The 144179-nt window shown below is 36.3% G+C and overlaps 1 protein-coding gene and 2 long non-coding RNA genes across 4 annotated transcripts; 1 reads left to right on the top strand and 2 right to left on the bottom strand.

Annotated features, from left to right (window-relative positions):
- Positions 1-53506: 53506 nt before the first annotated feature.
- On the top strand, positions 53507-126808 carry LOC106025872 (uncharacterized). Of its 2 annotated transcripts, none has more exons than XR_010045520.1 (7): positions 53507-53704; positions 76207-76270; positions 80041-80268; positions 110815-110996; positions 113622-113735; positions 114907-122355; positions 123034-126808. It is a non-coding gene; the product is annotated as an uncharacterized LOC106025872 (long non-coding RNA). The 2 variants fall into 2 exon arrangements; XR_010045519.1 differs by lacking the exon at positions 53507-53704 and adding an exon at positions 74282-75668.
- Positions 120198-134987, bottom strand: LOC106027789 (uncharacterized). Its single transcript, XR_010045521.1, has 4 exons — positions 133592-134987; positions 133125-133263; positions 129957-130108; positions 120198-121192 (listed from the first exon to the last, which is right to left on the bottom strand). It is a non-coding gene; the product is annotated as an uncharacterized LOC106027789 (long non-coding RNA).
- A 1262-nt stretch (positions 134988-136249) lies between these two features.
- On the bottom strand, positions 136250-143017 carry LOC134474657 (protein kinase C iota type-like). The gene has a single exon (XM_063243162.1). The coding sequence runs from the start codon at positions 138844-138846 to the stop codon at positions 136825-136827; it is 2022 nt and encodes a 673-aa protein (XP_063099232.1). The 5' UTR covers positions 138847-143017; the 3' UTR covers positions 136250-136824.
- Between the last annotated feature and the right edge of the window lie 1162 nt (positions 143018-144179).

The raw sequence follows: 144179 nt of genomic DNA, 5'->3' as shown, positions 1-144179 counted from the left end.
CAAGTTGGATAAAGTAAACTTTATCAATCCAAACAATAATTAAATTATCTCACAGTTCAATTTCTTACTGAAGTAAGGATATTTATAATTTGTGTTTTGGGTTTTGCTTAACTAAGTTGAACAAGTCTCTCTTCCTTCCACGTTTCTTTTTTGTTTAAATAACAGATCAGTCAACATATTAGTTCACATTGAAAGTTTTCATTTTAAGTTCTGTTTCATTTAATTTTCCCACAGAGTCAAACAAGCTAATGGGCTTAAGTAAGTCATGGTCTGGGAAGTTTCTTTAATTTGTCAGTGGCTCAATTCATTGTGGAATCTGAAGATCCAAATATCTTGACTATGACCATTAGCACCTCACCTCTGACACAATGTCCCAATAAAAAATGAACATATTTCAGCTCATGGTCTTTTTTAAAAAATGTATAAAGATTTAGCTGACTCCTCTCCAACATGGGAAACTCAGAAGAGTTTGTCGTCTTCACAAAGTAATTGACAACATTGCCATCAGTATTTTAAAAGTCTTTCCAAGTCACTAACCAATGTGTTGTTTTAAAAGCATTTCTACTTGCTAAGAGAAAGATGATCCATGTTTTCAAAGACAAGTTCATGAGTGTGAAGGTGAGGCAAGATGGTAACTGCATGTTTTCTGTATCAAAACTCTTAAACCTTAACTGTCTGAAAAGTCTTCATCTTCCTCAGAGTCCATATTAGCAGAGGAAGCATGAAGTCATACGTGTCCCTCTAACACCACATTCTGCCTTCAGTGATGGTCAGTGGAAAAATCCTCAAAGAAAAATGTGATGTTCACTTCATAACATTTCTTATTAACAATGAGGTAAAACACTCTAGTTAAAATATTTCTGCTAACAGTTTTTACAACATTAAAAAATTTTGATTGGTTTCTTCTTTTTCAACTCCAAAATTTAATTGAGTCATCAAATGTTAGAACTGGGTAATTTTAGTAATAACTCCTATTAAAGCCAAAAGGAAGTAAACCATTAAGTTCATATGCACTTATGGTAGAATACGATAATTACATATGAATTGGTCTCCAAAGTTGACTTATGCAGAAAGCCATAGCAGCAGAAATATGGTGTTATGGACTAAATAGGTCTTCTCACAGTTCATATATTTAAATCCTAATACTCAATTTGATAGTTGTGGTGGTGGGACTTTTGAGAGTTTATTAGTTTTAAGTGAAAATATTAGGGAGAGACCCCAAGTTGAGATTAGTGTTCTTTAGAGGAAGACAACAGAACTCACATGGTCTCCATATGAAGACACGGGGAGAAGACAGCCAGCAAGCCAGGAAGTGAGTCTTCTCCCAAACCCAGCCATGCTGTGATCCTGATCTCTGAATTCCATCCTCCAGAACTATGAGATATACTTGCTTAAGCCACCAAGTCTGCTTTTGGCAACCCATGTTGACCATGACAGTGGGTAACATTGTAGTTATTTGATCATAGTTAATGGCCATCGTGCTTCCTTCTGAAATAGATCATACCCTCTGTCAGATGTAAAGGAGGAAAAATCATGTTTCTCTTTTTTCTATAAGTGTAAAGTATCTGTCACTGGACTGGTTTTGAGGGTGTCTTAATTATGTTTTTCTTGTTGTTATTACAAAATACCTGATGCCCAAAGTGAAGCAAGAGAAGGTATATTTTTTGCAGTTTTGGGGGTCTCGGTCCATACTTAGCTGGCTCCAACCAGCAAGGTGGCTTGGCAGGGCAGCCATTCACCACCACTGCAAACAGCAAGGCATACAGAGCAAAAGAGGAAAGACATGCCTTCTTCTGGCCCTTACATTGTACACTGGCTTCACCCTGGGGTGAGTGTAGTGCTCACACCACCAATCTGGTTCAGTGCCAGACAATGAACCAAGCTCGAACACCAGACTCAGCCGCATCCATGACTGCATGAGGCTTGGTGGGGGGAGGGAGGAGTCTGAAACAAACAATAACAGGGATAGTCTGAAGTTGTCAATTATATTTAAACATAACCACAAAGTACAAGATTAGACAATCATACTAGTAATGTTTTCTTGCCTCCACGATGTTTTCAATAGTATCATAGTAATATATATTTTAAAATACTGTCTTAGTTATTTTTCTCAAAGCTAAATGTTTATTTAGTTCACAGTTTGCAGAGGTTTAAATCCATAATCATCCGGTTCCAAGGCAGGGTGCAACTTTGCAGAGGTGCAACAGTTCATGGCAGTGGAAAACAGCAAAGCAGTGGGGGCGGGGCGCAGGAGAAGGAGAGTGAGAGGGGGAGGGAGAGGGAGAGAGAGAGAGAGAATGGAAAAACAAAAAAGGTGAAATTGACAACTAATGATAATGTTGTTGGTGTACTCTGCCAAACACTATACAGGTAATGTTACTAATTTGTTGCTTTGCAATCAACAGTCCATATTTGCTCTCTGATTATTTTTAATCAGAAATGTAATTTTAAAAAACTAAACTCTTTTCGGTCGTGGTGTCATATGCCTGTAATCCTAGCATTTGAGAGGCTGAGGCAGGAGGATAATGTGAATCTGAGGCCAGCCTCAGATATATAGTAAGACCCTATCTAAAAAAAATACATAAATTTTTAAAATTAATTAATTAATTAAAAAATAAGCTCATCCTTTTAAAAAAATTCTATGAAAGAACTCAAATACATTCCTCAGTCCTTTTCCTCTCCTCAATACTTTCTTCTCTGTTATCCTTATTCTCAGATTTGTTCTGTCCACATGGAGGTTTATAACACCTAAACAATATCCTATATATACAAATCCCAGTGACAATACATCCAGCTATCTCCTAAAACTCATCTCATTGGCCTGCATTGGGTCACGTGATGATTCCCAGAACCAATTACCACAAGGATAGAATGAGTTGATTGGTCAGGCTTGGGTCACCAAGTGAGCCAGATCCCTCATCTACATCAGAGAAACTGAGAGTAAGGTTCTATTCTAAGGAAAATAAAGGTGCTGTTCTGGGAAGAAGGTAACCTGATATCAGAGAGACAAAATGATACATCTCTATTATGTTTTTTTAAAAAAAGCAATCATATTTTTTGTGCAAAAAAATTACATTGAAAAATAGGAAACTTTGATAAATTACAAATTGTAGTTCCACAGTTGAGAATCTCTAATGATTATGTTCCTATAGTCTTCCTCCTGCTAAACTACGGAGTTTTCTTTCCTGTTGAAATTTCCTTTGATGAACAAAATTATGCATATAATTATATATTATATAGAATACATATATTAGTTTTGTTAACTATTTGCAAATCTTACTTGGAAATTACATCAACCTTATTCCATTTAGCTCTCTTATTAGGACAAATGAAAAACAGAATAAATTGTCAAAGAAAAAGAAAATGACTTGAATGCTTAGCAAAATCTATTTTTTATTTTATTCTTTGTTTTTTTAAATTTCTCCCTAATGACTCCTGGAAAAGAAATCCTAGAATTTACATTTCTTTTCAATTCCTCCCCAGAGTACGACCATAGCAATTTTTGTCTCTATGTTTTCTTTGCAGTAATGTCCTTCTTCCTTTCCACTTCACACATTAAATATATCCAGAGAAACTAAAATTACAATGTCAAAATTCATATTGGAAAAGTGTTACTTTTTGTTTTGTCTATAAAATCATAAAGAGTAGTGACCAAAAGTCAGTTTTGGTTCGTTTCACAAAAGTTTAATACAGATAAACAAATCCCAAGATAAAATTGGTGTTTGGAAACTCTCTGTATTTTATTATTATGGCTAATGTTTGTCGTATTGTCTTATCTAGAAATTTTTCTGTCTTCTATAAAATGCCAGCTGCGTATTTTAAAATGTTTACCTTTTATATTTGCTTCCTTCCTTTTCATAATTTGCTGGAATGATATCTAAAAATTACCCTGGAGAGAATCATGCACTAGCCTTACTTCAAACAGTGTAAGTAGTCAGGTGTCACAACACATACATACCTGTAATTCCAGCACTTAGGAGGCTGAGGCAGGAGGATCAACTTGAGCTACATAGTGAGATCGAGGCCAACCTGAACTACATAGGGAGATCTTCTCTCAGAAAAGAAAATAGAAAAAAACAAAAACAAAAAAATGTAGGCCACTTTACAAACCAAGGTCAGTTCCTTTGTAGGACAAAATTGGCATATCGTATCAACTTTGTGTAATATTAACCTCAGAGAGCATAACACGTGCTGAAATTTCATCAGTTCACATTTCCTGGCTCCCTACTGAACATGAATTCTCCAAAGTGCAAACTCTATGGGTCATTCCTTTGACTTTTTCACAACTTACTATCAAGAGAGGTCTCACAATTGTTGAATCTGTAGGTGTCATTACCCGCACTCTGATGTATGTGCTGTCATCTCTGCCATGCCTCATTCCACAAGCAGGCCATCGCACACCACTGTTTCTATAAATAAAGAAAAAAAATGTATATCAAAATCCTGAAACTTTTGCAATCTTCTGTATTATTTAACTGAGCCCAACCTCTAAGTTTAAATTTTGAAAAAATATTTTTATCTTTCCTATATTAAAAGAATAGTGGAGTAATTATTTAACAGCTTGCTCGCACATGATTTCTTCCCTCTAATGTTTCTGGTGTGTCTGTCTCATAAAGCTCAGGAAATGTTTTATCTAATAAATCACCCCAACTTTCTGAGGAAATTAATGACAAGAGTAGAAATGACACATAGTGTGATTCACCAGCATGTACTTTAGAGAAAGAGTATTGTTAGAATAATCATTAATTATATGTTTGAAATATTGCCTTGTATCTTCATATTTCTTATTCTCAAATTGAAGCCCTCAGTCACTTGTAAGCTTTTTAGCAGAGACATGCAAGTAATGGTGACTTAAAAATTTCTATTGTCCTGTTATCAAAGGAAAAAAAATCTCATTTAAAATAGAGTAGCACCATGTGAAATGTCATTTTAACATATTCTTTTATGTTTCATAATAAAGTATCAATTAAGTTTTGCTTGTTGAACACAACACAATCACCTGAGGACTTCTATGAAAGAAGCAGAGTTGTTTTTGTTTGGTTTTGGTTTTGGTTTTGGTTTTTTGAGACAGCATCTCACTCTGCAGCTCAGGCTGTCCTTGATGTCACTTTATAACAGGCTGGTCTCAAACTCACAATGATCCTTCTGCCTCCACTTCCTGAGTGCTGGAATTACAGGTGTGTGCCACCAAGCCTGGTTTAAGAAGCAGAGTTTTTGAGTGTGCCAGTAGATGTCACTGACAAGCCTGAAGTAAAGAGAATTTTTTTTAAATGAGAGAATACAGATGTTATGAGAACTGAAAAGACACGAACAAGGAAGGAAAGAACAGGAATGAATGAGAAAGGAAAATGAGAGAAAAAGAAATTTAAAAAAATTAAATATATCCTTCTTAGGTTAAAAAAAAAAAGTAACTCTTCAGAGAGAGAATAAGCATCTGCAAGATGAAAGTCTCAGACTTGTGTGTGGATGTGAGGGACCGCTCTTCTATTTACACTAAATCTAGACATTTGTTTCTGTAGTCTAAACTTAAATACTATAAATTCTTCCTATTGCCAAGTTACAATTCAAAATGAAAACTTGTCATACTTATTTAATTTCTTTCCTAAGTTCAGAAGCCAGTAAATGGGGCCTCGCCAAGCTATTATTTCCTGTGGAGAGGAAAGAAGCAGGCTGCAGACGCCTAGCAAAAGTAGGAGAGCCCGTATGAGGACACATATACGGAGCGGCAATAGCTGGGCAAAGATCTAAAATTGTCTACACTGAGAATATATGTGAATAATGAGAACATGCTTTTTTATCCTGGAAAGGCATAAACTAAAATGAATTTCATATTTCTGGATTACAGTTCAAGACATTGGTATGAACAGATAGGTAGATAGATGATTATAAAAACAATCATCATGGAGGTCAGCCTCTGAAATAGTCTCAAATTTTTCATGCCTCTAGTTATTCATGTTTATGTAGTCTCTTTCCATAATGCATCTTAGTTACTTTTCTCACCGCGGAGACAAAAATACATGATACCCAAAGTTCAAGGAGGAAAAGTTCATTTAAGCACACAGTTTATGGAGGGTTCAGTGAGGCAGCACTCACACCCAGAGTGCAGCACCCTTAATATTAGCACCATACCCTTAATCACAGCATCATATATTCTATCCAATCACCTACCCAATTCTATCCAATCACCTCTGAGGAGCCCCCCACCACATGAGACTTTGGGGGGACATTTAAATACAGGCCATAAAACATATTGAATTAGGTTGACTTGTGAAATTAATAGAATGTTATATAAATGAGACTTTTAAGATTATGTCATAAAAGACAGCTATACTTTCTCCTGGCTATCACTCACTCTTGATCAGCATGTTACGAGAACACTTAAGCAGCCCTATGTACAAGTCATAACATGAAGTAATAAGACCTTCCACCAACAGCCGATTCCAACTTACCAGACATGTAAGCAAGTCATCTTGTAAATGGATCGTGTAGTACCAAGCAAGCTCAAGAAGACCACAGTCCTGGGGGACACTGTGACTATAACCTCCTAAAACCCATTAAACCAGAACCATCCAACTGACCTGACCTTCTTCTGAAATCTGCATGAAACTGCAAAGCAGTAAATGTCCATTGATCTAAGCCACTATGTTCTGAAGTAGGTTATTATGTAGCACTAGATACCTAATATATTTCTGAGTATATGTATATGTCGAAAACATATATATACATATACATATATATATGTATGTATATATATGTAACATATGTATGTATATATATGTAACATATATATACATATATATATATGTATGTATATATATTCATTCCCAAACTCTATCTATTCCAAAGTCTAGGTGCAAGAATACTTCAAAAGCTTTGAGTCCAGATCTTGGTTTCCAAATACAATTCTCTACTCCAAAGCTAAGACTACACAGACAAATGGTTTACTTTGGGGTTAGAGCAAGGTACATTAAAATTGAACCCAAATATTTATTTTGCCATACCAGGTATATATGTGATCAAATAATTACAGAGCCAGTTTAAAATAGCTCTTAGTGGCAAATCTGGAACATTCTGAGTGTCAGTATTAATAATAACCTACTGAATAAAATAGACATTCCTAAGTCCATCCTGATATAAGTGAAAATTAAGTTGGGAGGAGTAAATTTCTTAAAAGAGAATGCTAATAAGTGCAGAAAAAATTTTTAAATTAGGAAGAAACCATTTGGAAACCATCTTAGTAGTAATTAAGTGAAAAAATTAATAGATGCTAAAATTAGCACAGGTTTGCTAATAAATGAACTCTGTTCATACTCTCAACTATATACAAAGTAGTGATGAGGAAGAGCAACTACAAAGTGGAGAAGCTTGCCAGCTACCAATAAAAAAATTATTAAAGTTAACATGCCTGAAATGGGATGAAGTGAAAACATGTACCAGCAAACTGGATTTTAATGAGAACACAAAATCGGTAGTATGAGATTCCAGACCAAGAAGGGGCACAACCTGAATCTAATTATAAACATTTGACAAACCCAATTTGGAAACACTATATAAAATAACATGACAAAACACTAATGTAAAAATAGAAATAATTTTTTTAAACTGAGAAACTATTCCTTTTTATAGGAAACTACAGAGACATATTAGCTAGTTGATCTCATATTGTTATTTTATATGGGACATAATTAGGAAAATTTGCAAAACTGAGTGATATCTGTCTCAGGTTATAATAACTTATCATTATTAGTTTCCTGACTAAGTTGCTACTGTGATTATACAGAAAACTGCACTTACTTGTAAAAATATCTACTAGTGTATTTGAAGTTGTGGGGATTCCACCATTGACTTACTCAAATGTTTCAGAAAAATACCTCTCCAGTCTATTTCAGCTCATTATTATAAGTCTTTAATTATTTAAAAATAAAGGGAAAAAAGAATATTATAGATCTGAAAAGTACAGCCTTCATTTTGCTGGTAACATGAAGGCAATTCAGAGTTAAATTATAGTAAATAGAAAAAACACAAGACAGGCTTGGGTAGCAGTCATCAGGCATGGACAAAATGCCAACAACAACACTAAGAAAATAAGAACATGGAAAGTAGACTGAAATAGAGACATCCACTGAATTACTTTCCAAGAGAAAACAGATGGTGCAGTTCAAAATAGAATGACTTCATGAGACTTTATTTATAAAGAGACTATCTGCAAAGTTGTGGATTATGGGAACCATATATCTACTGTTTTTTGAAAGCATGAATCAAACTCAGGGCCTTGTGCTTGCTAGGCAGGCACTGTACCACGGAGCTATGTCTCTGGCTCAGGAGCCATATATCCAAAGGTTGGGAATAGTTTGATACCTAAGCTGTTAATCAGGATAAATGCAAAAAGAAACCCACAGTCACACCTGCATCCTCAAAGAATCTGTTGGAGGGACTCAGGCCCTTGCATGAAGGCTGTGAAACAGTACTCCCTCTACTCCTCCATAAACTCTCAGAACCCTCCACTGGAAAATTGGCCAAGAAAATAAAAGAATGTAGGGGCCCATGATGTGTTCAACATCAATCAGCCTATCTGGCAGGAAGCAGAGCCTATAACAGTCGACAATAGACATTAAGAGACAGTGGAAGAGATCGGACCTACCCAACTTAAATTATATGAAATTAAAAACAATGTTTAGCTCTCTAGAAATAACCATCCATAAAGACTCTTTATTTAAGGTCTTTGAGAACATTTCATAAGGGAAGACAGAAAATTCTTTGAAATTGCAAGAAAAATGACCATTCTAGTAAGGGACAGAAGGATCTCTAGGTAGTTCATAATAGTGCAATGGAAAAATAAGAATCTGGAAAGCTGTAGAAAAGAATTATGAGCACAGTTCCTCCAAGCTTCAGACTTACCTACAAGTTTTACCAATTCTCTAGTGAAAGGAATTGAACGTAAGAATGAAAAATGCTTGTAATTTTAGTTGTACTTAAATTACCTGTTGATAAATGGTAGAGAATTCTCATAACTTTATACACTCAATTATTTTCCTTTACTCTTTTGTTGCTTCATAGAATTCAAAAGCTAAAATGTAACTGAGTGCATAATCTAGACTAAGTAAATTCCATATTAGATATTTACCTCAAATCTTTGTTCTCAAAATAGTTGCCTCAACGAAGTTTCTTTCTGGGTGATTTACTAAAAGCCCTGTACAAAGCAGACAAGTCTAGATAATAGATAGCGCCTGAAATCATGTATACCTGTCTTATGAATTTCTTCAAATTTAAAAACAGTTAATACAAATAAACAAAAGTTGTATCAAACCATGTTATAAAGACTAGCACATTTGGTTTTTATGATGATTGCAAACACATAACAAAAACAAATTATTTAATCTCCATCCATTATATTTTTAAACTTTTCTTGATTTTAAAGATAGTAAAATCCAACAAAACAGAACAAAACCAATCAAAACAAGGCAGCAAAATTGGTATGGAACTTTAAGCAGAATACTAGCTAAACAACAATAGCTACCACAATGTATCTTATTATCTCCACAGTAGTTTTCCATTCAATCAGGTATAGCAAAATCAAACCAAAAACAAAACAGAATACTCAATAAAGTGAAACGATCAGAACAAAGCAAAACTATGAGAACAATATTGGATTTCAAAGACAAGATAGAAGAAAATCCTCCATTTGCTATATTGCATACTGTCATCCTCCCAAGAAATGCTCAGACTGCTGGCCTCATGCCTACAAAATCAACCAAACAGTACAAGAATTTAGTTGCTTTATGTTTCTTAGTTGCTATCAACTCAGCCTTTCCCCAGAACCAGAGGGTTGCTTGGGGCTAGATTCTCAGCCCATACAGCGGTAGGCCTACTGGAGGTGCTGACTTTTCTCTTCCTGGAAGCCATGTGGGTTGTACAACTTACAAGAAAGACTGACTGACTTACAAGAAAGGCTTCTTGTTGGATTCCCCCCAGTCTCCGCAGGGCAGATCTTGGGAGGTGCTGACTTTTCTCCTCCTGGAAGCCACATGGCTTGCTCCATTGTATTTTTATTTTCATTACAACACTATGGAAGACCCAGCACATATAGACTCAATTTTACTGATGAAGGAAATGTACTAAAACTTTTATAGCTATTAAGTAGCAGAAACAAGATTCAAAACTAAATTTCCTTGAATCCAAGTCTAGTGGATTTATCACGACATAATTGTACTTACAGTTAAATCCAGATTTATAATTAAGACACTTCACTTGTTATCCAACACTTTGCTCTATTTTCATATGAAAAAAGTTTTCCTCTGATAAAATGATAGAAGGACAATATAGAGACAAAGAAGAAAGGAGAGTGAAAACAAGAAAGTGAAGCCATGAATAGGTTCATGCTTGATGGATCTTCTGTTAAAATTAACAGTCAGAAAAATACTGCTTTGAAAGCAGAAATGAGAGCCCCTGGTGGTCCTTCTCCTACACTGTTGGCTCTGGTTGTAAATGGCTCTTGACTTGAATAGTACCCAAGGAACTATTAGAAAATTTGATTCTATAGTGTTTGAGAGAATTTCACTGCTAATAAAAAAGAGATACAAAAGTACCAAACAAAAACAGTAGTAAAACAAGCAAAGAAATCAAGCCTTTTACTGTGTCCCCAGCATTGCAGAGAGAAAGATGAGAAAATACAATATCAGAATCAAATGAAAAACATTTCAGCAATAGACAACCACCCAAATCTCAGTGATCTAAAAATAGGACTGATTTTGCTTTCTCACCACATGTCTATTGTGATTTGACTGGATCTCTGCTATCATCCTCACTTGAATATCCAGACTAATGGAGCAGTGAAACATTCCTGGGCCCTGAGGCAGATGGCAAAACAGCACACAAGATACTGTATACTAGGCTTAAAGAGTTACACCCTTGTGTTAACATATCGTTGCCTAAAGGATTGAATGGCCAAAGCACACGACCACCCTAACTCCTGGGAAACAGGGAGAAGTTTACATACTGGGAAAGTGAATTGGGAATCTTTATTGAGCAGGACTAATAATTACCAGATGATTTCCCACAGGATATTCTTGACCAATGCCTAGTCATCTTACATGTGCTTAAATGTCAGGGCCAGTGACAGGGCTCACCGACTATTGCTCGTACCCCTTATTTTTCCTAATCCCTTTTGTTACTCATGCTATTGCTTGGATTTGAAGTGTTCCCCACAAAGGCCTATGTGTGAAAGGCTTGGTCCTCAGACACACTCAGTGGAATCTCTAAGACATGGAGCCTCGTGAGAGACTTCAGGTGATAGGAGAACATGCCCTTGAGAGGAATTTTAGGACCCTAGTCACCCTCCCTTTGCTTTTCAGCCATCATTAAATTAAAGGCTTTACTCTTCCATGTGCACCCACCACAGTATGTTTCTTCACTAAAGGCCAAAGTGAAAGACCAATTGATCATGGAATGAAACTTTCAAAACTGTGAGGCAAAATAACTCTTTAGCTTTATAATTTGATAACCTCAAGTACTTGTTACAGTAAGAGAAAGATGACTGGTGCCGTTAAATCATACTTAACTATTTAAGGCAAATGGGCTACAGTGGGAGTAATAATCTTAAGTCAAGGATTGAGGAATTAAGAATTGATATGTCACTCCAGTCCTTTAAAGTCCTATAGAGGTCAACTAACGATTTAGGATGATAATTGGTAGTTGTACACTGGTTAAGCTACTTCTATTGTAAGAACCGGTGTCGCAGGGGAGAAGACCCCAAGGACTCAGCTCGTAGTGTGGAGTAAAAAGTTTATTTCCATGCGCATGGGGTCCTCCAGGCAAACAAGTGCGGAGGGCCCCGAGGGGGAATTGTGTAGGGTTTTTAAGGGCGCAAACGGGAGGCAAGCGAGTTTACAGAAGCAGATTGCATTGGTTAATTTTGAGCAGGATAGGACTTGGCAGAAGTTGATTGGAGGGGTGTGGGGTTGAGTAACCATGGAGACTGGGGGTCCTAGCCCAGTCACTATGTGCCCAGAACAGAACAGTTACTTGTCTTACTTATCTCGTTGAGACAGAACAACCTTGCAGGTGCATTTTTTTTTTTTTTTGCTCGGTTCTGATAGCTCTGGGGAGTTAGGCATTTCTTTCTGCTCTGCTCTGATAGCTCTGGGGAGTTAGGGAGTTAACCCTTTCATCCCCCCCTTCTTCTGCATAATACCTCTAATCTTAGAGGTCAGTTATAGCTAAGGGAGTATGTTGTTGTCTAAGGACCATTATTTTTATCTGAGAGACTTGGGAGTTAATAAACTGAGTTATGTGATTTATAAAGAAACCTGTAGAGCCATCAAACTTGTTGACCCAAGTCTGGAAACTGTATTGTTGTTTACCTAGCTCTGACAATCTCAGGAGCCCCCGGTGTTTTTTTAAATTACTCCCATCCTGCAGACTGACGTTATCTCAGAGTGGCACGTCTGCAGCAATATTTGGAGAAGAAAGTAGAGAGTTAATTATCTCAGGACAGCTTGTCTTTGCTAGTGAGTGTGAAGGGGTCACAAGTTATGAGACACTGGAACTTAAGTTTTATAAAGATCTGATATCTAACTCATTTGATACATACAGAACAAAAGGAAAGCACCGATTGGGGTTTGGGCCATAGTATTACCTGGTAATTTTTTGAAGCTAAACAGTTTTTAAACTTTGGGGCAGGCTTATTTTATAACAGCTCATCACCGGGTCAGGAGGAGGTCACCAGAAACCCAAATTTTTTATGGCCTAGACAGATAGGTGAGGGGAGAGGGAGGCAATAAGGCGCCATACAGAACAGAAAACTGCGGTTATGTGTCAAGGTCAGAGTAAAGGGCCAAACTCACACGCAAATCTCTCTGCACACAAGCAGGTTACTTTAAACAAATGTAAATTAATTGCCATTCTAGTTTTTTTTTTAACGGAGAATAGAGGCGCCTAGCAGTGATTAACAACCCTTGTTAGCTTGTTTTAGTACAGCTTTTGTAGTTTGTAGAGGGCAACAATGGTTAACATATCAATTAGGTGAGATTTTTGTAATTTTTTTACAGAGGAGAGTGTTACTCAACATATCAGTTAGGTCACTTAACATATCAGTTAGGGAAAAAGCATAAAAAAAACATTTAGTAAGTCACTTTACAGGTTTGTTATAATATACATATAACGAAGCTATTTTTTAAGAGTACAACATTTTCCATTGATTGACTCATTAGCATCTGTTTATAACCTTGTATGTGTCTTTAAAATCACAAGCTTTTAAGAACTTTGACATAGTTTATCAACTTGTTTACAACATAAGGTCCAGTAGGAGGATTAACAAAGGTCTTGTAGCTGTCATTAAAGCTGTTAACCAAAAGGAGAAAGAAAACCAACATTTAAATTTACTCTGTTTTATCATACAAGTAACAATTTTTAAGTCAGACAGAGGCCTCCTTGGGGTCTCTATAAAGGAGGAGAACACAAAATTATCAGTTATATTAGACAATCTTAAGCTTTAAAGTGTCCTTGGAAGAAATGACAGTTTACTTATTTGCAGGCTGATGGTCTTTTGAAGTTGGGACTTGTCTGCATTGGGAACGTTGAATCCAGGCAGGCTTTTAGCTATTTTGACAATCCATTGCGGCTCAAGAGATTTACGGTGAGGTCGCTCTCAAGAGATTTACAGTGAAGTCGCTTGTCCAGGTGCCTAGGCTCTTTAGCTGCAGTGGGCAGCAGCGAAGTAACCAGTGGATGGAAGTCACAGCTAGCTGAAAAGTCTGGGGAGACTTAATAAGATCTTGATTAGTTAAATCAGCTAATTTCTAGAAACCTCACATAAAACCTCAAAAGAGGAAATATCTGCAACATAGGGGGTGTATCACGCATGTAAAGGGGCAGAAGGAAAAGAGACTCACCCAGTTTTCGCCAGTTTTTAAGGCCATTAGTAATTATAGTCTTTAAAATCTAACTTATCTTTTTACCTTTTTTGAACTCTGAGGCTGGTAAGCCCAATCGAGTTTTTTTAATTGATCTGTAAAGCTTAGGTTAATTTGAGTTACTAGGCTATAAAAGCCAGGCCATTGTTGGACCCCACGGATAAAAAGGGAGACCAAATCAGAGAAACTGCTACCAGAGCTGACTCAGACTAAGTAGAAAACACATATTTTTGAAGTTTAGGCTTTTTATTTTTGTAAAATCTATTTTTCAGTGTTTTTAGGCATAGTCCCACGATAACCAGTGGTTTTTATTTGTTGCAGTACTTTTAGATTTACCAATTGGCACTGAGGGCATCTGAAGCTCACAGACTGTGCTAGCTTGATATTAGCCCCCGGAATCTCTTGGAAGTTGAGCTGCCAGATGCTGGTCTTTTTAAGTGCGAATGGGCTCTTGAGAGACATAACTGTTTTCATCAGAGAAGTAGGATGGAACTCTAGACAGTCCTCAGGCAGCAAAGTAGCCGAGTTTGAAGCTGTTGTTTTCAGAAATAGTGCCTGATAATGTATGGCTCAGGAATTAGACATCCATCAGTCTGGTGGGACCTTGATGAGAGTCTCCAGTGAATAGGAGGAAACAATTAGGAGTTTGTGTCCAAAAGTCAATTTTTAAGCCTCCTTTATGAGGGGGCCATTGATGAAATCACCGCAGACAGGGTGGCCATCTGGCTGCCACAGAACCAAGTCTCTTGGAAAGGTAGGCAACAGGCCTCTGCCAGGGTCCCAAACTCTGGATCAGTCCTGTGGCTCCTAGAAATTTTGTACTTGTCTTTTAGTCACAGGGACTGGAATCCGTTAGATGGCTCACAACAACCAGTGTAGTCTTTTTTGTGTAGACTGGTTCTGATAAGGTCGGGGGGACTCACATCAGAGCAGTTACTTTTTTGGCTGGCCTCTCTGATGTGATTGTTACTCTTTTAGTGGCCTGATCTGCCAAATTGTTTCCTCAGGTGAATAGCAGCAATCTGCTGACAGCCAGACTGCTGCCAGCAAATTCAGGATTTGTGGAGCCCTCTTTTTTTTTTTTTTAATCTTAGCTCTGGCCAAGGTTAAGAGACCTCGCTCTTAATAGATGGCTCTATGTATATGTATAGTAGCAAAAGCATATCTACTATCAGTATAGATGTTTACCCTCTTTTTCGTTGCTAGTTTTAGTACATCAGTCAAAGCAATGAGCAATGAGCCTTTTGGGCAGAGGTGCCAGGCTCTAACCCTTTAACCCAGAGTACCTCCTTTTTGGTGGTCACTGCTGTCCCGGCCACTCATCTGTCTCTGCCATTCTGGATGAAGCTGCTTCCATTGAACAGTTGTCAGCATTTTCCAAAAGCTGGTCAGTAAGATCAGCCTGTAGGTTCCGCTGCAGTTTGAGGATGTCAGCACACTCATGGAGAGGTGTCCTTTGTTCCTCCAGGTCATCATCAGGCATAAGGGTGGCTGGGTTTAAAGCTGAAGAAGTCTTGAATATCACTGACTCTGGGTCTAGAAGCAGGGCTTGACAGTAGAATTCTGGCATTGGAGAGCCTTTTTTTAGGAGGGGTTTTGATAAGAGTCTCTAAACTGTGAGAGGTTACCACAGAAATCACTTGCCCAAAGCATGTTTTTTTTGCTTCCTTAAGTAACATTGTCACAGTAGCTAGTATTTTAAGGCAGGGGGCCATACTCCTGTTACTGGATTAAGTCTTTTGGAGAGGTAGGCTATAGGCCTCTTTTAAGGGCCAATGTCCTGAGTTAGGACTCCTTTGGCAATGTCCCTGAGTTTATCTATGAACAAGATGAAAGGCTTGGTAACGTCAGGGAGTCCCAGGGCTGGGGCCTCTGTCAAGGCCCACTTGAGCTGTTGGAAGGCCTGTTTACATTTATCAGTCCAGTTCAGCGAATTTTGAGTTTTTCCCTTATGGGAGTCATATAGAGGCAAGCTTTTTAGTAAAATTTAGCCTACAGTATCCAATTGTCCCCAGAAACTCTCGTCTGTTTTTAAAAGTTTTTTTTTTTATAGAGCAATTTTAACATCTTGGCTATCTTTTTGCAAATTTTTTAGTTTTCAAAGACCTTTTTGTGCTATCTCTATTAACTGGCTGAGGGGCATTTTTTTAAACCTCTCAAACCTTTGTAATTTTTGTCTAACATGTGGGGCCGACTGAGTTACAAAGAGAACAACTGGCGATACTGGGAAACCTCCTTACCTCTGGATGTCCAGTCAGGGTAGCACAAAAGGAGAACATGGTTTTGGCATTCCGGATCAGAGAGCCGGCTTCATCTGGATGGCACACTGCTTTTTGTCCAAGGGTGTCACCTGGCAGGCCATCATTTTACTAAAATTATATTCTTAACAAAAAGGGCTTTTTTATAGGTAACAAAATTGTGCTGCATAATCTCCCAGATGTTCACAGTACATGTAAGAACTTGTATCTTATTTTTAGTAATCTCATTTTAATGGAAACATTTTGCAGCAAAGTACAATCTTATGTATACTTCTACCAAAACTGATCTAATACTGTCAAATTTTAAACACATTTACTTCTTGTCAAACCTGTTATTTGCAGTACTATAAATCAAGACAAATAAAATTCACATCCTCTTGAGCCTTCTACAACTTACAATAATACCTCTCAAACTAAGCTTTAATCTTTTTTTCACATTCTGGCATAGCCAGACACCTTTACTTGAAGACCATTCTCTTTGTCCCTCTTTTTACTATTACCAGTCAATTAACTTTTTTTTTTTACTTCTCAGACAACATCAAAGCTCTTAACAAAACCATTGAAGTCACCTTTTAGTAGTCTAAAACATGTTTATTTTATGTCTTTTTACCACATAAAAATGTTGTATTTTAAAAACAAAACTGTAACCTTTTAACTGGCTCAAATATACTACCATCTGGTTTTTACTTGGTAAAGTTGATATGATTTTTAATAACCATAGATATACATATATATGTGCACATGTTTACATTTTTACCAGAGAGGAAAAAAAAATACTCCTTTTAAAAGGCATGCTGAGGTTGCAAGCAATCAATTGAAGTCTTACATATTAAACAAGATGCCACAACATTAAAGACACAAACAAAGGGAGCTTCTTGCATAGTTTGGTCAGCTAAAGGAAATAATTTTTCTTATCATGAACCTTGAATCTAATAAGCCATATGGATCCTGCAACAGAAATGGGCAACAAGCCCCTAAGTTAGTAACAAGTTTAAACAGGCAACCAAGGAGAGGGCGGAGGAAGGAAGGGTTTTACCCACGGTGGGGGCTCTTTCCTGAGGTCCTGCCATACCAAGATGTAGGCGTGCTGGTCGGGGTGGCCCTCTTCGTCCGGGGCGGAAGATGATGTTCTTAACTGCTAAGATGAGGGGAAGGTGGAAAGTCCCCTCCGGTGGCCAACCCACGGAGAATGTGGGCCACTCAGACGAGCAGAAAGTCTGTCATTTACTTTTTTAACCTGTAAGGAGAGATTGTGAGCCCTCTCTCGAACCTCTGACCAATGGTCGAGGGTGAGGGACAATGGGGACGATGTCGTTTGTCCCATGGTGTTCTGAAGACAAAGAGTGGTTAGCGTACGTGCGACACAACAAATAACCGATCACAACAGTCACAACACACAGGACAAACAGGCCGGCCACCTCACTCTCATGCATTAGTTTCATATCAGATGAGTCACCTTAGGGGGTGCCTCCAGATTGGCCCGGACGGACCACAGATTGGGAATGGAATTCCCCAGATTGGCCCAGACGGACCACAGATTGGGAATGAAATTCCCCAGATTGGCCCAGAAGGACCACAGATTGGGAATGAAATTCCCCAGACCGATAGGAAAATCCTATCGCAGACGGTGAGTCACGGAAAACCGTGTGGGGTGTCCCCCGGTCACCAGAGAACAGATAACAGAAATTGCCCCTAGATTGGAGCTGCTCGGCTCGGGGCGTAAAGTACTTGGTAGATCGATCTCAAAATGAAAGTAAACAAAAGTGACTGGTCGTACTCACCCGCGGTGTAAGGTGGAGCCGTTGAGGTCGTCTCCCGTGAGACGTACTATCTCGCTGGGGCCTCCATATGTAAGAACCGGTGTCGCAGGGGAGAAGACCCCAAGGACTCAGCTCGTAGTGTGGAGTAAAAAGTTTATTTCCATGCGCATGGGGTCCTCCAGGCAAACAAGTGCGGAGGGCCCCGAGGGGGAATTGTGTAGGGTTTTTAAGGGCGCAAACGGGAGGCAAGCGAGTTTACAGAAGCAGATTGCATTGGTTAATTTTGAGCAGGATAGGACTTGGCAGAAGTTGATTGGAGGGGTTTGGGGTTGAGTAACCATGGAGACTGGGGGTCCTAGCCCAGTCACTATGTGCCCAGAACAGAACAGTTACTTGTCTTACTTATCTCGTTGAGACAGAACAACCTTGCAGGTGCATTTTTTTTGTTTTTTGCTCGGTTCTGATAGCTCTGGGGAGTTAGGCATTTCTTTCTGCTCTGCTCTGATAGCTCTGGGGAGTTAGGGAGTTAACCCTTTCACTATGGGAGTTTATTTTGAGAGACTAAAACAGCAGAGCTTTCCCCATCTACTGTCCACCAACTCTTTCTGGACTTGTAATATGAACAATATTAAATGTTTGCTATTTTTTTAAAGTAAATAATAAAACAAAACAAAACAGAATAAGGCAAATCAGAACAGAACAATGAAAGTGATACAAGACTTCAAAACAAGACACCAGGAAATCAACAATGGCTACCATAATGGCTCTCATTTTGTTCAAAATACCTGTCCATACCATCACACACAAGTAAATTAAACAAAACAAAACAGATCAAAACAGAAGAATGAATGTGTTACACGACTTCAAAACAAGATAACAGAAAATCAACAATAGCTACCATAATGTCTCTTATTTTCTTCAAAACAACTGTTCTCTCCCTTTGATTTTTAGGCTATGAATTTCCTTTCCAGTTAAATGTGTTTCTTGTATACAGTGTACTGATGGATCTTGTTTCTTGATCCACTCTCCCTGTGTTTCTTTGTATTGATGAATTGAGGCCATCTACATTAATGGTTACAACAGCCATGCATTGCTTTGTCCCTGCCATGCTGTCCTCCTTTGTTGGCCCCCTACATTTCACCTTTATTCAGTTGCCTGCCTTGTTTGGCAGGCCTCCTCTGCTGCTGCTCCTGGAACCATGGTCATTTTTATCTCTCTCTCTAGAATATCCTCCAGCACACTCTGTAGGGTTGCTTTGGTGGTCATGAATTCCTTTAGTTGTTCTTTATCATGAAAGTATCTAATTTTTACAGCAATTTTGAAAGGTAGTTTTTCAGGGTTGGAAATTTTCTTTCAGGATTTGAAACACTTCACTCCAAAGTCTTCTTGACTTGATGGTTTGAACTGAGAAGTCTTCATTATTCTGATGGGTTTTCCTTTATAGGTGATCTCTTTCTTTCCTCTAACAGTTTTAAATATTCTGTTCTCGTGCTGAATTTCTGGGATCTTGATTATTTTATGTCTGGGTATAGATTCAGTTTGGTTATTGCTAGTTGGAGTTCTATACACCTTATCTGTACGCCAGATCCTTTTCCCATGTTTGGGAAGTTTTCTGTTATTACTTCTGTAAATAATTTTTATTTCATTTGTGTTGACAACTGCTCTTTTGCTGGTATCTATCACTCTTAAATTATTTTTGTTTGCATCATCTTGCAGCCATTGATTTGTTATTTTCCTGATTCCTTCTTAATTTTAAGAGATTTTTCTTTCACAATTACTAGCTGTGATCCCATTTTCAGGGTCTGAAAGTTTATCTTCACTTCTTTTGAGTGGTTTTGCCAGCTTTTGATCAACTTTTTAATTTCCTAAATATCTCTTTAAATCTGTTTTATGGCACTGAAAATCCTTCCAACATTGTTAATTCAAGGTTTCCATTTTTCTGTGCTCTTTTTTTTCCTGTCTTTTTTAGACATGTTCAGCAATTGTTTCATTATGTTCATGAGACATTACTTCTGATTTGATTACTTGTACAGCCACATGAAGTTGTTTCTTTACTTCAGTTGCTATCCTTCCATTTTTTTCTATGACTACGTCTCCCAGACTTGTTCTGTATGGGTTAGAAGTCTGAGATTGCCTTCTGTTCCTTCATCTTGAAATCTGGGTTCCTCCTAACAAGTCAATTGTGTGATCCAAGGCGCTTCCCACTTTGGCTGCCCCTCTGTGGTACAAGGAAATGGGACAGGCACCTGGGTTTCTCTAAACCCAGATTTTAAGGGAGGTAGCAGGGAATGGGGTGGGCTTCTCCAGTCCTACACAGCTACACTGAGGCTTCGCTCATGGCATGGTGGTGGGGCTGTTTCTTCTCTCAGCCCATGTGTCTACACTGTGACTCCCCTGATGGTGGCAGGCACATAGGGATATGTTTTTCTGATTCTCCCAGAAGGCGCTGGCTGTCTGAAGGAAGCGACAGTCTTCAATGGTGACCTACAGATACACTGGGTGTATCTGGCTGCATCTCCCTGAACACACTGGCTACCCTCATGAAACAAGCCTTTTAATGGTGGCAGGGGGTGTGCAGGGGCGAATCTGGCAGCATGTCCCCGCCCATGCTGGCCACTTGCAGGAAGCAAGCCTTCCAATCAGATCTTTGTTATATTAGCATTGATATTTCAGGGTGTCTATTATGGAAGCTAGCATTAATTATCCCAGGAAAAAAAAACTACTACCTGCCTATGAAGTATTAGTATAAGACAAGCTAAAATATGTGAATTTGCTTAACAGTTAATGAACAGCAAAGAAACTGATGTCAGCAGCTGAAATGAGAGCATATGCTTTGTATTAGTAAAATAATTGGGGAAACTATTACATACAGTCATTCGAAAAATGGTAACTGGATACTTAGCTAGTTCAGTGGAAAACAGAGATTTAGTATTGTGCATTATTGCTCTTTAACTATGGCTTAGCAAGGTATCATCAAAATGAAAAGAATTTAGATTATTGACCATTTGAAAATAGGGTGTAAGAGAGAAATTCTTAGGGAAAATCTAGAAACTCTAAGCCATCTAGGATAGAAAGTCAAATATGTTCATAGCTTCAAAAGTAAGAATCAGGGCTTAAAGGCCTTCACACACACACACACACACACACACACACACACACACAAACACACACACACACACACACACACAATCTTAGTTGACTAAAATGTTTCTTGACAAGTAATCTTCCAATTCAAGCTCAAAAACTAATTCGGCCTATGGGGAGAAAGATAAGGGCATGAAGGAGCACAGAAATAAAGCAGATCTGAGAATCAAGTGATAAAAATGTGGTTACTGATAAATGAAATCTTGTATGAGCCAATAACTGACAGACCTACTCTTAATAAACTGGATTCCCAAAGAAAGTGAAACTTTGATGAAAACATCATTAGGTTGAAAAATAAGTCCTGAATCTCCAGCTGCCTTTATAAGAAATGGCTGAGAAAGCTAAGAAGCCCCCAAAGAGTGCACTGGTCTCAGAGCCACTAATGAATAAAAAGAAAAGGACATATTCTGCAAAGACCTATACGTGGAGCAGAAAAAGTCACCATCCAAAGAAGTTTTCTTATCCCAGAGTCTGCTCATGGTATCTACTCAACTGTATTTCAGACTTTCCAGACATCACCTACTGTCTCTATTCTCCCCTCAGCAAATCAGAGTGACTGTTAAAGTTATCTTGTCTTTTTCCCTTTGTTGTCTATCGAGGAGTAGGAAAACAAGCAGAAGATCTGACTCTGTGAATCTTAAGCATATGAATTAGAGGAGCCATATTCAAATCTGACAGGAGGATGAGAGGATGGCACATGCTGAGTTACTGTTGACGTGTAATACAAAAGAAAAGAAAATGTCATTCATATTTAAATGTCAAGCTCTTATGAGAGACTTGGCCAGGGAATGAATCATTGAACTGTGGTGCAAAAGCACATAGGTCATGTGAAGAGTGAATGATTAAACTGCACGACAAAAGTACACACCTTCTATGAGAAATGAATGATTAACCGAAAAGTTAGATGAGTGAATCCTAGTGTGTCTGGTCATTGTCTTTCCCTTTCCAAGAAGAACTGCCTAGCCTGGGAACAGCCCATTGTCCAAACTGTCTTTCTCCTACCTTTTCAGTTAGGCTGACCTTCTAAATAAAAGCCAGTGGGTTCCCAGATTCCCAGCCTTTACTGAGAGTCTCCCTAAGGCTGGGTGCTCTCAGTTGAGATAGCCCCTCTGCAGTCTCATTTCCAAATAATCATTCATCCTCCACACTGCCATGGTCGCACACTTTGACAAACTATTAGAATCTAAAGAGTTTGTGTTTTGATTCTTAATAATGTTGTTAAATGTTGATATAATTCAATTATAGTTGTAAGTCAAAAGAGACTACTCCTAATTTTATGTCACTAGTCAATAGTGATGGAAACTGTGTGCAGCAATTAAAGCTGATATTTCATGTCCCAGATGACCAATAGAGTCATGTTTTCTTATACTCTTAGATTAGAGATTACCTTATTAGTTAAATTTCTTTCTTAAATATGACCACAATCCAACAAAAATCAACTAAAATGGAGATAAGTTGACTCATCTGGTTAGGAAATATACAAAAATAGATTATAACTTGGAAGAAAAGTCGCAGACTAGTGATTCAGAGACTGGTCAGAATCTCAGCACCACAGTGATGTGTGTCTTCCTTCTGCTCTCATTTCTGTTGTGGTTTGCTTCTCTTTGCATGTTGGCTTCTTTCTTTTCCATTCCATATGCAGACTATCTTCATGTATTGAGGAAGATAGCCCCTAATAATTCAGGCCCACATCCTTACAGTTTTCATATTAAATACAAGAAAGTGTTTCCTCTCTACTTCTAACTGTAACTCTTGGGAGGACTTTGGATTGCCTGGTTTGGTCAATAGGTTCTTGTTGTGACTAAGAGCTGTCCAGGTGGATGTGGCACAATGACTGGTTCAGTCTGAACCAATGTTCAAATGCACTTCTGGGAAGATGGAAGATAGAAGTGTTATGCCTGCCAGGTACACCAGGGCTGTGTAAAGAGAAATGAGATCCTCCAAAGGAAAATCAATGCAGCTATAAAAAGAAATATGGGTGAGTGGGCAGAAATAAGAGCTACAGGATTACTCTATGATAACCTAGACAGCAATGGCAATGCCAAGCATGGAATATACCCCAAAAATGTACCTACATAAAGAGAGAGACAGACACTTCCATCTAGGGCATCACCTGACTTTGGTGACTTCCAGTGTTAGATAGGCTCCTTCTCGTGTTGCCTTCACTTTGATGTACTTTCATTCTTCAGTAGAAGGCACAGATCTCCTGGGACAAGTAGGATGGCCATTTTGACACGCTAATATCTCCTTTTCATTAGTTTTCCAAGCTTGGGAGTGTTCCCAGATTGAGTTCACATGCTCTTTTCAGCTCTAAAGACCAAAATATTTATGTAAATCTCATATACATTACTATTAAATGATTAAATGCTTGGTCATTACCCAATACTTTCTAATATTTCTACTAGTTAATACATCCACATTGTCATTTGCTGCCTCTTGGTCATTAGAAAAATATTCTATTTGCTTCAAATCCTCCCAAATAAACTACCAACTCCAGGCACTTGATAATATATGGATAGCCCCCAAATAACTTTGCAGTCTGAACGTTTACTGTTCTTTCCATCCACAAATACTGTTGAGTGGTGGTGAATCTTTCAGAGTCTTCCATAACAGCCAACTATGGTACATGTGCCTTACGCTTGCCACCACTAAACTATGCCCTGTTCTAGTACATACATCCTTTCATATTCACTTACTAACTCACCATGTATTGGTTGATTGTTATGTGTTAGGTGCTAGGATAAGTTCTGAGGATGTAAATATGAGAAGTGATAGTTTCTTTAAATAGCGCATTCTTACTGCAGAAGAAACAAACATATATTATAAATAATTACAGTTTTCTGTAAAGCATTTTTAGATGAGATATAAAGAACTATTAGACCAGTCAATTGTATGGACAACTAAATAAAATTTTCCCTCCAATGTGATATTTAATCTGAGATAGACAGATAAGTGCATGTTTGCCAGGAGACATAGTAGAAAAGCAAACTTCAGGTATAAACAAGCGTATATGTAAAAGTCCAACAATAGGCAAAAAGTTAGCTTGTTTGGGAAAATCCAGTATGAGTTTAGTAAAATCTTCCTTAATTGATGTCCAGTAAAATAACATTCTTGATTAAACTGTTCAATGCAAGTAGATTGGCTAATGCTGAGGACATGTAAAATTAGCTAACAAGTCATTCATCTGTATATTCATGGAATTATATTGCCAAATTTATGATTTTTGAGTATGTAATCTCTTTCTTAAATCTGTTATTTTTTATAATTATACAATTTAATTAAATATAACATAAATCAGAGTATCTCAACCTCAGTATTATTGACATTTGGGCCAGATAACTCTTGGCTAAGGAGGCTATCTTGTGTGTTATAGGATATTTAGCAACTTCTCTGACCTCTCCAAGTATATGACAAGATTGTCTTCTCCTGAGTTGTTACTTAAAATGGCTCCAAATACTGGCTTGGTAAGTATTCTCTAGGGGTAAAAAAGCACCACTGTCAGAATTGGGTCAAATTATGGAGGACCTTGTACACTGACTGTACTTTCAAAGCACACACTGAGAAACCACTGAATGGCTTTTAGTAGTTGCATGACATATGCAGCAATATATTTGCAAGATTAAATTAAAAGAGATAAGACAGGGATAGCTGTTCAGGAAGCCATTGCTATAGCATAAGTACAAAGTAACCAGGGTTGATGATTTCAGTGACAGCAGTGGTCAGAGGCAAACTGCAGATGTTGGTAGCCAAAGGATATCATTCAGTCCCCTGTAATTCTCATTTCTTCCTTTCTTCCTGGTGCTCATCTACTAATCCAACTCAACTTCAACTTTCAGCCCTAATCCTATGTCCCCAGATCAAGCTATCAGAAATGAAGAGTTCTCCTCTGAACCAGGTAGATCATTATCTAAGCTTCTCTTAGGGGACTTCATGACATTATTAATTTAATACCTGCATTAATATTGCATATTAACTCTAAACTATTTAATTCTTAAGTACAAGAACATTATTCACTCATATTTGCCTTTTGCAGAGAGTCCAATGCTATTTAATCCGTGATTTTTTTTGAGGGAATTATGGGGCTCTAGCCTAAATGATTTCAATGGATTTATAAATGTCACTGAATTCTACAGTCTGCAAACACTGGAGGCTGAGGAGAGGCTGGACCTGATTTAACTGCTTCTGTATTCTATAGGTCTATTTCCCGCTGTTCCTGTGTACTCATAAAACTGGAGAAAGTTCATATTCATCAATCACAGGTTTTCTTATAAAGTGTGTCTTGGATAAATTATCCAAAACAACAACCAAATTACCGCTCAATAAAGCAAGAACGCAAAACACTATGTAGACCGTAGATATTGTCAATTACTGAACAATGATACTAAAGTATGTTGAGCAAGATATGAAAGAATATTAAACAAAAACAATTGTCTAAAACATTCACAATGTAAATGTGTTTTTCTGCTCATATAAAACATCAAAACCATTAATCACTATATCCTTTTATCTATATTCTTAGTCAAATGTTCATAGCTAGTCTATCAAGTTCTTCCAGCAAGTGACAAAAACATTAACGTTGAAAAAATTTAATTATGTAGTAGAAATATTAGAGAAATACTTTGGTGTTACAAGTTATGGCAAGTATGCAAAAGCAAATTAAACCTCAAGCACATCATATATTGGAATTATTTTTCTTCACCAAATGCAATGGTCAAATCTCAGGTAGACATTTTTTAATGTGTAATATGAGTTTCATATTCTATAGACAATGCAAGAAGTGTAAAAAGAACAAATTCAAGGATATCTGCTAATAAGGATCTTTATAAAGAGACAAAGGAAACAGTATACTCCTATCGCTGGCAGCATGGAAAGAGTTAACTTTCTTGGTTACATTTGCATCAAGCACATTTGTTTACTCTTTCAACTTAAAACCATCTTGAGGTTTCCCTTATGTTTCCCCATTTCACACCAGACAAGTCAAGCATAATTTCTACATGATTTTCCCCAAATTAACCTTACTGAATGCCTTGGTGCTACACAATAACTAATAGGTTAAGGCAATGGCAATGCTAGAAAAAAATTACACTACAGAATCACTCAGAAATTACCAGAACATTATCATCCGTGTTTTAAAAGTGCCTTTGTCATTCCCATCAAGTTTGCTTGAGTTTCCAACCTGCACCCTTCCTTCAGCCTGCTGCATGTGTTGCTTTACCTTCAACTTCCTGTCTTCATTTCTCCAAATCAAAAAGAAAAGAAAAATAAAAAGTGAGAGTAAGTATCGGGTTTATATCATTACTGTTTTCTTATCATTCGTGGCATTTTAACCTTTTTATTATGCCTGGTTTTCCATCCCTGTTCAGGAAACTCCACATCCTTGAGGGTATTTTCATAAAAACATGCACATTGGCTAAGTGAAGTTCACATGCTTGCTGCTAGGAAGAAAATGATTAATTTCTCTTAAATCTAGTCTCATTTCTACAAGTGGTGTGGAATCCTGTACTATTGGTAATCAAATGAGACTGAGGATACAGAAACAGAGGTAGGATATTATTCCAATCTGAAATGCAAAGATGACCCCAAAGAAAAGAAAAGAAAAAGTGCTCAGAGGAAAGATTAACATGATGAGGAAAGAAACTAATGACACTAAAAAGATATGATTTTGCCACAAAATGAAACAAAAACAGATACTGAGGTAAAGTAATGAGTATGTTTTACAGGTTCTTATTTATCCCAACCAATTAATTGGTTTACTGCTAGAAGACTTTTATCAAGTGCTAGGTTAGTGTTGTATATTATATATAATAGCTAATATACATATATACATGTATATATATAATAGCTGAGACCTTTTATCAAGTGCTAGCTTTGGTAAGTTCTCTTATCAGATGATTACTGGGTACAGGGCATGGCTGGATCCCATGTCAGGCTTGGGTGCATCTGTTGTGCACTCGTGGTTAATAAGTCTCCTTAGTTGATGGGTTATATGTAAATGCTCTAATCAGATAGCCATGCCTTAGCTTCCCACTACAATACTTCTGAGGTAGGATTTACTGTAACCTTTCAGTTGTACTTGTGTCTTGGGGTTTGTTTGTCTGTTTTGTCTTAAACAAATGTTACTAAACTTTAAACTCATGAAACTATATTAATTCCCTGTGTTCACAGAATTTATTAGCAGTTTTAAGAATGCATCACTCAAGGGATTCAAAGGAGTTTTTTTTTTTCTTTTGATCTTTTTGAAACAAGTTCTCACTATGTAGTTCAGGCTGGCCTTGAGCTCACTTTGTAGCACAATCCCAGGGCTGGGATTATAGGCATGTGCCACCATGCTCAGTTTAAAAATGAAGTATTATTAACAAAAGATTTGTTTTAGGTAAAGGACCAAGATTGTGACATGGCAGTGAAAAAGCAAGACTGAACATAATGAATACAAACATGTTATTTAAAGGATAAACTATTAGGCTTCACTAAATATTGAATAATTTGAACAAAAAATTGAGAAATTGGTGAACGATATTTCTTAGGCTTTGAGCATGGCTTGCCAAGATGTTGCTAGCTCATTGAAAATTGCAAACAATTTGGATTCATGAGAATATTGAGGAATGGGTTTGTTCAGACAAAATGAATAACCCAAAGAAATAATCTAATAGATAGTTTTAAATATTTTAAGGAACAAAAATAAATAAAAAAGTAAAGCCCATGATGTTTTCGAAGTTGTTTTTCGCTCTGTATTATCCTAACATGCAAATTAATTTCTAGAAAATCATTGTTATTTTCATTTCCTAATATTCAAAATGATAGTATTTGTTTTATATTGTTCAACTAAAGAAACTGTCTTTTTTCCATGTAAAGAAGGAAAACAACCAAAAACTTTCCCACGGTATGACTGAAGTTAAGTAATCTAATAATAGTAACACTGATTAACTGAAAACCCTCAAATTTCAGGTGCTAGAATCAATGTTTGGAATCGAAAGATGGAATAAGTCAGTACCAAACCCACTGACTGAAAAAAAAGTGAGAGGGTTTTTGATAGAAAGACGTTATGCCAAAACCAATGAGCTAACCACGTACCATTCATATCCATAAACTCAGGCAGTTCCATTAGCTTAGCAACAGTCAGCTGTCAAAGAGAAGCTCCTTTACAAATGCATTAGGTGGATGAAAACCATCACCAATTTGTAACATGAATAGTTTTATTTGTAAGTTATCTCAAAGGAGGATGCAATTTATAGGATGAGAATGAGCTAACTAAACTTGATAACTTAAGCCCTAACATGAAAAACTTTCTGAAAGAAGAGAAGCAAACTTTTTCTCTCAGCATTGGCCCCATTTCCCTACAGATTATAATACTTTGGCTTCATATTCCTCTGAAAGGCTATAGTGTACATGATGTGTACAAATCACACTATTCCTGAATCACCTTAGATATCATATCTATGAGGTTAATCTTTTTTGAGAATCACATAAATGGCTGTGAATTTTTTCAGGAAGTAAAGCATTATTATTCTAATTAACTAAAACTTAGTTAAATGAATCCCTTTTAGATGTTCCCAAACAACTAAATCTAAGAGCACTATTCAATATCACTTATTCAAGTACCACTTTTTTAACTCCTAAAGAGAGAAGATTCTGTATATTAATGCTTTTATCCAGGAAACAGGCTTCCCAATATTGTGGACAAAATGTAACACTCCCATGTATTGCTCTAACATGGCTCTGATTTAGGAGGGTCCAAAATAACCCTAAGGAGCCTCTTGCATTCCCTGCATTTACAATTATTAGGTAATTAAAATGACCACCTAGTTCGAAGACTCTAATGAAGAACTTCTGATTTCTAAACATGTAGGTCAAAAAGATAATACAAAGATAATACTAGGAAACTTTAAACAAGGATCCAAAATACTTTGGCTGCAAATAGCTTTTGCACAATTTAAGGAAAAGTAAGCTGGTCAACATAACTTAATCTTAGTGGTGATTTATTACAGAAATAATAAATCATTCATGTTCACTGTAAATTTGGGTAACATTTCACTCCTTTTGGCCTGCTTTTCAGAATTTGCTTACTCTCGAGAACAAAGCAATTTTATTGCTTTAATTCCCATAACATTGCATATATGCACATACTTTGGAAGTAGGCAAATACAGGTGCAAGCCAGTGTGATAGGACATTTGGTTTAGTTTATATCCTCACCTGCAAATTGGGCATAACATTGACTACACCAACACTATAGACTCTGTGGTCAACTAACATGCATTTCAGACAAATTCTGGCATATAGGGTATGAAGCACTTTGCACTGTGTCCAACAACTAGAAAACACTTCAAAAATGATGTGTATTATTAAAAATTTTAAGTTAATAAAAGATGTCTAATATGTGATGATTTCTCCATTCAGTCATTACTCTTTGGTCATATTCTTTCACTTGGAAATTCTAAAAATGAAAATATTGCCTCATGTGGGGCAATGTTACTAAAATATCTCTGCTATAGAATAAACTATCCATATAATGTTCTGTACATCAGTTAAGAAATGTTACTCTTCTCTCACACATTGATCATTGATCAATTTTCAATGGATTTATTAACTTTCATATTTTAAAAAAACATAATTATATTTTCTTCTGAGCTATCCCTATATGGCATTATATTAAAAGTGCAATTTCTATGAACTTCAAAGTTTTATATTCACAGTCAATAAAAAAAAGATAGCCATTAAAATTTGTAGTTGCCAGAACACTTGCATTTATAATTCAAAAAATTTTTAGGAAAAATCATTATATAATATGACATTCATTTTGATGGTACAAAAACGTTTCAAATTTTGTTTTACTTTTTTCGGTGAGTATAAGTTGGTGATTGTGTGTTTCAATAGATAGCTATTTCTATCTCAGTCATTACAATAAACAAATGCACACCACGTTCAGCAATACACTTTTGAACAAATATGAACATTATGGTTGTAAACTAATTCCTCCCAGTTTGTTGGACATTGGAATACTTGTTTTCTAGTTTCATATAAGTTCTCCACAGAGGATTGATTTACACTGGAGTAACATAGTAACTTCCCTCTTACCAATTTTAATAAAGTACAGAGACAAGAAAACCAAATATCCCCGTGTGCCTCTCCTTCACTAGCAGGCACCTCCTTTGCATAAGCCTTGATTCACCACTAATTTTCAGCTTGAGTCATTTTTTTTTCATTTCTATAATGCAACTTGCCCACAGACACTTCCTGTGAGAGCGCATCTTGATTAAATCCTGCATGTGACTCAACCCCCAGGAATCCAACATAGGCTGGGTATGTAGCTGAACAGTTCAATAAATGAGAATTTCTAATAAGACAATCTTTGGTTTTTTTTTTTTTTTGTCTTTTTCCTTTTTAACGGTACCAGGGATCGAACTCACGACTGCCTGCTTCCAAGGCAGGTGTTTATGCTGCTGAGCTAAATCCCTAGCCCCAAGACAATCTTATGGTGGCAATCTCTCTACAGCTCTCACTCTGAATCAGGAAGGCACAGGTGTTTTCATTGATCCCACTTAAAATTGGCCCTGAAGGTTTTCAAAGCTAATGGGACAGGCTCCATTTTAATAGAAAGGATTCACATACTTCTGTCACCTTAGGCATGCATGTTACTCACTGACCTTTGTAAGGTCATTTCCTTAAACTAATTAATTCATCAAGACAGACACGTCCAGATCAGGGTGTTTTATTTTGGAAAATTTCTTATACCAGCTCTGCACCTTACTTCTAAATTGGTCAATTATATAGTAAAACTGAAATGTGTCATACTGCTTCATATTGTAAGGTGATGATTCATGAATTCACTTGTATATTTTATTTTTATAATAAAATATACAAGAAGCCAAATTTTCTATCATAAGTTTCAGTGTTTGAGGGTTTATTCTGAAAGGCAAAGCATATTTGTTGTTACTTCTATGGTATCTACAAGAGGACAAAGAATGACTTGATGGCAATAATATTGTAGTTGGATACTTCCAAAGAAACCACAAGAATCACATTTTATGTAAAGGATGACAAATTGACATTTTCTGAGTATCCTCCAAAGCTGTTTAGAATAAGGACAGGGTATACTGGCATGTGATATTCTTTTCAGAGTTCATTATATTACTTAAACTATAATAAAAACAAGATGGGACATACAACTGTTTTTTGAGCAGAAAATTTATTCTCCAGAGAAAACAGACGGGCTATGATTTGTTGATATTGTTTTGGTCTTTTTATGTACAAAAAATCATCATTTGACTTCAGATACTATGTATGCAATTGATTCTCTGAATAAGGTTTGAGGAGTCTTCCTTTAGCTCAAATTACTGAGATAAAACACTGAGGGAATTGAGCCAGGAGACCATCAACTCTCTGAAGAAAATTCTGCTACAAATTAACTCAAGATTTTGGCTCAATCCTACACATTCCACTTATATTAATAAAGAGATAAGACCACAGTGCTATCAATTTATAAACATAAATGCACATCTTACAAACTTAAAATAATGTTTAATATTTCCTCAATCCTGATGTTACTGCTACTTCCTCTCCAATGATTTAATAAAAAGCTTATCTAAATACAGCTAATGAAAATATATTCTGGTCTTTTATGGATATTTTATTTTATCATTTTAGTTTTTGTGATTGATCATTCTCTTGCAGTAAACTGGAAATCTGATAGTAGAATATTCCTGTCCACTGTACATGATCAGTAATCATATGTGAAAGGAAATTTCTCTTTTGTCTATGCCTCCTGAAAAGGCATCCCAACTGCTACTAATGTTGCTATATTATAGACTTCCTCCATCCTCTAGCAACAACAGATGAGATTTTACTCTTGAAATATTTGACACCTATTTATACAGGGGTTACTGCTATAAAATAGTAAATTAACTGGACTAGAAATTCCCACTAGCAAGATCAAAGGCATTATTTAAACAACTTTTGTGTACTTTTGGCAATATAGTACATCTAGACTTTTTTTAAAAAATACTGTCTTCTACATATAAATGTCCTGACTTCTTTTAGACCTTAATGAATGTAATCTTCAAAGTAAGAGTAAACTTTAAATTAAGTGCATGGCAAGTTATTCTTGCAAACTGTAACATTTGTCTATGAATCCAATCTACTATTATAAAAAGTAGAGGAGATTGGACACTAAAAATATAGATGTGTTTGTGCAGGTATAAAACTACTTGAAGTAAAAAAGAATGTTGCTTTTGAAAATTCAGTTTAGAGCTTAAGTGGAGAATTGTAAAGAAGCTCTAAGGAAGATCATTTCTGCTGTAAAATGATGTAATTCTAATTTTTAGATTTTATTCTACTTTTTAAAATTCTGATTGAGCTTTGCAACTTTTAATCCATTCCTATTCTGTGATGTTCTCTGAGATTCAAAACTAGCTTGTAGCTGTCTGTCACAGAAAAGCAAATTCCTGAGAAAGTTCATAGAACCAATCTAGCATTCACAAAGCCTTTAAAATTGTGACTGATTGATGTGGGACATACTTTCAACAGCAAATAGACTTCATATTGTTTTTAAAACCAGAGAAGTGATCCATTCTCCGCTCAGAGTGACTGATAAAGCATGAGATGAGCTTCTCACACCTAAAGCTTTGAACAACTTAGACAATTCTACAAGAAAACTCTGACCCTGATTATAACTTTGCTCCTCAAATCTCACTTTTACCTGGCTTTCTTTAACTCTATCGCTAGTTCTCACCACCATCTTTGCCTTTAAAATCTGAAAATGATTTTGTCTTCTTGAATTTTGAGCTCTACAATGTTTATCTCTTCAGATACATTTTGTTTTAGCTCCATTTCATCCTGCCCATCACAGAAACAGTGCTGACAGCAGTTAGCTTGACTACTGGCTCTCCTCCAGGAGTTAGAACAATTCATCCTATTTCACATCTTTTGTCCATACAGAATTTATATACAAACCCCTTAACCTTTCTTCTAACTTGATGTTGTCCTTTTCCAAACCATTCTCCATAACCTTACTAATACCATATTAAAACACATTAACATCTCTTTAAAGCTTCTCATGTTTCCATCTTTCTTCACAATATAGTCCAAAGTCCTAAGTTTACAGAACTCTTTCCTTCCAACCACAACTGCCTCCTCACAGCTTCATAGTGTTTAGTATGCCTGCTTCACTGCTCTCTCAGTGTTTCCCAACACTCAGGTCCTAGCACAATTTCACTTCATTCAAGAAACTTCTCCTTAAAGATCTACATTATTCTACCCCTTCCTGAACCTAGCATTTGGAGATTGAACTGAAATTTTATCTGTACTATTTATTGTAGTAAAATACATATTGTCCTATGTTGTTATATAAGATTCTCCAATGTGTAATGAAAATGCCAGTAGTTTCTATGAAGACAAGAACTCCACTTTAAAATTCTTCAAGCTGTTCATAATAGTGACAAACACTTGTTGAAAAAGACTCTAGTAATTTAAAGGACTTTGAGGATTGTTGCTGTTATCACTGCTAGGTTGAAGATAAAATAATGTGCTAAGTTATTTCAGAAAGTGTTTTCTACCTCCTTATTTGTCAGATAGCCTGAGGTTTTTGCTTAGGAAAATTATAATTACAATTCTTGTTTCTAAACAATCAGATGGGCTAATGTCTCAGTGCATCTGGTAATTTCTTAATTTTGTGTGGATTTCTAATATCAAGAGTAATTTTTTTTGATTCATACCAATTACCTCTTAAAAATATTCCTCGCCTGAGTGTTGGTCAAACGGGGTAAGATCAGAATGATTAAGGTTTGGATTAATTCCAGCCCTGCCAGCTCTGAACTGCTTAATCTTAAACAAATAGCTTAATCTCTTACTCTGCCTTTGTTTTTTATTTACAAAATAAAACAGTTAATAAGTGGAAGACCTTATTGGGTGAAGTTATGATTTAGATCGGGAGTTACTCCCAAAGTTCTCATATGCACAGAGGTAGGACTTCTGCACAGTGGCTGGTTTGTGGGGGCACTGTCCTCATCAGTGGAGTCATCAACTGGTAAATTCAGAGGTTGAATGTGCTTTCAGATGTGGGGCTTGTTTGGAAGAATTTAGCCATTGGCGGCTGGACTAGAAGGGTGTATCTCCCTCCATGAGACTTCTGTTTTTTCTCTCAGATTGTTGGTCACCATGATGTGAGCAGTTATCCTCCTCCTAGCCCTTTAACTGTGCTGGTTTTGTGCTGAAACTAAATGACTATTGATTAAAACCTCTAAAAACCCTGAACTGAAATAAAGGCCTCCTCCTTTAAAGTGTGGTTGTTGAGTATTGGTCTCAGCAAACAGAAAAGTGACTAAGACAGGGAGTATAAGGGATTCAATAACTCACTTTATGCAGTACTTACATGTAGTAAACACAAAATACATGTTAAATATTATGGTTACAAATTCTCTGTATGCAAAAAATTAAATATAAACAACCTATATGCTCTGATATAAATATTTTCCTATAACAGACATAGAAAAATACATCAGTATTTTTCATACTGTATTCAGATTCACAGTTGTGTAGCAGAAAAAGATAATGATATTGAGACTTCTCTTAGTTACAGATGGGGAAGAAAATGAATTCTGCTCACCCATATGAGTAGAAAGAACTGAAACAAAGGGGAAAAACGCCAACAGATAAGATGAGAACAGAAAGGATTTTTTTTGTTATTCTTTGGAGCTCCCCTTCTCTTAGTGATATGTTAAACTTAACAATAAAGCATTAAGGCGACAACAACCCAGAGTTTTCACTCTACTCATCATTTTATTTTCGTGTGCTTTATCTAACATTTTTTCCAGTACTGGGATTTGAACTCATGGTATTTATGCTAAGCTACCTCCCCAGCACTATTTATGTTATTCTAATACAGAGTTTCAATAAATTGCCCAGGCTGGTCTCAAACTTACAGTCTTCGTGTTTCAGCCTCCCTGGCACAGGAATTACAGGCATGTGCCACCACATCTAGCTTTTCATCTAATTAAACCATTTAATGGATTTGCTATACATATTTCTTTTGGTTTGGAATGGGGTTTTTTAATACCAGCAATTAAACACAGGACTTTATGCTAACTAGGTGGGTGCTGTGCCACTGAGCAAAATCCCTGCCCATGATTGGGTTTCTTTCTACTGAATTTATTCAGGTGTATGTTACGATGGCCACAAATGTGTCAAGATGAAAAGAGATTGCATAAAGCCAATGTTTTAGAAACCTGATTATTCCTTATAACTCAACCCCAAAATGAGGATGTTGTAAATGTTTTGAAATTGGATTCATTGTTATTAATTAACTACTTACCAACCAATTGTTTAAATACAAAAAGACCAAAAGTTGCATACTTTTGTTAAATTTTATAAGATAATATAACACAAAATATAAAAATGAAGATTTTATCAAATCTATTCTACACAGGAATTGGCTGATTGAAATGACACCCGCCTGAGCTATGCTCAGCAAAGTACACAAACAAACATGCTATATGAGTGATGCTTGAAGTAAACCGCTATGTGGTTACAAGAATAGTAATTTGTTACTAAAGTGTATTATTGTCATTAGGTCTAGTATTTATCCATGCATATTGAGCCACAGTTTAAGAGATAATACAGAGTGCAAGAAGATAGAAATTTGAATAATAACCACAGGCACTAACATTTTGGTAATATTAAATGTTGAAACAGCTATTAAAGAAGAGGCCATTCCACACAATCCAGTTAAGCCATTTATCTCTCTGATAGTCTCTCCTTAGAACTTTTATCCCTCTGAGATACCCCTGTACCACTACCTTATAGTTCCTTCTAAATCAACATGGGTCCATCACTGCAATTGGTTTTATTTAGTTAAAATCAAACATTGTAGTGAACTGTTTGGAAGTCACTGAACTTAAGATCTTTTGGCTAATGTATCAGATAGATTACCTTTTTAATGACCATATTCTTCATGAAATGTGACACAAGACTTAATGAAATATTCTGGCATTATCCAATGATTCAGAGTACTTAGCGTATAATACGGCATTAACCTACTCTCTTTTGAATCAAGTTTGTATATATAAGATAGATAACTATATTACTAATCTCAGCTAGTTTGTCAAAAATAAGTTTGTGCTGTCATTATTTGATTTCTTGATCAATTTTTCATGCCTGTATCTTGTAATCTGAACAGCTGCTTTGAAGATCACAATACATAATACATTCCTCTATATCATCTGCATCTCCTGTTATTAAGTTTTGAAATACTGTATCATTGTTTTTATTCATTTTATTTAATAAAATTATTTTTTAAAAGTTTGCTTCCTTTTGGGGAATATTTTACTACTACTTTGGAGTCTAGGTTATGACAAACTAACAACCCTTGTTCTTGTTCAGGTAGACTTAAAAGTCAGTCATTTCCCTCCTTGTTGTCCGCCCATTTTGGCAAAACTAAAGAATCCACCCTTTTGGCTTAACTTACACACCATGTTGAAGGCATCAAAACATAAGGTTGTGAGAATGCACATTAGAGTCAATTTTCTGGGTTAAAACTGTAACTCTGTCTTTTCCTTGCTGTTTGACCTTGGCCAAATGATCTGATATCCTATACTGAGTCTTTCATCTATGAAATAAGAGTTAAATGAACTGGTTTTTGTGAAGTGCATAAAAGGATGAATACAGTAAGAAGAGACAAGTGTTTGAAGCTATTAGCATACATTCAGTTACGTCTTCTAGCCTCCTGTTCGAAAAAGTAGTATTATAAATCATAGTGAGATGTTTAGAGACAGCAGCATGGAAGATGTAGCCACCAGAAGGCCACAGATTACTCTTCTAATCTTCCTAAATTTTTGATAACCTAAAATGGTTATACCTGGTTGTCCCCTCAAGGTCTTGTGCACTCATGGGTGGGACTCTGGGAAGCATTTGGATTACAGGTGTGTGACATAGCTCTGGATATGGAAAATGGGAAGGCCTATGCTTGACATGAGTAGCACCAAACAAAAGGCTTGTATCTTGAATGGAATGAAAAGGAACAGAAAGACTCCCTGCTGGCTGCCTCCTGTCTCCTATGTCATGGCCTCTCTGTCATGCTGCCCTGCTTTGGAGTTAGCTATCTACGAAAGAAATCTCTACAAAGTGTGGGTGAAAACAAACAAGCAAACCTTTCTTCTGTTCACTTGTGGGTGTTGGGTATTTTGTCCCAGCAATGAGAAAGTAACTAAGACAAGAGTATTCAGAAGTACCTGTGGGCTCTGAATGGAAGATGAGAGTATTCTGTAGAGAATGTAGGATAAATAGATCTATTTAAGTTTTTGCAGCCTAGACAAGTGAGTGCATACCTCTCAGGTCTAAAGCACATAGTGCAATACTAAAGTTTGAATTAGGATGTAGAAGTGTTTTCCAGATTGCAAAGGCAGGGACACTAGTAGGCTTAGCATCCTCATTAAGTGTCAAGGAAAGGGAAGAAGTATAATCACCCATGAGAAAAATAAAAACAAAGTGTCATTCCTAGGTCAAAAGATATCAAGGCACACTAGATTGAGATCTAAAAGTAGACATCCCCTCTTCAGTGATGCCTTGATGCAGCTGTATTATAGATTCCTCTAATCACACTTTTTGTATAATTCAGACAGAAAAACTGAACTAATATGTATAATATAAACATTATATATATCACTACATTTACCTAATCAAAGACTTCACACATATATATCCTGATTTTTAATCCTACTTCTTTTCATATATTCATATATTCATGTATTATCCTCATACAACTATAAAAGCATTCAAGGACATTTCTACAATTGTATCAGTGTGAAAAGCAGAAATTATTTTACCACTGAAGATGAGGAAAAATGCATAAACTTGTCTTGTGGTGCTACAATGGCTTTAAACCATTAGACAGTTCATGTAAGAGAAATGAAGAGAAAGGAAGGGTCAGTGGAAGGGTGCTGAGAGAGCTGTAAGGGGCACTTTGAATGCCCCAAAACCACAAAATTTGGTGTACGCTTATGTGGTCCAGGGACCACAAGGCTATAAATCCAACAGGTTACAGGCCCACCCAGGGCTGCAATCAGTTCAACAGTGTTCCTTTTCTCTTCTCACATGATATCCAGAATCTGCCCCAAGTATCCTTCTGATTTGCAGAGAAGTAAAGGCTTCGTGAATGTGCCCGGCTCCTTTGGCCTTCCCCTAATATGTGAAGCTGCTGACCGAGGATGCCTCCTCTGGGCGTCCAGCTTCATTCTTTCTCCTTTCCTCACTGTGTGCTCTCTATCTAGCTCTTCACATACTCCACACATGCCCACATTTGCAAACTCTTTCAGGCTTCAGGCCACACTAACCCTTCCTTTCGCTTTAGACTCTCTTTAGTTCTTTCTCTCTGCATTAAAATATCTCAAAGTAGAATGTGTAAAGGTTATTAAGCACTTGCTACGGGGTAGCACACCAGTAAGCAATTTGCCTATAGAGTAAATTGTTAAATGACAGCAACAACCTCATAGGGAAAACATTATTTGCTTTGTTCTGGTAAAAGGAAGTTGCTGTATCATAAGGTTAAGTTAACAAGGGGTAGGATTGGGATTTGAATCCAGATCTGCCTTGATCTAGAATAGTGATGGTGAACCTTTTAAAACTTGCAGTGCTAACAGACAGCTGGCAGTGGCACGTATGCCATAGGTTTGCCAGCAGTGCTCTAGAACATACGCTTTTTGTACATCTCCATTACACTCCAAGATTTTCTGGGTCCCCTGGTAATTCTGTGTAAGATAAAATCAACCAATTTCCCCAAAAAGTCGTATTGAATCATCTTGTAGGATTTTAGATTCTAGATCTCAAATTTATATAAAGGCATAAAAATCTTGGTTCTTATTCTAGAGTTTACCTGCCAATTATTGCTATGTGGGAAAGGAGTTTGTCTTGGCTTTGTATTTGATGCTGCTGAAAAATTTTGAGCAGAGTACTTTTCTTCATCAATTAAAAAAACTCATAATTTTCTTTTTTTCTCTACTGTTTCTGATAATGTCTTAATTTGACCCAATAATAGGGAATATTTGGAATTACGTTTTTAAGCAAAAGACAGAGAGACTTTTTAGCTTTCCATGAATCCTATCTGAAACTTGTATCTTGTTTTCCTAATTTTATTCTAGTGTCCAGTCCTCTTCTTCACATTCCAGGCAGGGGAGTGGAATCACAGACAGAACAATCTTTCCACAATGCTGTGTCTATGAAAAGACAGAGCTCTCCTTTCAAAGTTGCTTGTTTAGAGGAACTAATGTGATTCTGTGATGCTGATAACAAACTCAAATACCTTTTTTTTCCTTTAGTGCTTAAGTAACATCTAGAAACTTGAATATGACATAATATATGTAGAGATGAAATAGCAAACTAAAACTTGGGTTTCTTCACACTATTAAAATAGAACTCTGTTCAATGATGGTAAAGTTATAGAGAAAAGCAGACTTTGTAGATAGAAAAAGAGTAACATGAAAAGTACTTAATGACTCATATGGCATAAGCCCTTGCCAGAGCAGACACCAACTTTATGCCCAGTGTGGGGTTCTGGGTCCCTCCAGACATGTTGAATGTTTAGGTGCTAGAAAATAGGGAACTATAGAAAGACTCAGCAAAAGTGGGATGTGATGAGGGTGCCCTCAAGGCTGGAAGATCACGGTTGTTTATTTACTGAATGGAAATAGTACAAAAGCATAGCATCTGTCTTTAAATATATAAATCCACTGTGTGTCTGTTGGGAAAGAGAAAAGGATAGGAGGCCAGATACTAAGGTATTTAGGACAGTCCCAGTTTCTACCTGTCATTGCAGGGTCATTAGCAATAATTCTTCTTAGATGTTTATATTTACTCTTTATGTTTTATATTAGGATAACCGTATAATACATAAAGTATCCCTGCTGGACAATATATTATAGTTATGCTAATAAAAATAAAAATATTATTCTTTTAAAGCCAAAGTCACAGGTAGGGGAAGGTATAAATATTGAACAAAGAAAAAAAAAAGGTAAACCAGAAAATTTACTGACTAATCTCCAAACAAACTCTGTAGGTATATGCATGCCAGTTTTCAAAATATTCCAGGGACTCAAGGACACAGCCAGAAACAAGCCAAGATAACAGAGCTCCCAGTGAATCCCTTTGCCAAGTCTCTAGGAAATGTAAGAGCCAAAGAAAAGTACAGAGATCTATGCAGGGGAACTTGGCAAGGTGACTACTCAGCCACAGTCCACAAAACAAACAAGCAAAGAATGGCTAGTGCTGCTGTATGGCCGTGGAGGGTGTTCACCACTCAGAAGCAAGATGACTGCTCCATTGTCTATGCTGTGAATGTTTTTTTTCAGAGCCGAACAGTGTACAGTCTGCAGAGCTCATGTGGCAGTCAAGAATAGTGCTATTCAAGCTTGTATAACCAAGGGCTGTCCAACTCTTTAATATGTATATTTTTCATTAATTAAATTTCTTTTCTGAAACCATTACAGTCTGTTCAATCATTCAGGTGATATATTCAAGATGGTTATGAGTAGTTATGTGCAAACTATTCCACAGTATTAATTACTAGATAGCCTTGAAGAAGAATCTCTCCATTCCACATCAAAGAACAAAGTATGGCATAGACAGCATTTTAAAATAAAGGTGATCAAATGGTGAGCAAAAATTTCTGAGGGACTCTCCTGTACCACAGAACACTTCACAGAGTAGATGCTCCTATCAGTTCACAGGTTACATCATTTCTTTGTATAATGTTGTTTTGCTTGACAAGGAATCTAATTGGAGACACCCACATATTATACAGTGGGCAAGGATAGTCCAGGAAACTGCAATTACTATCATCCTGATATCATTAAAATAGATGTCTTTCAAACTATAATGGGAAAAACAGATGTACCCATATATTCCAACCTCCCTCACACTCAGTGCCAGTATGTGATTCACATTCACATTAATTTACCCCAAAATGCAATGCCTTTACATTTCTACCTTTTTTACTAGCATTAAATTGAAAAAAACACACAAAATTTTTTTTGACAATAGTGTCAGAATTGGTTGGATTAAAACATAAATGTGGTGTCAAATGATCTAGAATAATATTTTGACAGTTTTCAGAGGCCCAGTTAGTATATTTTATATGGTAACTGTGTCTGTTTCCACCTTTTGTTCTTCCCATTCTCTTCTTTCACCCACTGAAATACTGTCCATCCTTAAAACTCTCCTCTATGAAAAAAGTTTTTCCACAAATGGGAAAGAGGTTTGGGATGATTTAAGTGCATTACATTTACTGTGCACTTTACTTCTTTATCATTTCAATGCAATATACAATGAAATTATGCAACTCACCGTAGTGTAGAATGAGGCAAAGTGGTTTTTAAGGTTTCCTGGCTTTGATGGAGAGCCTCCAAGTATTATACAAAGTGGATCTGGAGAATGTGATCCATCTGTTGCAATGCAAGTAGGACTCTTGATATTTTCTTTTAAATACAGCTTTCTTTTTGTTGGTGATTTTAGAGTCTTCTGCTATTTTATCATTGAGTCTTTCCCTCTTTTCAAAGAAGTTATCCAGTGATGTTTCTTTATTGCTCATTTTGGCTAAGATTAGCTTTGTGAGTTTAAAAAAGCAGTGAGACAAGTTAGTACAGGAGAGAGTTATGGACAAAAGTAATAAGTAAAATAATGAATGGGCTATGCACAGACTAAAATCAGTAACAGAATCTTACATAAAGCACGCCACCAGATGCACCTAAAGAGTTGAAGTACGTAACTCACTTGATACTATAGAGCCTTCCACCACATACAGCTTAATTGTCACTTGCCACTCATGATAGGGTTTTGATAGGAGTCTGGAAGCAACTTATTTATTATGGTCTTTGGCAGTCAAATTTCTCTGCTGATGTTAACCTCTATTTCAGTTGCTACCCAGCACCAGCATCACTGTTTCAGCTCCACCACAGATCATCAGGTATTAGACCTCACAAGGAGTGAACAACCCAGATCCCTCACTTGAGCAGTTCACATTAGTGTTCACACTCATGAAAATCTCCCACCACAGCTGGTGGGAGGCAGAGCTCAGTACTTTGCCTGCTTACCCACTCCTCACCTTCCTAACAGGTCATGGATTGATATAGATGGGATTGGATCCCTAAAACTGAGTTATATACCATCAATCCCTGAGCAACAGAAACTCTTGACAGAGTTAAATAGTATCTAAAATTATATCTATGACTAACATTCACCATACCAGGCACTATACTAAAGTTTTGGTATGTGTCTCTAATTTAATTGTCAACTAATCTCTAATGAGAGCCCTATTTTAACCCTATTTTGCTGGCTAAGAAACCAAAGTCTGGATGTGAATCCAGCAGACCCAACTCCACAGTCTTCATAACTAATCAAAGGAAATGACAGCATACATTAAAATTAGTAAAATTAAAATAACTGCACCACAATTATCTAAGATTCTCCAACCTGGGGTAGTGGCTAAATATCTCCTGGGAACACAACCCATATTTAGAACTTAGGAATGAAAGGAAAACAAGGGACTTAGGACAGAAGCTTGGGGAAAAACTTGGAAATAAAGTTTGGTAACTGAAATCTAATCAGAATAAAATCTCTGTGAGTCCAAAAGGATCACAATTCTTTTACCTGTGTACTAGTCATTTGTATAACTTTCAATATAAGCTTTCCATAGTTTTGGCTACTGGAAAACCTACCAAAATTAATGCTTAAAAAGGCCTTTTATTTAGCAGCAAACCATACAGCAACTTGAGATTCAAACATATGTATGGGATAACATTCACAGTTAAAATCAATGTGGATCATATGATCCTCCAATTTTAAAAGAATGGTTGAGAGATTACTTCAAAAAATTTAAGCTCCTTAAAAAAATTCAAGCTCCTTGAAGAGACTTTCTTAAAAAGTTTAAACCTATGGTAAGTGAATCCAGCAGTGTAATACTGTATGTGTGATATCCAGAAACTCTTGATAGTTTAAATGTGCATTCACTCACACTGTGGAAAAGTGAAAGTGGACTTCATGCAGTTGGATATAACAAACTATGTTGGAAATATGGAAAGAAAAGAGGCGGGGTCAGGGAAACAAACACCATGATTTTTTTTTTTTTGATGGGTATCAGGAACTGAACTCAGGACCTTGTTCTTTCCAGGCAGGTGCTATACCAGTCAAATCTCTCTGCCCCAAACCATGATTTTTGACAGAGTAATTGTACCTTTTAGGATAATGGTAGTTCAGGGTGAATGTAAGATCAACCAGTGGGAGTTCAGAAGAAATACCATCAGGGCCCAGTTCATTTTGTCATGCAATTCTAGTATGTTTCATCAGAAACATACCTGTTTTTATGTTGCCAAATTGGCTCAGTAGAAATTAGCCGGATACTCCTTACATTAGTTTGGTCCCAATTTTAACACATTCTCTTGTTCACTATGAAACTGATTGTTAAAATTGAAATACCATTTGGAATTTTAGGGATATAGGCTAGAAGTATTCACGATCAAAACACAGCAGGGTCAAGGCAGGGACTGGATAGTACTGGCATGGAAGAATGTTGATCTCAATGAAATTTCAGAATGACCAATTAAAAATTTTTAGCTATATGCTGTAATCTGGTTTTTGGAATTGTGAGAGCATGGTGGATGAAGGACATAGGGCTCTAGAACTCAATCTGTAGCCTGGCATGGTGACCCCACCTACTATCCCAACAACTGGTGGGAAGATCACTGCAAGTTTCAGGCTATCCAGGACTACATAGTGAGCACAAGATCAGCCTGAACTACATGGCTAGACTGTTTCCAAAAAATTCAACCTGTAGACATTTACTTTTCACCTCTAGCTTCATTTTAAACCATGATTCTTAAATTCCAGCACTTCTGCCTAATATTCCCTCAAATTGTATAACTGTATCCCACATCCCTCTTAGCCTATACTTTTAAAATTCTTCTAATTTTACTGTAATGTCATTTTTAAGATGAAAATAAATATTTGTTACAAATTCACCTGATTTAACTGGAAAGTAATATCTGTGACTCTTCGAGTCTTTTCAAGACTGCATTAGGAAAAGGAGGAGTAATGATAGTACAGTCTCTAAACAAGTAATTCAATCCCTAACACTTCAGGACTGGGCTTGCACACCCTTCAAAACCTCAGGACTTGAATTTTCAAATGAAATGTTAGAAAATGCAAAAGATAAAAAGTTTTCAAAATTGCCATTTTTACCAAATAACAGTTTTAGAATCAAAAACATATACTTAATTGTAAATTTCGATTGTTGCCAACTAGGAGAAGGCTTTAGAAAGAATCTTGCTCACTGAGTGATGCAAGCAAAATTCCCCGAATAACATGTTGACAATGCAGTCAAGTGGAAAAAACATAAGCACTCACTGGAGAGGTCTTGAGTCTCACCCTGCTGTGACTTAGCCTAATCAGCAAACCACTGTGTCCAGGTCTTCAAATTCTATTGACCTCACTGAGAACCCATGAAACATCAATAATAGATGCATAAAATGCCTAACATTGAGTGTGAATCCCCTTCCTCTCCTCTGCTGGCTGGGATTGTGGCAGATCCAGGGAAATGACCCAATATTTGACTGTATGATTCTATATATGCTCCAAGAGTGGACCTTAACCTCATCGCAAACAGCTTTCTGAAAAATCTTGATGACAGGAAACTGTGTGCAACTAATTCCTATAATAAGAAAGTAGTATTCACTATGACAGGCAATCTGCGTGCTCAAGACAAAGGCTAATTAAGCAAGTAAAATATTTAACCTGTTGCCAGGGTTTAGACACTATCAGAAGTCTGGCTTGCTGCTCACTATTTCTTATGGCTATGAATCAACACTGCGACAGAGAGGGCACCGGGTCAACTACATTCCACTAATGGATCAAAGTGTTTCACATAGACTTACAGCAAAGGAGAATACATAGAGAAGATGTACAGTCCAGGATGGGCTTTGTTGGCAGAAACAACACAGAGCATTTTTAAAATATAAATCTGAAAACACCAAAGACTACTGAACTCACATATTCTAACTGTAATAATGAGGGTTATTATCTGAATTATTCTCCACGCATTTTCCCACCACTACTCAGGAGCCACAAGTTTCCATTAGGGGCTCTTGGAACACTTGGAAACCTGCAGGTGATTCTGTTGATACTTTGTGTCTTAGCAGACAAGCTCCTTTAAGCCAGAATTCATAAACTTGAATGCTGTAATTTTTGTGTGACTCTTTAAAAAAACGATTTGTAAAGCTGATGAACTGCTTTGCTTTATATTCTGAGGCTATCTTGGAATGTAACTTGTATTGTTTCCTCTTCAATATGACTTTCTTATCATTTTCTTTTTTATGCTAGGAATTGAAAACAGTATCTTCATACTGAGATATATCCCAAGTCCTTTTTGAAATTTTTGTTTAGAGACAGAATCTTACTGAGTCATTAAGTTGACTAGGCTGTTCTTGATCTTAAAATCCTCCTATTTGGGCCTTGCAGAGTGCCAAGACTACAGACATGTGGCACTATTCTCAGCACAGTTTCTTATCTTTTATTAACTACATCAAGTCAATGAAGACAATTTTAAAAGGAAGACATTTAGAGGATAGCTCCCTCTACCTTCTATGAATATTAGGTATTTCTCAAATTATTTGGGCTGGGAAAATAAATATGTGTGTTATTTCATATCATAGAATAGAATGAGGACTTTCATAATGGGAATAATTCCAGGACCAGGAAAACTCACCTGTGGTAAATCCGATTTTCTACTAACAGAACATATAGGCATGAAAACAGGGAAACAACTTTCAGAAGAAAAGATTGTATGGTTAGATATGGAATTTGAGATTATTTTCGCTTAGCCTCAAACAAGGGTTGTTTCATTTTGTTTCCTATTAAGGCACAGATGGTATTAAAAATTTCATTCTGAGCCATGTATAATCTCTCTAAAATGATAGGTGCCAAAAGCATCATGAATGGCCATATAAGTCAGTTCACTTGAAGAGAATTTTAATTTAATTATACAGTGTTGTTTTAATAAAATAAAATCTGGACTGATGCAACATGGTTATCTGTGAGGACGTTACTTAAAGTGAACGTATTTGTAGGTGAATACATTTGTGGTATGATAATGAAATGCTTTTTAAATATTTGTTATTTATCAATGTGAGAGTAATACTGAATGACAAAAAGGCTTATGTGAATCCTGAATTACCTATATCTGATCATTTACTTTTGGAAAAGTATGCTTACTATTTCAAATCCAACTGTTAAACAAGTAGATTTTGTCATTATACAAGAGTGTCTTCCAACTGAGTCCCAAAGATATAGGAAATTCATAAATATTTGTTACTACATGACTTTTTATGACTCAAGAACTTATGACTTTCACCAAAGACACGCTCTTGCCTTCCATTTTAGTTGTCAGTAGTATAAGCCATGTGCATCAAATATACTAATTATATTTATATTCCACATCCTAACAAATAGAAACTACATGTTGATTTCAAGGGAATACCATAACACCGGATATGTGAAGGTGTATGGTAAGAAAGTAGTTCTATTTATTCAAAATTCAATGATCACTATACATGACCAATCTTTAATTAAAAATAAAATAAAAAAAACCAACAGGGATGGGAGAGTCAGCTATTTCAATGAAATTGTATCTCCTTTGTATCTCTCATTAGGAGTTATTTCTGTCTCCAATCAATATTTCATATATTCACTTTTGTGTTATATGTTAACTGTAAGCAAAATGATTGAGTATGTCAGTCAACTGTAATATTTTTATCAGTTTTAAAACCTGACTACTAATGCAAAAGTTCATGGAAAATCAGGTAAATCTGAATAATATATTATTTCCTTTTAATCCATAATCTATCATTTCACAAAACATGGTTAACAGACTGCCAAAACTATAAAGATCTGCTAAAATGACAATGCATAATGTATCTTCATCTCATTTATATCATACTGTGTCAGGCAGGCTAGCATTAGTTCATCTGTGAATGTGACAGGGGAAGTTCAACACTCTGTTGTTTTAAAAACAAGTTGCCTTTTAAACTTTAAAAACGAATTTTCCTTCTAAACACTGATCCTCTGTTATTTGAAATTCCCTAAAAGCAAATTCCTGTTAAATTCCTGTCATGTGATATTATTTAAATATTGCTACTTTACTTATTTATTACTTGCAAGATTTTAAAGGAACAATTGAAAGACATAATCTATGTTTTAAAAAACTCAAATTCTGTTTCTATTCTCTAGATTCTTAGAAAATAAAAATATGTGCTTTCTGTTTAAAGTATAAAATAGATTTGAGTTGCCTGCATTACAGTATTCTAGCTGGCTGTGGTTACCTATTCAAATATTTTGACCTAAATAGGGTTGGACCTACTTTCTTATTAAGAATGTGAGAAATGGTTTTTTTGCCCAATGGAGTTCTACTCTGCTACAAAACATAGATGTGAGTCATTTGTAAGAAAATGGATGTTCCTCAAGACCAAATGTTAAGTGAAATAATCTGGGTACACAAGATAAATATAACACGGTTTCTTTCATATGAGAAACCCAAAATATAAATAAATAAATAAATAAATAAATAAATAAATAAAAGATAGATAATAGTATATGTGCTGCCAAAGTGAGCACAAAAGATAGATAATAAGACACAGGGAGATAGGTCTTTTTGAATTGGGAAGGGGACCAAGAGATGGAGGGAGAGGGAAAGGAGAGAAGGGAAGGTGACTTAAAAACATTGAGATGTGTCGTGTACATGCATCGTCTACACAAAGAGTACAATCATTATGTACTCCAAATACATACTACTTTTTTCTTTCTTTTTAAAAATTTTTATTTAAGAAAGACTAAACAAAACAGAAAATGGGTAGAAATAGTACATATATTCAAAGAAAATATAAACAGTAAGAAATCACTAGTTGCTGTTTACATACTCTCCTGTTACAAATAGTTGTTCAAGATACAAAAGTGGAACATATAAAGTGAGAATTCAGACAGCAGGACTGCAAACAGTTCTGTTGAACTATCCAACAAAAACATTAGTAATATGGTTATCAATCCTATACACTTAAACATACGTGCAGTTATCCATATCTTCAATTATGTTGGGATTAAACAAACCCATGCAGGCTAATATCACTCTGAACAAAGAATAATACTATTGCAGGGTATCACATTATGACACTTCTGGATCAGCACTGGATACTTTAGTGTCTCTTTTTCTTCAAAGTGTTTGTTCATTTCATCATGTGTCATAAGATCAGTTGTCATAAACTGTTTATAGGTTCTACACATACATGACTCTTAACATGTATTTCTATCCTTTCTATATTAGAGGGAGAAACAAAACAAAACAAAGCAAGACAAAACAAAACATATTCCTATAAACACATGAAACGAAAAAGACATATAAGATCGTTGTACCAGGAGTTCTACCATAGTTCCTGTATTGTCTCTTGTTATCTTCAATAGAATTGGCTATATCATCAGACATAGTATAATTGAATATATAAGTACATAACAGTATTAGTAAAACTTTGTATATATTATAAAACTTCAAAAACAGGCAGTAATCAAACCAGAATGTGTATTGTAGTGAGTCTTGTCATCTTCAATGTAGTTGCCTATACTCTCAGACTTGATACTATCAATCATACCAGTTTTGAAAAAAATCTGTTGATACCAAACAGCAATCAACCAAATCAGATTTAACTAAGATCAGTCATGATAAAACAGTATAAGTCATACAGGGCTCCAGATTAAGTTAATAGGAAATTAAAGATGATTACTGTGCTCTATCCTGATGTTTTTGGGATAGGCGTCGGTGCCTCAAATCTAATGCAAGTAGACAAACTGGGACAGAATAAAATCTATCTAAGCAGAGTGGTGCAAGTAATGTGGGTTTTAAATCTTGATACACTATTAACAATATCTTCTGGCATATTTTTTAAGACTCTCCCTCCCCTTTCACTTCCCCAGGGTACACTGTGCATTTTTGGGTCTCACCGATACCCTGGGTTTTAAATTCAGAACCACTTAGGTACAACCTGCTATTTACCTAAGTGGTTCTGAACCTTCTCTCTCCTGGATTTGATCTCTAATTGTATTCCTTTTCCTATTAAATCAGTTTCTTTCAAGCAGTTTTGCCCTCTTTTCATAGAGTTTTTAATTTCCTCTCTGAAATTATCCCCTCCATATCAGTCAACCTGCTGAGGCCTTCACTGTATTAGTATGTGCCGCCTCTCCTCCGGGTCAGTCAACCTGTTGAGGCCTTCACTGTATTAGCCTGTGCTGCCACTGTAGGGAATTGATTTCGGATAACCTATTGGGTCTCAGCCCAGGTCACGTGACCCAGGGCAAGCTCACTCTACCAATCCTGTTCTGGAAGGGAACAACTGACTGAAGTCACTGCTGCCCCTTGTTCCTGCCATACCTGCTCAGTCCCATAAAGTCATCTGTTGAAGCCCCCTTCTCTGTGCAACGGTTCTATTCCCATCACACACTACAGGTTGATGGAGGTTCCCCTCTAGCTCAGCTCTCTTGTTCAGCTTGCCGACCCCTGACCTCAGTGTGACTGTGTTTTCAGTGAGTCAAAGCGGTGGGATTTCAGAAGGCTCAGTAAGTCATCACCGCTCAGGTTCGGGTGCTGCAATGGAGCACTGAACCATTAGCTGTTCCAATAGTAGCACTGTATATTTGATTGGTTCTTCTCATCTTAGTTTCTTCTTGGGATGAGAAAATTTATCTCCCTCTGTTCAGGACTTCCACAGTGTATTATGTTGAATTCTAAGTTGACTATCTCAGGGAGCCTCTGTAGCCTGCTGTTATCTATCCGCCGTCTTTGCTTGGGACCTCCGTACTACTAATAATAAAGATTTTTAAAAAACTTTTTCTGACTCTAGTGCTCTGTCACTTTCTTTCAATCTTTGATTTCTACTTTGATTTCTCCTCTTGAGGCTGCTTCTTTTTTCCATGTTGAATCAATAAACTGAACACCAACTTGACTATATCCTCTTTCTGCTGCCCAGTTTTACTTAATTAAGGCTGTGATTGTTGTAAGCTTAATGGAACATTTGGGAGAAAGGTAAGAAAAAGATTGCAGTGTGAATGAGTATGGTTATAAATGCCTGTAATCCCAGCACTCTGGAAGGCTAAGGCAGAAGGATCAAAAGTTTGAGCCCAGCTCTGACAATTTAGGGTCTTAGTGAAAACTGCCTCAAAAAAGTGGGTTAAATCCTCAGTACTGAAACAAACACACAAGCAAACAACAACAAAACTCACACAAAGAAAAAAAGATTGTAAAACAGCATGCACAGGAAACACCTTTAAATTACCTATTAGCTATCTCTAGTTTTAAAGGTAATTTTGCATTTGTACTACTGGGAAATTCTGTTTCTCGTGTCTCTGCGCCTCCAGCTTCCTGTTCCATTGCTAACCAGCTTTAAATCTGACTTTCCTCAATTCCTTCTAGATAGTGTTACCCTCCCCGACCTCAAGGCTCTATTCCCTTTCTTTATAGAACTGTTTATAAAAGCAGGGCTTATGAAAGAAGGATATTTTTCAAACCAAACTCCCCTTAAGGTACATTTCTGGCCAGTAAAGGCAGTTATTTCCAGAAACCAATTCTACAGTCATCAGCTATTCTTTCTTCTTCTAACATTAGGTAGCAATGTAGGAATTACGACTTTAGAATTTATCTGAGATGAAAGAGATTAGCAGAGAGTAAAGATTTGGAAGAATAATTAAACTTGTAATAATATTCAACCATTTTCTGTTATGGCTAAAGAAACTGAGGCTTAGAGAGTTTGGGAGCCTTGCTGGATGTTTAACAGCACTTTGAAGCAGCAGTTAGATATGTGGAGTGTTACCCATGGCAAGTTTGCGTGATCTCATGAGTTTCTCAGAGAACAAACAGCATTTCAACTCTGTGCATTTAATCCTTAACTGTTTGCCAGCGAAGGTCTCACAGGAAAGGACACAGGAATAAAGCAGGGAAAACATGCAGCTATTGTATAGCTAAATCATGTTATCCAGATACTCTGGTATGTTCATTACTCATATTTTAGTTCTATTTTAACCATAACTAATATATTATTAATTTTCTAATTTCTAGGCATGGTGTTGATATTACAGGACGCAGTTTTTACATGTCTTTATTAAAATCTTTTGAAGCCTCCGTCAGAGACAAAATGTTAGACTGCAGTCATCTTCTGATCCAGAAAAAATTCAATTGGCTAAATTTTTCTTGTTCCTAGACAAATCAAGGTGTGAGAGAGACTGCGTGAGGGAAACCAAGAGGGAACGTGACAAGGAGATGGGCGTAGGACATGAAGATACAAATAGATTTATTATTGAAAGATTTATACACAAATGTTAATCTTATAAAAGTAGAAAAGAAATACTACTAGTAGAAATTAAATATGTTCATAATAAGTTGGATTTCTAGCATTTAGGCCTTAAATCTGATATGAGGGATATGGTCAAAAAGTTTACAAGTGTTAAAACTATGAGTAACATATCTAAGAGTTAAGTTTTAACTGCAATGACTAACTGAAGGATGCTTACAAGATGAAATGTATCCAAAGCATTCCTCTTCACAGAAGGAAAGAAAAGTATCTTTAACAGAACCCAGACTTTCAGCAACAAACATAGCTATAAACATTTGTCTAGTAAACAGGACCCAGTAAATGCTCTTATGAGAACAGGTCTTTGAAGTTTGAAACATTTATTTAGAACCTCCAGTCTTTTGTCTCTCCTCCCACTGAAGGATCACAAAAGTAAATTCTCCTCATTCCCTCTGTCTGTTATCCTGAAAAAAACACACGCTTAGTGATAAAGCTCACTAGTGATTCATTACATACCACCAACCAAAGGTTTTCAGTATAAGTGCCATTTTAAATAAGCCTCTTTTGTTTTATTAATGCTTAACGGACATATAATGGTAATGATGGTGCCAAATGATTCTTACCATCCCGTCCCTTTAAAATCCAGATGTCTCTGCATGGCCAGGACCAAAGGCACCAGCCCCCTGCGGTTTTTCCTGCATTCTCATTTCTTTAGCAACTTGCTGAGCTGGGATTCATTTGACAGCACATTTCCCCCTTCCTCTAAAGGTTAATTTCATTCTTTTCTTATATTCGTTCACTCTTTATCTATGAAAAGAAGAATAAAGAAAGAAAAAGACAAACAGGGAGGACATTCTGGAGAATTAGAGTTTAGGTTGAGGATGTATTTTTATTTTACATGTGTTAATATGAAATAAATATATTAAAATGATACATGTTTTAATGTTTGGTATTTTACATTTAAGTATCCCATGTGGTCCTTTTTTGAAGCCCTAGTCTTTCCTAGAGCCTACAGCCAAATCACTAAATAATTCATCTACCAACCAGTATATGGAGTCAACAGTGATTGCTACAAGTCTTGGCCCTTATCGGTGAACATGTACAATGGCACCTTGCTCAGCTTGAGTTTGTTCTGTTGATTTGCACTCCTTCTTTTTTGAGATATCTGTAGGAAGGAGCCAGCCCGGGCTTGCTGTAGGGGGCATCTGGCTGTTATGATGTTATGATCCGGCTTTCTTTGAATGTATCCAAATTGTATCCAGAAGTAGAACTGCTGGTTCTGAGGTGAGAGAATTGGGACTGTAAAAACCAGCCAAACAACTGGGCAGAATCTGTCAAAGTCAGGGAGGTGAAAGCATTCCTGCAGTTCCTGAGCACTATACCTGGAAGCAATCAGGAAAGGGTCATTTTCAATTTTCATTTATATCTGGTGTCAAGCCAAGTGAATCTTTCAATAGGACAGCTTTAATCAATAGGACACCTTACAACTCATTCCAGGCCAAATGAGTATTTGATAGGACAGCTATCCTAATGTCTTGTTTACAAGAGGCAGAGGCAGAGTCAGGAACTCTACAGTCAGAAGATCCCTTTCCCCTATCCTCAGGGCTGTTGTGAATGTATTCACTGGCTCACTCTCACTCTGCAGAGAGTACCTCTTTCCCACCTTCAGTAAGCTCTGCAGGGCTTGTTCAGGATACCAAGAACCTGAGAATTCCCGTGAGATCTACTATCTGATAACACTCTTGTTGAACCAGCCAGAAGATAAGGCTGCCTTGGGGAAATTTATTTTTTCTTTTCGTTTCTTCTCTTTCCTGTTTGTTCATTCCTTCTTTCTTTTCTCATTTCTTTTCTTCTTTCTTTTTTCTTTCTTTCTTTCTTTCTTTCTTTCTTTCTTTCTTTCTTTCTTTCTTTCTTTCTTCTCTCTTCCTACCTCCCTCTCTCCCTCTCCCCCTCTCTACCTCCCTCCCTCCCTCCGTGTCTCCCGCCCTCTCTCCCTCTCTCTGTCTCTCCCTCTCCTCCCCCCCCCCCCCCTTCTCGCTTGCTGGCTTGCTCTCTTGCTGCCAAAGACGGAAGGCAATTGGAGGAGGCAGGTTAGGGGCCTTGAAACTCAAGGAATGGACCGGTGAGCTAAGGGTCAACCAAGGAGAGAGCCTGCTGATTGGGTGATGCAGAAGGAGACAGCCCGAAGTGGGGTGTGGATTGGTCAAAACTGGCCGAGGAGGCGTGGCCAGCGGGCGAGGGATGGGCGGCTGGCTTGCCTGCCAGCCAGTCAAGGCCGCGGGTGAGCAAGGCGGGCTGGGGTTCAACCCGGGAGCAAGGTGCATGAGGCGTGTTCCCCGGTCTGCAGCCGAACACCGGCTTCCTTCTCTCCCTTCCCCTGTGCTCCCGCCTGGGTTCTGGGGGCGGGGGTGGAGGGAAGGGCGAAGGAGGAGGCAGTGAAGGCGGGGTGAAGGGCAGAGGGGTCCCTGCACACAGCGAGGCGCGCTGCCTCACACTCTCTCTCTCTCTCTCTCTCTCTCTCCCCCCGCCGGGTGCCTCGGCCCGGGGCGCGCTGGGCTCTGGCTGCCCGCCCTATGCTGGCGGACTACTGGCCGCCGCGATTGCAGGCCGGGTGGTGCTGAGAGCCGGGCGCTGCCCGCAGTGACCCCGAGTCCGGCCCGCTGCCCCCGCCCGGGCCACACTCCCCCTCTCCCGCTTCCACTCGTGGCCCCAAACCCTCCTCCACGCCCTCCTCTTCCTGCTTGGCCTCCTCCTCCGTGCCTCTGTTCCTCCTGTTCTTATCCTGCTCCTGCTGCTAGAGGACACCAGAGCCCAGCAAGGTGAGTGTTCCCCGGGCAGGGCGCCGGGGAGGTGTGGGGCAGATCGTGCGTGGGCAAACCTGGGGGACGCTCGCGGGTGGGGTTGCAAAGGTGGTCTCGCCCTGCTGACCCCCAGGTTGGCACGGTTTTGGGTTTTGACCAGACCAGTCATTTGTCTGGGAAGAGGATACCTGACACCTAGCAATGGAAGCTTCCATCCTTTTTTTTTTTTAACCAAAATCAGTTTAAAATAGAATATATTACCTTGATGTTCATTCCAACTAATTCCGTGTACAGTTAGAACAAAGTATATTACCTTCATTCTATTTAATGCCTTATTTTGAAGTTCCTCAGCAGAATTTCTGCTGACAGTGATTTTTCTTATTTGTTAAATTTATCATTGGTTTGGAAACTTGTTGACCATTCACAAACAGTGATGCGTTTTAACCATTCTTCTTCCTAGTTTATAGATTCTGCATACTTTATACGTATTTAATATTAGTGTTTTGGTTTGGTTAAATGTGTATTTTTTGAGTTCTAAATTTGACATTAGTCTTCAAAATGTTTTTTTGTTTTGAAAAAAAATTTTTTCCTGTAAATGCATACTTTCTAGTGCTTGAGATTAAACCTAGAGCCTTGTACTAGCTGGGTAAATGCTCTCTGCCATTTAACTACATTCTCAGCCCTTTTAATTTTGATTTTGAGAGGGTTCTTGTTAAGTTAGCAGACTTTCCTCCAGTTCCTTCTGCTTCAACCTCCTAGGTAGCTGGGCTTACAAGTAATTGCCCCTACACCCTGTTTATACATCTTTCTAAAAATCTTATGCTAATTGCATATTTACTAATGTAATATATTAAAAAGATAGTTGACCTGTTACTGAATTTATGTCTCTTGTACATTTATGGCTAGGAGTTTAGATTACTTCATTTTAGGAATGCAGTTTTCCTAATTTTTCATAGATTGCATGCCTGCCTTCTGGGTTAGAATATGACTTGATTATGGTGACATACCTAGAAATCAATTTTAAAAACACGTTGAGACCGATTTGTTTATACCTATTATAATGTGGAAAGGTATTGATTTTTGTTTGTTAATTAAACAAATCTGTGAAACCAATGAGGTTCATTCTTCAAAAAGAATAATTCAGTTCCACAATAATATTTGGAATTAATAGGTGAAAAAGTTTATAGAATATTAGATAATGCTTTTACTTACTGGTGATTAGGGAAATAATTTTTGAATGGCATTTGTGACTGTCAGAAGTGAAGAACTTAGTTCCTATCAGCAAAGAAATATTTGTAATTATTTCTAATATTGACATTAGATTTAGATTTTCTTATTTTGATAAAATATAAAGATAAAATATGTAGTTTTGTTCAGAGGCAAAAATCATATCCTTTTTTGCTGTATTTCTGATTAATTTTGCACAGTGAAAATTAGAAAAAGTACACATATATGTACTAATTATCAGATATAAAGTTCACATTTTTGAAATTTACTAAAGAGAAAACAATTATACAACTAGAGGTAAAAATGATATTAATTAGATTTCTCAATGTTACAATCAAAACGAAGACATTATTTCTCCGTAGAGGTGGTGATTGTTAATTTTGTATGAACAAGTGAGCTTCATTCTATAGGACCAAAAACCAAGATGAAAAAAAAAAAAAAAAAAGGTTCGAAGGTGGTTAATTTGGTACACACTACCAGTACTGGAATTAAGATGACAGATTAATGGATTGATTACTGGAAGGATATAGTGAGATCATGTATGATGAGAGGAGATTAGATTTATATGAGGGTAGGTTTTTAAACTTGAGGACTGTGCTCAGCAAGATGAGGACTCTGAGCTGTGGAAGGTCAGGTAGTTAAATTGAGCATTGATTGAATACATGTAAACAGACAATGTCTGCTTCCAGTTCTTGATTAGTTGGAGGGATATGGGATGATGACATGAGCTTAGAAAGATTAGGAAAAGCTTCATAAATAACTTTTCCTAAAATGTGATTGTTGAAATAGGCAATGAAAGGAGCAGGTGTTTTTCTTGAGTAGCTTTTAGTCAGCCATGTAACCACAGCATTTTGCATGTATTTCTAAACATTTTATAGATGATAATGATTGTGTAAAACTAAAACCTTAGAAAATTATACATAATTCTATCTCTTAATTTATCAACTTACAATTATTCTTTTATTCAGTATTGACATACCTACACGATCTTACATAATTCTGATTTTATTATCTTTTAATTTTTATTTTATTGTTACATTTTAGATACATATAACATTCATCATAGGGAATTTGTACCTGGGTATGATGTATTTTGCTTCTTTTTTCCCATCCCACCCAACTCCCTTTAAGCCTCTGTCCCCTTGTTTACCAAAACTTTATTTCCATTGTTTTCTTGTCAATTCTCTCACCCCCCCACCCCTTGTTCACCTTTTCATTTGAACATCTTCTTCCCCTTTTCCAGTATCTGTTACACATTTTGGTTTTTATTTACACTTTTGGTTTCCACACTAAGAGAACCAGGTAATATTTGAACATGTGTGTCCAGTTTATTTCACTTAAGAATGTGATCTCAAGGTGCATCCATTTAGCTAGAAGTGCCTCAACTTACCATTCTTAATGGAAGAACAGTATGCATTTTATTTTTAAAAAACCCCACATCTTCTTTATCATTCATTGGTTAATGGGCATTTGGGTTGTTTTCAAGATTGAGCTGTTCCAAACTGTGCCATTGTTACCATGATTGTGCCTGTAAATTCTTTCAGAAGATACCAAGAAGGAGAATAGCTGGGTCAAATAAACCTGCATTTTGTTTTCCGTGGACTGTCCATACTGATTTCCACAGTGCCTCCCCTAGTCTGCACTCCCACCAACAGTGGGAAAGGGTGTCTTTTTGCCACAGCACCACCGGCATTTGTTGTTCTTTAATGTCTTGGTGATAGCCTTTCTTTCTGGGATGAGATGGACTCTTGGCATTGTTTTCATTTGTGTCTCTCAAATGACTAATGATGCTGAACATTTTTTTCTGCATTTATTTACTGTTTGTCCTTCATCTGAGAAGTCGCTCTTCATTTCAGGTGCCTATTTTTAAATTGAGTCTTTAAAATTTGGAGTGGCTCTGATTTGTTTTGAGTTCTTTATATATTTTAGATGTGAGTCCTTTGAGGAACAACCAGCAAGATTTTTTCCCCAAACTGTGGGTTGTTTCTTTACTCTGTTGGTGCTTTCTTTTGCTATGCAACAGGTTTTTTTTTTCATATGATGAGATCTCAGATGTAGATTCTTTGTGATATTCCCATGTGATTAGGGTTTTGTTCATAAAATCTTTGTCTACCCCAGTGTCTTCAAGAATTTTAACAATTTTATCTTTAAGCAGATTTTTCTGTTTTAATATATAAATCTTTGACCTTTTTTGATTTTAGTTTATTTATTTATTTCATTGGTACCAGGGATTGAGCTCATGGCCGCCTGCTTGCAAGGCAGGGGCTTATGCTGCTGAACTAAATCCCCAGTCCTTGATTTTAGTTTAGTCCATGGTGAAAGATACAGGTCTAGTTTTAATCTTTGGCATGTATAAAACCAATTTTCCCAGCACCATTTATTAAAGAGGATACCTTCCAGTGAAGATGTTTAGTCCCTTTGTCAAAGATAAGGCCGTGGCTGATTAGGAATTGTCTGCATCTTCTAACTTGTTCTGTTGAACATTGAGTCTGTTTCCCCCCCCCCCAGTATTGTGCTTTTATCACAGTAGCTTTGCGGTATAATTTCATATCAGAGATTCTGATGCCTCCTGCCTTGCCTTTGTTGCTGAGAATTATGTGTTTGGTATTATAGCACTTTTCTGGTTCCCAATGAGGTTGAATGTTTTCTGTAATTCTGTGAGATATACTATTAATATTTTGACTGGATATCATTAAATCTGTATAGTAATTTTGGGGGTGTGACCATTTTCACTCTATTGGGTCTTCTACCCATAAACAAGGGATATCTTCATTTCCTGATATCCTTATCAATCTCCTTTCAGAGAGTACGATAGTTTTCAGCGTAAAGTTCTTTTGCTTCTTTAGATCGAATCCTGGATATTTTAAATTTTTTTGGATGTAAAACTACCAGCACTTTGTTTTGGAGATTGGAGACCACAAATTCACAATTGATAGCTTTATATGTTTTCCTAAGGGATGAACAGAGGCTTGGGATTTTTGTTATCAGCCTTTTGAGATTTCCCACGATCTCATTAGGAGTGGGCTGTTCTACATCTGCTAAGATTAAGACTAAAACCAGTCAGACTAGGACTACTAAGGAGGCTGAGAGGCTCTAGGGCAAGTTCCTCAGTAGTTGAAGATCACCTCTGAGTCCTGTGATAATTCCTCAGTCAGTAAATGCCAAGGATCTGGCTGCCTTGTGGCCTTTTGTTCCTCATGAACAACTGGTCATCCTGGATCCCTTGTGTACTGCCATTTAGTCCCTTGCTCTTTCTTCCTTCCCTGTGCCATAAAACCTGGCTAGAGATTGGGGGCTCACACGGGGATCCCTGACAGGATGCTATTGTGCAAGGTTTTTTCCCTGATTGGGCTCTCAGTGAGTTTATTTGTGTACAGGAATGGTACTGACTTTGGAGTGTTGACTTTGTATCCATCTATGGTATTGAATTTGGTTATTAAATCTAGAAGTCTTTTGGTGGAGGTTTTGGGATCTTTCATGTAGAGTGTCATGTCATGTACAAGTAATGATAATTAAACTTTTTCCTTTCCCATTCTTACTTCTTTTATTTCCTTCTTTTACTTGCTCTGGCTAATGCTTCCTGAACTATATTGAATAAGAGTGGTGATAGTAGACATCTTTGTCTTATTCCTGATTTTAGAGAGAAAGCTTTCAATTTTTGACCATTTAATAAAATGTTAGCTGTTGGTTTGTCATAGATGATTTTTCTAAGATTGAGGTAAAGAAAAAATAAGAAAAAAAAAAGATTGAGGTAAAGACTGTATATCCCAGTTTTCTGTAGAGTTTTTATCATGGATGGGTATTGGACTTTGTGGAAAGCTTTTTCTGATCATTTGAGATGATCATGTGATTTTTGTCCTTGGTAATATGGTATATTACATTTATTAATTTGTGTATATTGAACCATCCCTGCATCCCTGGAATCAGTCCTAATTGCTCATTATGTGTGTCTTCTTGATGATTTGCTGCTGCATTCTGTTTGCCAGTATTTTACTAAGGATTTTTGCTTGTGTAGGGGAGATTGGCCTGTAATGCATTTTTTAGTTTGGATCCTTCTCTGGCTTTGGTATCAGAGTAATGCTTGCTTCTGGGAATGAGTTTAGGACTATTGCTTCTCTTTCAGTTTCATTAAAGAGTGGGAGGAGTAGTGGGATTAAATCTCTAAATTTCCTATCTAATTCAGCAGTGAATCTATTAGGACCTGAGCTTTTCTTTATTGCTAGGTTTTTAATTACATCTGCAATTTTACTGACTAAAATTGGTTTATTTAGAAGCTTTGTATCTTTTTGATTTAGCTTTGGTAATTTGAATGTATCTAGGAATTTGTTCATTTCTTCTGTGTTTTCTATCTTATTAGAATACAGTTTCTTTTTTTTAGAATATAGGTTCTTGAAGTAGATATTGACTTATCTTTTGGATTTCTCTAGGATCTGTGCTGGTGTCACCTTTTTTATTTCTCATTGAATGGATTCGAGTCTTTTTGATGAGATTGGCTAAGGGTCTGTCAGTTTTTATCTATTTTTTTAAAGAACCAACTCTGATTTATTAATTTATTGTTTTCTTAGTGTCCATTTATTGATTTATGCTCGGATCTTAGTAATTTCCTCCTTCTTACTAGCTTTGGACTTTACTTGACCTTTTTCTAGAAGCTTAAGGTTGAACACTGGGTTGTTTATTTTGAACTCATTCTGGTTTTCTGATGTGGGCATTCACTGCTGTCAACTTCCCTTCTAGGAATGCTTTCATTGCATCCCATAATTTCCAGTACGTTGTATTGGAATTACTGTTTAATTGTAGAAGCTGTCTTAAATGTTTAAAATTTCATGTATGAAATTTTAAAATGCGATGGCAAGCAGGGTGGAGCTGAGAGCCGGGCCCTGCCCACAGTGTCCCTGAGTCAGGCCCACGGAGCTCTCTTCTCCCTGTCTCCAGCTCCCTCTGTCCCAGCTCCAACCCCTCCTCCTCGCCCTCCTCTTCCTCCTTGGCCTCCTTCTCTGTGCCTCTGTTCCTCCTGCTCTTACTTACCCTGCTCCTGCTGTAGAGGACACCGGAGCCCAGCAAGGTGAGTGGTCCCCCGGCAGGGCGACTGGGAGTGTGGGCCAGCTCGTGCGTTGGCAAACCTGGGGGACGCTCACAGGTGGGGTTGCAAAGGTGATCTCACCCTGCGCGACCCCCAGGTTGGCATGGTTTTGGGTTTTGGCCACATCAGTCATTTGTCTGGGAAGAGGATACCTGACACCTTGCAATGGAAGCCTCCATCCTTTTTTAAAAGGCAGCCCACACAACTTTTGGGGGTGTGACCTGCTTATGTTAAGCCACATGTATATCTATATAATAGGAAGGCAAGGATATTAAATAGTACCTTAAGAAACATTTGTAATTATTTCTAATATTGACATTGTATTTAGATTTTCTTAGTTTGATAAAAATATAAAGATAAAATGTGTAGTTTTGTTCAGAGGCAAAAATCGTATCATCCTTTTTTGCTATATTTCTGATTAATTTTGCACAGTGAAAATTCGATATCAGATATAAAGTTCACATGTTTGAAATTTACTAATGAGAAAATAAAACGAGGTAAAAATGATATTAGATTTCTTGATGTTACAATCAAAACAAAGACATTTTTTCTCCGTAGAGTTGGCAGTTGCTGTTAATTTTGTATGAACAAGTGAGCTTCATTCGGTAAGACCAAAAACCAAGGTGAAAAAAAAAAAAGGTCTTTTAAGATGGTTAATTTGGTACAACTACCAGTACTGGAATTAAAATGACAGATTCCTTTTTTTTTTTTGTCTTTTTCATTTTTATCGGTACCAGGGATCGAACCCACGACTGCCTGCTTGCAAGGCAGGCGCTTATGCCGCTGAGCTAAATCCCCAGCCCCTTAAAATGACAGATTAATGGATTGATTTCTGGAAGGATATAGTGAGATCATGTATGATGAGAGGAGATTAGATTTATATGAGGGTAGGTTTTTAAACTTGAGGACTGTGCTCAGCAAGATGAGGACTCTGAGCTGTGGAAGGTCAGGTAGTTAAATTAAATTGAGCATTGATTGAATACATGTAAATAGACAATGTCTGCTTCCAGTTCTTGATTAGTTGGAGGGATGTGGGATGATGACATGAGATTAGAAAGATTAGGCAAAGCTTCATAAATAACTTTTCCTAAAGTGTGATTGTTGAAATAGGCAATGAAAGGAGCAGGTGTTTTTCTTGAGTGGCTTTTAGTCAGCCATGTAACCACAGCATTTTGCGTGTATTTCTAAACATTTCATAGATGATAATGATTGTGTAAAACTAAAACCTTAGAAAATTATACATAATTCTGTCTCTTAATTTATTAATTTACAATTATTTTATTCAGTATTCACGTACCAACATGCTCTTACATAATTCTTATTTTATTACTTTTAATTTTTATTTTATTGTTACATTTTATATATATAAATATTCATCATAGGGAATTTGTACCTGGGTATGATATATTTAGCTTCTTTTTTCCCATTCCACTCAACTCCCTTTAACCCTTTGTCCCTTTGTTTACCAAAACTTTTATTTTCATTGTTTTCTTTTGAACTCATTCTGGTTTTCTGATGTGGGCATTCACTGCTGTCAACTTCCCTTCTAGGAATGCTTTCATTGCATCCCATAATTTTCAGTATGTTGTATTGGAATTACTGTTTAATTGTAGAAACTGACTAAATTTTTAAAATTTCATCTATGACCCATTGGTTATTCAGAAAGGTGTGTCAAAGTTCTAATTTTAATAATGTTGTGTTACTTTGAGTCCATGTTAAAAATAATTTATCGTCTAATTTGCACAAATAAGAATACTTAAAATGTACAGCAGTTTAAAAATTTCAATATATAAAATTTCATCTCCAAGGACTTGTTATAAACTAATTACTATATCATTTAGAACTGCAATTACATTATTTTCTTTATTTCATTTTATTTTAAATTTGTCCTGGAGTGGATCTTTGATAAAGCAGTTCAGTCAAAAGTGTTAGTTTATTGACATATGTTCTTTCTAGGTCATTATTTTTCAACATAATTTTGAGTTAAATGAAATGAACACAGGAAATACATTCAAATAAAATAATTATTTAATGAATGCCAATATAGTGCACATTGAGACAGATGAGAGAGTGGGTGATCTCCCAAGACCACTAAAGTATTACATAGCAAATAAATCTGGACTTGTAAATGTATATAATTGAAAGAATAATTAACTGTCTGATTACTTCAATGATTGGAAGATTCCAGTATACAGATTCAGTCAAGGGGAGTGACCCAGAATTCCCTGCAAAGATTTTGTGCAGTAGAATACATGTAATTTTCTAATTAAAATGGAATTTAAAATGGAATTGTTTGGGATTAAAAAGCATAAGGTATTGGTACTTTTTACTGTTTGGCCATTACAAACTATCAGAATGGAGAGATTGCAACCTAGAACTCTTAGGAGAGTGTGCATGTGTATCAACCCCGGGACATTGAGCGAAGACAAAAGACAAAGCCACCGGCTTCAGAGAATCTGTAGTGTCCTTAAGGAAGTAGTTTTGTCTAGGTAGGAGTATATGTATGAAATAACTACCAAGGGGAAATGCGCAGTATGCAGGTTATTAAGGGAGAGAAAACTCCTAATGCCTGGGAAGCAGGAGAATCCTTACTGATAAGTAATTTTAGGTGAGGAAGCTTTGAAGAATTGGTATGTTTCTAATCCATGGGGCTTGCAGACACTTAAAGAGATCACAGTACTCAGTAGAGGGGGAATCCAGAAAGTATGAAAGTGTGGCAGCTTGCCCTACGACAGTGTTTTCAAGCATCTCAGCCTCTGGTCCTGCCCCACTGTTTGTTCCTTGATGCCTGTGCCCTGTGTCCCTGTCCAGTTATTGGACAAATACTTGTAGGTTGGTTACTGTAGACTGGTATGGTCCCATATACTGTACTGGGGAATTGCTCTTCATAGCTGCGACCATAGTGGGATCTCTTTATCAGTAATACACAACTTGAGCTCCTTTAAATATTGTATGTGTAATTTTTTTACAGCCGAAACTTGGTTTTACTCTGTCCTAATCTCATGCCAATGCACTGTATCTTTTATAGTTCAGGCATTAGGCTTAGGTACTTTTTATTCTTCTCATGTATAATTTCATGTTGTGTTGGTCATATTTCTGTCACTGAGAGAACTTAAAAAGAGGATTTATTTTGGCCTAAAGTTTCAGAAATTTCAGTCCATGGTTAGCTGGTGGCATTGCTCTTAGGCCAATCGCAGGATAGAACTTCATTGGAGAAGGCTGTGGCCGAGCACAGCTGTCCACCTCATTGCACTGAGGAGCGGAGAAAGAGAGCAGGTGTGTCTTTGTGCATATTCCTTTTTTATTCCATTCAAATCCCTACCTTATTCGGGGTGCTGCCATGTAGAGGGCAGGTCTCCCCCCTCGGTTTTCTGTTCCTCATGTCACCCTCTGAAACACTGTCACACACACACTCACTGTTATTTTAGATGCCTCTTAATCCAGACAAATTGGCAATTAAGATGAGTACTTGCCGATTTACCTTGTTCCCTGTACAGCTGTGTCTCCAGATGCAATTTCCTCTACTGGGAATGCTTCTAATTATTTTCCTTCTGGTTTTAATAAACTCTTAAATAGTTTTAAAAACCCTTGTGGGCCTTTATCACCTATATGAAGCGTTCTCTAACCAATAGCTACATTCTCGTCTTCACATAGTACTTTTGGCACTGTATTTTAAGTATATGTTCTTATCAATCTAGAAAGTTATATTCACTTTTTAAGTTGTAATATTTACCATGGTATCTGTCATTCAAAATATATACATTAAGAACCCTCTTTCTGAAATGAATCCCTTGCCCTGAGTGTATTGTTTGGTGTCAGCCCCTTGTATATGCTTGCTATGATTGGTTATTGCCAAATCCCTGCAAGCGTTGGTCCCGTTTAAGAGCCTGGGCTTAGAGGACCCTCTCAATCTTACAGATTGTTTGATGAGGGCCGAATGATCTGCCCAGTTTTTCCTCAGATCTTCTCTTACAGGAATTAGACCACATTTTTGTTCTTTCTTGAGTACCAGAAGAGTCCTTGTTTAAGTAAGAGCTCAGAGTAAAAGCAGGCTACTGAGCACACTCTGCCCTCCCCAAGTAGTCCTCCTTAAGAACAGTAATGACCTAAATCAGTGCCAAGAAGTTCAGTGCACTTCTTTGCACTATGCTGTCTTTCATTTGGGTACAGAAATAGCCTTCTCTAGGACTATAAAAGAGCCCCTGGTTTTGTTGTGGTAGTTGCTGTCTCCTTTTCCCTTGGTTTCTCTGTAAGTAAAAGGAAGCACAATTTTCACTCATATACTGAATGAAATTCATTGTATAAAAATGTGCTGATTTATACAGATTTGGTTCCAACTTTCAGGAGTTCTAAACAGAGATTAATTATGTATTTAAACATGGTAGTAGACCTTAGAACTTACCATGACTGACACTTAAATCCAGTGTGCCTTAGTCCATAACCACTTTATTATTCTATGGAATGGAATAGGTAAATTCAGTAGTGTGATATCAGGAAAGTAATGAAAAACAAAAGCTAGAGAAGCTGATGGGGGCCATGTTGTCATGGGGCCCACTATGGGGCTGCCGGAAGGATTTGTATGAGAGGTTAGATATGACATCATCTTTGCATAGCTCTTTTACCTAGTTCATCTGTCCATCTCTAGGTTTATTGCCTCTTCAAGCTCAGGCACTTAACCTCATCGTTTGGACAGTGTTCCTGCTTTCTCTCTTTGTAAACTTCAAACTTGGGCCTCTGTGATAGTGTCCATTGTCTGCTTCCTTGGGTTCTGGATAGTGAAGTTACTGGAAAAAGTCATGTGGCACCGTGTTAGAGCCAGACAGATCTGTGCATAAATAAATTCTGTCCCATCAGGTCTCAGTGGGATGACTAGTCAGCAACAGCATTTTGACTCGTACTTTATAGAGCTGAGCTGTTATCTTGTCCCTTATCCTGGCATAACATCAGTTTGCTTCCTGTGTTCTTTGTCCTTTCTTCTGGAACCTTGTCTTCCAATTTGTCCTGGAGGCGCCTCCTGCAGGAAATAGAAATGCTGTTTGAGAGTGGCCTGCACTGCTATAATGCTTTTACTCTGCATTGGAAATATGCACACATTGCCGCTGGCTTTTATACATCTCTCTCTCTCTCTCTCTCTCTCTCTCTCTCTCTCTCTCTCTTTCCAGTAATTTACTTTCCAGAGAGTTTATATCTCTGCTTTTTTCAGTGATACACTTTCAAGAGACTTTTATCTGTATTGTAATTTTTTTTACTTTTTGGCACACTGTAGATATCTATCAGATGATGAATTTCTTGTTTACTCTCTGGCAGTCCTGTACTTTACTGAAACTGTTATTTAAGTTGTCAGTTTTTTTTTTGTTTATTTGGGTTTTTGGTCTGAAAAATCTGGGTGCTTTGGTCTTTCTTAGCTTTTTTTTTAAATCTTACTGACCTTTGAAAATATGGAGGCTTTTGCTTCAGGCATACAAGGTTTAAAAACTAGCTATATTGAAATTAAGGTCCATATAACCACTCTAACTAAACTCTTTAGAATGTACTGAGAAGAAACTTCAAAACTGTTCATGTAAGCCAATAAATGTTTTGCTCAGTAGGTGAGTCAGTCTATGAAATGAAAATGTTGTTTTACTTTTCCCTACTCGGCAGTTAAAATCTCTGTAATTTTAAAGTGTTTGTTTCCTACTGAGATTCTGTTTTTTGGACACTTTGTGTCTTGCTTTTTGCCTTGATCTTACTAAGTAGCCCATGCTGGCCTCCAACTCCAGTTTGGAATGATCCTCCTGCCGCAGCCTCCTGAGCACTGGGATTACGGGTTTACGTCTGTCTGAAATTCATTTTTCTATCTTTTGTGCCTTAGTCCCAACCCAGTTACTGTTTTGGGAGATTTTGTTGTGGCTCAATGAGAGAAGTCAGATCCTGTAGTAGCAAGGACGTAGCAGTCCATGTAGCAAGGATTGTTCACTGGGTCTGGCTTTCCAAATCCATGATGTGAACAGCTTTCCTCTGCCATGATGTTTCTGTCTTGGAGCTGGCTGACCCTGAACAGAAACCTCTCAATCTTGAACTGAAGGAAACCTCTCCTCCTTCAAGCTGTATTTTGTCCCAGCAATGGAAAGCTAACTAGTGTGCCACCTACATCTTATTTTTGCATTTGCCTCTCATTTTTTTACCTTTGCTCTTTATCTTTTTTACTTTTGCTCAGCTTGATGACTTTTGGTATATTTCAGCTGTTTCTGTTCATTTTGTTTGGTGGTTATCTTCCCTCCTGACAGGCCCTTGTTTCTGGTTACTCTGTTGTAGAAGCTGATTGTGAGGGAGACATTCCGGTGAATGGGTTGAGGAAGAGTGTCTTAGGCCTCTTGAGGTTATAGCGAGCATGGATTCAAGTCCCCTTAATGTAGAAGGAGCAGTGTGTTGCGGAGACGCTGAGGTAGTTTATAGAGGAGAGGTGCACCAGTTTAAGGTTAAGGGGAAAGCAGGGTTACGGTGAGGTTGCAGCTGGGCTTCCGAAACCAAGTACACGGCCTAGTGTTTCTCACTTGCTTTGCTTGTCTACATGAGAACAATCATGGCTACCTGCAGTCTATAAGGCTTGCAGCTCTAATTGAAGAAACACTGGGATTTTCCTTATTGTTTTAAGGTCCATATATTGAAGGGAAGGATAAGTTAAAGAGGTTAAAATCCCAAGCTTTAAAAAACTGAATGATTCTAAAGCCTTTCAAATATATTTCTTGCCCAGTACAATACAATACTTGATTTATTTTGATTTTTAATTTTACTATTTTTTATTTTGAACGAGGTAAAATACAGCAAAACAAGAAAGAACAAAGCCAATCAAGACAATGCGGTGAAACAGAACTTCAGAGCAGGATACCGGGATAGCGATAATAGGTACTACAGTATATCTTGTTATCTTCACAGTAGTTGTCCGTTCAATCAGGTATGGCAAACTCAAACTAAAAACAGAACATTATAAAACCTATTGAGATAGAATATTATATAGAGCAAAACAATCAGGACAAAGCAAAACAATGAAAACAATGTTTGTCTTCAAAGAGATGGTAGAAGGAAATCTCTCATATTTGCTGTGTTGCATATGGTCATCCTCCCAAGAGGTGCTCCTCAAGCCCCAGGTCAGCATAATCAACCCAACAGGAGTTGCTCTATGTGCTTAGTAGCTGTCCACTCTGGCTGTCCTCCACATCATCCAGATGCTAATGAAGTGGGGTGGGTGTGGGAGCTCACGGGAGACACTGACTTGTTCTCACCCTGGCAGGCCTGCTGCTCGCTCCTGCTGACACCTACCTAGAAGGAGGGCTCTTTGCTTTCTTGCTCAGCTCCCCAAGTTCTAGCATGGCTGGATCTCAGGAGACACTGACTTGTTCTCTCCCTAGGGTGCCTGTTGCTTTTGATTTATTTTTAAATTGAACATCTGTGCAGTAAGAGTTATGTTTTATTTATGTGTAGATAACTATAAGGGTGAGAATGGGTTGCCTTCCCAACAGAACTATAGGTTGGTGTGGGAAAGTGGCATAAAGATGCATGATTAAACATATTCAATAAAGAGATTATGATGGGATGAGAAAGATGAGCTTCAGAAAGGTTTTATACAGAATAACATTAGCAGATCATTGCTTGTGGGTGAGAGGAGGATGAGCATTGTTTTCACCAAGTAGAATAGCATGTGCCGTGGCACAGAGGTGAAGGGTCTGAGGAGTGTCATTCAGAGTTCCACAGCTACAGTAGAAACGTTGTATGAGAAGTCAGGAGCTGAGACTTGAGTGGGAATCAAGGGCTGGAATATAATCGGCTGTGTGTGACCTGACTGAAGAGTTGAGCTTCATTGTATCAGTGGAATTTTCAAATAAGGGACCGTGTATCCCTCCTGGTATTTAAGTAAAATAACAGTGAGTATGGACAGTGGGTTAAAGCGAGAGAACAAAGGGTGGGACTCCTATTAGAGAATTTTACGTGGGCTTTCTTGTTCACAGGGACTAAATTCAGAAGGATTAAGGAGACTGAAAGAGTCAAACTTAATGACCATATTTTTTTTCTTGAAGTCCTCTTTGTCTTCCTCCTCAACACTTGTCTCATATACTAGAATTTTTTCCTAACTACTCTTTATAATTTACACACAGAAGCATCAATGCACAATATATAAATCATCCATAACTTAGTCATCATTTTTGGAATTATTGTGTCTGTAATTACCATAAACTCTATTAAAACATGAACTTTGCTGGTCATTTTCAGTATTGTCTCTCATCAAGCATAGAGCATGGTAAGTGGAAATTTATTGAATACTTGGAATGCTGTGAAACTTCTGAGCAAAAGGTTAATTTTCAGTAAATAACAGTTTGAGAGATTGGGGCCGTGGAGCTTTCTGCATTTGATGGTAGCTGAAGTCAGATGCAGATGAGATTATCCACATAAATATGCACAGAATGGGTGAGAACACTTAAGAACTGCACCATCAGTAGTAGGAAGAAGGTCACAGTTAAGGTGTCTGTGAAGCTGCAGGTAGTTCAAATAAAAACTAAGACTTGGAGGGAGAACTTCAATAAGGAAGATACAGAAATAAGGAGAGAAGGGTAGCAATGTCCAATACCGTGGAAAGATCATGGAAGATAAAGATGGAAAAATGCCCATTGGCTTTTGGAAGTTTAGAAAATGCCTGCTAAATTTAGCACGTGTTTTTAGTGGGAAAGGAGAGAGTCTCCATAGTAGTTTCCTTGAGCTGCAACAAAATAGCCCAAAGTTATTAAAACAAAAGTTTCTCGTTTCACAGGGAGGCTAGAATTCTGATGTTGAAATGTCAGCTGGGTTTGCTCTTTCTCTGAAGGTTAGGGGAGGATCTTTACTTGCCTCTTCCTAGCTCCTGGTGCATGCATTCCTTACCTTTCCTGTGGATTTATCAATCTAATCTTTGCTTCTGTGCTTACGTGAGTTTTTCCAATATCTGTGTCCATATTTGTCTCCTGTTGCCAAAATATCAATCATTTGATTATGGACTAACCTAGCCAATATATCATTTTAACCTATTATGATCAGCAAATAGCATATTTCCAAGTGTAAGATGATATCCATAGGTTCCAGATGATAGGATTCGAACATTATCTGTTTGGAAGTCACCACTGAACTCACGGTAGTCCTGAGCTAAACTGTAGTACACTGAAGTTAGAATGAGAGGCAAAGAAGTAAAACAAAGTGTAGGCAACTGGAATAGTCTTTGTAAAAGTAAAGCAAAGTGAGAGAGATGGCAGATGACAGAGGCTACCAGATACAAGAATAAGGGGTGTGTGTGTGCTTCAGTACTGGGGCTTGAACCCAGAACCTTGTGCATTCTTGAACACACTGCTGAGCTATATCCCCAGCCACATGTGATTTTTTAATTGCTGCTGTTATTGTTAAAGTTTATTAAAGTACAAATTGAATGATCTACTAAATGCCTCCATTACAGGGTATAATTTGCCAAAAAAGAACAGTTATAACTGTCAAGCAAATATAAAATTGGCAGATCAGATATCAGCTGTTTCATTAAAGAAGGAATCAGTAAAATGGTAAAACTAGACCACGGGAGAAAAAGTATGTGTTTATAGGTGTTATGATATGACTACTAGGTTAGGTGGCCAGAACTAATTCATGGTCATCAAGGTGGAAACTGTAATTTTGGTTGGCTTTTCAACTCTACAGAAATTGTATGAATCTCTATGAGATAGTAATCTATGATTTAGCATGTAACCAATATTGGGGTCTTTAATCAGTGATAAATAGCAAGTTGGACAAATAGATTTGCCCTATAATCTTTGGGTGGCTTTTGCCCTGAGTGATATTTGAACTTTGTTACTGTTTCCAAGTTTTAAAAACATTTTCTGACATACCTGTACTTGCTACAATCTGTGGAAGTGGAGATGAAGACCTGAAAACCTTGAATTAGTCCTTGATAAAAATAATGTTGGCTTCACTTTATGAGCCATTAACTAAGAGAACACTGAGTGGCCCACCTGAGACCGGAACCTGTTACTTTCTAATGATACCTATCTGGGGGTCTTGTGATTTTTGTTTTGTGTTTACTCAGTTCCTTTGCAGAGAGAGATCATTGTTAAATCTAGATGGAGAGTTTCCTAGGAAGATGCTCAAGTGGTACACAATACCTAGGAAGCAGAAATATTAGGTAGAATGTAGGTAGTTGGAATGGGCATGAGATCCAGGATGGGTAGGAAGAGAAATGAGGCCAAGGTGATCTTAATAGAGAAGTAGAGAAGTCAGGTTCCCAGAAAGTATACAGTGGCTGTAAGAGCTGCATGGCTGAGTGCCTGGCCCAAGTGAGATGTGATATGCAGAAGTGAGAATAATTTCTAAAATGGCTAAAGTAAATCTTACAGCTTTGTCTCAGAGTTTGTGGCTCTGAGAATGAGATACTGAATTGGAGCTGAGGTAACTAGTAGCAATTACTTTGTCATAAATTTCTGTTATTTATAAGGCATTAGATGTTAGCTTTAGAGTGGAGATAAATTTTATAAAATAGAGAGGTTGTTTAGCTTTAGTCATGTTGTAGCCAGATTAAGCTGGATCAGCATACATTGACAAGCTTCTCAGGTCTCCTTTTAGTGGTGGTGTTGTAACATTATGGGAATAGTGCCTATGTATATATTTGTTGATCATATTAATAAGACTTAGGCTCTTGCTATCAGTTGTTTTCATATAGTATTTTGTTTAATTCTTACTGTTTAAAGTTTGAATTGTTAGTGTCTCAGTTTTACAGATGGCAAAATCCAGACTTAGCAGGGATAGAAAGCCTTCTCAGGGTCATAGTGGCAAATAGGGCATTTCAGTTTGTTGTATGACTCCACTTTGTTTAACCATTATGAGCTAGATAGGTGGTGTGTGTGCTTGGTAAGGGTTGAGGATTTATATATTGCTTTCCTTCCTGTTATTAAATTTTATGAATTACTGCATGTACAGAGGTGAATTTTGGCTTAAAAAACATGGAAGATAGGAGCAAATTTACTTGCCTAAAAGTTGCTACATTGACTTTTTTGACTCTGAATACATGTCTAGCTTGTACCCTGAGCAAAAATAAGTAAAAGAAAGGAGCAAACAAGCCCTTAAAAAATGAGACAGGTGTGATGGTACACACATGTAATCTCAGCACTTGGGAAACAGAGGCAGGAGAATCATTGTGAGTTTGAGGCCATCCTAAGTTGCATAGTGAGTTCAAGGTTAGTCTGACTATGTAGCAAGTTCTTTCTCAAATTCTGGACAAAGGAGAACTGTAGATGGAAAAAAAAAAGAAAAAATAAATTAAAAAATCTTCATGGTGGGGGGTTTATACAGGTAGATCCTGGGATACTTAGGGCAGTGAAACTCCTCTGTATAATACTATAAGATGAATGCATGTCATTATGTATATTTAGCCATCTATGACATAGCCAACAGCCAACATCATATTAAGTGGCCAAAAGCTGAAAACCTTTACCTTAAAATTGAGAACAAGCCATGAATGTTCATTATCACCACTCCTGTTCAACACAGTGCTGGAAATACTAGCCAGAGCAATTGGACAAGAGAGAGAAAAGGAAAAAGGATAGGACAAGGCGCAGTTAAATTACCATTATTTGTAGATGACATGATACTCTACATAGAGGACCCCCCCAAAGCCCCATTGAAAGACTCCTAGGTATAATAAATAAATTCAGCAATGCAGCTGGATACAAAGTCAATACTCAAAAAGCAATAGCATTCCTATACACTAACAACAGAAATCATTGAGAGAGAAATAAGAGAAGCCATATCCTTCACAATAGCATCCACAAATGTGAAATAGTTACGAATCAATCTAACAAAAGAAGTAAAAGATCTATTCAGGGAAAATTGTAACACCCTGAGAAAAGAAATGGAAGAGGACCTCAGAAAATGGAAAGACATCCCTTGTTCATGGATAGGAAGAATAAACATTATGAAAATGGCCATTCTCCCAAAATTGTTATACAAATTTAATGCAATCCTAATTAAGATACCACTAGCATACCTCACAGATCAAGAGGAATCATTCCTAAAATTCATCTGGAACCAGAAGAGACCTAGAATAGCAAAGGCAATTCTAAGCAACAGAGACAAGGTAGGAGGCTTGGGCGCATGTAGTCATAATCCCTGAGTTGAAGTTATTACAAAGCTGCTGTAATAAAATCAGCATGGTACTAGAATAAAAACAGACCTGAAGATCAATGGAGTAAGTAGATTAAAAGATACAACTACAAACAAACTCAACCACAAGAATCAAACCGCACATGAAATACTTCATAGAATCAATAACTGGGATCACATCCTATTAAAGAGGTTTTATTTTGTCTTTGTCTTTCCTTTTTTTTTTTATTGGTACTGGGGATCGATTTCACGACCACGTGCTTGCAAGAAGGTGTTTATGCCGCTGAGCCAAATCCCCAGCCCCTTATTAAAGAGTTTTTGCATGTCGAAAGAAATCTCCAGCGTAGTGAAAAAAAAAAACTCCCACAAATTGGAAAAAAATCTTAGTAAACTGTCTCTCAGACAAAGGACTTCTGTCTAGAATGTACAAATAATTTAAAAAAAAAATCCGGTTCTCAAAATTCAAAGACCTGTTCCAAAAATAGGCATCTGAAATGAACACACAGTGCTCAGATGAAGAAATAACAAATGGCAAATAAATACATGAAAAAATGCTCAGCATCATTGGTCATCAGAGAAATGCAAATTAAACAACACTGAGGTTCCATCTCACTCCATGAAGGATGGCCAGGATAAAGAAAACTCCAACAACAAATGCTGGAGAGGCTACTGGGAAAAAGGAACTCTTCTGCACTGTTGATGGGAGTGTAGACTAGTGCAAGCACTGTGGAGGTCAGTCTGGAGATTCCTCAAAAGGCTGGGATTGGAAATCCCATTTGACCCAGCTATCCCACTTCTGGGCATATTCCCAGAAGAACTGAAAACAACATACCACAGTGTTATATGTGCATCTATGTTTATAGGAGCATAGTTTGTAATAGCCAGATCTTGGAAACAACCTAAATGCCCATCAGCTGAGGAATGGATAAAAACTGTGTTGTTTTTTTATTCAATCTAGTACTACTCAGCTATAAAGAATGATCACATTGAGATACTTATAAGTAAGTGAATACAACTGGAGACCAAACTCATAAGTGAAATAAATCAAACTCACATCTGTATATACCATATCGTCTCCCTAGTGCAAAAAATGGGAAAAGTACATAAGATACAAAAAACTCAATAAATACAGTGAAAGGATAAGAATCTACTTAAAGGGGGAAAATAATATCTCAGGGAAAGTGAGGAAAAAGAAAAAAATATAATTATATAAACACACAGTATAGCTAAGATGATTGTGCTGCGAATTGTATAAGTTATTGGAACAAAATAGTTAACATTCCTAGGAATGAAACAGTATTGCGTGTTATTGTATGGTGATCTGAGGAACCCGTAACATTATGTAAATCAACAACCTCAGTTATGCTCCTACTACCTTGTTTTGAAGGTTTAGATTATCAGTGTTTTGGCCTCTTTGCTATTGTTAATTTTTGTTTTGTGTTTTTCTAGGAATTTGTTTTGTTTTCCCCTCTAATACAGAAAAGAATAGGTATAAGTGTAGAGACTCATACATGCATACTACTTCTCCTAAAGAGTTTATGGGAATCGATTATATAATGCATGATGAAGTGAACAGCTGCTTTGAAGAAAAAGAGACACTAAGGTACCAGGTGCTGATTCCATAGTGTCCTGCTGTGAAATCCAGCAGTACTATTATTCTTTGTTCAGAGTGGTTTCAGTCTGTTTTGTATTGTTCAATTTCAACATACATGACGGTATGGACAGCTATTTTGAAGAGAATGAGAGACAGTATGGCAGCCATTGTTGGTTTCCCTATTATCTGGTTTTGAAGGCCTAAAATGCCTTCATCATCCTGTTCTGATCAGTTTAATACTATTTTGTTTTGTATGAGTTCATTGTGTGTGAAGATATGGACAACTATTCAGAAGAAAACAAGAGACAGTAAGATAGACATTGATGATCTCCTGTTGTCTTGCTTTAAAATCTGTGTGTCTTACATTGTGTTCTTCTGATCTGCTTTGTTCTGTTTTGTTCTGTTCAATTTTATCTTCTTTGAAATAAAATTTTAAAAATGTAAAATCTATTTTAAAAAATAAAATTTCTGGGTTGTATATTTTATCACTACTACCACAACAAAAAAATAACAGGGCTAGAGAATGATGTGCCATGTGACTGCTAATGTGAAGTAAACTAGAACAACTGCATTTTAATTTCAGATAAAATTAACTTCAGAAAAAGGAAAATTAAAACTGACAAAGGGGACATTAAGTGAAATTAAAGTACTAGTTTGATTACGTGTTTGAGATATGCAGTAACACAAATTAAGAAACCTCACAGTTAAAGAACTTCTGCCTTATTATTCACAGCGGTAGGTAATATACCAAAAACGTCACTGTATCCAGTGAAATTGCATGTAGTAGTTAACGGTTGCAGCTTCATGTTTTTGAACTTTTATTCCTAAATATTTCACCTTGTTTTTCATTTTATTGTAGGATCTCACAGATGTGTTACAAGATCCAGAAATAGTACTTAGAGGATACTGGCAGCCTCAGTAGGCCACAGTGATAAAAACAAGATTCAGGCTCTCTGCAATTATGATGAATGATACATTGCTCTTCTTTTTCGACATACTTTTATAAGCTTCCTGCATTTGTGTTGGCTGCTGTGAAAGGAAGTATTTTTGCCCCTCACAGAGTTCATATGATTAAAAATCTGTAATACATCTTTCTTAGTAATAGTATTACTAAAATATGAATGTGGCTAGAGGGGCACATGTAATCATCATCAGAACATTATCCTAAAAATACTTAATTTGGAATTTAGCTAGAATACAATAGGTTTGCATTTCATGTTGTATTATTTGATTGGCACTTGAATGTATTTAATGTTCTTTCTGTTTTCTCTAGGGATAAGTAGTTTTAAAGATCATTGCATTTTTTTCCCAGAAAAGTATCCAAATTCATATGTGGCTTAACACATCTGAACCTTACACTGTTCAAGGGAAGTGAACATGTGTTCTATGAGTAATCCCCTAGGTAAATCTGCATCTGAACCAAAGAGCACTAAGATCAACTTTCAGTGTTTTTTTTCTGTTTTTCTACACTGAATAAAAGTACAATTCAAAAATTATACCAAGAGCTTTCTATGGTTTATGATTAGTTATACTCGAGTGGAATACATGTAATGGAGGAACAGAAGGTAGATTAGTTGACAGGGATGGTGGTTAAGATGTGGTTGGGAAAGGAGATGGCATGTTGGGATGGTTGGGGAGAGTAAGAACTAGACCTTTGACATCTATTTTGGAAGTTATTTCCCACTTGTAATAATTTTTTGTCGCTTCTTAATATGGTAAGTAAAAGGAGGTAGTGTGTCCTTGTCACAGACGATTATTCTTCCAAGCACCAAACACTAATCAATTTTTCAGATCCTATTGATACCCTTTTCTCCCTATGTTAAAAACTCTTGATGCATTGTCTAAAAAAGGAAGGCAGAGGACATTTTTAATAGTTTATCAGGATTTAAAAGCCACATTAATCTTATCACTCTGTTTAATTTGATTTTATTCTGTTCCAGTCTATCTACTCATACTAGACTTGAGGACACAGACAGCTATCCCAAAACAATAGGATATACTACGGTAACTATCGTTAATTTCCTGTTAACTTAACTTGAAGCCCTGCATTACTTCTACGATGTCTTACTATGACTGATCTTATTTGAATCTGGTTTGTTAGATCGCTGTTTTGTCTTGACTGATTTTATTTGAATTTGGTATGCTTGATAGTATCAAGTCTAAGAACAGAGCAATTACTCTGAAGATGAGAAGATGTAATAGGATACCCATTCTGGTTTGATTATTAACTGCTTTTGAAGTCCTATAATGTTTCCAATGTTTTGTTTTTATTAACATTGCTAGGTAGTGCTGTTCAATTATATTATGCCTGATGATATAGACAATTCTATTGAAAATAACAAGAGACATCATAGTAACTACTATAGATCACCTAGTATTGAGGTTTTATATGTCTTTATCATTTCATGTTTTTCTGGGAATTTGTGTTGCTATCTTGTTTGGAAAGAATAGGTATATGTGTAGAGATTCATGCATGTGTAGAACTTCAAACAGTTTACAGGAATAGATTCTATAATGTATGTTGTAATGAACAGATACTCTGAAGAAAATGAGACACTAAGATACCCAGTGCTAATTCCATGGTGTCATGATACAAAATCTGGCAATACTATTATTGTCTGTCTAGAATGGTGTTAGTCTGTTTTCTTTTGTTTAATTTCAACATATGTAAAGATATGGACAGCTATTTTGAAAAGAAGGAGAGACATTATGGCAGCCATTTTTGACCTCCCTATTGTCTGGACTTGAAGACCTAAAATGCCTTCATCATCCTGTTCTGATCAGTTTAGTACTGTTTTGTTCAGTATGAATTCACTGTGTGTGAAGATATGGACAACTATTTGGAAGAAACCAAGAGACAATATGATAGTGAAGATCTCTGGTGGTCTTGCCTTGAAGTCTGTGTTTCTTAATTGTTTTCTTATGATGTTTTGTTCTGTTTAATTTTACCCTCTTTAAAAAAAAAGCTCTTGATGCTGGAAGAAAATCATTTGAAATTTGAAGACTAATAAGGATTATTTTTCTTCTTTAACTTGAAGAATAATGAAGTGTTCTATTTACTTATTTTAAAATTGGGAAGTGTGAGCACAAAACTTTTCCATAACTGCTGATGTTTGGGAGAAAACTTTTCTCTCCATTGATCCTTAGTGAGTAGAAGAGCATTACCCTTTAGGCCAAATGAGACTGAGCCAAGAACTAAACCAGATTTTCAGCCTGAGATTTCCTAACCTTGACTCTAAGTTAGCACTTCCCAAACTCAGCACTATTTACATGCAGGTCCCATTATTCTTTGTTCTGGAGACTATTCCTTCACTGAGATATTTTAGCATCTTCTTACCCTTTCCAATGAGGTGTCAGCAACATGCCTCCCCCTATTTGTGACAACTAAGAATGTCTCTAGATACTGCCAAGTGAGTGGTAGAATCCCTCCTGTGGGATCTCCACCTCCTGTTTGAGAAACACTGCTGTGTGTTATTATTGACGAATATTTTCCAGCTTTTAGTTTTAAATATTTTGTCATATTTGATGAATTTTTGTACAATAACTATAAAAAAATAACCTGGGAACATATTGCTACTTTAATAAATACTGTATTCTTTGAAATAGGGGGTATTCAGACTTGGCCAGAGCAGTAGACAAGATACTTGACTTTTAACTTTGATTTTTAGTTCTTATCATCTTGCTTGCAAGACGAGGAAGCTCTGAACTCTATCACGTATTTTAGAACATTCTTGGCACATTTCTTGTGGACTCTTCCTGCCCTCCACCCCCCACACAGATTCTTAAAGAAAGACAGCTCTGTTTTAATTGTTTTTTATCACCATGTATGCAAAAGATCCGTTTTTATCAGTTTATTAACTTATATAGAATTTATGCTTTATGGTGTAAAGGACAAGAAACATTGTATTTATTCAAGATCACACAGAAGCATAAAGGCATCTAAAATTACTCTAACCACTCTACTTGTGTTGTTTCATAAAGCACATTTTAAAATGTCCTTGGGTTGACTAATTGGCTATGGGGGATGCATTAAACAATCTGCTGTTGCAAAGTTATGGATAAACATTTCAGTTACTCTAAAAGCGGCCTTAGCTTTTGTTTACTAAAGAAAACACACTAATATTTTGAGTTATTTCATTTATCCAGTGGATTTTAAAGATTATAACACTTCTAGCAAGCACACATATATTTAGTATTGCTCTTTAAAAGTAGGCCAGGAGAGTGGCTGGAGATACAGCTTAGCAGTATAAGTGCTTGCCTGGCAAGCACAAGGTCTTGAGTTCGATTCTTGATTAAAAAAAAAAAAAAAAAGACCAGGGATGAACATTAATACAAACTCAAGGGTAAAAATTCTTTGTCAGTAAAGGATATGACTTCTAAGTATTACCATAAGAGTTACATGATTTGTTTCTTCATTAAAGTTGGGACTAGTTTGGAATTAATTTTTCATAACATTTCCTTATTCATACTATTAATATTTACTATCTGCTACTTACTAGATACTATGTAAAATTTTTATGTGTATAATTTTTATGCATATAATTTTAGGTGTATAATTTTTGTTAAAAATTTTATGTGTATAGTTTTTAAAATTAATCTGTTCTAATAAGTGATGTGATTACTTTTAAAAGTAATAAATCAAGAAAATTCTCTTAGAGTTGTGTTCATAATGAGGTTAAAACTCAGCAGCATCACATTTAATACAGTTTTTGTGTAAATACTGTACTATTCCAATGACATGATCATAAATAACTTGTAAGGAAGAAAATGCTTCTATTTTAAAAGTATGTATTTGCTATCCTGTTAGAAAGGGATTCATTTGAATCCCATCGTCATACATTAATCATCCTATTAAAAGGATGTCATTCATTTGAATCATGTTGTTAATGAATGCTAAATAATACAGTTGTAGCAACAGCCGAAACTTGTAAATGAACATATAATCAATGCCTCCTGCATACTGAGTGAATAAAATGAGGGATGCAGATGTTTCATTTTTACAAACAATAAGCTGGTTATCTAAGTTCTTGTATTTACTTGCTGAAAAATAAATGAAGCAAATGTCAGAACCAACATATAAAAGTAATTTTTTCTTTATATTTAATAAGCTATAAACTTTAAAAGTATTAAACTTTAAAAGTTTAATAAGCTATAAACTTTAAAAGTATTAAACTTTTAATTATTTTCTCTGTTCTATAGGAAGAAAATGGAGAAGGAACAACAAAATAGTCAAATTTAAATAGAATATAAACTTAAACTTCAAAATCAACTACTTTCAAGAGGAATCATTTGTAGTCTATAATAGGATCAATAGTTTGCATAATTTTTATCATATGTTAACTGTTATTAAGAAATAATCTTGTTCACAGGAGATTTTAGGAGCTTATGATTGTTAAAAAAAGGTGAAGCTGCTCACATTTTTATATTAGTTATCTTAAATAGTTTAAATTGGTATTTTAAATATTAGGCCACTTTGATATATTTATATATTTGTAACTCTTTGCTAAGATGGGTTTTAAGATATGTTCAGATTGTAAAGGTCTTTGACATTATAAATTATATAAGTAATCATTATTTGAACCTGACTTGATTTTTCTTGGCGATTGTGACTAGATATGCTAAGAGCTATGTCATTTTATTTTCTGTAAAGATATACTGGTGGTATAAATATCTGAGGTCATGTGTATTTTTAAATCACCATTAAAAATCTTGATTACTCAGAAGTTTAAAACGAAAGAACAGTTTATCACCCCACCTTTTTTTTTTTTTTTAAGGTGATGGATGCGGACACACTGTACGAGGCCCTGAAAGTGGAACTCTTGCATCTATAAACTACCCGCAGACCTATCCCAGCAGTACCCTTTGCAAATGGGAGATCCGTGTCAAGATGGGAGAACGAATTCGGGTCAAATTGGGTGATGTTGACATTGAAGATTATGATTCTTGTCATTTTAATTACTTGAGAATTTATAATGGAATTGGACTTGGCAGAACAGAAATAGGTAGGACATTTTCTTAGAAGTGTATTTCTAGTACATTTTTGCTTTAAGTTTCAAAACTAAAGCAGTTTCATATTTAATATTGAGTGACTGCTGCGTGAGGCAATATGTGAGAAATTATTGAAAGTGTAGAAACCTCAAATTTGAATCTTGTAAAAGGAAGGTTGTCTATTTACACTTCTAGTAAGTTTATGTTGGTACCTTTGCATAAGATGCTACCGTACTACAAAGAAGGAAGAAATTATCCTTTGTGTTTTCCATTGATCATTTTGTTTCCAGTAGGAAATACAAGCACGATTCATGCTTAGGACACTGTGTAGTAAGAAGATGGGTTTTGGATCCCAACTGCCTGAGATAAAGGCTTTAGTCTGCCATGAAGTGACTGTATGATCTTGGGCAGTTCACTTTACTTTTCCATTTTCTCATTTATGAAACAGAGAATAAAACTAATTCAAATAAAGTACTAGGAGTTACACCAGACACATATATTTAGTAAATAGTAGTTATTATTGTACTCTTGTTTAAAAAGTCGTTCTCAATTATAGCTGCATACTACAGGTCTTCTGAGACTTAAAAAAAAAAAAAAAACATTGTATATGTGGTTCCCGTCATAGACCAGCTGAATTAGAATTGATTGAGTGAAACCAAGATCTCAGTATGATAAAAGTTTTTCAGGAAAATTTACTTTGCAACCAAAGTTTGGAACCTTTGGTTTAGAGATCAGTACCATTCTTAAGTTACTTAAGAAGTAAAATCTGAAAGATTTACAAGACAGTTTTGGTGAAGTAATGTTAAAAATTAAGAACTCTAGAATTTTCTTCGTTTAGAAACATTGATTAGTGCTGGTATGTAAAATGTCTTTTAGAACTATCATAGGTATGTAGGATTCTGTTTTTTAATACACTGCATTCATTCTCAGGTCTCCCCATGTAGAGCCAGATCTTTGACCTCTCTTACACACCAGAGGAAAAATTTCTGCTGTGTTTCTCTGGTTGATGAGTGATAACCAGTTGTCTCTCATCAGTTCTTGATTAACATGTTAGCTTGATCACAACCTACATAGTTCCATCAATATAAAAGGTATCTGATAACTCGTAGAAATTCAGATTACAGAGAATGTAGAAACAATTTCTACTCTTGCTAGTAGAAGACCACTAAAAGGTAAATGCCTGCTGACAGTGCAGTAGAGGGGGGGCACTATCACTGAACATTCTTGAAACAACATTGAGAAAAGGTGAGTCCCAGCCTAGTCACCTATAGTACTTTACAAGTTGTAAAGGAGACAAAGAAATATGTTTTACTGACTCTATAGAAAAAGTGGCTTCATTTCTTTAACATTCAGATATCATTTAAAAAAAGAGAGATGGAGGAGCTATTGAACATTGAGGCATATCAGCTAGAATAATGTGTTGGTCTTGTTGGATTCTTTTAAGACAAAGTCTCAATGCAGTCCAAGCTGGCCTTGAACTCAAGACAGTCCTCCTGCCTCAGCCTCCCAAGTGCTGGAATTACTGGCATGTACCACCGTACCTGGCTCTTGTTTGATACTTGATTCAAGTTAATTTTTAGAAGGAAGACATTTTTAAGATATCAGTGGTGCTGAAGGTGTAGGTCAGTGATAGAGCGCTCACCCAGCATGTGGACATCCCCAGATTTGGTCGCTAGCACCTCCCCGCCTCTCTCCCACACACATACACACTCTCTGTCTCACTCAGCAATTTTAAAGAGGAATTAGACATCCAGTGATAATAAAGAATGATAATTGTAGATGTGATAATGTTGTGTTTTTATTGTAACTTGTTAGAGACATTCTGAAGTTCAGTTAAAATGTCGAGGGTATATTTTTAAATATTTCTGGACCATGAAAAGGCAAGCAAAACAGGTTGGCACATTTGGGAAGCTGAATGCAGGACACAAGAGTTGTTATGCTTTTCTCTTATTGTGTTGTTTTGAATATTCTTGTAGTGAAATGTTTTTAAAATCAAAAGACAAGGGAATTGTCTTTGGACAGTAAACAATGATTCTGCTAGAGGGAAATAGTGACATGGGAACAATTTGCGCTTCAGATTTAAATTTCTGGGGTTCTGTAATCATGGCTTCAGGAGTTTCTTGCTGTGGGTCCTTCCTGCAAGGCATTGACCCTACCCAGGTTGCAGAGTTGTCTCCTGTACCTTCGGAAGGGCAAGTGAAAGAAAATAGTGTCTTGCCTGGCATGTTGAATGAATCGTAGCTGTTCCTTACTTGCATTGAGTGTGCTTTTCCTTTAGTCTCTCTTCATCTGAATGAATACAAAGCTACAGAAAGATCAAAGGGCTGGTGATGATAGTTGCATCTGAACTTAGTTTGTTACGCTTCCCATGGCCCATATTCTCCTGAGTCCTCCGTTCTGATAATCACCGATGGTTATTGAGAGGAAAGCAAGTTTCCTTGCATACTACAGGGAAGATCATTTAAGAACAGTCCTGGTTGAGTTGGGTATGGTAGTGCATTCCTGTAATCTCAGCAATTGGAAATCTGAGGCAGAGGATTGTTGCAAGTTGGAGACCAGCCTGGGCTACAGAGTGAGCTCAGAGGCAGCCAGAATTGCATAGCAGTTCTTAGAAAGCATATCTTAAAAAGACAAAAAAAGAAAGAAAAAGAAAGAAAGAAAGAAAGACAGTCTCTTTAACATAAACCTACATAGAAACATAGGGTTCAATATTCAAGTGATAATGATACCAGATCTTTTTCCCTTTGTTTTTTGTAACTGCTGCTTCCGGAAAGACACAAGTCCAAATGAGCTCCATTTCACTAGAATGATAGATCCTATTGGTATAAAAATAGGTTTTAATTTTATGTTAATTTCAAAAATTTTGGGGCTGAGAATTTAGCTCAGCAGTTCAAATGCTTGCCTGATAAATGTGAGGTTGTGAGTTCAATGCCCAGTATCAAAACAACAAATAAATAAACAAATAAAAATAATTTTTCCCAAGAGAGATGTTATTATGGAATAATAAATAAAAGATTATTTAGGGGAAATTATTTCTCAAGGAATAATTTATAAAAATCATAAGCTTAAAGAATATATGGCAGTTAGGCAGCTATTTCATGTTCTCTTAGGGCTAATGTGTAATAATATTTAATACCATAATTACAATTTTATATGACTACTTTCTGAATTGCTAAACTGTACAGTAATTTTTGTGGAATAACTCCCTGCATTAGTAGGACTAATTTCACTTGGAGACATTGATAGGTTGTATATGTTTAATGTAGGAATTATTGGCTGTCTGTACCTGACTTCTGTTGCTTTTTAGGTACACTGTATTAGAATGGGAAAATTTTATGAAGTCTTGAATTTCCCTTTTCCTTTCTTCCTTTCTCCTCTCCTCTCTCCTGGCCTCCCATCCCTTCCCCTCACTTTCCTGCTCTTCCCCTCCTTTCTGGTATCCTTCTCTGTGTCCTTCCTTTCCCTTTCCTTCCGTTCCCTTTCCTTTAGATTGAACTCAGGGTTTTGCTTTATTTTGAGACAGAGTCTTGCGGAGTTGCCCAGGGTGGGCGTAAACTGGTTATCCTCCAGTCTCGGCCTCCCAGGATACACCGTGCCCCACTTACTTTTCCTTTTTAATTATTTCCTAATCCCCAGTATCTGAGCTACAGTAAATTACTCCAGAAATATAAAAATAAAAGTATAAAAATTATTTATTGTATCAATTAGGCTTTGCTAGAGGAACAGATTTAATATCTCTAATATTTTTATATTTATATAAAGTACATAAAATGTGTGTGTGTGTATATATATATATATATATATATGTGTGTGTGTGTATATGCATATGATCTATGAACGATACACAAGGGAGGCTTACCGTGGCTGCCTGTAGAGTCAGAGTAGGAGAAAAGCTGTGTAGGTGCTGGAGAGCTGGAGGATCCAGTCACAAGTTGATGCCGGGAGCTCACTGCAGAGTCCCCTGCACCTCAGGAAACTGAAGGGCCCGTGTTGGCAGGTAAAAGAGGCTCTGGAACGCTGAAGAGTCTGTGCTGGAAGCCTACAGACTGACGTTCCAAAGGCAAGCACAAGTAGCAAGCGTTTCTCCTGCTTTTCCTTTTCCTTCTATGAGCCTTTGGCTGGTGGGTCTCCCTCTTGAGGAAGTACATCATCCAAGACACATCTGTAACTGTGCTGTGCTGACCTACTAGGCATTTCTTACTCAAGTTGACACCACAGTTTACTATCAATTTATTATCATTAATGTGACCTATATATTTTATTTCTCTCATAACTTTTTTCTCAACATTTAGGCATCTTTTCCTGTAGGTCTATAAACATTGATCAGTATCATGCCCCCATAGACATTACTGATAATGAGTCCAAAGATAGAATTTTAAAACTGTTAAAAATCAAACTTTTACTTACCTGTAACCTTTTTCCATTTTTATATATTTTCTTCTTGACTTTGTTCAAAAATTTCCATTAATGAACTTTTTTTGAGGAGGGAGATTCTAGGTGGGTCTATAAAAAGGGAGCATTAAGTCTAGTGGGGGGCTGGGGGTTTAGCTCAGTGGCATAAAGTCTTCCTGGAAGCACGAGGTTGTGAGTTTGATCCCCAATACCGCCCCCAAAGTCTAGTGGGTATTACAAGAAAAGGAAGGAATTTAAAAGTGTTTATATCAATGTGTTCAAAATTAAAGAAATACATTCTTATAACTTCATTCAAGATACTGGTTTAATTCACATGCCTTAAACTCTCAGGTAATTTTTATAAAGAAAGAAACTGAGGTCTTCAGAGCTTTATTTCTGTACTATTTGTCTCTATAGTATGCTTTGGTCTTCCTGTTGTAAGAGAAAAAAATAACTTCTCTTTTTGTTTACCATTAAACCTCTTTGAAAAACATTAGAGTAATATTGTATATGGTCATGATAGCTAACATGTTTTGAAATTCTTAATTCTTTATGAGCTCTGTGTAATAATAAAAATAACTATCATGCATGCACTGCTTGCTGTGTGACAAGTATTATTTGTTTAAAGTGCCTGAATCAGGGAACTTCAGTCTTTACTAGAACCTTGAAGTCAATACTAGTACTCTATTTACTGTTGGGAAAACTATAGCACAGAGAGGTTAAGTAACTGGTTTGATATCCTGCAGCTAGCAAATGGCTACAGAGAGTTTAAAACTAGGAAGCCTAGTTCTGGAATTGGTGTTTCTTACCTTTTGATATGCACGATTTCATTGTATCCTATATGAGTCTGCAGTGTATTCTATATTACTTCCGTAAAACAGAAATATCAGAGAAGACAAAATCAACTTGACCGTAACTATATAATATTCAGGGTTTGAACTGAGGTCTGAGTATTCATAAAACCCATGATCTCAACGGTAGATGGCTTACTTTCTTTTTACTTCTTATTTTACAATCTGGTTCCTCCATTTGTTGAAATTAATAACTTTTTAAGTGAGCTTAAACTCTTAGCTCATAACTTTAGCAGTTTCAAACTTAACAGAAAAGTTGCAAGAATAGGATAAAAAATTTCCATATACATTTTATCTAGATTTTACTTTCTTAACATTAAGATTTTATCTTTACTATTATTATATATATTTTTTCCCTAAACTGATAGTAAGTTTTGTCCATGTTGTCCTCTCGCTTCTGTGCATTAAAATGTTTAGTTCCTTAAAAGTAAGGACATTGACTTTCCATAAGTTACATAGATCATAGAACTATTATTGAAATTAGCATTGATGTCATATTCAGGTTTCTCCTGTTATCCAAGTAAAGTGCTTTATATTATGAAGAAAGACTTGATAATATATTTTATTCAATATCCACATCTTTTTAATCTCCAATACTGGGCAGATTTTGTTTTGATATGTTTTGTTTTGTTTTGTTGTGTTTTGTTACGGGGGATTGAGCTCGGGACCTTGCGCCCAGCTCTGGGCAGATTATTAAAAGAAAGGGCAGTTGTTTGGTTTCTTTTTATGTTTCATATTGGCAGTTTTGAAGAGCATTGGGTTATTTTTTAAGGCTGTTCCTTAATTTAGTTTATTTGATACTTTCTTGTGATTGTATGCAGTTCACAGACTTTTGATGGGAGCCCCTCAAATTTGATCCTCTCAGTGCTTCATATCATGACACATGTTGATTTGTTTTGTTATTGATATTTTCTTGTCTAATGTGTACCCCAAGTATCTACACCATAGATATCTTTTCCTTCGTAAGCAGTACCTATCTTATGAGATTATCTGAAATAATGTAAATTTATACCCACTAGTTTTAAGATCCATTAATGATTCTTATATGTGAGATATAATTGCCACATGATTTTCTAATTTCATCATTTCTTTTATGTTTATTTTTCTTCTGTTGAAAAAGGCAGCTTTCTTTTTTTTATCACATTCATTGGTTCTCACATGCATAAGAACTTAGTGGATTCTCGTTGACCTTTTACTGTTATTATTTATTATATTATTCATATTGTCCCAGGTTTCCAGTGGGAGCCGCTTCACACTAACTCCTGTGTCCCACTGTGATGTCCTTGAGTGTTTCCTTACATCCTAGCATAGGATAGTCCAGCTTTCTTCTTAATTGTGCTTTGCCTACCCCAGACCTATAATCAGGCATTTTCTTGAGGAATTATGAGTACAGTGTCTGGTTGCAAATCATTGTATGGTTCTGGCTAACATGTCCTCTCAACAGACAGATCTAGTATATCTGTTTTTATATCCCACTTACAGTTATTTAAAAACATGAGTTCATGCTGGTATTTTGAATCCTTATCCAACATTATAGGGTTCATTCTATCATTTCTTGTGCATATTTGTCGCTCACTTCTCTGACAGTGAGATATCTGCTTCTTATGATCTCTTAATATATTTTAGTTTTTCAGCCTGTGTTTGGGGAAAGTTCAGAACTCCTAATAACCCTTAGCTTAGCATCTCTTCACTTCAGTGCTAAACACTGTCTCAACCATGCACAAAATTAATGTGGGCTCTCTTTCCCTTTAGCCACCTTCAAATCTTAAATTGTGTTGTTGTTTATGTGAGGTAACATTTAATCCACTTGTTTTTGTTCATATTTCATTATGAGTTTCTACTTACATCTTTGTTTTCAATATGTGGGACATTAACCTGGTCCTCAAAGTCAAAGCAGACCTACAGCTGTGCACTCAGGGAGGCGGCAGCCTCCCAGGCAGCCTGCTGCTTTTATTCTTCTGCTCTGCATCTGCCTGTCTGCTCTGACGAACCAGTTGTGCTAGTCTTTCTCCATCTCGTCTGCACTTTCTTTGTACAAGTGATGTATTTCTGTTTTCTCTTTCCTCCTGCTGTTTTGTACATAAACCAACATGCTGTCAAAACACCCTTTGCTTTGTCTTCCCTGTTTACAATGTATCCTTGAAATCATTCCCTGTCACTTCATGGACATTGTTCTTACCATTTTTAGAAGTAAACTGAATTTTATAGTTTAATGTAACCATTCTTTTATGTATGAATATTTTGATTATTTTCATTATTTTCCAGATGCTGGATTTTTGCATTTTTTGAAAAGTGACTATAAAGTAGTCCCTAAAGTGCAATTGCTAGGTGAAAAGGTAAAACGTATTGCCAAATTCCCTTCTATATAGGTTGGGCAGATTTTAACTAGCAGTTCAAAAGAATGTCTGTTCCCCATAGTCTTTCCAGTATAATAATATGTTATCATGCTTTGTAAGTCTTTCCAGTTGATAAGTGAGAAATAGTATGCTGGCATAGTTGTAATTTGCATTTCTTTGAACTGTGATTGAGGTTAAATTGTTTTTGTATTTGAAAAAAAATTTTTTTTAAATTTTTGACTATGTCTTTTGCTCACTTTTGCATCAAGTTTTTCAGCCCTTTGTGTCTCTCAGGTTTTAGGAAATTTCTTACAATCCTTAAGGGCTGTTACTATCTGTGCTGGTTACTTTTCTCTCATTGCCGAGACAGAATACCCAACACCCAAGTTAAGGAAGGAAATACTTATTTAGCTCGTAATTTGTGAACGTTTCAGTCCATATTCAGCTGACTCATTGCAAAGTGGCACATGCACAGGGCAGCAGTGCATAGTGGCTGGGAGACAGCAAAAGCAAGAGCAAAAGGGACAAACATGAGAGAGAAGTATTCTTTCTGTCTTTACATTGTAGGTGGGCCACACCCACCCTAGAATCGGTATAGCACTCACACTCATAATCCCAGCATTGGACCAGGAATCAATCACAAGTTCTATAAGCTACCCCCATGGCAGTGTGAGGCTTTGGGGGACATGCAGGCATAAAACCATGACACCATCTATGTGATATGTGGTATAGATAATTTCCCCTAATTTGTCAGTTGTCTTTTGACTTTGTTTTTGGAGCTTGTTTGTGGGGTTTTTTTTGTGTGTGTGTGTGTGTGCGCGCGCACGCGTATGCATATGTGTGTTTACTGTGCAAACTTTTAAAAGTATGGTAAGATTCATTCTCTTTTCTCTTACTGCATCTGGATCCTAATTTACAGTTAAAAAAACAATTCCATAGATACCATTTAAAAGAGTTTACACATTTTTTCCTAGTGTGATTATATAGTTTGACCTTTTTATATTTAGGCTCATGGTACATGTGTCATTTTTGTTTTTGTTTTTCTTTTGTGTATTATACAGATTATTGCAGATCTGATTGTATGTTTTTCAGCTGATTAGTCACTTGCCACACCACTGAGTGCTTGAAGCCTTTATCTTTCTCCAGTGGTGTGAAATATTTTACTATCTACTTAGTTTCTGAATGCTCTTGTGTCTATTTCTTGACTTTCTCTAATTTATTCTTGGCTTTCTCTAATATTCCTCAACTGTCCATATAGCAGAACCTCACATTTTCAATTACAGAGGCTTTATGGTGTGGGGGATTTTTTGTTTGTTTTTTTGGTATGGGAATCTAACTCATGACCCCACAACTGCCAGGCAGGTGCTTATGTCATTCCAGAAAAGTTCATTGGACCATTTTTGCCTATTTGCCCATAAGAAGTTTCATATAAACTTACATAACTTTGTAAAATAGCTTGTTGATAGTTTGCGGTAATTGTGTTATATGTAAGTTACATTGGGTGTTATGGCATCTTATTTAAGAACATCAGTGATTTCATGTTGTCTTTTTTACTTTTATATTTATTTATTTATATTTGGTACCGAGGGTCAAACTCACGACCTCGCGCTTACAAGGCAGGCACTGTGCCACTGTGCTATGTTCCTGGCCCTTGAGTTTTTTTAAACCTTATAAATAAAATATTTATCATTTCTACCACTCATTCACCCATTCAGATACCTTTTATTGAACATCTGTCATGTGCTAGGATGTAGAGAGACGTGAAAGCAGTGGTCCTATTGTCAGCAATGCCTGCCCTGAATCCACATTTTTTTAAAAATTGAACTCATGACCTCACACTTGCCATGCAGGCTCTATTCCACTTGAGTTAAGTTCCTGGCCCCACATCTTAACTATTTTCCAGGAACATTTCATTATACAACTGTTTATGCTGCTTGCACTTGCAAGTCTTTGACTGTATTTACAGTTTTCTTCTGCCTGTGACATTTGTACTTAACTTTTTTACTTTATGTACTTTTCATATTCTGCACCTGTCATGTTGTCTTTCAGTAGTGTTTTAAATTTTATCTCATGTAAGGTTTACACATTTTTTTTTTGTTAAACTTACTCCTAAATATTGTGTCTTCTTTAATACTTTTACAAGTGGAGGTGTTTTTGTGGGTGTTTTTTTTGTTTTGTTTTGTTTTTTTGCCACTGTTTTTTCTAATAGGTTCCTAGTTATGTGAAGGTTAGATTTCTCTATGTTGATTTTATAGCCTGTTTATTTTATTGATTTTTTAAATTGTTTCAGTTTTATTACTCACTGCATAGGAATTTTCAGATGCAGAGTCCCAGCTGCAAATGCAGTTTTGTTATTTATTACTTTCTGTGTTTGAACAATCCCTACATTCTTGAGATGAATCCTACTTGTCATGGTGTATAACCTTGATGATTTGCTGCTGTATTCTGTTTGCAAATATCTCATTGAGGATGTTTGTCATTTATTCCATTAGGGACATTGACCTGTAGTTTTCTTTTTTGGTTAGACCTTCACTGGCTTTGATATCAGAATAACGTTTGTTTCGAGGAATGAGTTTAGAATTGTTTCCCTTTCCAATTTCATGAAAGATTTTGAAGAATAGTGGCATTGGAATGTCTCTAAATTTCCTTAGAATTCAACAGTAAATCCTTCGGGACCTGGGCATTTCTTTGTTAGCACGTTTTTAATTACATGTTCAATTTCATCAATTATATTGGGGCTATTTAGGATCGTTGTATCTTCTTGATTCAGCTTTGCTAATTCATATATATGTAGGAATCTCTACATTTCTTCTGTGTTTTCCATCTTACCAGAATTCATTTTCTTGAAGTAGGTATTAATAATCTTCTGGATTTCTGTACGATCTGTGATGATTTCTCCCTTATTGCATGGATTTGAGTCTTTCCTTTTTTCTGTAAGATTGGCTAAGTGTTTGTCAGTTTTATTTAATCTTTCAAAGAATCAGCTCTTTGATTCATTGATTCTTTGTATTATTTTGTTAGTCTCCATTATGTAATTTCTGCTCTACTCTTCATGACTTTCTCCCTTGCATGAAGTTTGGGCTTGACTTCTTCTTTAACTGCTACAAAGTTGCAGTTCACATTAGGTTATTTATTTCACCTCATTCTGTTTTTCTGCTGTGGTATTTATCATTATAAAATCCCTAGTAGGACTGCTTTCATTATGTCCAGTAAGTTCTGGATGTTGTACTGGAATTATCCTTTAATTATAGAAACTGTGTAATTTCTTCTTTAACTTCCTGTGACCCCTTGGTTTTCCAGGAAGGTGTTATTTAATTTCCACATATTCATGCAGTATTCTTGGTTTCTTTCTTCCATTGATTTGCAGTTTCATTGCACTACAGGCTGATGATGCTCATGGAATTATTTCAGTTCCTTTGCATTTACTTAAGCATTTTCTGTGTGCTGTCTATTTTGGAGAATATGCTGTTTGCAGCTGAGAAGGATGTGTATTCTTTTATTGTGGGCTCAAAATGCTAAATGTCTACTAGATGCTCACAGGCTTAATTTAGTTCAGATAATTAAATAATTGAGTTCTGTTGAATTTTTTTTGTCTTGTTGATCTATTTGTGCCATTAGTATTTGGTGATTCCCCCATTATGATTGTATTAGTATTTACTCAATTTTTATGTCGGTTAATATTTGCTGTATATAGATGGGTACACAAAATATATATGTTTGGTGCACACATATATTTATGATTGTTATCTCTTCCCCTTGGATTATTCCCTTAACAAGGTTGTTGTTATTTTCTTTGTCTCTCTTGATCAGTTTTGGCATGAAATCTGCTTTGTCTGCAAATAAATTAGCTTCCTCTTCTTTTTTCTGGGTTCCTGTTGCATGGAATTTTGTTTTCCATCCTTTGATTTTCAGTTTGAATTTCCTTTTAATTACATGTGCTTTTGTATGCAGCATATTGTTGGAGCTTATTTTTTGATGTATTCTGCCAATCTATTTCTTTGACTGGTGAATGCAGACCCATTAATATTGCTAGCTATAACTGATATGTTTTACTGAAAGGGTTAACTCCCTAACTCCCCAGAGCGGGGGAATAAAAGGGTTAACTCCCTAACTCCCCAGAGCTATCAGAGCAGAGCAGAAAGAAATGCCTAACTCCCCAGAGCTATCAGAGCAGAGAAAAAAAAAAAGAAAGAATGCACCTGCAAGGTTGTTCTGTCTCAACGAGATAAGTAAGACAAGTAACTGTTCTGTTCTGGGCACATAGTGACTGGGCTAGGAACCCCAGTCTCCATGGTTACTCAACCCCAAACCCCTCCAATCAACTTCTGCCAAGTCCTATCCTGCTCAAAATTAACCAATGCAATCTGCTTCTGTAAACTCGCTTGCCTCCCGTTTGCCCCCTTAAAAACCCTACACAATTCCCCCTTGGGGTCCTCCACACTTGTTTGCCTGGGGGACCCCATGCGCATGGAAATAAACTTTTTTCCCTCACCAAGAGTTGAGTCCTTGGGGTCTCTTTCCCTGCGGCGTCGGCCCTAACATTACCTTATCTTTGTTTTGCTATTTTCCTGATGTGGGTTCTCTTTGTTTCCCCTCTATTTAATTATTTGCCTTGCCTGATGGATTCATTTTGCTGGGATTCATGGAGTTGTAGCCTTCACTGTTTTTTTTTTAGACATTTTGACCTTTTAAACATTTTGGAGTGCTGGTTTGGTGGTTATGAATCTCTTCAGGCTTTTGTTTCATTGGAAGTATTTTTTCATGTATTTTGAAAGTTAGTTTTGTGGGTATATCAATCTGGGTTGGAGGTTGTTTTCTTTTTGGGCTTGAAGTTCTAAATTGTCCTTGACTGAAGGTTTCTTTTCAGAGGTCTGTTATGATTTGGAAAGCTTTTCCTTTATAGTTGATTTATTTCTTTTCTCGAATGGCTTTTAATCTGTTGCATTGAAGTTCTGGAATCTTGCCAAGACATAATATTGGAATAGTTTTGTTTTTTGTTTTTTCTCGATATGGCTAATTGTTGTTCTATAAGCCTCATTTATTTGTATGTCAAATGCTTTTTCCATGCTTGGGAAGTTTTCTTCATTACTTCTGTAAACAGGTTTTTTGTGTCCTTTGCCTTATTTCAGGCTTTTATATTGACTCTTATCTTACTCTCTGCATCACTAGCAGCAGTTGGATTGATTTTCCATAGTTCTTTGCCATTTTTAAGAAATCTTTCTAGTCATGATGCTAATTGCAATCCTATCTTGCAGTCCTGTCTTCTAGATCTGATATTCTGTACTCAAGATTGTTTAATTTTGCTGTGTATACTTTAACTAGAATTTTTAATCTCTTGGATATCTGATTGAACCTGTTCCATAGATTCCATTTCTTTACTGTATTATACACTTACGCTTTCTATCATTTTCTTATGCTCCTTTATTTTTTAAATCTGTATGTTCTCTACATTCACTAATCCTGCCCTTTATTACGGTAATCATCTCTGAAGTTACCTGAGAAATTGTTTCTGATTTGATTTTTTTTCCCAGAGCCTCCTCCATCTGCTTTTTTACCTTTATTGTTACCACTTCAGAGAGTCTAGGTGCAGCTGGCTTTTGGGTTTTGAGTCTGTTGCAAGATCCTATTTGTTTTGGTTTTTGAGGATGAGAAATTGCTACCTAATTGACCTTGAAATGCCCCTGGCCTGAAGTATTGTTTATGACCCTCAGGTGGTCTCAATCTTGGCATACAAACAAAATCAACTAATTGGAACAGTGTATCACCTTATGTAACTATAGCAATAAGCACACCTTTGAAAATCAGAAATGTGGTTTAAATCATTCACTTACCACCTTTAACCATGTGAACAAGGTTTATAGTGTTTTGTTTTGTTTTTTTTAATCAGTATCAAGGATGGAACTCATGACTGCCTGCTTGCAAAGCAGGTGCTTATGCTGCTGAGCAAAATTCCCAGCCCAAACTTTAGAGTTATATAACAAAAATTGAAAACAGATTATAAAATTGTATCCATAGTAAGTATTCCCTCTGTGGCAATTTTACCCTCGGGAGAAAATTTAAAAGAGATTAGAGAAAAAAAATAGAGCAAAAGAGAAGGGATTAGAATGCAGGCTGGGGAAAAAAGGAAGATTAGAAAACCTTTGGGAACTGGTGAAAAAAGCAGAAGGGAAGCAGCGAGAAACCAACAAAAAGAAACAAGAAATAGTGTTCTTGGAGAAAAACATGAACAATCATGAAAAAAATATTTTTTAAATGAAGAAATAATATTTAAGTGCAAAGAAAGTAAAGCAGAAAAAAAAAATCAAAAAGCCCACTGCAGGAATAGTCTGCTGTCCCTAGTAGACAGAGGGGATAGATAAAACCCAGATCTTTTTCAGTTTATCCCAGCAACCCAGCAGTAGAATTACAGCAGCAGTGGGTGAGGCCAGGAAATCTGTGTCTTTAATTCCACCAAAGTTGAGGCTGCTTCTGGTTTGTGACTGGGAGGCTGAAATCCGAGTAGCCCGCAACTCTCCAAGTTCCTCCTGCTGGCTTGAGCTTGGCCCTCTGACACTGGGAGCCGCTAGATGGAGCCAACCCAAAGTTGGTCTGGATTCTGATTTCCGTTGATCTCTCTACAAGATGGTGACTGGCTGGTCACTCTTTCCTGGGGGACAGCTGAACCCAAATAACGCACTGGCCCCTGCTGCCCACAGTGCCCACTGCTCCAATCCACTGGCATTTTTTCTCCATAGATGCCTCTGAGTTGCCAGTAGTTACTGTGCTTCTGCAGATTCCAGCTGCCCTCCTGTGTCTGGAGCTGGGGCTCAGGGAGAAAGCACCGCTTGCCACCTCCCTCTTTTATGTTGAGGCCCCCTTCTTGGCTCACTCTTGGTGCTTCAGTTCTTACTCAGATCCTTGCTGGGTCCTAGTATCACATTTGCCTCCTCTCCGTCTTACTCAGGTCGCTGTATTCCTGCATTGGGACTCCATATCTTAGAGAGGTTTGACTTACCCATTTTTAATAGTGTCCTTATCTCTTGCCACCTATGTCACATACAGTGAACTCTTGTAATTTTTTTTTGTTTTCTTTCCTATTTCCTATAATCGGAATATAAATTTATAGCACATAGCATGTATGATTAAAGATCTTATATTTGTAAAAACTTTTATTTTAAAGAGATTAAGAAAAAGTACATAACAAAGCAGATCTGATCAGAATAATGTAAACAATACAATATTTCACCACAAGACAACCCATAATAAACAGTAACTATCATAATGTCTCTTTCTTTGAAATAGTTGAGCATAACTTCATATACAGTAGTATCAAACATAACAAAATAGTATAAAACCATTCAAAAGAATGAAAGAATTACAGGACATTCAGAACCAAAGCAGAGAACAAACAATGGCTACTATATTATCTCATTTTCCATAAAAAAATGTTTATACTATCACATATAATAAAATCCAATAAGATAAAATATGGTAGAACCAATGGAAACAGAAGAACAAAAGCATACTAGGACACTTCAGAGTAAGATGATATTAAATCAGCACTGGCTATCACAATGTGTTGTGTACTTCAAAATAGCTCTTCATACCATCACAGATAATAAAATCAAGCAAACCAGGATAAAACCATTGCCGCTAATGAATGCAAACATTATAATGCTTCAAAGCAATGTAATGAGGAATCATGATTACCATAAACTCTTATGTCCTCTTACCACTTCTTACACTAGGGAGATTATATGGTACATATGCATGTGGGTTTGATTTATTTCACTTATGGATATGGTCTCAAGTTGCATCCATTTATTTATAAATATCTCATTGTGATCATTCTTTATAGCTGAGTAGTACTCGATTGTACAAAAATACCACAACTTTTTGATCCATTCCTCAGTGGATGGACTCTTAGGTTGTTTCCAAGATCTGGCTATTACAAATTGTGTTGCTATAAACATGGGTGCACATATATCACTGTGCTATGATGTTTTCAGTTCTTCTGGGAATATGCCTAGAAGTGCAATAGCTGGGTCGAATGGGACTTTGAATCCCAGCTTTTTGAGGAATCTCCAGATCTCCACAGTGATTGCCCCAGTCTGCACTCCCACCACAGAACCGCAGACCGCTGGCACACACTGGCGTGTTGTGGCAGGCGGGCAGCACGCCCTGGTGACATGCGGCAGGCTGTTGGCACTCGCCAGTAATACATATCAGGCCACAGGCGTGTGCTGTCAACAGGCCGCAGGTCACCAGCCCACGCTGGAGAGTTGTGGTGTGCCGCAGGCGCCCACCAATTACAGGCAGCTGGTTACCAGCATGCGAGAGACAGCAGCAGGCCAATGAAGAGCCCCGGAGATAAGCATCAGGCCGCTGGCGCATACCGGCTACAAATCGCAGTCCGCCAGCCCTTGTTGGCGAGTTGCTGCAGGCTGCCGGCACGCGCTGGCAACAGGCGGCTGGTAGCAGGTGCCTGTTGGAGATAGACGGCTGGCCACCCGCGCGTGCCAGCAACAGGCAGCTCGCCTGCAATGCGTGCTGGCGACAGGCATGTGGCACACGGCACATGCCATCGACTGGCAGCTGTCTGCCAGCATGTGCTGGTGATGGCGGTTAGCCGCTGGAGTGTGCTGTGACAGGCGGCGGGACGATGATATGCCCCTGTGACAGATAAAAAGGATGCCAGCACACACCAGCTACAGCCATCAGGCCACAAGTGTGCGCCATGACAGGAGGCTGGTCACCGGCACACCTGGCGGCAGGCCAGCGGCACGCACCGCAGACAGACCCCTGGTGCCAGCCCGTGCCAGCCACTTGTGACAAGCGATATGTAGCAGGCCGGCGGCATGTGCAGGTGACAGACCGCAGGCCGGTGGCATGTGCAGGTGACAGACCGCAGGCCGCCTTTTATCTGTCCCCGGGGCATACCGTCGGCCTGCCGCCTGTCACCGTGGCGTGCTGGCAGCTTGTCCCCTGTTGCCAGCACACACAGGCAGAAAGCCATTTTTTGGCAGCACGTGTCAGCGGCCTCCCACCTGTCACCGGCACGTGCTGGCAGCAGGCCGCCTATCGACAGTGCGCGCCAAGCGCCTACAGCAACTCACCAGCACGGACCGGCGATCTGTGGTGTGTTGGCATGCACTGGCCACCTGCCGATTGACCTGGGTGCACCAAGGGCGTGCACTGGCGACTTGTGGCAACACCCTGGCATGGGCCGCCTGCAAGCGGGGGGGTTGTCACCGGCGCATATCATCAGCGTATGGTTTGTCACTCGCAAGCACAGGCCAGCTGCCACCTGTCACCCGCATGCCCTGGCGGACTGCCGCCTGTCTCAAGAACATCCTGGCATCCTGCTGCTTATTGCCCGCTAGCACCATCAGCCTCACGCCCGTCACCAGGCCGCCACTTCGGCATGCTGCCTGTGGCCGGTGCGTACCGGCTGACTGCCCCCAGTAACCAAACTGCGTCGTCTGCCTGCACCCTGTTGCTGGTGCATGCTGGTGGCCTGTCATGACTCGCCAGCACGAGCTGCCAGCCTGTGGTCTGTCTGTGGAATGTGCCAGTGGCCACCTGTCAACCACCCATGCCTGAGGACAGCCTGTCAGTGGCCCATGCCTGGGCCATCCCGCCGGTTGACTACCCACAGCTATCCAGCCATCTGTTGCTTGTGCGGTCTGGAGGCCTGCCACCTGTCGCTTGAGCGCGCCGGCAACTTCTTGGCCAGAACTGGCATGTGCCAGCGGCCGCTGACTGTCCCTGGCACATATTGGTGCACTCTTGTAACGAGCCTGCATCGGCTGGTGGCCTGTGATCTGTCAGTGGTGTGTGCCGGCAGTATGCCGACTTTCGCCAGTGCACACTGCTGGCAAACTGCTTGTCACCGCCCAAAACCTATGGCCTGCTGGAACTCACAAGGGCGAGGCGGTGGCCTGTGGTCTGTCATCAGAGCACACCAGTGGCCTGCTGCCTGTCGCCGGCGAGCGCAAGTAGCTTGCCACCTGTCACCAGCATGTGCCAGTGGCCAGTCGGCTGTGGACGGCATTCACCGGCAGACTGCCACCAATCACCAGTGCGGGGCAGAGGTCAGTAGCATGTATTCAGAGCATGACGGCAACCCTCTGGCTCTGTTGCAAGCACCATCGACCTGCCAGCTGTAACTGGCGCATGCCAGGGGCCCTGCTGCCTGTTGCTGGCACACTCTGGTGGCCAGCTTCCTGTTGGCAGCAAACACCAGTGGCCTGCTGCCTGTCGCTGGCGTGGGCAGGTAGCTTGCTACCTGTCACCAGCACATGCCGGTAGACAGCCACCAGTTGCTGGCATGTGCCGTGGCCCACATGCCTGTTGCCAGCACGCATTGCAGGCCAGTAAATCATACAAGTTATAAATATGATATGATAGCACTAAATTACAGGCATGTGCATACATACACATGTACACACACTAACCCCCTTCATACCCAAACGTTTATCAGTAAAACATTAGCTTTACCTTAGAATAAAAGCAATAAAAATCTTTATAGTCTTGGAAATGTTTCAAATTAGCTTACAAGCAGGTAAATTAAGTGGAGTCTTTATCATTAATTTTAAATGCATACACTTCTATGCCAGGACTTTATTGGTTGCCTTTATGAACTAAACTTCAATTTAGCTGACATTAATATAAATTCCACAAAGTCCTATATTCCATAATTATTCCTAAAACTCCAAAAAATGGTAAGAATTACTATTATATAGAATCAATGCACATTTTAATATCATGACCTCAAGCAAGTAAGTTAAATGAATAAAGGTTTCTATTTGTCCTGAATCTAAGTGGTTTCACCAATCACTTTCTGCGGCAGGTGTTGCTGAGAGACATTCCGTTGGTATCAGCACTGGGAATATCTTACAATCCAGGCAGTGGCTGTATTAGCTTTTTATTCTTTCTAACTATGGAAACAATTTCCCTTTTCTTGAGCTTCCATGGCTTCAGTAGATGAACCTCAGAAAGACAACTGCCATCAAGCCCTCTACCTCTGTTTTAGCTCTTACTGCTCACTGAAGAGGATTTAACTGGCTTATTTCTCTCAGCTGTCCTTTGGGCCCACCAACCCTCAGGACTTAGGAGTAAGAATTTTCTTGTCTATGAAGAGCAAGGGTATTATGTGCAGAATCATGAGATTATTTTTGCATTATAATGCAGACATTATTAAGAACAATTCAGTACTGCCAATGTGGATTTCAAACCCAGATCAAATATTTGCAATTATATTACTTGAATACTCACTCCTTAATGAGTGACAATGTAAGGGGTATGCAATCTTGCTTTTGTAAAAGTTATTATAAGAGTAATATGTTTTTCAGAGTTTATAGACATAATCCCCAAGCACACAAGATTCCAGCCTCTAACTTAGCACTGTAGCTAAAATAAGAAATGAATCAGAAGTGTGTTCTATATAATAAATTGTCTGGACTGGTCCACATCGTCTTGTGTTCTGAATTTGAATTAACATGCCGTGCTATTATCATCTAAAGAAAATCAACTAAAAAAGACCACGAACCCACTGACTGTGCATTATGAAATAGTTGGGTGGTATGTTTAAATGAGATCAATAAAGATAGTTATAATAGCTTTTCTGCTTCAATTATTTCTATGTATTAATACTGTTTTACTCAGATACAAAGTACACTAATTTGTCTCAGGATTCAGTTAATAAAACCCATATCCGAAATAGCATTCTTTGTTACTTCATTTAGAGAAAGAAATCCTACGTCATAAGATGCTATTGTTACACAGAACTAAGTCACTATTTGAAAAGGAACTTTACTTAGAATTGCATAAAATGTGTGTTTAAACATTTTCATTTGTTTATTTCATTGCTATTCTAAACAATAGACACCATATCTATAACTACAGTGTTGCCATATCATTATTTGCAATTCCAATCATTGTGTTTCATTTCTTCAATAATTGTATGTTAAACAATACCTGTATGATAGAAGCTTCTAGGTGCTCTGTTTGCATGAGTGAATGAAGCATATAGTATCTGTACTCTCAAGGAAGAACATTTTAAAAAGAACATACAATAAAGAATGAATAAAATAAAAAGAAACACAAATTGTTTTTATGTGACATGAGGCTAGATGGTAAGGAAAAATCACTTTTAGAACAGGTAAAATAGGTGCCTGAATGTGACACAATGTTATTTTAACTGAGACTTATTTAGAAAGGCAGCATTTAATAAGAATTTAAAGTAGAAATATACACTAGTAAAAGTATTTATTTACTGGTTATAGACAACTCTAGTGTTTCCAAAACTCAACAAACAAGAAAGTAGTTGGATTGGAAAAAATAAAAGATAAAAAATTAAAATTAAGAATCCAAGTTATGTGGAACCTTGAAAGTAAAGACTTTTGTCCTTACATTAGAGAATGTAAAGAGCCACTGTGAATATTTAAACAAAAGACTGTCAAAACTAATTCACATTTTCAAAACATCATGTTAATGCCTACGTTAAAGAACATAAGGTCAAATCTAAGTGTTTCTGAAATTTTGAGCTTCATAAATGCACATGTATTTTAAGCTTCTTATAAGTGTGTCTTGCTTGATATGTATTAAATTATTAGTTCCAGAATGGCTATTATAATAGGTTTTGTTTACATCTAATTTCCATTAACCTTTGTACTTATGTGCATGAAACTGTTTTTCTTCTAAAGCATAAATCATCCAACTCAATATTATTATCAGATCTTATGTAACTGGTATCATCTTATGCTAGAGAAAAATGCCATTTTTGGTTTCTTTGTACTATCTTACTTATATATCTATAACCTTTTTATTCAGTACAATTCATTGTTTGTTCTGTGCTTCTGTAAGTATTGACAAGTACAGTTTTGCTAAATAATGGAATAGTGTAATACAAGGAATATTTCTATCACTGCTTTTTCACTATAATTTGAATTTTTGTTACCTCAGAAATTTAACTGGAGAATAATAGTCTGGGCTGGTGGGGCATTTATGAAGTGGTTCAGGAAGGATTTACTCTTCTGGGTTAAACGCCTTACTGAGAAAACTTTGTGATGCACTGTCTTGTGGTTCCCACTTTTCTGCAATTAGAACATTTCTCTTCTCTGAGGTGCCGTCTTAGAAGCAGAAACCAAGCTCTTGCTCAACATCATATCTGTCAGCTGTTTGATATTCTGAGTTTCCACTGCCATGAAAACTAAATTTCTATGGTTTATAAATTAGCCACTCTATATGATTCTGTTACAAAAGTACACACTGAACAAGACATCACCTGTAATTTCCTACACTGCTCCATTGTTGTCAAAGAAACTCAAAATTTTCAGTGATCTGTACTCCATTGCTATTCTTTATCTTTTGGTAAGTATTATAGAAATAGAAGCAGTTCCATTTACCCAAATAAATACCTGGTATTTATCCATGTGTTGTGTATGTATTTGTTCATTTTGTTCTATCACTGATTGTTATTCCACTGAATACATATTTTGGTGTCTTATTCATCTGTTCACATATTGAAGGATATTTGAGATGTTTTTATGCTTTTCTTATTATAACTGAAGATAATATTCATGTATGGATTTTAGACAAATAACAAATAATGATTATTTTTCTTGAGTAACTGCTCAGAACTGGTGTTGTTCGAATATATTTAAGAATATATATATAATATTTAACAAACTGTGTTCTACCATGTATAATCCCTAGCAATAGTGTATGCAGATTAAAATTACATCTTAGTTGGCATGTACTGAAATGAAACTCTTCATGTTACTTTTTCCTCAAACAGAATTTATGAAGTATTTGTTCATTATATTAGTTTTATTTATTTATTTTTGGTGTGACATTGATTTTAATTTCTATATTCTTAAGGGCTAATTATTTAGTGCACAGTTTCAAGGTTTATTTGCCAGTTTTTTGATAAAGATTTTATTAATATCACTTGATCATTGCTGTTGGTTTTGGATTATATTTTGTTTTTAGAACTATGTTGTTATAAAGATTCTTTGTATCTCTTACACTCTGGGTCTTGTTACTTGATACATAAATGATTTCAAGTATATTTTCTTGATCAATAACTTATTGTTTTCCTCCTTTTAATAATGCTGCTGGAGAGCTACTTTTCAGTTGGCATCGACTCCATAGTATTAACTTTTATAGATGTATCTTTGGTGTTGTTTTGCTAAACCTGTTGCCTAACTTATTTTACAAATTTATTATCCTAGGTTTTTGTATACAATTTTTATATTTAACACTAATGTGTGTAATTTTTTCATATTGTTAAGCAAATTATATAACTACTTGGGAACATTTTATTCAAACACTGCATTTTCTCCCTATTAACTTTATCCAAAAATTGCGCAAAGGTATTTTAAAAGATCCAATAAAGGCTTCTTCCATACAGCCATGTAACAGTTACAGAGGCAGCACAGAAACAAAGAAAACCTTTAATTTGTGATGATGATACTCCAGGAAAATACCATAGAAAATACAGTGGTGTTGACTCTGCACACACCAGAAAAGACTAAATGCTAAGACAAAATATCCATTCCCTTGTATTTCATGAGATTCTACCTAATCATGATATAAATATTGTCAGGAAAGGCCCAGTAGGGAGCCAGCCCTTTCATCACCTGTGTCATCTGAGACCATGAGAGCCCTGTGCATAGCTATTACCATGCACCAGAAATAAGCACCTTCCCCATGATGAGGAGGCTGATAAGTAGTGCTTTCAAATTCACTTGGTACCAAGTGGCCATAACTAGGCCATTCAACTTCACTCTCGGCTGTAGCTTCTACACCAGGCCATCAGTAGTGAGATGCTACCTCACAGGTTGACTACCTCAGAGGCCACATAGGAGGAATCAGGCAGTTGTCTTGTGCCTCCAAGAAAAGAATAAAAAAGAGATTGCACTTGCAAGAATTTAGTATATTTTGTCTATGGTTTTGAATTTTTAGATGTCTGTTTACTTTCTTGTATCATGCTGTTCTTTAGTCAGTATTCACCTGTACATTTAATGCCTTAATATGATCTACTTTTCAACATTCAACATTTCTAATTTTTATAATTTAGTTATTATTACTAAATACTCCATCAAGTGATCAGTTTATCTTTCATCTTATTTAACACTTTATATATCATAACACTTCCATATGCATTACAATTTTATATTTTGCATTCATTCTCCTCCCATTTGGGAATCTATTTTATCATAGATTTTATTTTTAATGAAAGGCTCTTTTACCACCAATTTTTATTTTGACACCAGCTCATCTTTCACAGTATTTTAGATGAGAAAAAAGAGCAAAAAAGAAGTCAATCCAGCTTCTTCCCTGATAACTATTTTTGCCTGAAGAACTTTTTTCAATAGTTACTGTATAATAAATCAGGTGCAAAGAAATATGCCAATTTTTGTTTATCTAAAGAAATGTCTATTTTTAGTATTTGAAAAGCGTATTTTGGTAGATATAGAATTGTGGACATTGGAATATATATATATATATATGTATATATATATTTTTTTCTTCTAGCTTCTACTTTTGCTTTTCTTTCTTTGATTGTTTCTTCTTTTCGTTTTCTTTCTTCCTTCCCTTACTGTTATTTAACAGATGTTCACTGAAATTATTAGCTAACTCTTTTTTTTTTTTTTTAATTTAAGAGGAAAAAGAGAAAAACACAAAACAAACCAAAGCGGCGTAAGGGTACACGCAATACAGAACTACAAAACAAAACAAAACAAAACAAAACAAAACAAAAAAATACATAACAGTAAGAAATTACCTGCTAGTAGATTACACACTATCTTCTTGAAAATAGTTCCTCAAATCACAGTATCAAAGAACACAAGGTGGACATTCAAACGGGGAGACTGCAAACAGCTGTGTTCAATGTTCCAAAAACATTGATAAAGTCAGCTATTTAACACCCCCAAACACACTTGCTGTTATATACGTTAGAGCTCTTTTTCTTTTTTTTTTTTTCCCCTCTCTTTTTTACAACATAATTTACACTTCTTGGATTTTATTACTCCTTAGTGCTTATTACTTTCTTTGGGGGGGGGGGGGAGAATACAGTCAAATATGGCAAAACAAAGCTGTCAGTCAATACCAAGGATAGACATAGCACATGGTGTAGAACAGAGTACAAGTTTATCAACAATGGTTATCAACGTTGTCCCTTGTTTCCTTAAAAAGAATTGTCTATCTTATTAGATATTATAAAGTTGGACAAAACAGTAGAGAACAAGACCAATAAAACTTAGGCATTGTAAACATTACAGGACTTCCAAAGAAGACAATAGTCAAACCAGAATGGGTATCTTAGTGAATCTTATTGTCTTCAAAGTAGTTGCCCATGTCTTCAAACTTGATACTATCATATAGAATGGCACAGAGTCTTATCAGTCAAAACAAGATCGTGGGAGTACTACAGGACTTCAAAACAAGTTAATAGGAAATCGAAAAGAGTTACTATTTATATATCCTAACTTTTTTTGAATTTTTTCTTTAATTAAGACAAACATAAGAAATGACTAAATAATTTTTTTGAAACAATAAGGGGGAGATTGAGATAAAACAGGACATAACAATATAACAATAGAGGTCACAGCATGACTGTTTCAACAACCTAGTACTTCACCACCTTATAACCTGACTTAATAGTAGTTACCATAGTGTCTTTTTCCTTGAAATATTTGGATAAAACTTCATATACTCTAGCTTCAAATATTTTCATATCAAGAAGCCCAGAATAAAGCCTTTCTAATTAATGAGTGAAAACTTTATAAGGCTTTAAGGCCACCTAATGGGGAATCATGATTACCACATATTTTTATATATTTGAATCATTATTTACATTAGGGAAACTATTCGGTATTCACACATGCGAGATTGATTTATTTCACTAATGAGTATGGTCTCAAGCTGCGCCCATTTATTGATAAATATCTCAATGTGATCCTTCTTTATAGCTGAATAATACTTCATTGTATAGAAATACCACAACTTTTTTATCCATTCCTCAGTTGATGGGCACTTGGGTTGTTTCCAAGATCTGGCGATTACAAATTGTGCTGCTATAAACATAGGTGCACATATATCACTGTGGTATGATGCTTTCAGTTCTTCTGGGAATATGCCTAGAAGTGGAATAGCTGAAATAAATGGTATTTCCAATCCCAATTTTTTGAGAAATCTCCAGACAGATCTCCACAAAGGCTGTACCAGTCTACACTCCCACCATTAGCTAACTCTTGATACCTTACACTTGAAATTAGTTTTGAAGAATTATTGTGTCTCCAAATATTTATTTTATTGTTTTATTTTTTCTGTCCTTTTGGTTTTTAGGTGGAAATATGCTACATACTGTAATGCTGTCTCATGGCTCTCAGATGATTTATTTAAGTATTTGGTTTATATTTCAATTTATTCAAATTTCAATATTAAATAACTTCAAATTGACTGTGCCTGATTGTTTCTTTGGCGGAGTTTAGTCTCCTAATGAACCCGTCAAGTACATTCTTTATTATGCATTCACTGTTTTTGGTCCTGTCATATCGATTAGAATTTTGTAAGTATTGTAACTCTTCTGTTGCTGTTTCTGTTGCTTTCATGTTTATGTCTTTCCCATTAGTGTCTCCAACATGTTTTTTCGCATATTTTTGTGGTTGTCTTTCTTGGGAGTGTGTTATTTTTACTCTGTCCTTACTAATGCCTTTCAGTTTTTTGTTGAAGTGGCAGCATCATAGATGGAATGGCGGAGACTGACATAAATCAGCTTATGTTTTTAAAATTGACACATTTTCCCCTGTTACATTATTATTTGGTATTTCACTTAATATTAATGGCTAATTTGGTTTTCAAGTTTGATGTTACTCAGTTGACATTTATTTCATAGTGATGATCAAATTATTCTAAAATTATTCCATGTTGAGGATGGAGATAGCTTGAAAGAATATTTCTACTTTTTTCCCTACACTCACTCTTTTCCTTGGTTTACATTGCTTTCCCAATTTTACTTGTTACTGCAAGCTCACTACTCTGTGCTGATGAATGTAGGGAAGCACTGCTGCTCTTCATAACTGGATGGAGATTTAGCTTTATAGAAAAATGTTTCTCTGGTTATACAGTATCCAACTTTCAGTATTCTTTGTGATTTTAAGCTACATATTTATGCCAAAAAATGTTTCTACCTCTTCTTATGTATAGAAGATTTTTGTTTCCCACCTCAAAATATAATGAATTTTCATCAGTTTCATGCAACTGACTAATTTTATTCTATTTTTTGAAAAGTGTTAAGGAAAAAATATCACTGATTATATATTTCATTGTCTCTTTAGGCACTATTCGGGTTTTTCTGTCTTTTTGGTTCAGTTTTGGTACTTTATATGCATCTAGGCATCTGACCATTTCTTCAAGACTTTCCAAGTTTCTGGAGTCACAATTTTCACTCTAGTTGCTAGTCAGCTGGGATTTTGCTAGTGTCTGGTGTCATTTTGACTTTTTAATTTTTAAATGCATTGATACGAGTTTTTCATTCTTTCCTTTAAATTTGGTTAAAATTTGGTCTGTTTTGTTTTTTTAAAGAATCAGCTCCTTAATTCATTAATTCTTTTATTGTTTTCTTAAAATTAAGTTTCATACTGATCCTTGTGAGTTCACTCATGCAGTAATTTGAGTTTGGATTGGTTTTTCTTTGACAGAACTGTGAATATATAATTTTGGTTTTTTTTAAAACTTTCTCTGGTTTTCTAATCTAGATGTTTACAGCAATAAACTTCACTTTTAACTCTGTTTTCACTGTGTATCCTAGATTCTCCAGTGTTTGATTTATTCCTTTATTTCTTCTGTAATTGAATATTTCAGAGTATATTATTTAATATCCTTGTATTTGTATGGTTTTGAGGTTTCTTTTGTAATTGATTTATAGTTCCATTGTGCTATGATCTAATTGTGTGTGTAGCAAGATTTTATTCTTTTGTACTTATTTTGTATGTTTAGTGGACTAGAATGTCTTCTATTTTTGAAAAAGTTCCCTAGACTGCCGAGAATAATGTCTGCTTTATTGTTCAGTAGAACTCTTTGAAGGTATCTGTTAGTTTCATTTGTTCAGTGGTATAGTGCAACTTTGGTATTTCTTTGGTGATTTTTTGTTTACTTGATATCTCTGTTTGGGAGAGTGATGTATGTAGGTCTCCCATCACAATTGTGCTGGTGCATATGTAATCTTTCATGTCCAGTAGTATTTGCTTGATGTACTTGGGCTCACTGATATATGGTACATATATCTTTATAATTATTATCTGTTCTCATTGTATTGTTCCCTTGACTAATATAAATTGCCATTCCTTTCCTTTTCTCATGAATTTAATTTCAAGTACATTTTCTTGGAGAAATTCATACTCCACTTTCTTTCTGAGGTTCTGATGCATGCAGTGTTCTTTTCTATCTTTTAATTTTTAGTATATGAGTTTTTCTCAAACTGATGCATCTCTTCTATCCAGAAAATCACTGGGCTTTATGGTCAATCCAGCCTACAAATTTGTCTCTTTTTTCTTATAGTTGAACATTTATATTGAGTTATTACTGAAAAATGTTGATGCATTCAAACATGGCCTTATTTCTGTTGACATCTTTAATTTTCCCTTTGTCTTTAACCAATATGCTGCTTAATATACTTTATTCCATCAGAATTTGGGGTATTGTTGGCATTATTTTTCTCTGACTAAATTATGGATGGTTTTTTTGAGCATTCATTTAGTGTTTATGAACTTCTTATGATGTGTTTTAGTTATGGGATACCTTTATCCTATGTTCATTTTGAAAAGGTCATTGCAGTACATTTTAGTTTGGGTTGAAAAACTTTTACTTCTACTGATGGGTAAAGTTCAATCCACCCTCTACTAGTCTTTACTATGTTTGTGATGAGACCATAATTCATAGGTCTCAATGCTGAGTGGTTTCAATCATCACCAGCACATGCATGATTGTCCCATCAAGTTAGTATTAATTTTATTAGTAAAAAGACCAATAAAACTGATTACATCCATTTTCACTACCAGCCCTGAAAACTACTTGATGTAACAGTTATGCCTGTACATTGGTGGTTCAAGCTGGTGGGAATGTATTAAAGTTTTTGTTTAAAAAAAAAAAGCGTTATTTAATACAATTACAAGTGATCTTTGGCTTTTCTCTGACAACTTTTATGACTTTGTCCATTGGTTTGAGATTCTCAAATTTTGATTATTATGTGCAATGGAGATCTTCTTAGAATCATTACTTGTTCTGTAAGCCTCATATAGTTTATATGTTTAGTTTTCCTTATTTTTTTTATTGTGATTTCTTTAAACAGATATTTTATATTCTGTGTGCTATCCTTTAATTTGTTTCTAACTCCATTTTTTTCTTAAGTTAGTCTTAGCAACCTCTAACAAACACTTACTAATCTTGCTATACTATTTTTAACATATCTGTATGTATAACATCTTTTATTTCCATGCTATCCTTGAAGTCTGATACTTCAAGTTCGTCATTGCTCGTATTCAGTAGAATTCATTATCTCTAAAGGATTTCTGTTTAGCATCTTTTCATGAAGTCAAGTTTTTTGGTAAAGTATTCACTCATGTTTGAAATAGCTTTGATCAGGCCTTTTAATTTTTGGTTTTTGCCAAAATACATTAGTCACCATGTTTTTTAGTTCAACCATTTTGTGGGTTGTAAATTATTTGAGCTTGCTGAGTTTCCATGTGTCCATTTTAATCATTTCATGCTGCTCACCCACTAATGTTTGACTTCCACCCTATCAGTGCCCATTGGGTCTTTTTAAAGAGAGTTGGGAGTCTTTGGAATCATTTTCTGTCCTATTTTTTCATGTTCCTGTTTTTCTTTCTTTCTTTCTTTCTTTCTTTCTTTCTTTTTTTTTTTTTTTTTTTTTTTTTGGTATGTGTATGTGCTGATGGCTGAAGTCAAATACAGTGAAAATGTGTTGTTGGTATGAAGATCTCTTTAGTTAGGTTCTGTTTTCTAGTGATGTGATCTTAGCTTTATTTGTCAAGAGGCTTTTATTTGCTACTTTATTCTGTTCAGTTGAATTGGGCTGTATCCAGCTACTGTTACTGTAGAGATTCCTACAGCTTATACCATCTACAGATCTAACCATCCAACAGTGATAAACATTGAAACCATTTAATATTATTAGCACCCTTTTATTAGCGCCAATTCCAAACTATGCTGTATTTATTGACAGTTAATGTGGGTTGAGGAAACAGGGAAGGACAGAGAAAGGGGAAATGAGGGGGAAAATAAGGAGAAAGGAGAAAAGAGAGTGTTTATAGATAAGATACAAAGTCAGACACGGTTGGATGCACTTTATAGCTAGAATAAAGGGTTAGTGCTGGTGAGTTTAAAATAATATTTTTGGATGCATGAGAGTACTTTAATGAAAGGACAGAATAACTGGAGGTTGAGGGAAGCTGTGGCACTGTCAGAACCTACTAACACATTTGTGGTTAGATTTAGTGGGATCCTGTAAGCACATTCCATTAAAGGTTACCCCAGTATAACAGTGAATGCTGCCATTTAAGTTAAAACACTTGTCTAATCTTATTCTGCTTTGTACATTAACTGGCCATGTTGGAATCTACGGTTATATCTATTGATTGGGAAGTTAAAAAATGTTCATGTATAAACACTTGAGTTATTGACAAATATACCTTATGGAGGATTATGTGGGGTAAAAATAATTAACGAGCCATGTTCTAAAAGTAGTAGAGTCCCATCCCTAGGATGAAGGGGGTCAGGAGGGATTGCAATGGTTAGAGCTTCAGGGCCAAGTACAGCATTAATTAGCTGAGTTTTATGGATAAACTTAGCATCTGGCTGCATTAAAAATTAAATATCTTGTTAAAGAAACTATATAGCATAGTTTGAATGGAAATCATGTTGTCCTTTGAGTACCTAGGCACTCTTATTGCATGGGTTTACAGTAACAGTTAAAGATCAAATCTTTCTCATGAGAATATATGATATATAATTAGAATTTTGTGTATGTAGTCAGGCATAGACATAGTTAAATATTTTAGAAAAGTGCTGTTGTTAAATACTTACCACACAGGAGTTTAAATTTCAAAAGTGCAGTAACAACATCAGTTCAGCTGCTTGTTTTGAAGTGCTCTCTCTTTAATTCAATTTTTCTATTAGGTTAATTCCTCGAAGCAAATCATGGTGGTTTGTTGTCATTTGCTTTTCAGCTCATGAGTGTGAAAGCTCCCTGAGATATGCTCTCAACTTCTCTCCAAGTTGTTCTTTCAGATAAATTTTCATTACATTCTTTCCTTCCGTGGGAACTTCACGTCCCGTGTCCTGTTTTCTGAGTATTTCATTCATTGGAATAGAATAATTACAAAGAACATATTGATTGAGTGTTCACTTACTTTTGTTCTCTGTGTGTCTTAAAGCAGAGTCAGAGAGAAGTAGATTATTATGCAGTGTGTTTGTGCTGGCAAAATTTTAACTCTTTCCGTAACTGTTGCTCATTATGGCCCATTGTGGGTGCACAAATGGTTCTGTTAATTTGCGCACACACAATAACTATGATGCTAGGCCACAAAGTATAATAAAATATAAGAAAAGTATAAGAATATAAAATATAAGTATAAGAAAGTGTAGTCTAATGTAGCTTAAATGTAATTTGTGAATTAAATTGTGAATCTGTAGAACTTTTGCTTCAAAAACTTAGTTTTCTCTGACATACTGTATATAGATCAAGAGTGATACTTCAGAATATACATAATGACAAACATTTTTGCCATTAAATATGTGGAGTTTATTTGGGCTTAAAATTAGAAGGTTGATCTTTAATCTAGCATATCTGTGTATTACAGATGGCAGGTAATAAGGAAATTGAATGAATGCCCTGATAACTGTGTGAATTATTTTGCGGGTCACAGGAGCATGAAATTTAGTCATGACCTGCTCTCCTTTCTCCTCACAGTGCAACAATGAATGCTCAACAAGAATGTGTGGCTGTCTTTTACAAAGCTGAAGTCTACTCGGAATTCACTGATTATTTTTATAGGGGGAAAAGTGATTCTCTGTAATCTGCATGAACTTAATGCATTTGATATTCCCCAAAGAGGAATTAAATCACAAGGATCATCTAATCTAAACAGTACTGTGAGTATAAGTTATGTATGTCTGTTGGGTCAGTTGCTTGTTTTAAATTGATTCCCTTCAAATGGACTTTTTGGTTTGTTTTATTTGGTTTTTTTTTTTTAACCTTTGTGTTAGAGGTTTATATACAGCTGTGGAAATAGAATTTCAACTATTTTCTGAAGTCCAAATTTTTGCAATACTATTGTGAGTTACTATTAATAATTTAAAAGCATATATCAGATCACAAGAATATTTCTTGCTGTTGTTATATTTAAATTTGTGTTCTATTATCTCAGTTTAGAAAACTAATATTCTATCACCTATAAAATATATAGGTTCCCTATCACTTTTTCTAAGTTACTACAGATATTAAATAATTTCAGAAAATAGCATTCTATCTTCTATAAAATATATAGTTTGCCTATCACTTTCTCTGTTTAGTAGAAGGATTAAATGAGATATTATTTTTGATTTTTATTAGTTTCATTATCATCTTCAAGAAATACACTACTTAAAATTCATTGTAGTACCTGAGGTACAGGTGTTTAATAAAAATTATTAATATAAACTTGCTTTGGCCATAAGATCCTTTTTTTTTTTTTTGTACCAGGGATCAAACTCATGATGTCTGGCTTGCCAGGCACACGCTTATGCTGCTAAGCTAAATCTCCAGCCCAAGGTCCTGTATTAATAGAATTCAAATATATGGTATATTTCATGAGCTGTTTAATATTGTTGGCTCATCTTTCTAAACTAAATAACAAATCTGAGTGAAATTTGATCTTCAAATGTTACATATACTGTATATAGGCATATATTGCTTCTAAAGTAGCAGGCTAGTTGTGAAAATTTCAGAAATACAAATTGCTGAGAAGTAATTTTATATTCCACACTTAATCAAGCAGACATAAATACATCAAATTATACAAATTTATGTAATTTTAATGTAATTTGCTTATTTGTAATTTGTAATTTTTCACATACATTTAAGCACAATTTGAGATATATCTACATACCCTATAAATTGTAACTTGTATTAACATAAGTAATTTTACGCTATTTTAATTAAACAGTTCATAAAATCTTCCTTGCTTATAGCAAGGAAGTTTAGGTTTATCTATATAATGTGGTACCTTTTCAAACAAATTTTAAATTTGTTAATATAATAGCAGAATGGGAAGAAAAAATTAAAGAAATTGTAGCATAACTAAAATACGTAAATTTTGATTTTGATATTTTGAATATTTGCACACTGGTTAAATTACAAATGTAAAAACAAAATAAACAGGTAAAATTACCATTGGAATCATTGTATTCAGATTGTTCCAGGAGTAATTTTTTCAGGGCAACCTAGATAATTTTATGTATATTACCATGTAACTGGAGCCTAACAGATTTTTAATTAATAGAGATACAAAAAATATTTAAAGAAAATAAACTGAAAATTAGTGAATGAATACATTCATGAAAATGTTCACATATTTTGCAGAAGAACTTATATTTTAGTGCATATTTTGAATAGGAAGTGTCTATCTTTACATTAAATACTGCAAATATTTACTGCATACTTGATCAATGTAGACTGTCAAGTGTGGAAAAAAGAAAATGCAATGTTAATCTTTGTATTCTTTGTTTCCTTAAAAAAGCATATGGTTGTTTCTTTTAAGAAATGCAAACTCAAATATAAACCTAATAATAGAAACATTTTAGAAATGAGAATCAACTTTTAAAAATGAAAATGGTTTAAAATGGATATATGATGCATATGCACTACAAATTTGAAGATCATGCGTGATTATTTTTATGAAATATTACTATTATACAATCTGCATATTCATCATACAAAATAAGATATAAATTATTTCCTTCATGTCAGATAGCTGTTTCTCCTTCAAATCCTAACAGATAACCATGTTATTTCTGCTCGCTGAGAACACTTTTTCTAGCTCTTGGACTTGAAAAAAGTACAAAAATAAGGTGAGGATTCTTTAGTGTCCGGCTCATTTTACAAAACATAATTTTTTGTGTGTTGCTAAAATAATAGTTAATGCCATAAAACTGCCTGTGCTTTTTTGAGATCTGCAATGTAGACTACATGAACCAGATTGTACCCTTCTCTTTCAACACTTGGGAGATCCCTTTCTCTCGCTCAGATTGTTTTTTAAGTCCCTCATATTCAATGAAGAATTCCTCAAAATTCTAAAAAATAAATGGATAGACAATCTTGCTTTTGATGAGATTATATTTATATAAACAAGAATTGTATCAAGATTTTGTGAAACTATGCATGCTTTAGAAAGATCTATCGTTAACATACTTTAACCAAAACTTAACTAAAAAGTTAATGTCCCAGTTATTGCCTATGTAAAGGCAAATGCAAATTTAAAATAAGAAAATATGAAGCTTAATTTTTCTGATCCAAGTAAGAGTAAAAACATACAAATATTTTTAGTCATCTATCACACATTTTCAGTATCTATATATGCATATGTGTATATATATGTATTTCTGACTTCTCTATTGTTCTAATGTTCCATATTTACACTGAGCTTTGTTTTCTATTTTGTGCATTTTGACTACTGTATTTTTAAACTATAATTAAAATTAGAACTTTTGACACTTACAGATTTGTTCTTTTTTTCAAAGGTTTCTTTTGCCACTTTAGGTTTTTAGTGATTTTATAAATGTCTGGAATCCCAGCATGTGGGGTGCTGAAGCAGTAGAATCACCATGAGTTCAAGGCCAGACTGCATTACCTAAGTGAGTTCAAGACCAGCCTGCACTAAATAGCAAGACCCTGTTTCAAACAATCCTTGCCCTCAAGAAAAAGTAATTGTCTTGGTAAAAATTTTCAGGGAAGTGGTCTTTCTTTACTTATATAAGATCTTTAAGAAAAGTTCTTAGATTTTCCCTATTGATCATATTGATGTAAGCCTTTAATATATGATCTTTATTCTGATCAGGCAATCTACTTCAATAACTATTGTCTTTAGAGATTTAATCATTAATGAATGTTCAATTTTGTCAAATGCCTTTCTGCATCAACTGAAATCATTACATAATTACTTTCTTTGGGGTAATTTTGTGATGTATCATTGTGTTGCCATATTGTCACTGTGCCAAATTCTTAAAACCAGCAACAAAAGGAATGCTTATTTGGATTCAGTATTTCAGTTTACAGTCCAATTGCTATGATCATTTGCTTTGATATTGTAGAAATAAGAGGTTTCATACTGTAGAAATAAGCAAGGAAAGAGACTGGAAGAAAATTTGAGTCTCAGTATTTTTTGTGGGTGTATCTCTGGGAGTTCAAGGGCAGCCTGAACTGCATAGCAAGATCTTGTCTAAGAAAAAAAAAAAAAAAAGATACAAATACATTGTCATGCATACCTTTCTATGAATGTAAATATTAACTAGTTGTTAGCACTAGTTTTCTAATGTAGTTGATGGTGTAGCAAGAAAATAATTTAGGCATAAACAATACAAAACCTCTTTAAATTTCATACATATAGCTATTCAAGGTTAAAGACTTTAACATTGTTTAATTCTTTTTGACGCATTTTGTACCTGATGTATGTTGTATTATTTAGCATTTTCTAAACTTAAGTTAAAGAAAATGTTTCATTTTTATTTCTCTGACAGTAGGAGTAATCTAAATATTTTGTCTTATAAAGCATTTTGAGGACACATATATGTACATATTCATAAATCTTAGAAAAATAAGAACTAGTATATTCCCAGGAAAGGTCTTACTCTTTATACTAAGTTTGGGTTAGGATATTTAATATGCTCAAATTTATAAAATCTTTTCTAAATTTTATAAATTACTTTCATAAAAAAGCAAATCCGAAAGTATGATCACACCATGTGATCACATGTGGGTAGAGTTTATATTTGACTGAACAGTGGATATTCTTTTTCCTCTCACCAGGTTAATGCACTGAAGATACTTACAATTACCTGACAGAACTCTGTGGTGTCCGTTTCCCTGTCACTGATAAACTGCTGATGATCATTCATATTAGACCAGTTGGCAGCCCGATACTCTGATAACTTTACTGTCTTTCATCTGACACTTTTATAATGTTTATTGTTTTGACTATTAAAAGGAATCTTCAAACGAAGTGTCATTTTATTATTTCTGATTTTTTTAACCTGAGCACTGAGTGCTTGGTGTCATCAAAAGCTTACAGGAATTCCTGTTTCAAAATTCCCCTCGCAAGGATCTCACTCATCAGCTTCCAGCTGGGCTGGTAGACTTGAGCAACATCTTACAGTATCTCTATCTTTAAAAAAAAAAAAAAAAAAAAAAAAAAAATATATATATATATATATATATATATGTGTGTGTGTGTGTGTGTGTGTGTGTGTGTATGTATGTATGTATATCTTTCTCTTGAAATTCAACAACCTCAGGAGTAAAGCGAACAAGTATGTATTTCACTTTTTAAAGGGATAAACCATCTCCAAATTTTGCCTGCTTTTTGGTTTCTGCAGTGACATTAAAAATTTTTGTGTGGGCATGTGGGTATATATGTGTCTGTGTGAACATACAATTTTGGCATTTATAATTCTCCTGTAGTGTTAGTTCATTGTAAGATATGTCATTATTACCTGAATTGCATCTCCTAGGATTAGTCTTTAATCCTCTCTATAAAATATCATGCTCCTTTAGGTTGGAAGTAACACAGTATACAGCTATTTGTTGATAACTTAAGGTTATATTACAGGGTTTCCACAGTTTATAAGTATCTAAATAATTGAAATATGTTATATGTTATTTTTCATAAAAAACAAGTGAACAAATGAAATTTATTGAATTTCAGTCACTGTAAAAATTATGTTTTGTGCAATAAATCCCTTAAAACATAGTTATAAAAGGAAATTCTCTAGCAAAATGTGAAAATTAGCTAATTATAAAATGAATTCTTCTAATAAATAAATTATATATGCTCCAATATCCTTTATATATTAGACACATGCATTAACTTAGTTACATTTCATATATGTATGTAGTTTGCAGTTAGTTATCTTAAAATGAATGGACTTAGTGTTTCAAGTTAGACTGCAAAACAGCAAATACATAAACATTGATCAACCATAATAAAGAATATATCATCAAGAATAACTGTAAGCTAAATATAAACCAAATAACAAACTCCATCTTTTCCTGCATGAAAAACTTATTGATAAGAAAGGAAAAGATGCATTTGCTAAAAGTTTGTGTTATAAGCTCACAGAAAGAATTTTCAGACATTTGCACACTGGTATGTAACAAAAATGCATTTCCTGGCAAGAGTTGCACACAGTTTATATAATCTTTAAAGTTAACTTTAAGATAACCACTATGTCAAATCTGGTGCCACGGTATATTTTATTTGATAGTACCACTTTTCGTCCTTCTCAACTTATACCCTAAACTCACAGTCCAATTTTTGTAGGTTTCTAGAGTTAAAAACTAATTCAATACTAATAGAATTTTAATGAAGAATGATTAAATGGTTACTTTTGTGTTTGCTGTTTGCGATTACACTCATTATCAGTATTACTTTGCTTATACAATAAGGCAGAAAGAAAACACTTAAGATTTTACTCATTACACATCAATTTCCTATGTATTTGATTTTTATGCAGAAATTTCTGACTATTGACTACAGTAATGAAATTGATAAGTGAATTCAGCAATTTTCAAGTATAAAATCAATATACTTCATGAAAACTATCTGCAAATGTTTAGAAAATAAATTGGAAAATTATTATAGTTAATCTAAGTATCACTTAGAATAACCAAAATGCAATTTGTAGTGAGTTTAATAATAAAAGTACTACAAGTCCTTTAGAATGTGTAGTAGTTCTCTTTGTGTGACTTAATCTTCCATTATTACAAAAAAAAACATAATTACAAAAAAAAACATAATTACAAAAGAAAAGCTTTGTGCTGGTTAAATTTGAGAGATTCCGGTCTCTGGGACTGTTGACTTGCAGTGACACAGTATACGCAGTGAAGCAAAACTTCTAACTTCATGGCTAGGAAACAATAGAAGGAAGGGAATGCACTGAATTTCATGATCCTCTGCAGAGATTTGGTTTTAATGACCTAAGTACCTCCAACCAAGTTCCACCTATCAGAGGTTTCACTCTCTTCTACCAAGCCTTCAACTCAATTTTTAATTTTAAAAAAATTAAGATAAAAGAGAACATAACAAAATAGGTCAGAACAGAACAATTTAAGCAACATAGTGTTTCACCACAAGACAACTCGACATAATAGTAGCTACCATAGTGTCTCTTGAAATATTTGAATATACCTTCATACACTATGGTATCAAACCTAACAAAGTAGTATAAAATCATTCAAGAGAATGAAAGTGTTACAGGGTATTCAGAACCAACAAACAGAAAACAAACAAGGATTACTATATTATCTCCTTGTCCATAAAATTTTTGTTTATACTATCACACCTAACAAAATCCAATGAGATACAACATGATAAAACCGATGGGAGACAGAAGAACAAAAGCATGGTAGGATGATACTAAATCAGCACTAGCTATGATAATGTCTTGTTTTCATCAAAATAGCTGTTCATACTATCACAGACAATAAAGTCAAACAACCAGAATAAAACCATAATGAATGAAAACATAAGGCTTCAAAGCAATATAGTGGGGAATCATGATTACCATACACTTTGATGTATTCTTACCATTTCTTACACTAAGACGACTACGGTATTTATACAGGTCAGTTTGATTCCTTTTGCTTGTGAGTATGGTCTCAAACTTAAGACCAAGCCTTCAACACTTAAGCACTGAAGATCAAAACGGTAGCACCTCTTGTTTCTGTTTTTGCTTTCCACACTTTGTTAGCTACAGGCTTTGTGTCTGTAATCTGTGGAATTATCCAAAAATAAATCATTTGTAAGGGTTAAATTTTATACCCTTTACAGTACTACAATGAAATCTAATTCCATTCCTCTCTATTCTGCTTCGAACATTAATTGTTACTTTCTCAATCATTTCCACAATGTACATGCTAAATCGGTAACAGCAGAAATCTTGGTTTTCAAATTATCACGGCATTGCATTCTTGTGGTCCAATGACTTTTTTCTTAACTCTGCAAAAGTGCAAAGCACAGTATTAGTTATGTTGGCAATTTGGATAAGCCTGAAAGAAGACGTAGTGTTTTCTTTAAGGAAAAAGGTGAAAGTTTTTGACTGAATAAGTTCTTTCCTTAGAGAAAGCAAAATAACTTTGCATTGAGATTGCTAAAATCCGTAGTAAATGAGAAATTGTTAATTTCTCAATGTGCTTATAGTTTAAACTTAAACTTACAGGGGCTGGGGATTTAGCTCAGCGGCATAAGCGCCTGCCTTGCAAGCAGGCAGTCATGAGTTCGATCCCTGGTACCGATAAAAAGGAAAAAGACCAAAAAAAAAAAAAAAAAAAAAACTTAAACTTACTACAGATATGCTCACAGAATAAAGCACTCTATACAGGTTCTAGGATTTTCCATAGTTTCAAACATACATAAGGGACCTTGCAATGTATTTCTATGGGTAAAGGCACTAGTGTACAATACAATGTATATCTAATTTTTAATACGGGTATTTTCTGTATTCAAAACTATCATATACAGAACCTTGATTATTTCATCTAGACATGAATTAAATCATAGTTTCATTCTAAATAAAAGGAAATTTTGGATATACTACACAGATAGTTTCTAAATATGGATTTTAATGTCAGTGTCTAGAGACAGCAGGATAAGACAAAATTGAAAGACATTTTTAAAAATTTACCTAGTTTTTCTGTAAAGGTAATATGATCAATAGAATATTGGTACTGGTATAAAGCTAATATATCAACAGGAAATGTTAAAATAATGCAAAATTAGTTCTATACCAAATTGTTTCTTTGCATTTTTATGTATGTATTTAATTGATGCCATCTTCCCAATTTAAGTCATTTAAGGTAATCTTTTAAATAACTGAAATTAAGAAATGTTTTTTTTGCAGAAAAATGAAAGGATACCTTTCTAATTCTGCGCATTACAAATAATTTAAAATATAAATAAATGTAAAAGTAATACAAATATTTTATAATAAAAAACGATGATTTTAGTTTTGTGGTATCTAATAAGCAATAATCATTTTAAAAATAAATTCAAATCATCCATATAAAATGTATTTGTCATTTAAAATACATACCTAATAAACTATGAAAATAATAGACTAAATATATTTGCAAGTTTTATAACCATTGAAGATGTTTTTCTTAAAATATAACATACTCCTTCAAAACTACAGAAAAAAACTAATATAAATCAGCATAATTAGGACCATGTACAGAAAATGTGCATAAAATATGCTCAGTATTGTCAGTCATAAAGGAAATACAGACATAAAAATGTGCTCAATATTATTAAGCATAAAGGAACTGCAAATTAGACTCCCAAACAGATCCATTCACATGCACTATAACAGTTACAACCCAATGTAATTATGTCCCTGTGATATGTTGGCAAGAACTGACACAGTTGTAAACCCCTGTATATTATAGGTGGGAGAATCATTAGAGGAATACATAGTCCAAACTTCTTTTAATTAAAGTTTACTTTACATCTGGCTAATAATCCTGTAATTACAGTTCCGAATATTAACCGTTTCAGTTGCTCATTATGAAATGCAAGTGTGTGATGGAAGGAGTCTTTCACGATTTGCTGTCAGGTTTCCCACCACTGCAGACACTGTAACACAAACATTATTGCTTATGAATTTGCTCATAAAGCTAAAAGCACATGAAAAGCACAACAAAGGTGTTATAAAACTAGTTTTCAAAGAATGAATATTTTGATATGTATTTTAATGTATTTAAATGATTTTGATAACTAAAAATACCAATAAGAACAGTTCAATACTATTCATTCCTATGCATTAATTGAATACTTATCAGCAAGAATAAGAGGATGTGACACAGGCCACAGCAAAGAATGGATTTGCAGTCAGACAATTCAGTACACAGTATGCAAAGATAAAACACTGAAATGAGGGATGAGATTATTTCCATTAGATTTCTGTGGTCCAGAAAGGTAAGGAGGATTGGGAGGCAGGCATGCAAACAGAACCATATTTTCAGGATGTGAAAAGCCTGTGAGAAGAGGAAAAGCAAAGTGGTCTGGTGTGTCTTATGTACAAAGCAGAGGCCCAGCTGCGTGTAACTGGAAGGAAACAGTTTAAACTCTATTTTATTTTCTGTTTTATCTGAACATTTCTTCATCATGTTTCATTCACTTTGTGAAATTTATTTTAGATGATACAATAAGACGTAAGATTGTACATTCTAATGGAGTTTCATGTAGTATTTTGGTAGCAGGTTTCCAAACAGCAGCAGGAAGCAGTAGTAGGAGAGTTTTGGCCAAAATAACTTCATCCAAGGTGACTACAGCATCTATAACTTGTCGTCACAGAGCCACTTGCATTCATAAGCAGGGTCTACTCAGCATCCATCAGAGGGAGTCAGATTTCAGGCACAATCTGGTGGGCCAAGCGTGGTGGGCAGACACATGTCAGGACTGGGTGGTCGACAGTTACTCAGGATGTCCAGTACAGCATGAGGCACCTGGACAATGAGGGCTTGGACTAAGATGAGCTTGTCAGGTTTCTTAATCACAAGGACAGCAACTATTAGAGCATGAAGATAAAAAAGGGAGTAGGCAGCCCTGAGTAAGCATCATTGTTTATGTGAACTCAAGGGCCCACATTTTATAGGATGCAGAAGCTCTAAGGAATTTGTGGATTTTTTCTTGTAGTCAGTTTGTGCAAGACATTGTGCAGAGCTTTTCAGTCTTTCCAGCAGGCAGCTTGGATGTCATCAGTCAGAAGTGCTGCAATATGTTGTGATGGGAAATCAACAAGGTCATCTGTGAGGGTTTCTCAAAAAGAGGACACATAATTTTTTGATGCCTGGCTGGGTCTTTCCATCTTAAAACAAACATGAACTGGCTGACAGGAGCAAATCAAAGGCAGGAGATATTCTTTAGGTCCTGACAGCTATACTAGCAGACAGCGGGTGGCAGAAGTCTGAGGCAGTGCATATGGAGGCCAACTGCTGCAGCATTGTTAGCTCAGAGATTCCGACCTGGCCTTACACGCAGGAGAGGCCTATTTTAGCAGTATGACAGTCTACAGTGTTTGCTCAGGAGACCATAACAGAGCTGAAAGAAACAGAGAAATAGGCTGTCTCAGAGAAAAGGTGTTGGTGGCTTGCCCAAATATGTCCTCGGCTCCCCCCCCACGCCCAAGTAATGGGAGAGTCCTTAATTCCATAGGACAACTGAGTCCAAGTGAGCTAGAGCAGTGCAAGGAAAGTGTATGGGTTGGGAAGCACAGAGTGCAAAGTGATGGCTGTACTATTGATGGCACAGCAGTTATTTTTCTCATGCACACATTGTGTTCCTCTCAGGGGTCAAGTGACGGGGAGGCTGAATGACTTGGTGTAAAAGTGATGGTCCCTGGGGCTGGGGATTTAGCTCAGCGGCATAAGCGCCTGCCTTGCAAGTAGGCAGTCGTGAGTTCGATCCCTGGTACCGATAAAAAACGAAAAAGACCAAAAAAAAAAAAAAAAAAGTGATGGTCCCTTCTAATTTGAAGAGCAAGCCTCTTCTCAGATAGGAACTGATGTTGGTGAGGTGTCCTTCCAGGCTGTAAGTTAGTGCCTGAAATAAAGAGTGAGAGATAAGAGTCCCAGCTGCCCCAAATGGTAACTTTTGACAGAGGGAACTTTGGAGGGTAAGAGGGTTCTGTTCCATTGTCTATCAGGAGGCACAGGTTTGCCCCAACTTCTACAGTGACTGCAGGTTCTCAGGGGCCCAATTTGATAGAGCTCAATATTTGTCCTCTTTATCCAGCCCCAACATGGAGAAAAGAGTTTCAGGCTGAGGGGGCCTGGATAGTCAGGTTTCTTTACGTCTTGCATATGGAACGAACATTTTTCTGGTGTCAATAGCCTGAAGCCAGAGGGTATGACTGTCTATCAGGCTGAATTTTCTTATGGACATCATATGCTTTAATCAGGTTTTTGGGTGATGGCAGGTGATTAGCATTTGTGTCCCTTTTTGATGTCTGAGATGTTCTTGATTGGGCTATTTCTAAGGAAAAGTGACCTTTGGGAAATGTCATGGTAACTCATTCATCAGGGCTGACAGCCCTATATTTCTTGGTCAAAATGTAGAACTCAGAAGGAATTGCAGCAGCTGTTGTGGGTAAGCATTAAATGATGCTATCTGATCAGTGTAGGAAACAGAAGGCTCTGGAGAGAGGACCTCTGTGGCTGAGTGTGGGCAGCGGCTGACTGGAACTGGTGCAGGGCTGGAAGGAGGTGAGTTGGGAGGGGGGAGTGATGCTGTAGGTGCTGGCAGGGACTCTGGCAGCTGAGGAGGGGTCAAGGTGGACTTCTCAGGGAAACCTGCCTCTGCTTTCTTTTATTTTTTTCTTTGAGACTTAGGGAGCAGTTTGGTTTCATTTTTAAATCCGTAAAAACCCTTTTCTGCAGTCAAGGACTGCAGGTTTTGCCAAATTAACTCCCATTTCTGGCTTCCTACATGTGTGCTCTGTATTCTTGAACAATGTTGCAACACAAAAAGAGTGAGCACCCCTCAGAGATGCTCTGGGTTTAGGGTTTCTGCAATTGAATTTTAGAGTGCAATATCATATTTCATCAATTATAGCTTTCAGTCCTATTGACTCTAATTTCAGTGTTTCTCAAAGAGAGAAATTTGAATATAGTTTGTAAACAACCAAATGGAGTTCTGAGATAGTTATGCTGACTCAAAAGCAAAGAATCAGATGAAACAGTTTTCCATATAGAAGAACTAGGTGACATTATCAATAAACTGAAATGCATGTTAAGAATAGACTGACACACTCCAAGAACTAGTATTATTAGTTATACAACTAGTATTGCAGTTCTTGCTATTTATTATTATTAAGCAAAGTGTTATCTTGATTCTCCTCCTTGAAAACATTTTTGGTGTTTTGGTGTCTTTTCTGTTCATAGGGGTGAAACACCTGACATTTGCAATTTGAAGAGCAGAACACTTACTCTTTTGGTTCATGCTGACTGGCTCTGAGACAAAGGCCTGCTGGTGGAAGGACCGGGAAGAAAAGGCTTCTCATGTCATGGTAACCAAAAGGGAGAGAATGCAAAGAAAAGCCAGAGAATGATGGTACTTTTCAGTTTATGCCCACATAATCCTGCTCCTAGCCAGGTTACACTTCTAACAGTACATGCAGTAGCTAAACTCATTAGAGGGTAAATTCAGTGATGAACATACTCACTCCACGGTCTACTCACCTTCACTACCCCACCTGAGATTTAGGGGGGATGTTTTAAGTAAATCTTACAATTCTGTTCTGGTCCTGAAAAGATTTATCATCTCTTTGTGTAAAATGTACTTACCCAATCACCAAGATTCACCAAGGTTTTAAAAGTCCAAGAACTACTTTTTGGAAAAGTCCTAGTCTAAAATTTCCTTTGCGACTGAAGGCATACTCTTAGCCATGAGCCACTGTTAAAAATATTTAAAATACTACCAACATATAATGGCACATCATAAACCTTCTATTCTAAAAGACTGAAATAAGATACAGAGAGTTATGTAGACTGGATCAAAGTGAGAATGGAGCCCAGCATAGTGAGCATTAAATTCTATAGCACTGTGTCTAGCACTCAGGGAAAGTTGTGAGAACATATGAGAACCCAAGTTTTTGTGAAACCCAGTCCATGTGAATTTGCCTGTTGAAGCCCTCGTGGCCTTTATTGGGGTGGTTCTGCTAACTACCTGCAACTTTTCTGACTAGGTGTTCCTCAGCCTTGGCATCTTCAGCTTTCTCAAGCCTCCATTACACTTTTGGCTTCCCCTTTACAGCTTAATGACTTACTTTCAGGGCCACACTGCTGGACCTACCACATCTTCTGAAATCTGGGTAGAGGACACACAGCTCTTACATTCTTCTTTCCCATAAAACCAGCACCACGTGGAAGATGTGGAGGTCTGTGGTCAGATCTGCCAGTTTCCAGTTTCTCCTGGATCATGGTTACAAAGACATCTGATGCCTGAACTACAGGAAACGCTTTCCTGGATAGCACTGAATGAACTTGGCTCCTCAGGGCTCTAGTTCCAAACCAAAGTCTTTCATTTTAGGACTTTTAAGTCTTCTGATGGGTCAAGTATGCTTAATTTATGAAATGTTCCTCAGATAATTTTCCTATTTTCCTGATTCAAAGAATTTGGCTCTTTTTTCATGCTAATCTTTTAAACAACTGTACTCTCCTTTCTGCCAACTGTCCCATGCTATATTTCTGATGAAACTGCAAATTTTTAAAATAATTTAACTCTGTCATTTTTTTTCTCGTTTTCATAACAGATCTTGCTAGAAACAGCAAGCATCCCTAACTATAGATGAACTATTGGGCCACCTTGAACTTTCCTCAGCCACATAAATCCATCATACTTAATCTCAACCTTCTGCATAGTCTCATGATTTAGATAAAGATTTCATTTGATTTTTTGCCAGAGTATGACACCCATGACCAGGAGTCCAACAGCCAATGGAGTTCGTATTCCTAACTGGAACTTCCGGAGACTAGCTTTACTGTATGCATTCCTATCACTATTCTGTTCTTCTAGCTCTGATCAGAATTTCCCACCTACCTTGGCAAACAGTATTCTAGATTTTTCTGGTCAGATTTTCAAACTACTCCCAAGAATGTCTTCCAAACAAGTGGAAGCCAGTAAGTCCAATACATTCACAGAAATTATCCCACTTTGTGTATAAAAATCTATTTCGATGACTTTCTTTCTTGCAGGGACAAAATATTCAATACCCAGAACTTTAAGGACAAAACATTTATTTAGGCTAATATTTTGCTGTCTGCAAGAGAGAAATGGCATGATGGAAAGGCCTGACAGGAAGAAATCAGCTCATGTCATAGTGGTCAGAATTCACACAGTGAATAAGGACCAGACAGTGATAGATGCCTCCAGGTCAAGGCCCAGGTACCTGCCTCTAGCCAGACTCTAAAGAGCACACTCAACTGCTAAATTCACATTGGTGAATCCCTTGATGAGTGTAGTGCCCTGATGATCCAGGCAACTTTCAAAACACAAAGTTTGAACACATGAGACTTTCTGGGAAATTTTAGATCTAGCAAAACGGTTGATATTATTTTCAAAGTTCAAGTTCCAATATCAATTGGTGGTTCTGTTTTAATTTTATTTTAAAGCTCTGTGCATAAGCTTTCTATGGATTCCAATGCCATGAAATTACTAAGAATTTTTCACACTCATAACCCCACTCTCCCAGAATTTAAAGTCTATTTTCTTTGCCTTTCAACTATTTGTCATATTGTGTCTCGTTTCTTGTAATATATTCGCATAACAAAATAACATTAATTATAGGAGCTAGCTGTGTCTTGTTTCATTCATTCATTAAATCACTTATGCCACCGGTATTTATTGAAATGTATTATTTTTGATATAATATGGATTGATTATAAAAACAAAGACTATGGCTATTTTTGAAAAATATATTCTTTCTAAAAGCGAGGGAAAAACAAACCAAAAGTAACAATTACGTATTTGCCAATTGAGGTAAATGATGTTCCAAATACAAGTAACATATTAAGAAAACAGTAGAAATGTAGTAATTAAATTTCTCTGCTATTGTGAATATTACCTTTTTTTTTCATCTCAAATAGAATGCTTAGCAATTTGGTATGTTATATATGTGAATACAGGAAAATTGGGCCTCCCAAACCTTGCCAAAGTTAACATTATAATAAAAAGCAAAACCTTTTTATTTCTCAAATTTGGTAGGATTATTAATGTCCTGATTCTTATGCTGAAATATTTTGCAACATATTTTAAATTACTGTTTAGCTGTTTCCTTTCACTTGGAAAGATATTAGAATGAATTTAACTAACTTTCTTTTCTAAGAGTTTCCTAAATTTTAAGATATACTTGAATTGAGGGATCTAATTCTTGAAAAGGGTCTGAACTCCAAAAGAGAAATTGGTATCTCACAAAATTGTAAAGCATTTTTAAATCCAGTTATCTGGCAAAATGATTTAGGTATCTATAGGCTTGTAGCATTCATATTACCTTGAACATTGTGCCACCTTTAATAAGAATGTTTCATCATTCTCTCTAAACTTAATTCAGCATCTTGAAATGAATAGAGGTAAGTTTCAGTTAATATATAACCCTTCTGCTAATGAACATTCAGATCTCTCAAGGCCTAGGACCAATTTGACAGTTGTCTGAGTGCTATATACTCCAAGATTCTATTAAGTGATATTGTAATTTCCCGAAAAGTAAATGTCATTTTTGGCAAATTTTCTGCCAAAGCACATTCATTGGCAATATGAATTGAGAAGTTAACTTCCCTAGAGAAAATTTTTCATGAACTTTTGGCTATGTTATATGAAAATAATCAATGAAGGTCATTTTGAAAGTCACAATATAGTATTGTTCATGTCAGCTTATTTGATAACAAGAGAAAAATTTAAGTGACTCCAGGAAACTGTACTTTTGTTACTCAATATACTTTTATTAATATGTAAATTTTGGAATGGTTTTATTTAATTGGAAAGTATGAATTATTTAATAGGTGCAACTAAAATTACTAACCATACTGAAATGTATGTACCTACATCTATGACTGAATTCGCAAAAACTTTGCTATAACTTACATGACTATTTAAAAAGTGTAAAATTGTAAATTAATTTTACCTGATGAACAAAAAAATAAAAGTTGTGCATTGTAATGCGGTGCTTTGTGATGTTTCAATACATGTGTGCATTGCAAAATGTTTAAATGAATATAGAAATACCTGAGACAGAGACACTTCTTAAACTTTGAACTTCTAATAATTGTTTCATTTTTATATTTTTACTATCTGTATAAATATGAGGGTCTAAACACATGTACAAATATTTTATAGAATTTTACAAATACAGTAACCTAAAATCTGTGTCTAAAATAAATGTAGGTGCTACATAACTCTTCCTACTTTATCATTTCATCTTAAAACAGCATTAAACTTTTGCAAATTTCTGTTTTATTTGTAACACACATACCAGTGTATCCTCTCACTGGGATATCCTACCAAAAATGCATAAAAGCTACTGCCTTTCTTCCTATACTCTATTTTACATTGTTTGATGACTGTTTCTCTTTTATTACCATTTCATTCTGATTGCACATCTGTTTTTTTTCCCAACAATGTGTCTTCTGTTTCATTTGTTAGACTCTCATCTATTTTTTGCAATTATTCATTTTATTTATAATCAATTTTAATGCATAATATAGTAACTATGTAACTCAACATTGACAACTATGCTGGTTTCTATCCTATTAGACTTAATCCAAGGAGTCCTGGGTCCTGACGTTGCTTCTGTTGCATTATATAGGAAATACTGATGAATAAGGAAATTTTATATTTTTAGCTTTATAATTGCCTGGTTAAAAGCTTTCCTGTTCAACATAATCCATAAATATGAGTTATTCATATTACAATTATACTAAAGAAAGTTTAGAGCAGAAGAGGTGTAAAGATTGTTGTTCATGTCACCTAGAAAAAAATGATAATTTGCCATTATGTGCAGGAATCAAGGACGATTTCAGCAAATAAATTCACTCTCAGGTACCCAACACTCATAACTATAACAAGTACAGGCACTGAACTGATAATTCTCTTGTATTTCTTTCCTGTGTTTAATACTTTGGTTTTAAAACTAGTACTAAGGTCTTACTTGGATTACTGTTCTAGGTGAGTAGTTTTATATATACATGTATATGGGTGTATATACACATATGTGTATATCTTTCTGTATTCATATGTATAAACATAAGCATATGTCTCTATGTTAAAATTTGAACCCTAATTGTATTCTAATATAGCAGGTTTTTTGAAAGCCTTAATAGCGAACAAGAAAATATGTCTGTTTTAGCTCAATAGATAATCTTATTAGTGTTTTTACATATGTCCAGCGTTAAGATATTAAAACACCAGATTAGCTAAATTTAGATATGATTTTTCAGTGAAAATATCTTACTTGTCCTAGTTACTATGCCTACTTTGACACTGTAGTCATCTACTCAAAACACAGGGATGCTTAAATATACTATCCTGAGGAAGATAGGTTTATAGAAATACCTTTCGTCCTGGATGTGTGGAGTTCTATAAACTCCATTTTATGTACATGTCAAATTCTTTATCCTGTTTGGGATAAACAGTTAATTCTTGGGATAAATAGTTAATTCTTTATCCTGTTTGGGAAGTTTTCTGCCATTAATTCTGTGAAGAAAACTTTTATGGCCTTTGTGCCATCTCCAGCTTTTTCATTGATTCCATTCAAACTTATGATGGTCTTCTTTGCTTCCTCTAGCAAATATTGGATTTTTTATGATCTCTTAAAATTTTTAAGGAATCTTTATAGTCCCTAGCCCCAATCCTGTACTCTAGATCTGATATTCCATCCTTAGAGATTTTTGATCTGTTGTATATACTTTCAGCGGTGATTTTAATCTGAATTGCTATTTGATTATGTTTCAAGGATTCCATTTCTTCCTACATTGGGCATTCACAGTTTCCAAAGTCCTGTCCTTTTTTAACATCTGTGTCTGCTTTAATGTCTTTCATTTTGATCACCATTTATCTGTGTACTTGAGAGATTTTTTCTATGATCTCTTCCATTTGTTTTTTCACTCTTTTGATATCATTTCAGAAAATTTCAATGCTTTGCTTTTGATTTCCTTTATCTCACTGTGCTCTGGGCTTGTCATGGGTGGGCTGGGGGATCTGGGGTTGCATTTTGCTTCTGCATATTTTCATCTTCTCCTTTTACTTTATTTTGTTTTCTGTGTTTTGCTTGCTGATTTCTTATGGTAGGCATCTTTATCAGTAATATTTAGGACTCCCTAGGAAATGTCTTTTGTCTATCCCAAAAACCTATTTTCCCAATTGATTAAGGATGAAAAATTGTTATCTATTTGGCTTGGCACCCAATCCTTTGGTCCTGAACAATGAATGTGACTGTGATCTCATACAATCACCTTATTATCATACAAGGGACAAAAACATAACATATATGAAATCCTGCCTAACGTAGTACAGTTGTCAATAATAGTAGCATCAAGTACAGGCTATCTACTGACAAACTGTAACTGTCAACCTGATACCTTTAACCAGAGGAGCAAATTTTACAGTTATATAACAAAATGCAATATATATATCAGGAACTTGTATGCAATGATTTCCCCCTAAATGGAGTGATTTTACCCTGTGTGGGAAGAGAGAAGAATTTACAGAGATAAAGGACAAGACAGAGAGATGAAAAAGTTCAAATATAGTAGAAGCAAGGCTGGGGTTTAAGGATAATAATTGAAATTTTGGGAAACTGGAGGACACAGGAGACAAGAAAATGAAACTGCAAGTGACGGGGTATTGAAGTAAACCAGAAAGATAAGAAACGATATTCATTCGTGTGAAGCTACCAAATCAGGAGATCATTGAGGAAAAGAGAAATAAGATGAATAGAAAAAAAAAAAAAAACATGGTGAAAAAAAAAAAAAAGAAAGCTGAAAGAAAAGAAAAAGACAAAATAAAGGCAAAGTAACACAGCCACAAACAAAACAGGCAAAACCAACCAGAGAACAAACAGCCAGACAGAGGAAAATAAAAGTAGGAAAATTGCCCTGGTGTCCATAGTTCTCTGGCAGTTTCCAAGTCAGAATCCAGCAATGCGCACTCCAGTCAAGTGGGGCTTGTGCAGCAGCCTATGAGCATGAGCTTGGCTTCTGGGTGTAGGAACTGGGGCAGATCTTTTGTTTCCTGCATTCTCCTAGAGCTCTTTGATATAAAATGCTCCCACCCACTTCTGTTCTTCCTGTCTGTGGTAGGACGTAATGCTCACCTGATGACCAGCGGCTGCTTCATATTCTCCCTCTTGCTTCAGACTGCTCCCCGCCACAGGTCCTGCCTGCAGGAGTGCGCACCCGTTTCCCAGTCTGTTCTTGCTGGTGCCGCCTGCACTGGCATGCACGCCTGCAGCTGGGCCTGTTCTCTCTTGAAGTGAGAACAGAGGATTGGGTAAAGAAGAATTAAAATACATCATATATGGGTACAAATTTGAAACATGTATCAGTGAAGTAAAAAGCAAACAAATGTTTTTCTTCACTGACTTTGGGGCTCTTTTAAGGCATAAATTTCTAGCAGGTCTCTGTCCTTGTTATGTTGGGTTGCATTATCTGCCAAAGATTCACTGGTGAGAATTCTTACACTATTACTTTCTGGCATGTAGATCTGAACTTTCCAGAAGTTTTCCCTTCAACTGGAATGTATTGAATATCATCCTGGAGAAGTGCATAGAAGTCCACACCCTAGTGTTTACCACTGTCCTATCACATGCACTGATTTAGTGGGTGTACAATGCAGCTAAAAGAAATTTAGTGTTTTAAAACAAATATTCCAGTTCAATGGAAATAAAAATGAAAGCACCAGAGATAAATATGGGAAACATTGGGCCTATCTTATGATATATATTTGTCGAACACAGAAAAAAGTGAAGTAGTATTTCCAAAACACAGTTTTAAAGATTCTAAACTTAAAAAATGCTAGAACTATTTTACAAGGTAACTTTAATTATATGTCTACACCTCTGATAATATGACGTAGAGTAAGGTTTATTCAATTTCTTTTCACTTTTTTGGTGAAGGTAGGCTAACTTCTGAGGTTGTATAAAGAAGTTGAATGGAGACAGCATAGATCTGAACTTCTTAAATTGATAAGAGATGGATGACATAGATCTGGAAAATAAATTTATATGATTTTATGTAGCACAAATATACATAAAATATATTCATAAGGGAATGTTGTAATATTACTGACTAAATGACTTTTTATTGCACCATAATAATTATTTTATATGAGTATGGTCAGACAATAATATGATAAAATTAGTGCATCAAAGTTTTCAGTGCAGTTCTATTGCTCATATAAATATATCAAATTTCAAAATAATCCCTTTAAATGAGAGAAATTTCCAGGAATATTTACCTGTAAAGTTCTCAGATTAGCAAAATCAATTTTTCAGTTTATGATTATATATAATAATCTACATTTATATATTATGATGATTGCATAATAATCTATTATATATAATCTATATATTTCTTATATCATGTATAATATTCAGTATAACTAAAATTAACATTAATTTGCTAAACATTAGAAATTTAGAAAAAATAATTTCTTGTAAAGAAAACTTAAATCTCTGCCAATATGAATTTGAACATATTTTTACTTTCTTTTTATAAAATGAATACTAATTTAGATTATATAATCTAAGATGATGTTTCAGGAAAATATTTTAAAAACTAATATTAATAATTTGAAAGATATATTTGCAAATTGTTTCTGAGATGAGTTGTGCAACATTAAGCAGAAACACCAAAAGGGCAGCTAGGATTTGGAGGCAGCTTTATTCTACTTGGCCGAGCACTGAATCAAGATCATTCCGAGAGTATCAGGCCCTGAAGGCTCAAGGAGAGAGGATTTTATGGGATTGCAAAGGGGAAGTCCAAACACAGAGTACTTGGCTGTCTTTGGTTCTTACAGTATGCCCCACAGTGGCCAGCTGTGCATTACAGTAGCCAGCTGTTTCTAGTGGATAGAAGCAATCAGAACTGCAACAGGAACTATTACCAGGGTGACTAAGAGACTGAAGTTACTGGCTTGGGGGTGGTGGGGGTCACATTTTCTACTGCAGCTACACACAGGCATTTATCTTCCCCTCACCACACTCCCCCAAGTTAAAACAATTTTATAATAGCATTTGCTTTATACGAATCCTGAACAAAGTTTTTATAAAATTTAAAAGATCTTCCATGAAACACATGTAAACTAGACAAGCCCTTTTAACATAAAATAATCTCATATCAACTGTAGTTCATTTTTATTTAACAACAAAATTACTTCTCTTTTTATTTTGGATATTCAACTTTCTTTAAATTCACATTATCAAATAACTCACACTTGAATTTTACAATGAACACATGAAATTTTAAGAGTAAGAGAAACATATTTCTTTCACTTACTATGAATCAAGTAATTATTATTAAATCTTATAATTATAAATTTATATTAATAAAATTTATATGCATTTTTTCTGAGTGGTATTTCCCGACAGGTATATTTCTGTAGTTGCTTTGACAGTTTGATCAGAATGCACTAACTTCTGTAATAACTTCAAAATTCTAGGAGCTTACCACAGTGAAGCTTGGTTTTCTTTGATATCACCATGCACTCATGGTCAGTTCAATTTTTTTTCTAATGAGGGTGCCCTGTTCTCTATCCTAGCCATGTTAATCAGGGATTTCTCTAATAAATTTCTGTATAGTAGATACATATCTGCTTTGTCTCTGTGTGAACAGGTTTCTATGAATGCCTCTGAATGTGTATAAATTACATACATGTATGTGTATATATATTTCCTGTTGGCATATAGGAAGAAACTTATCATTAGACATTGAATCATGTAATTATGGCAACTGACAGTTCCTATCTGCTGTGGAGACTCAGGAGTGCTGTTGGTGTGACTCCAAGGCTTGGAAGCTGGGGAGCCCGTGCTTCATAGAAGTAATCTGAGAAATATATAACACAATAAATATGGACCACTTATACATGAAAATCATTTAAAAATCCTTCATATAATAAGCAAAACATAAAACACCCAGGGCTGGGCAAAAGAACACTGAAGTCGGAAGTCACGGTATAGCCTCAGCATTGAGCACCTGTTGTGTTTCTACGTGAAGGCATTTGATTTATGTCAGTCTCCTGGTATCTCTGTTCCTCTAGTTAATTCCCCTCTGAAATATAGTGTATAGCACAGCTCCACTCTGGTATTCAGTTTTCTACTACTGTAACAAATACTTGAAGTAATCAACTTATAAAGACAAAAGGTTTATTGTGGTTCAATTCTGGAAGTTCTACTCTGTGACCAGTTGGTCCACTGGCATAGGCTGCTGGCAGCATATCATGGGCCAGGGTGTGGGGTGACACATAGCAGAACAAAGCTGCTCACCTCATGGCTGGGAAGAGAAGAAGAAGGGCGTGAGATCCTGCTGTCCCCTTCAGGGGGTTCTGCCCAGTGACTGGAGACCTTTCACTAGATTCCAACTCCTGAGGGCTCCACCACCTCCTAGTAGCACCAAGCTGGTGGCCTTTGAGGGACAAAAGAATCAAACTCTAGCTCACCAATAGGGTCACCATAGACAGCTGAGTTACTGCACCCAAAGTGCTGCTCCCACAGTGAACACTCAGACATCAGTCATGACTATTGGAAGAGAGAAGGTGGCAGAAAGCAGATGCTAAAGGGCCTGCACGTCTGCCATTTGCTTGACCACTGTAGAGGGTACTCATTCATATGCCCTGCCCAAGCTATCTTGGGGCATCTCATACCATGAAAATATTATTCATTCAGGTGCAGTAACTCAGCTGCCCATGTAGAGTTCAAAAATATTATTCCCTGAAAATAAGACCAGCCCTTACCTTAAATTTTGCTCCAAAAGATGCACCAGGACTTATTTTTCAGGGTAATCTTATTTTTTTCATATACAAAAATCCGTATTTGTTCAAATACAGTCTTGTCACCTTTTTCTAGAACACTATTATAGTTCTCCAAACCCCACATTATGGACTGAATGTCTTGAAATTCCATTTCTATGGAAATATTGGCCCTAGCCTCTCAGGTCCAGCAGTAGAGCTCTCTTAAAATGTGCACATCTCATCCACGTAGCCTGCTCACAGGGCATAGGAAACACAGCTGTCAGTGACTTTATCCCATGAATTTTTCACCCAAGTTACAATCCCTTGGAGGCTGGGCTTCACAGAGTTTCCATTAAATCAACTATTAATTGAAGACTTAGGAGACAGTTGTGGCCAAAACATGACGGCAGTTAGGAACCATGATGGTTCACACAGAAGCAACAAAAGATTGCAGGCCCCAAAATTCAGAGAATGTTTACTTCACATGAGTGAATTAAGTATGTCTATTACAACACACGATGTATTGAATTTTTAAGATTCATATTATATACAACCATGTCCAGTTGTTATTGCATCCACACGTTGTTCATTACTTAAAGCAGTCCAATACAGCAGATCTTCAGTGAGTGAGGAGTGAAGCAGAAAGCAATTGAAAGTCACCATGAGTCTTGGTTTGGAGCTGGCAGATTTCACTTTAGGTTTACTCCAGATTGAAACTAGTGAAAATGCAGTATGATCACCATGGCGGTTTTACAATATGGCTGCAAAATCTTTTCATGGCTGTGATTTGAATTACATGTTGTAATTAAAGGTTTTTAACATGAGAAAAAAAGTGGTACACAAATACAGGTTGTATTACGACCACCAAGGCTGCATGCTGCATGACAAAACAAATGTATAACGTAACTGTAGCATTACTGAACCAGGTACTTGAAATTGAATTCAGGCTGAATATGAATAAAGAGAACCTATCGCAGGCTTATGCAAAGTAAATTATGTCTTAGAATATCAAAAGGTCAACTATTCTGATTGTAAACTGCCTTATTTTCCTGGTAAACATTTTGAGAAGACTTTTTATAATAAATGCCATTACACTAAAAGATTGCAAAAAAAATAGAATAGTTAAAATTTTTGAAATGAAATTCCCCATAAAATACAGAGTAAATCTTACTACGTAAAAATTTTAAAAACCACATAACACCCTGAATAAAGATTGACTTCATTGAAGAAAAATTCTGCTTTTGTGCATAAATCATTGGTGCAAATGATAAGGCTTTACTGGGGCAACAGAGAAGATGATCTGTAAGAGTCATGTGTTTAAAATTTGTTCAGAAGCATTCATAAGGTTGTAAATTGCTGCTTATAGCATTAAAAACATTTCTATTATTTAAGTGGAGGACCAAAGAATAATGGGAAGAAAATGTTTCTCAAAATAAGGCCAAAGGCCCAAAGCAATTCTAATGTGGGCTCAGTAGGAAACATTTTAAACAAATGCCTTGTGTGAGTATTTTACTTTCTGAATGCCCAGTGGCAAAGAGCAGCTCTTAAAAGCAGGAACAGAAACATATTTCTGACAGGTCAGAGTTCTCTGCAAGTTCATGTTGTGTACACTGATTTTGTTTTTAAGCAAGATCCGAGTATTACCAGAAACATAGATTCCTTGCAAATGAACATGTCAATCCTTAGAAACACTTTCTTTTGATGTTTTCCTTACTTTTCAAATTTAGCTATTTGATGGAAAGATAAAATATGACTCCAAGCTTGGGAAAAGTTATATTTCTAATGAAACGGGGCATCCAAATGAAGATAGAAAGATATGTTAGTAAATGCCTACACATGTTGTGATCCTAAATTTAGAACTAGATAGCTTAGCTAGAATTAAACTTCAGTAAGATTGTGCCATTGTAACTTATTTAGACAATGGTTTTTACTTTTCAAGTCCTTTGCACAGAAATGGCACTGAAACAGATCAGTGCTGTATCTGGCAGCTGTGTAAATAATAAATTGCTAACTATGAATTTTAATAAAAATAGAAGTAAAGTTCATTTCTAGGGCAGAGTTCTTCAAATTATTTTACTACAATTTGTAGTTAGCAATTTGTCATTTCAAGAGTTGCCAGATACAGCATTGCTCTGTTTCAGTGCCATCTCTGTGCAAAGGACTTGAAAAGTAACCATCATAGTCTAAATAAGTTACAATGGCACAAGCTTGATAATGTTTAATTCTAGGCAAGCTATCCAGTTTTAAATTTAGGATGACTTAAAATGTGTAGGCATTTACTAAGTTATCTTTCTCTCTTTATTTGGATGCCCCATTTCATTAGAAATGTAACTTTTCCCAAGCTTGGAGTCATATTTTATCATTCCATCAAATAGCTAAATTTGAAAGTAAGGAAAACATCAAAAGAAAATGTTTCTAAGGATTGACATGTTCATTTGCAAGGAATCTGTGTTTCTGGTAGTACTCAGATCTTGCTTAAAAACAAAAATCAGTGTACACAACATGAACTTGCAGAGAACTCTGACATGTCAGACATATGTTTCTGATCCTGCTTTTAAGAGCTTCTCTTTGCCACTGGGCATTCAGAATGTAAAATACTCACACAGGGCATTTGCTTAAAATGTTTCCTACTGAGTCCACATTAGAACTCCTTTGGGATTTTAGCCTTATTTGGAGAAATACTTTCTTTGCATTATTGTTTTGATGTCCACTAAATATTAGAAAGTATATCTATGGTGTAATACTTTAAGATGGTTAAAGTTTGACCTAGGAGACAGAGCTACAAGGTATGTGGTTTCTGCAGAGTTGTTCAAAGTTGTTACTATTGTTTTTGGATTTCCCTGAATATTACAAAATCAGGGGCCTAAATATATAGGTCATATAGTTTGGGAGCAAAACAAGCATAATGAGATATTATTTTCCAGTATAGTAAATAAAAAAATCAGGAATATGTCTCCAAGCAACAAACGGAATGTGTTTACAAACTTGGTAAAAAGAAATTGCCTCATCATTAAGTCTTATCATAAAAAGTAACTTTGTCAACCAAAAACCAAAATCAAGCAGGGCATCTTCATATAGAAATAGGAAATTAAAATGATCTTCCAGGCAATTATAAAAGTGTCAGTTGAATGCAAGCTGGTAACAAGTTTTGTCATGCCTTAGATATACAAACAGATGCTTAACTGGAAGGTGACAATCAGACTCATTCTTCTTATGTGAAAAGGGGATTGATGTACTCAAAGTCCAAATTCATCTATGCTGTTCATAAAGTAACTGTCATCAGGTGTGAGCTGGACAGGTTCGTTGGTAAATTCAGGGTCAAAGTTTTCTATCCTGAATTCTGTACCAATACTTGTCTTAAAGGGAGGAGGCACTTGCTGTTTTCCCATCATGTTCCAGTCCAGATTGTTAAAGAATGGATGCTCTTTAATATTGATGAATCCTCTCTGAGGGTGACAGCCCAATCTTACCTCTGGCTCCTTCTTCAGAAGACCCTTGAGGATGCTTCTGGCTTCGACAGACAGGTGATTTGGAATGTTGACTTCTCTTTCTAACATAGATTGCAAGACCTTGTATGTGTTTAGATCAGAGTTCTTGGGACTGTCTGCAAAAGGATACGGAGGCTCTCCCACCATCATTTCGAACATGACTGTTCCAAGATTCCACCAGTCCACACTGAAACCATAGCTTTCGCCTCTGATGATTTCTGGAGCCAGATAACTGAGTGTGCCACAGAAAGTGTTGGTCTTCTCGCCTGCCTTCAGTCCTGCCTTACATAGGTTGTAATCGGTAATTTTAATGTGTCCGTCCACATCTAGTAACAAATTCTCCAACTTCAGATCCCTGTGTAATATCTCATGTTCATGAAGAAACTTGATAGCTAAGGAGATCTCCCCGGAGTAGAATCTCACATGTGCTTTGGGAAAGATTCCGAACTGTTGCAGATGGTATGTTAGGTCTCCTCCACTGATGTAATCCAGGATAAAGAAAAATCTGGTTGGTGTCTCGATGCAGGAATGCAGGCCAACCAGGTAAGGGTGGTTCAAGCTCTTCTCCAATATTTGCTTCTCTACCTGGAGACGAATAAGGTTTTCATCGTCCTTTCTCACCACTTTCATGGCATAGAGGTGATCTGTTGTTTTATGCCGAGCTAGTAAAACTTTACCGTAGCTTCCTCTCCCGAGGACACGGAGAAAGTCAAAGTCTTTAAGAGCAGAAGAGCACAAAGGCCTGCCATTTTCCTCACCAGTATTTGTCTCATTCTCATCATCTATTGCTTGCATACCCACATGACTTTTAGGATTTGGTGAGACTACTTCCTGTTTGGGATCTAAAGCCATGGAAACCTGGTTTATTGGCATTGTGCATTCATCATGCAAAGTATGGTGCTTGCATGGAACTCTGACGAGTGCATGGCACTTCTTATGAACTAAAATTTTACAGTGCATACATTTGTATGCCTTGCGTCCAAATCCCCCCGTGGGGTCTGAGCAGACAGCACAATTAGCATGCTTACTGAACCTTTTAGATCCAAATGTGTGGCCGTTAGCGCAGTGAACCTTTCTCAAGTGTCCTGAAGCTCTACAGCAGATGGATTTATCTTCTGGAGAAGGTGTCTTAGGCTGTTCTTGTACCCAAAACACCTGAGGAGCCTCTGGAAATGATGGTGGGAGAGCCTCTGTATCCTTTTGCAGACAGTCCCAAGAACTCTGATCTAAACACATACGAGGCAGAGTTGTTTTTGGCACCCAAGGCACTTTAGGATCTTCTGGTATGCAAATCACCTTTCCATCTTGTGGTAAGCAAGGCACTTCAGTACATTCAGATACACAAGACACCTCAGTATACTTTGGTGCATGAGATGATGTATGAATTAGCAGCTCAGAATCTGTATTAAGCTCAGAAAGCATATATCGATCTTCTAATTGCAACAGAGGCAACGTATTGCATGGATCTCTCTTTTCATCTACACATCTTGTTGTGAGGTGTTTATTACCAAATGAGCAGATGTCTAGAAGTTCATTGCCCTCAGAAGAAAACAAAATCTCAAGGCTTGTCATCTTCTTATCCCCACCTACAACTTGGGCCTGTTGGGAGGTGGTGTAGGCCATGGAGGTACTTGGGAAGAATGGGTCAGAGAAGGGTTGGTCATGCAGGAAAACTGGCATACAGGGCTTAATGGGTGAGGGAGACCTTACTGCCTTTATTGTCTGTTCAGTGTGGGGTTGGGCATCTCTCCCTGCCAAGTAATTCTCCATAATGGCTCAGCCCAGCTGGTCATATTGTAGGTTTCTTAGTGTTTGGTGGTTGCTGGACACTGTGACTTCAGTCTCTACTTCTGGACACCTTGGTCTATCTGACTTTACTGCTGCCAGCTCTGCTGAGACCTGCCCAGAGCTGCTGAGTATCTCGGGGCCTGTTGAAACTTGCCCATGAATCTTTTGGGTTTCAGTGTCATTTGTACCTGAGTCAACAGAGTTTTGGGGTGGGTACCTTGATGTTGGCTGTTCACAGTCGGTTGGTCTTGGGGAGACTGTCTCTGGGCTGACTGTGAAAGTTGGGTGCCTTTCGCACCTTGGCCTGCGGCATCTGGATGGTGTGAGGCGTTTTCTCAATTTTTGACATAGACTTTGTCTGCCTGGGGTCCTGGGGTTGTGGCCTCTGGATGTGGAGAAACAATTCAGCATCCTCTCCGCTGAGTGTCTCCAGGCAAATGAGCTGGGGAGGTGGGCAGTACTGGATTGTGATGTCTTCTACAAGGGTTCCAAGTTCTGCTTGGTCATGTTGCCAGGAAGTTATGTCCAATAACTTGAGGTCCAATAACTGATAAGAAAGCCTATGGCTCAACTTTTTCATCATGCTAAGTAAATCAGTGGCTAGTTATTTTATTATTTTATCTAAGTATCTGTGAATCGATTTATCATCTATTAGTTTTTTACATTTGCATTTTTCTTATTTTTACTTTGCATCTGCACAGTGAACTACAGATATATCCTCAGATATTCTTTTTAGATACACACTAAGAGTCTTCCTAAGTCACAAAATTGGTCTATCTTGTGATCTCCTTAACTCAGATGCCCAGAGTGCTGGGATTATAGTCATACACCATCTGTCTCATTCAGCATGCTATATATATATATATATATATATATAGCAAATCTGGGCAAACTCCTGGCACTTTCAATCATTGGTGATATCTTCACTTTTAAAGCCATGTGTGTACACTGATAGCTTTCACAGTGCTGGGAGGTCTTTTCCATGTAAAAAAGGCCTTTTTTTCTGAAATCAAGTACTGGGGATTTGAGCCCAGAGAGCTATGAAATTTTAGGATGTTTTTCTTTCATATCATCATTTCTATTTCATTAGGTAGTACTGAGTCTTTCTAGAAAATTCCACATTAATTTTCCTTTAGAGAGAAAAATATTTGTTTCAGTGTATAACATCTGGGTGTGATGATAGTGGCTCCATAGGTTCTAGTTTTAAGGAACACACGTGATGAACTGTTGAATTTTAGCTAATGAATTTAATACAATGTGTAGTATTCAGTATTATCACATATTATATTTCCCCCAAAATAATATATAACTAGAATGACCTAACTAGGATCACTCCAGCTCATCATAACCATGGTGATGACCAGGATCTTGCAGAAGATTATACCTTGGTAGTTTCTTGCTCCATAGCTACTCTGTAATGACATGTAAACAAGGACAGTTTGTTGAGGTGGTCAGTTACTTTCTGATTTGTTTTTATTTTCTGGAAATCATAAGAGTGGGACAGGATAGCAAATGGTGATGACATGGCAGACAGTTTTGTAATCACCCAAGGGGTGATAATGAGCATGTACACAGAGCATTTCAAACTTTCTTTTTGGCCGCTTGGAATCACTTCCTGTCCTACCCCAATCAGACCACGTACTATCTACCCCAAGTGGATAGTCTGCATTTTTTAGATGTGAGGAAGCTATAGCCATTCAGGATGCATTGTTTTTGCTTTTTAGAGAGCTTATTCACTCAGTACAACTGCACTGATGGGGGAGAACAGACACAGAACAGCCCTTCACGCTCCCAAAATGAGTAGACCATGCAGGAGGAATACCACCTCCCAACATGGAGTCGCTCTGTGTGGAGCAGTGGTGAATCGCCCCGAAAGGTTACACAAGGGCAGCGAGACTATGAGCTTGAATGTTATCGACACATCTGAGTTGAAAGCACAAGGCCCATGGAGTGTGAGATTTTAACAACAGTGTGTTAGTAAATGTTTAATAACCAACATATTTGTTTATGTATATATATATATATATATATATATATATGTATTACATGTACACATATGTGTATTACAAATTGTGCTGTTGTAAAAGGCATGTAACACACAAGTTATAAAGAGTAAAAACACAGGGCTCTTTCCAATCAATTCACAGGATGCTTTTTATATTTTTGAATCCATAATTGACCTATGCCCCCACCTGACAAACTCCTATAGTTCCAACACAAGGGCTGGATGATACTTTTCTCTAGATTAAGTAGTAAGACAAAAGTTCAAATATCTGGACTTATGTCTGTATGTTACTTGTTCATCAATGATATGAGTGACTTTTTTGCTGAATGGAATAATGATGGTTTTGGGGTAGGAGAAGAACATTTTCATTTTGTGTGCAGCTGGCATAACAGGTGCAGACATGACACACTTTTAAATTAAGCACATTTTTAACATTAATCTTCCTCATTTTCTTAAGACTGCAGTCAGTCAGTGAAACTGCAAGTCAGGCCCTGATATGTGGCATTTCATTTCTAGGATATAAAACTTCTACCAGGCTTGGGAGTATAGCTCAGCAGTACAGCACTTGCCTCACATATGTGAGCCTCTGGGCTCCATCTCTAGCACTACAAAGACACAAACACAGAACCTCTTGTCATGGTCTTTCTAAACTACCAATGTGAGATGACCAAATGTGAAATAGGGAAGACATGACCAGTATCACATTTTATAGCATTTATTCCTAGAAGAATAAAATAGCTAAGAACACAGATAATAATAAATAGACAAGCTGAGCATGTCAGTGCATGCCTGAAACATCAACATTCTGGGAGGCTCTGGCAGGAGAATTTTAAGTTCAACCCTAGCCTGCATAACTTAGTAACATGCTATCTGAAAATTAAAAAGCAAAAATTAGGGATGTAGCTCAGTACGAAGGGTGGTACTGGGGGAGGAGGTTGGATAAAAGCTTCTGCATGCTTCTGGTCACCAGCCATTTGAGTCACCACAGCCATTCAATCTTCACAAGCCCCTTACCATGTCCTAATCTAAATTTGACTGCATAATTTCTGAATGTGATAAAGTGAGTGGTTTATGGCACTTAGTTAGGGGTATTTTGTCCCTAGCAATGGAAAGGGCCTCATAGAAACAAGGGCTACATTGCGGCAGGTCCCAGCTGTCCAGAAAAGAGTGAATCCCTCAGAGATCATAGCTGGTGGATGCTTTTAACACTTTGACCTCATTTATGTTTAAAACGCTTTCATTTATTCAACAGCTAGATAATGTGCTCAGTGAGTGCTAGTGTGTGACAGGCACTGTTCAGTGCTGGATAAAATCTTTGTCTTTGAGTGTTTATCATATTGTGGAGACCACAGACAATATGCAAGACAAATCCACCTTGGTAGATCAGGCCTGAGGAGAAGATGAAAAGAGACTACCAAGAGGAAATGCAGTGTCAGAGGTGAGGCTGGACCTTCAGAAATGATGGCCAGGAAAGGCCTCCTGGAGGAGGTGACTTTAATAAAGTCCTGTTTTGGAAAGGCCCAGGCTGGCCACCACCAGGCCCCACCTGGCTGTCCCCTGCTCTGCTCATCTCCAGTCACCTAGAGAGGCCTCAGGGCAACCTTAGGGTCCAGGAGTTTGGGCATCTCCAAAACAGCGGGCAGCAGCCTGTTCAGTGAGAACCACCTTGCTAAAGGGTGATGTGACAATTGGGCACAAAAACAAAAGGAGGATCACACCTTTTGACCTAGTAATGCTTTTTTTCTCTTGGAAGGATTTGACACAACAAGAAAAAGAAACCATTTGAACAAAGATGTGATAATTCTAACTGTTACTTATAATAGTTAAATACAAACTGAAATTTTAATTTCTAAACAGTTAGAAATAGTTATAATAGTGCCCAACATTTAGCAATTATTATGTGACAAGCACTGAGCCAAAAACTTTATTGGATTCTCTCACTTCTCCCTCACAAAACCATATGAGTTAGCACTGTATTACCCCATTTCTTTATTAAAAAAATAAAAGCTTGTTCAAAGTTATACATGATTAAACATTTCTAGTGTCACATTAACTTTTATAGAATTAAATATAATGCAAGAAAGTATATCATGATGGTCTCTTGAAGTCTTTTTAAATTTTAAAAATTGTATAATTTATAAGTATCAAAATATTTGATAATAAGCTTGCATAAAATTAATTCAACTTCATATATAGAAACAAAGAATTTATTTTTAGAATTTATACAAAATTTTGTATTCATAATGAGAATAATTATTAAATTTTCATTGTGTTATGTAATATAGATATCTAAGTCATTTTAACTGATATGAAATGCACTTAGTAAATTCAAGAAATGATGTTTATATCATACTTACTGTCTAATTTGTGTCTCACTCTAAATACTTGTTAGTCTGTGTGTTTTTGAAGAATAAAGATTTAACTTATCACTTTGAAAGCATATTCCAAATGAATACATAGGAATTCACTCTGACTGCAATGTGAGGAGAACAAGAACACAAAAATTATAATAGATTAAGGAAAATTCTGAAATGACATTAATAAAACAAGGGGTTACTAATTTTGTTTGAAGTTTAGCACATTAACATTAAAAATAAAAAAGATTTGCTAATCAGTGTTAGTAAAGAATACTTATAGATAATTTCATTTGTTAGATTGGTTCATGAGGGTAGTTTTAAACATTTGCTTGTTTCTTTTCTCAGAGTTTTTATACAACTTCTCTGGGATGAGTGTGATCATTGGACAATTAATACATTAACATTATCTCCTGCACTTAAAATTAAAGACAATCTAATCACTGTTAGTAAAGAATACTTGTAGACAATTTTATTTGTTAGACTACTTCATAAGCTAGTAGTTTTAATCTTCTGTTTGTTTCTTTTCTCAGAATTTTGATATAATGATTCTGGGATGAAATGTGGTTATTGAACAATTTCCATGTAGGCCTGAGAACTATTACTATAAACAAACTCACCAAATTAGCTAACCTATCACTCTTTATAACAAATGGAATTAACTTATTTGGCTCATACATTACATTTCCTAATATTTTTTTTCCTATAACCTCTTGTGATTAGAATTCTTATGCAAATCTCCTGCTTAAACATTTCTTGTGTTTTGTAACTTTTACAGAATTAAAAATAATGCAAGAATGTATATTATAGTGTCCTGAAGTTTTTTCAGTGTTTAATTCCCATTTACATTTTCAGCTCAGTTTTCAGGTTATCATATAGCATTTTTGATAGTATAAATTGAAAAAAGTGCTTACTCAGTTAGGAAAAAGTGTTAACTGAGGTTTTGGAAAATAAAT

Source organism: Cavia porcellus, unplaced genomic scaffold, assembly GCF_034190915.1.
Source record: "Cavia porcellus strain 051 isolate PalLab524CR breed Dunkin Hartley unplaced genomic scaffold, mCavPor4.1 scaffold_34, whole genome shotgun sequence".
Classification (NCBI taxonomy): Eukaryota; Metazoa; Chordata; class Mammalia; order Rodentia; family Caviidae; genus Cavia; species Cavia porcellus.
The sequence above is the reverse complement of the archived record's forward strand: the minus strand, read 5'-3'. Positions and strand labels throughout refer to the sequence as shown.

What these genes read in the sequence shown, in the direction of transcription:
- LOC134474657 (XM_063243162.1), bottom strand. Translation starts at nt 138,846, where the DNA reads ATGGAGAATTACTTGGCAGGGAGAGATGCCCAACCCCACACTGAACAG.